This window comes from Larus michahellis, chromosome 26 (genome assembly GCF_964199755.1).
Source record: "Larus michahellis chromosome 26, bLarMic1.1, whole genome shotgun sequence".
In the NCBI taxonomy this organism is placed as follows: Eukaryota; Metazoa; Chordata; class Aves; order Charadriiformes; family Laridae; genus Larus; species Larus michahellis.
Genome location: NC_133921.1, coordinates 2,401,888 through 2,544,253, shown reverse-complemented (window position 1 = coordinate 2,544,253; position 142,366 = coordinate 2,401,888). Strand labels below are relative to the sequence as shown.

The 142,366-nt window shown below is 49.6% G+C and overlaps 1 protein-coding gene across 7 annotated transcripts; it reads left to right on the top strand.

Annotated features, from left to right (window-relative positions):
• The first annotated feature begins 59,683 nt into the window (after positions 1–59,683).
• On the top strand, positions 59,684–127,291 carry LOC141734947 (leucine-rich repeat and fibronectin type III domain-containing protein 1-like protein). Of its 7 annotated transcripts, none has more exons than XM_074567313.1 (5): positions 59,697–59,854; positions 96,369–96,488; positions 97,537–97,820; positions 111,439–112,833; positions 125,758–127,291. In XM_074567313.1, exons 4-5 carry the CDS (start codon positions 111,458–111,460, stop codon positions 126,266–126,268), a joined length of 1,887 nt encoding a protein of 628 aa, XP_074423414.1. In that variant the 5' UTR covers positions 59,697–59,854; positions 96,369–96,488; positions 97,537–97,820; positions 111,439–111,457; the 3' UTR covers positions 126,269–127,291. The 7 variants fall into 7 exon arrangements, with proteins under 7 accessions (XP_074423420.1, XP_074423417.1, XP_074423413.1 ...); XM_074567314.1 differs by having other exon boundaries at positions 59,704–59,854; positions 97,537–97,613; XM_074567312.1 differs by lacking the exons at positions 96,369–96,488; positions 97,537–97,820 and adding an exon at positions 60,352–60,424 and having other exon boundaries at positions 59,691–59,854.
• Positions 127,292–142,366: the final 15,075 nt, after the last annotated feature.

Here is a 142,366-nt window from a genome sequence, read left to right as displayed (position 1 = left end):
GTGAAGTAAAAGGAGAACCAACCTTCTGCTCTCCCGTCCCACTTTCACAGCTCCGTGTCCTTTATGCCCTTTTTTATTTTTTCCTTTTTTTTTTTTTTTTTTTGCCAGGTCCATAATGCTCCAAAACACTCCAAGGAACATTTACGACCTCTGCTGCCCTGCCTAATGCTAATTCCAGCCGACAGACATGCCTCTGCAGCTGCTGCGGCTCCGGGGAAGAGAATATATATCGAGATTTAGCTGAATATTTGCAGCCAGGGGCCAGAAATGGCAGAGAGATGGAGAGGGGGTGGAAGAGCCGTGGTCCTCCTCATCCCTGGAAAGCTGCCTTCCGACGTGCCATGGACGCCTTGCCTTGCCCTCTGATGCGGAATATCCATGTGGGAAGTGATATTCTCCTTGCAAAGCCATATCCTCCTTGCAAACCAATTCTCGGGGGTGTTATACATTAGGTATTTTGGCCAAAGAAGCTTTTCAGAAAAGACACGCTATTTTTTTTTTTTTTTTTCCTTTTTTTTTTTGGGTACTATTTAGTCAAGCGTAAGCCCGGGCAGAAGATACTACATCATTGGGGTGGATGAAGAAGGGACAACTTCTGCCTCACCTTCTACCTGCATTTTATGCTGAATTTACAATTCCGGCGCAGAGCAAGCTACAAAATGAGCCTAAAGCACAAGAAGCGGGGCTTAAGCTGAAAAAGCCCCTCTTTTCCCACCGCGAAGATAAACCAGGCCTGCACGAGCTCAAGCCCCCTTCGCCGCTTCTCCAGTTCGTTAAAGACTAATTTCTCAGCGATTTGAGAGCCTTCCGAGGCCAGCGCGGAAGCGGCACACCTGCGACCCTGCCTCCCAGAAGCCGGGCTCAGCCTTACCCAGCCACGAAAGGCACAAATCTGCTTTTAGAGAGGGGAAAACCGCGCAAGGAGCAGAGCAGCTCTTGCAAACAGCAGACCAGCAAGGGGAATTCCTGGGGGGGAAAAAAAAAAATAAAAATAAAATAAATACATGCGTATAGAAGACTGCGGGAGGTGAATTCCTGCTGGTATTGCAACTGAGGAAACAGGATACAGAGACGAGGGTCTCAAATGGGCAACGCCACAAGAAAAACCCCGCTACAGAAATATTAGAAATCCGAATTAGCCCGGATCTCTGATTTCATCAGCGGACGAAATTTATTATAGTTGGGGGCGCCAAAATCTGTAACAGAAGAGCGTGTCCACGGAGAGAGGAAGCGTGTGGCGAGTCAAAGGAAAGGAAAACCCCCCCCAAAAAAACCCAATGGTTCGTGGCGGTGGTTTGCCTGAAATAAGCCTGTTGAGTCGGGAAATTGTTTCACCTGGGCTTTTAAAACAGAAACTCGGAAGAGAAATTAAAGCAAATTCAGGATGCATAAGGCACATCATCTTGGATGGACGGGGGAATACGGATTTCAACTCCATACGGAATCAGCTGCTCCGTGGAAGCTCTGATTTTCCACTTTTAAACACTTACCTGGCTGTAATTCTTAACATTTTACTGGCAACACCCTCCAGACACTGGGGTTTTTTCTTTTTTTTTTTTCTTTTTTTCTCTCCCCCCTCCCCCCACTTTGTTTGGGGTCAGTGTTTTATAAACCGAACGACCCAGAAAACATAAGGCTTTCTGAAAACTTTGGCTGTAACGTTGAATGAAAATGGAAATTCCTGTGCACGGGGCGCACACGTAGCACCGGGTGAGGAGATTTTAAATGCAATTCCCGTCTTGCTGAATCCGCGACCCTCTAAAAAGAAGCAAGAAAACCAAAATACACAAACCAGAACCCAAAACGCACCGTGCTCTCGACTCTACCCGTACCCCCTTTCTCCCGTTTTTCTCCCCACGATGCATTTGTGATGCAGAATTTCGGAGTGTGCAGCAGATGCAATTAAATTAAAGCTACAGCAAGGGGAAGGGGAGTCGGAAATGAGATTACACAGACAGTTCTGTTAGAATTTCCCTTCTTATTTGGAGAGCGCTTGATGGACAGCTTGAAAAACGACTTAATTACAATTTTAAACCTGTGCAGAATCAGACGTTTGCTGTATTGCTCCAGTCATTAACTCTGATTTCACAGGAACATAAAGTAGAGGCTGCGGGTTTAGCAGCGCATTTCTCGACGCCAATTAGAAAGTAAAAAAGAGGATTTGAGGGATGTATGTGCACCCAAGGGAGAGCAGGGATCTCGTAGTTGAGTGGATGGAAGTGGAACAAGACCCAGGTATTGGAGGTGCAAACCACACGCGAGGCGACAAATCGACGAGCGCAGTAAAACCAGACTCTGAACCGGTGGAGACGAGAGAGAGCGCACCAAGGCGCGGAAGATGTCCTCTGATTTCCGAAGGAATTTCAGGAAAACAGTACGAGAATAAGTTTTAACACGACTTTTTCAAACCGACCCTACTTCCCAAGCCACTTCAGTCCTTTTAACAGCCCTTGCGCCATCCTGAGTCATCCCCATTCTTAACTAAATCCTTGAAAATCACTAAAGCGTGAAAAAAATGTAGCCTGCTAAAAATGACACGCTTCCCACTTAAAAAAATTATACTTATAATAAAATATTTAAATTAAAAACGGTGGGGGGCGGGGGGGGGGAAGCACCCCAAACCGTTCACACTATACTCCCAGCATGGAGAAGAGGGGGAAAGGGCCATTTTTTCCAGCTATTTGGCTTGGCTGGGCTGAAAACCTTCTTAAGCGTTTGCAGGAGCTCCTCCCGGGATGTCGCCTCAGTTGGAGGAGTAAAGATTGTGTGAATTGTGAAGGGTGTGCGCAAATTCAATCCTGTTTGACGGAATTAAGAATATAAATTGATTTCCCCCCCGCTCCCCCACTTTCCTTTGATCCAGAGCTCCTCCTAAATAAAGCAACACATTTAACGAACCAGGGTATGGTTCAAATCCCAGTTACCCCAGCGAAAACCAGACGTCGTGGTGGGCGGTGGAAGGGGGAGCGCAGCCCGCGGAGTGAGCGCCGTCGCTCGGAGAACAGGTTTGATCATGTCTTCTCAACATTTCAAATGTAATTTAGGGGATTTCAGGTCTTTCGTGCTCCGGCTTGGAGCACGGCGGCATGACGCAGCTCTCCAGCATCCTTCATGAAGGGTGAGCCTCCACCCTCTAGCACCAACTCAACCCAAGATTGAGCGTGGAGAGCACTGGGGGCTTTTTTTCTCCCTAAAATAGAAGGTCTGCTAATAAATCTACTGAGCTGAGAAACTCTGCTCTGTGTGACCCTTTCTGGGTCGGGGAAGACAGTATTGTCCGCAAGCTCGTCAGCTCTTAACGCACACGAGAAGGCTTCGTCTGTGCCTCCTGATCTACTGGTTTCCAGCCTGTTCGCGTCAGCGGTAAGTTCTCTGGGCAAGGATTTCTCTGAGGATGGGACCACGGGATCCCATCCCATTCCTCTGAGGATGGGATCGGGGATCTCTGAGGAGGATGAACAGGGCCGCTAGGGTTTGAAGTCCCACCGCAAGACAAGAAAAACTCCTCCTGAAGTTGCAACATCAACTGTCCTGAGCAGAAACCCGTAAAACTCTTCCTGAAAACCATTTGTGGCCCTTCCTTGCCTCATCTTCTTTTCCTACATGCGGTCCCGTAGCAAACCCTCCTCACCTAAACACAACGCTCGCCCTCAAACAGCAGATATCCTGTTGAGAAGTGATGTGTGGTTTGCACATCAGCCCTACAGCTGCTGAAGACGGGAAGGCCCACGGACACACAAAAGGGACCCAGAACAAAAAAGAACACACCAGCACTTCTTGAACTTGCCACCAGGACTTGGGCTGCACCCCAGCTAAAGGGGCAGCGGAGATGCACGTCACATTTTTCAGTTCCTGCCATCGCCCGTCAGTTACTACCCAACTCCAGCCCCAAGCGTTGAGGTTAACCACGGACACCATATTTCTGCTCCGTCTTGACATTTGCACGCACGACATTTCACCTGCCGTTTGTTTAGCAGATGGGGTTTTGTTTTTCTTTTTCCCTCCAACCCCTTGTTAACGTGTCATCGCAGGGTTCCCCGGAAGGTTGTGTTTATTAACATCTCCTCATCGATCTGCCCTAGAGAAGGTGCTGGCAAGGAGGGCAATCCCGTGATGTATCTGCCCACTTTAGCAGATCACTGCTGCCAGGGCCATTACCACGCTCTCCATCACTATTCTACAGCTTGAATGATTTCGACCAATTCATCTGCAGAAGGTAAATAAATAGCATGAGGCAAACATTTCTGTTTTGCCTCTGCTACGGCTGGGAATGACCAGCAAAATTCCAAGCAAGGGGGGCAGGGTGACGACGCGGTGATGCCTTCAAGGGAGAAGGTGGAGGAGATGAAGAGAGGACTAGAGCCGTTTTTGTACCAACCGGTGTGCAAAAAAGGAACTGTTGTCAATTAGTTTGGGGACTGACAGTTTCCACTTCTCATGTGGAGGTTATTGCAAATTAGAGCCACGTTCCCAGGAGAATTTTAAGGTTTGCAGCCCTACACCATGTCCTACCGCTGCTTTGCGTAATTTATATGCGCTTGAAGCAAGTTCGTGGGCTAACGCTATCTTTAGCAAACCCAGTTTTGCTCTTTAGTGGACAAATGCCCTCGCCTTTCATGACTTTTCTTGCATCACCCCTTTATTTGCCCTCTGGGAAGAGCATGAGTCACACGATTAATTCAGTCTTCCCTTCCAAAAAAAAAAAACCCAAACCAGAGCAGATTTATGGCTTGTTTTTGCAGGTTTTTTTGGAAGAGAAAAGTAAACAAGGCTGGGAAATTATGAACACGAGCCTACGACCAACTTGTCTGCAGCAGCTGCAATGCAGGCTCAGCAGCCCCCAGCATCCCGTATTGCGTACGAGCAGGGATAACGGCAATTTCCTTGAGGTGACCAAGAGGATCAGGTCCAAGAAGAAGACAGACCTCCCGACTTGGAATTGCACAGTAATCAGGTTTTTTTCCCCATGTTCAAGCTGCCGAGCCATGCGCACACGTGCAATCAATCCTTGGAAGATGACGGGTTGATTCCTCCATCCCACTGACCACGCAGCCGGCGCCACCGTGCCCATCAGCCATCCTCATTCCTACCAGGACATCCCATTCCCAAATACACGGACGCAACCCAGCATCCTCCCGTGCGACTGGGCATCTGTGGCTGATACCTGATGTCACAGAATCACAGAACGGTTAGAGTTGGAAGGGATCTTAAAGATCACCCAGTGCCACCCCCTGCCCTGGGCAGGGACACCTCCCACCAGCCCAGGTTGCTCCAAGCCCCCTCCAACCTGGCCTTGAACCCCTCCAGGGATGGGGCAGCCACAGTTTCTCTGGGCACCCTGGGCCAGGGGCTCACCCCCCTCACAGTGAAATATTTCTTCCTGACATCTCATCTAAATCTCCCCTTTTCCAGTTTGAAGCCATTATCCCTCATCCTATCACTTCATGCCCTTGTAAAAAGTCCCTCTCCAGCCTTCTTGCAGGCTGCCTTCAAATACTGAAGGGGCTCTAAGGTCTCGCCGGGGCCTTCTCCAGGCTGAACACCCCCAACTCTCTCAGCCTGTCCTCAGAGTAAGAGCATCCCAGTCTGCATCCCGCTATCTTTAGGATACAGCCAGAATTGTCTGACGCGGTTTCACAAACTGCAATTTAGCAGGGAGGAACACTCAGACAAGCAGTAGTTTATTATTGTTTGGATCATGGTGGCACTAGCGGTTTGCAGGTTAAAGAGGAGCCCCATTAAGACTAGACAGGACACAGATAGAGTCCTGTCTGCCAGAAACAGCTCTTGGCTCACTAAGGCAAGGAAAAGTAATTACCCCCTACAAAACGTCAGACTAGAGACGGCCTGAAGGGCTCACATGGAAATTCAGCACCAAACAACCAAGGTGACAAGACAAGGAGAGCTGAAGACTCGGTGCAAGACTGGGAGAGAAGGAGACCTCCTGAGATGAACTGGTGAGGCCCCACCTCGAGTACTGTGTCCATTTTTGGGCCCATCACCACAAAAAAAGACATGGAGGGGCTGGAGCGTGTCCAGAGAAGGGCAACGGAGCTGATGAGGGGTCTGGAGCATGAGTCTGGTGAGGAGCGGCTGAGGGGGCTGGAGGTGTTCAGCCTGGAGAAAACGAGGCCGAGGGGAGACCTTCTCGTTCTCCACAGCTCCCTGAAAGGAGGGGGTAGCCAGGGGGGGTCGGGCTCTTCTCCCAAGTGACAGGCAATGGGACAAGGGGAAACAGACTCACGTTGAGCCAGGGGAGGTTTAGGATGGATATTAGGAAAAATTTCTTCACCGACAGGGTTGTCAAGCATTGGAACAGGCTGCCCAGGGAAGTGGTGGAATTACCATCCCTGTAGGGATTTAAAAGCCGGGCAGACATGGCGCTGAGGGACGTGGGTTAGTGATGGTTTTGTCAGTGTTAGGTTGACGGTTGGACTCAATGATCTAAAAGGTCACTTCCAACCTAGACAATTCCATGATCCTATGACCACCTTCCCCACAGCTTGTCCAAGAGCCGTGAGCATTCAAGTCTTCTCATCTCAGGGATCCCACCTGCGTGATGCAAAACGTTGGTCCACCCCTTGCAGCAAGAGAAATATTTGTAACGTGTTTTCAGCATGGCTTGTTAAGGGAAAAACCGCCCACAGGCAATTACGGCCAACAGCGAAGCTCTGAAGTCAACTCAAGCTGTAGATTGCCTACAAGCAAAAGGTTCTCAAAGGATTTGTTCCTCCCCTCCTCTTCCCCAAGAACGCTGCGACAAGGGAAAATCCTATTTATATGTCGCTTCTCGGGGGGAGGATCAACAATAGCTGCCCAAGAAAACAGAAATATTGTTCTAGCCTGTTAAAACACCACAAGTAATTACTATCTCAGCAGGTGTGATTCTGTAGTAGGGCACATGCAAATCGAAAAACACAATATAATGTTCTCAGGTTTCACATCGAGGCTTTTTTTGCAGTTCGAGTCTCACGGAGGCACGAGCTACAACTTGAGCCAAGAGGGAAAGAAACAGTCAGTTGGAGAAAAACAAGGGAGTTTTGCAGAAGAGTGAGCAGGATCCAAACTGCAGAAGGCACGCGAGGTGGGTCAGATTCTTCTCAGAAACACGGAACTGTCCTTCGAGAGAAATATTCCAAACCCCGGGCGAAAAAAGTAACCAAAAAACATGAAAATCATGGGATCACTCAACAGGTTAGGCTGGAGGCGCCCAACTCCCCCTGCCACACAAAGCAGGCCCAGCTCCAAAGGTTGCTCCATGCCCTGTTGCGTAGGGCTCTACAACAAGGCCTTACAAACTTCTCCAGGACAGACTGCCTTGGATTGATGAAGCACACAGACTTGTCTTGGGGAAAAAACCCACCAGAAACGGGAACGTATCACAAAGACATTAATCCATTCCCTGCTCCTTCGCTTGACAGTTGCAAGTAGCCCTGGGCCTACACAGAGTAAATATGTCCTTTAATAAAAATCTATAAAGGAAGAAGCTTTGTCTGGATGTTGCCTGCAGTACTTGGATCTCGTTAGACATCATCCACGATCCAAAGCATCCAACTCATCCCCCTTAATTCCCGTATTTATAAGAGCCGCCTGCATCCAACGGATTATTTTTCATTATGCATCATTAGTTACGGTATTTACAGAAGAGCCAAAACGACAATGAAGATCATTGTTCAAAACACCCAAATCCTTCAGAGAGAGAGCGAGCATCTTTTGTTTGCTCCTGGGATCGCCGCAATAATTGAAACGCGAGCAGTCTGGGAACATAACGCCCTTGGAGAATGCAGCTTGCTGCCTATCCAAGAACATTCGCTGGGGTGATGCTGGAGCTGGAGATGGTAGAGACACCTTTCACCCCAGGTCCGTTGTCTAGACAGCGCTCTATGCAGGGCAAGCGCAACTGGAAGTCAGTTAGGATCAGGCATAAAGGGGTAAAAATTAATTCCCATCCACGCCGCTGGCCTCTAGACATGGGGGAGCAGAGCATGGCCATGGATCCCAGCTAAAAACATCTTGAGGGCATTAAGTCCTGGTTTAACTGGGAAGCACATCTATAGGGAGATAAGAGGGTGGTGAGCCCCTGGCCCAGGTTGCCCAGAGAAGCTGTGGCTGCCCCATCCCTGGAGGGGTTCAAGGGCAGGTTGGACGGGGCTTGGAGCAACCTGGGCTGGTGGGAGGTGTCCCTGCCCAGGGCAGGGGGTGGCACTGGATGGTCTTTAAGGTCCCTTCCAACCCAAACCCTTCTATGATTCCATGATAAGTGGCTGAATCTCTTCTCCACGCCTGGAAGAGCATGAGCATCCCCTGGAGAAGACAACCACTCCCTCTCCCCCTCTATTCCTGCTCACCCATCAGCTTGCCCAAGGCACCCAGGAGATTTGCCGAGCCGCAAAGAGCGAAGCAACTGCCAGAGCAGTTTTGATAGGGCAGGGAGGGGGTTGGCAAAAACCAGAAACAGGGTGGAACCTCCCATGCAAGCGCTCAGCATCCCCCTTTCCAGCTTTCTCCCCCCTCTCTCCCTCCCTGAAAGGAACTGCTTCCACATATGCTGCGGTCTGGCAGCCGCCCAACTGCACTCATTAAGCAAGAGCGACTGCTCCCATAAATCAAGGCGCTGGCAGCTTGTTTAAGGCAGGGAGCCGGGCTATGTTTAGCTGTCGAGCTCCCAGAAATAGCATCTGTTCCCAGGTAGAGTCCGCGGGTTCGGAGGCTGCCTCTCCGGGAGCTGCCCGCGGGACTGGCAGCATCCTTTCAGGTTGGATTCTCACCTCCCGCCATCCTCCAAATCATCTTTACTTCAGCCTCTGAAACGCTGCAAAACGTCGACGGGGCCACGGATGCGGCCGGCTGTGGCAAAAAGCTGCCCCCGTTAAAGCCGAATGGCCCCGGGGCTGGGTTTTCCAGCATCATCAAAACTCCCGCTTTTGGGCTGGGAATCTCAATGTTTCCTGCAGGAAAGAAATCATAATTAAAAGAAAAAAAAAAAACCAACAAGGGACATGTATTAAAATGGTAAAGGGAATAAATGCCCACCAAAACAAAACACCATCACACCTTGGGGGGGAACAAACATCCTGCAGCTGGTTTCTCGTTGCTAAGTCGTGGGAAGGGGCTCAGGCAGAGCTGAAAACCAAAAAGAAGCGGCGCTGAAAAGCCAGGAACGCCCTTTTTTTTTTTTTTTTTTAATTTTTAGCTGTTTTCCTGTCCCAATCCACGGACCTTTATAACAAAATGGTGACCCAGATTCCCAGCACGCCCGGGCGCTTCCCCTTGCAGGTAGGAAAGGAGAGAAACGGTGACACCTTACGGTACGGAAACCCGGGGATTCCCCCCGTTTCTCAGCAAAGCTTCAGAGAAGCAGCTGTTGCAGATCTGAACGCCGTATCAGCGCTCGCAATTATTGCTTTCTCTTTCCTGGGCTTATTACCCAACTCGAAACATTCAGAGCAGCATTCGCCTTTGTCGCGGAGAGATATTTCGCGCTCTACGCATAGAAATGAAAAAAAAAGGCCAGGTGATGCTTCCAGCCAAGCAGCTCAGCAGTTGCTCAGTACACCAGAAAGCTCCTTAAAATTGCTGAACTCTTTATTTCTGAGACATTGAGGGAGACAGAAGGTAAAAGCACCCGGGCTGTGGCCAACCCCGGGCAATTTCTGCTTGCTTAGCATTTCTTCTGTCCGTGCCATGCCCTCCAGGAGCTTCTGGTCTCAGCATCCATGTGTGGACTCCCTGCTTTTCTGGTAAGGAGGTGAAACATATGCAAGCAGCTAAATTTAGCAGCGCAGGTCAGCAGGACCCGCCTTCAATGCTTCTGATTTATAAATGCACTTCTGGCAAAGAGTAGCCTGCATTTAAAAGCACAATTCATCAGGGAGAAGGTGGCCAGAGGAAGGACCAAGCAGTGGGGAGAACATGTGCTGCCCTGCTCTTCTGTAGCTTGAAAGCGTAACCACAGTGTCGCTGGAAGCAATTTTTCCATAAACCGTAAATTTCAGTGCACGGAGAGCGTGATGCTAGATCTGAGGGCACAGACCTGTGGTAGCCCACGGCACTGGTGTCGCCTCCAAAATCCAGTTCTGGTGCAGAATTGCTACAGCAAATTTAAAGGACTTGGGCTCCTCTTCCACCAAGCCTGTCCAGGCTCACCACCCCTCAACAGGCAGGGATTGAGGGTGCAAGGATGGGCAACATCTCAAATGCAGACGTAGTGTCCACCCCTGAGGTCCATGCTGGGGTTTGCCCTTGGCCGCTCCTGGGGCAGACAAACTGGGGAGATGACAGGTCTTGCACCTCTCAGTCTGCCCCAGCACTGAACAAGAAACATCTCCGACCGCAGCAGGGAAGAGCAGGGAAGGGGATCTCCTCCAAAAAAACCCACCCTGGAGGTCCAACCAAGCTGCTCCATGCCACCAGCGGCCACACTTTGGGGAATGTTTTGATGCTTTTGGGGTATCCTACAAGTTCTGCAGAGGGGCTCCAGGATGCAACAGCTCCCGTGCTGCTGAAAACTCCTCGAGCCCCAGGGTGGTACAGGGTATGAAAGGTCAAGAGCAACACCTGCATTTTAATCTGAGACTTAAAACTCTTCAGACCAAAATTCCCGCATTTTCTTTTTCTCTTCAGTGAACAGTTAAGGGATGCTGCTGAACTAGCAAAGATTGTTGTTACCTCCACGGATTTGGATCTTCCGTACTCCTCACAGCTCCTGTCACCTCCTCCAGAGAGGACAAACCTGCGGAAGTACAAACCAGCGACAAGGATTAACTGTCAAGCAAAGAGAAAGGCTTCCAGCAAGGGGGAAGAGGGGAAATCTCGAACAAGATGCCAACTCCTCAGCACCAAAGCACCATCCAGCATCTTTCCCCTCCCTGCTGCCAGATGGTTTTTGGCCACGTTGGCTCCACGCCGCAGAAGCCTGTCAACTGCTGATTTGCATCGGCTGATCCACCTCCCCGCTTCCATCTGCCCAAAGCGCTGGGGACCGGACCGGGTTTGCTGCAGAGCACGTCCAGCACGGGCATGCTATCCCCCTCCTAGACCGGAGGGATGCTTGCCAACCAAAATACAACTTGTTTAAGCCAAATTACCTCGAAAACATACAATCCCCAAGCCCAGACAGAGCCGTGGGACCTTGAACCTGGCAGGTCCTTCTTCTCACCACTAGTAGAGGTCCTCCAGGCACTTCTCTTCCCTCTTTCAGAATCCACATGGTTTATTTCTTCGCGAGCATCAGCTGCTGGCAGCCAAGGCGTGAGCATGGGAATAGGAAAGAAAGATCAAACCATTTAAAAACCAAGGAGTAAACAAAATGTCAGGGCAGAAACATCAGTTGTGGTTTTCGCTACGCTTGCATCTCTCCCATCTTGAGCGTCCCGTTCTGCTTGGCCAGGTTGCCCCCGTTAGCAATATCCGCACCACCGGCACTAATTACTTACAGCTTCAAAACTGTAGACCCCAACAACTACGACCGGGGCTCGATAGTCACCTCTTCGCAGGGCTGTCACCGCTTAACACAGAGCAGGGCCGCATCGCTTCAAGATGTTAGATACTAGGAAGGAATTCTTGACTGTGAGGGCGATGAGCCCCTGGCCCAGGTTGCCCAGAGAAGCTGTGGCTGCCCCATCCCTGGAGGGGTTCAAGGCCAGGTTGGATGGGGCTTGGAGCAACCTGGGCTGGTGGGAGGTGTCCCACGAGACAGGGACTAGGTGTCCCAGGTAAGGGGGTTGGAATGAGATGATCTTCAAGGTTCCTTTCCAACCCAAACCATTCTATGATTCGATGTGGTTTACCATTAAGTATGTGAGGAAGCACAGAGCCGCCAAGCTCCCATGGGACCGTTTCCCACCCAGCCCAGCCAAATTAAGAGCATCTCCCAACTCCACACGAGCTGCATTTCTCGGCCTGCCAGAGAGCGCCCAACGAGGAGGGCAAGGGATCCAGGTTCAGCTAACAGAGAAGGATGAATTATTACTCGCATGCACCCTGATAAAAAGAACACAAATAGAGCAGAAATGAGCCGGCTCACTTAGGGAATGGAAAATTCACAGGGCAATGCTTCCATTTAAGTTTTCAATTTAGGATTTAATTTGCTCCTTATACGCGGGAGCGGCAAATTAGTTGCCGTGATGGAAAATTTGCTTATAGCAACAAACCGCTGTCTGGTTTTCCCCCTAAATATCTTGCCAAAAGGGATGATTGACTCGGATATTCCCGTGTCTGAAGTCTGCCTGCACCTGTGTCCCCTTCGCATATTTAGTGGGGGGGGATGAAATTTTAAGGTATCATTGCTCTGACAGGTATATCATACAACCCCACCCTACCAACACCACCATCCCAGCAAACAGTCTGAGACCTAAAAACTCCCTTAATTCAGGATTGCCGGGCAAACGTGGCAAGAAACGAGCTCCGCATGCTCGCCGAAAATTGGTATTCAGTTTACAAGTGGCTGCGCACTGACCGGCTTTATTAACATTTAATTATTGACTAGCCCACGTTGCCGTTGCCACTTGCTAGCTTGGGACTCTGCTCGGCCCAGCCAGGTTGGGTTTTAGTAGTGATGGAGACACGTGATGTCAACCTACAGCATGGAATTCCCTTTTTAAAACCATTTGCCTCCAAAAGGTACGGCGCAACCAAAACTATCTGTCTCACCCATAAGAGAGTCTTATTCAACCTATGAGGTCCATATAAGCAAGCCTAAAGATAAGATTCCGGTTCTCCTCGCCCCCAAACCCCTCTCTCACTGCGGAGGCAACTCCGTGTGGCCAACAAGTGAGTCCCAAAGCACCTACAAGAGGTCTCATTGCTCCAGATGGCTACCATAGCATGAGACAAGGATCTCTCCATCCTCACGTCTCTCCTCTTGGCTGAGCTGAAAGCCGGGCATGAGGTCTCCGGCTCCTCGCTGGACCCAGAGATGTCCCAGTATACAGAAGGGATGGCAGTAAGAAACGCCAACCAAAGTCTCTGCCCAGGACTCTGTCCCACCTCTTACCCCAAAAGAGGTGCCTCCTACAGCGCAGCAATTTTAAGGCAATAACAAAAGATCCATGAAAAAGTCCTTTCTCTCCTCCTTTTGTGCTGTGCCTGCAAGTGTCCAGTCCTTTCCGAAGCCGCCCTGAGGCACTAACGGCTCAAGGGAACCCAAAGTCCACAGTTTTTAAGCAAGAGACCTCCCCCTGAAGGTGCCCACAATATCTCCTAGGCCATCATCAGCCCTTAGCACACCTTTGAGCATCGACGGTCCCTTCCAGGCTACAGAAACAAGGAGGAGAGCACGGGAACCCTCGCACACTTGTGTGCGGCAGCTGTTAATTGCCCAGGTGCTCCGTTAAATGCAAGTGAAACAGCAATTACAGCTCCTGTTTCTCCTGCAAGGCCAGCCCTCGAATCCGTAATAACCTGTCAGCTTTCAGAACGAAATCCTGGAATTTTTTTTCCTCCGGTACAAAATAACATTTCATTATTTCACTAAAAGGGTTTTAATTTCTTACAATAATTGCTGCAGCAATCCAGCCAAGAATTTTTTCCCGTTTTCTGTAACCTGAGCTGATGGAAAATTGCTTTCATTTAATTTAATTACAGCTGTGGAATAATGCATTAAATGTGTGCTCCCTTTGTGTTTACTCTTATATTCAAGAGCTAGAATTAATTAGTCCTTAACTTTGAAAAATATCTGCAGCTAGCCACTATGTAAACAGCACAAACACTTCAGCGACTAAGTGTCGAGGGCTCAACACACACACACACACAATTTTTTCTCCCCCTGACTCCAAAGGAGAAAAAAATAATATTGTCAAAGTATTCTGCCTGAAAAGCAATCACATCAACGCCGGGCGACGCAATAGCACAGGCCCACGGACGCTCCCTCCAGCCCACTGCAAAACCGATTAAAAAAATAACAACAGTAAGAAAAAAAACCCACCAGCTGAATACAGAAAAGGGAGAATTTCTAGCTCTTCAAACAGGCGTTCACGGGCCCTTTGTTTATCAAGAGTTTCTACTTGCATTATGCTAGGACCCAAGTAAGAGGTAGGCATAGCACGAGACATCAAAAACCACCCCAAAACCAGCTGTGGAGCTCGGAGACAGCTTTTAATGGAGGCACCAACTCAACCCTACGCGCGCCGGCTGGCGCTGTGTCACTGTCCTATGCCAAGCGTCAGGTCGCAGAGGCTGCTGTGCTAAAAAAAGCCAATAAAATGTCCCCTCAGAGGCCAAACCATGACCTTTCGTGCTGGGAAACTGAGGTTTGGGAGGAAGGGGAGGTGACCAAGTGGCTCAGAGAGACTCAGTGCTTCAGCTCCCACCTCTGCAGTGATGGGGCATCGGGTCCAACGTTGGGGTTGGACACCTAACACTCACCAAACCGCATCTGGCACCAACCCAAGACCACATGAAAGACAACCTTATGTCCAAACTCTCATAGAGCTTTGACCACTGACAGCACTGCAGCTATTGGATTAATTAATCCAATGATTTTTTCATTTTCCCAGCACTGTGCCCAAAAGCACGCACTCGGATGTCTTCTAGAAGATGCTTTATTTGATCTCTCGAGCTCCTGAGCTTTTCAAACTGAGTTGGTTGTGCCTCTGGGCAGCCCCAGCTCCATTAAAAAACACCTTTTTTCCCCTTTCAAGTTTGTCTTGCTTTATCTTCCAAATTGTCAGATCCTGCTGTGTTTTCCTCCAGCGGGTCAGAGGGCTCTTTACACAATATTTTCCCCCTCAACTTCAAGCCATTCTGGTTTTTTTTCTTTTTTTTTTTTTTTGTTGTTGTTGGTTAAACAGATGGCGTTTTCGTCCATCTCTCCAGCCGTTTCTGTAAGCTGCCATGTCATGTTGGTGTTTCTTCCTTGCACCGCTTCCAATTTTTTCAGTATCCTTCTAAAAATGTCACTTATGTGCCAAGTGCAGCGTTCAGTGCTCAGGCGGTAAAACCACTTCCCTCTTCTCATCCGCTCCCGCCCATCACAGACAAGAGCTGTGCTTTTTATTCAGGTTTCTGAGATTTTTTTTAACTCATCCACTGCCCTTTCTCCGGGAAAAAGGAGAACGGAGAAAGCCAGTCCAGAAAAAGCGGCTTTCAGGCAAAATCAGCACTACTTCAAATACCATCTCTACCTTAGTGCACACCAGGAACAGGAAACACGGTCATACATTATTGCTTAATTACTTACAAATGTCTGTAGACACTTTCTATTAACTCACTGTGCAATTTAGCCAAAGGCAATAGGGTTTACAAGGAAGGCAAGATACTTACCTCTTCCAATTAAAATCATCCTTCAGCAAAGCCCAAAAAACTTTGTAATTTGGGTACTGCTCCACTATCACCAGATGCAACCTACAGGCCACTAAAAGAGGGCGAAAAAAAATGCTTTTTTCTATATTAACAGAGCCCACAGACCATTTTTTTCCCCTTCGCCAACAATTTGCAGATAAAACAGCAGCTAGCAGGGGGTTTATTGCACAAGAGCCGCATATGCGGCGTCTCATTAATCTAATCAAAAGAGGAAACAGCAAAATACCTGCTCGAATGCGTCTTGCAAACTAAAATAGTCCAACAAGACTAATGGCCCCAAAAGACCGAACACATCAAAATAATTCTATAATGCTCAAAGCCCCGTTGGGTTCACTGCTCTAAGTTACCGGGAGGCAACCTCTCCGCCCTTGTGGCAATGTGATATTTTTGTAAGTGCTTCTAATTGTGGCTGGGCGGAGGCTGCTAATTCAGTCGACTTCTCGGGCACTGTCAGCCGGACTCGATTTCAGAGTCAAACTAAGAAATGTCCCCTTCTGAGAACCACGTGATGATACGTCTCCACCGGCAAAGGATGCAAGTCAATAGGAGCCATTCTGTCGAGCCAGAAGTACCCGTCCTGCATGGTTTATTTCACACTACTCTGACCCCAGTTGGGTCCGTGAACTTGGTGTCCATCAGCACTGAGGAGCATGTCTTCTGGTGTAGTCTCATCTTGAAGGACCCTCTCTCCTGCACCAGGAAAGGACACAAACCCAAGACACCCCTGATTTCTCGGTCTCTCCCTATTCACTCTTAAAACAGGACCAGAAGGACCAGGCGATGGGTCTGTTGTTGTAGAAGGAGCTCTTGGCACGGCAAAGCATCGCTGCTACATCTATCAAACTCATGACCACAGCAACGTGGCTGCTGCTTGACATTTATGGCAGCAAGAAGTTTCCTGCCCGAAAACAATGGGTCCTTGCCCAAAGCCGGTGGGTCCTCACCCAAAAAACAGTGGGTCCTTGCCCAAAACCAGTGTGTCCTCGCCCAAAGACGGTGGGTCCTCGCCTTTGCCTACCTGTTGCCCCCTCCTTGAGGGGCACCTTGCAGGTCCTGTGGCTTTGTGACCTCCATCCTGAAGGCCTGAGATTAGGGCGGCATTAACGGCCACATCGTCACGACCCTCCTGGCTGGTGGGAACAGGGGGCAACAGGCGGGTGGCTTAAAACAGCTTAGTCGTGGGACATGGCAGCAATGGGGACAGAACTAATGCTCCCCAGGATGCCACCAGAACTGTAGCGAGAGGGCATATAATTAGCCCACTTGGAAGAAGTTCAGTTGGGAGGATGAGATGCTGAAGGACGAAATTAATTGCTTCGAGATCAAACAGAAAGGAGCCGGGATGGGAAGGCGTCGGGCGCATTTGAATGAGTTGGAGGTTAGCAGCGCGTACCCCCCGAGAGCACGAGAGCCGAGCGTTTGCCGAGAGAAGCTTGCGTGCCAAGAACAAACACGAAGCCAGCCTCCACCTCTCGCTCTCCTGGGGGAGAGGAGCCTCAGCGCTGCCTGCGATCTGGCAGAGGCAGCACTGCAGCGGGAAGGCGGAGAAAAAGCTCTGCGGTGGAGCTGGTAAACACCACCTCATGTCTCAAAGCATCCGAGTTCAAGGGGAGAACCGGCCACCAGGTCGCCCAGATGATGCTTCTGCACACGGCAGAGCTTCGCACCCCCAAAGAGCGTGGTTTTATTCTGCTTTCCAGAATATTTTATTCTGCTTGTCAGTTCGGAAGAAACTGTTTGACAAAGCCAAAAAAAATCAGTGAAAAAAATCAGTGCCCCATAGCACAGCTGCTCACAGATCTGAATCCAGGGAGCAGAACCCATCCCAAATCTATGTTGGAGCAGGGAATGGCTCTTGGCATCTTTTCTGAAGGCTGGTGGAGCCTCCTGACCTCGGCCAAACTCAGACGTGTCCATGGAGGATGGGAAAAAGAAACTCATCGAATCTGTATCTGCTTTTTTTTTTTGCTTTTCGGAGAGGCTTTTGTCTTGCATCCCAGAGGTGATCAACCGAGCACGAGATTTCTTTGTCTGCTCGCAGCACCCTGCCCAGCCTGGCATCGTTGGTGCCGTGGGCTTTCCAAAGATGAGTTTTACACCCAGAATTCAATTACAGCTCTACCTAAAACATGGAAAAAAGGCTTAAAACTCAAAGGTCTGTGCCTTCCTTGAAGGAAGAAGAGAAGCTACGTGTGCACATCCACTTCGGGGCATGCCACCCAAAACACAGCTTAGATCTCGGGCCAGCTAGAGCTCCTCAATGGCAGTTGAGAAGAAAATCTTCTGCACCTTCCTCGTGCTGTCGTGTCTGCGGGCAGCCAAGCCTGAAGCAGAGATAACGCTTGCGCTGGAGCAAGCCTCAAGCTACAGAGATCTACCAGCCATAAACGCTGGAGCTGCTGTAGAGGATAATATTGACTTGTATTAGGCAAGGGAGCTGCAAATACAGCCGACGTCTCGCAAACCTTTACAGCTCCTTCCTTGAGCACTGAAAAGTCCCTGGGTCTGGGCGACAAGGTCGGGGTCCAACAAGAAGCAGGTTATAAACAGGCAGCATTTGCAAGGCAGCCTGAAATACCGTCGCAATAAGCAGTCCATCTTCAAGGCGATTAAACATGAGCTGACGTTTGGGGTAATATCTGAGGCTTGATCAACGTGGAGCTGCACTGCAGAGTAATGCTGATTTTCTTTAAAGGGGTTACACTGAAAATCCTTGTTTTAACACGCGTCTTGCCTTTACATTAAAAATCAACAACAACAACAACAACAAAAAGCCTGCAGAGCAAGAGATACCCCAGCTACATGGTTTATTTCAGGCTACCCCGACCCCAGGTGGGTCCATCAACTTGATGTCCGTCAGCGCCGAGGATAACAGAATAAGATAAGAATAAGAGAATAAGATAAGAGAATAAGATAAGAATAACAAATAAGAGAAGGTACTTGCTAGAGACCCCAGCCCTTGTTAGTATGAATTCATCCAAGGTCCTCAAGCACCTTGAGGAATCATGGGACCAGACAACGAATGAGAAGGGGATTTTTTCTTTCCCCCCCTGCAGCTGCTTTCCCATCTGCCTTGAAATGCCCACAAAAACACGGACTGATTCCACTTCTAGCTGCAGCTTACCTATTCCTGGCTGATTTCAAGACGAGAGGTAACACTGCTGAGGGGAAAAACAAAAAAAAAAAAAAAAAAAAAAAAGAAGAAAAAATAAATCGATGAGGGCCAGTATGAGATGCTGCAGCAGGTCCAAGAGGCAGTCTTGCAGCTTCGAAGCAAATTAAGGGAGAATGGATCTTTTCATTACCTGATTGACACATACTTAGCGGTGCCATAGACCAGCACACTGATTTATTTTCAAGCGGCTGGAGCAGCAAGACAGCAAGAAATGGCTGCTCTTCCCACGGGAAAAATTAAGCGCTGCCCTCACCCCCTTCCCGTTGCCCCCGCCACCGCCACCAAAGACGCGCGAGATGAAATATCCTTGTGCCAATTGTTATGGTTTTGTATAACCCTGTTCAAACAAAATGCCTTTCTAAGCCCACTTTCTGCTCTGATCGGGAGTCTGCACCCGCAAGCTCGGCTGGGAGATGGCGTCACGCTTGCGTGGACCCCCTCTCCCGTACACAGCAGATGGGGACAACTGGGCGGTGGATATTGTCCTACGAACACCAGGCGAAGCACCCGCGTAAAGAAGCGGTTTGGAGGACGCACGACGCCGAGCTCTTATCTAGATGCTATTTCCTTTGATGATAACGGTTTTACTCTGTTGATATCACCTTGCACTGGCTCTCGGCAGAGTTTTGCTAAGCTCATCACAACGTTTCCTCAGGAGAAACGAAAGTGGCACAGTCCAACATTTAGAAAAAATGACTACCACCGGATTAGGTTATGCAAAACATACTGTTTGGACAAGAAAAACCCCATGAAATTACCCTGCGACGCTGACAGATGCATTGTTAACCTTATTTTACGGCTTGGGAGCAGGAGCAGAAGGCAAACCCTGGACTCCCGAATCCCCAGCGCGTTCAACAGCTTAGAGGAATTATTTTGGAGAGGCTGGGTCTTTGAACTGCCAACTGCGGCAGGCTGCCTGACATGCAGCATTGAAAACACCAAAAAGCCTCCTTCAAAACATCTGCGTGCTGTGGCAACCCCCCCAAAAAAAGCAACTTGCCCCCCTCGGAGCCCTCCTATATCTAAAGGAGGGCTGGGGAGGTGGATAGACCTTCAAGGAGACGTTCAAGGTGAGGTCTGCAAAGATTGTCACCCAGAACAGGCTGCCGACAGCTTCCGCACAACTGCTATTAATAAGTCTTGCATTTTATATGCTAGTTAAAATGCTAGCTTTATTTCTTTTTTTTTTTTTTTTTTAAACCTACACAGGAATATGGTGTGACAAACAGGCACTGAAGACCAGAAAATTATATCAGCATCTCTGCTGTGCCTTGTAAGGATGATTCCTTCTTTAAATGTGCTCCTGAGGACAATATTTATTTAGAATTAAAAGCCAGCAGTAGATATTTCTCAGGTCTTTTTTTGTGGTATTGATTAAAAGCCTGTGTTTAAGCTGAAATGGGACAGGTACTATTTTCCGAGACAAAAATGCCGAACTCCAGAAGTATCGGTAGAAACGAGGCAACGTTGGCACTCGAAGATGTGTCCCAGTACCTAACAACCGTGGCATTTCTCGTCCCAGCCTTTGAGTGGTTTCCAGGCGCTTGCCTCAAAGCTGGCACAGAACACACAAGGTTGGGTGGGACCTCTGGAGGTCACCTGGTCCAACCCCCCTTGCTCAAGTAGGGCCACCCAGAGCCAGTTGCCCGGGACACTTTTCAATGTCTCCAAGGATGGAGACTCCAGAACCTCAGCAGTGGCCTTACCAGTGTTGGGTCAAGAGGAAGGACCACCTCAACCCGTTGGCAACACTCAGGACACTGGTGGTCTTTGCCGCAAGTGCACATTGGTGACTCGTGGTCAACTTGGTGTCCACCAGGACCTTTCCTCCAAAGCTGCTTTCCAGCTGGTTGCCCCCAGCACGTCCTGGTGCGTGGGGCTGTTCCTCCCCAGGTGGAAGAGGAGGAACATCTTCAGAATATTTGACCCTAATTCCAAACTGAATTCGCCACAGCAGCTTTTCCACATGCCTGGCAGGTCTGGAGCGGATTCTGAGAAGCACAGAGAAGGTGATTTAATCCTTTTTTTTTTCCCCACCCTAACCCTGTGGGAGTTTATTATTATTTACAATAGATTCTCTACGTTAAAGATGATTTTAATCTGAATCTTAGAAAGAACAATAAAAAGGCTGTTAGAACTCTACCAGAAATTCAGAGTTGCATTTAATTAATTTGCTGGGAGTTAGTACTATAACCGTTTCAAGTGCGATCAGAGTTCTGCATAAATACGCACAGAACTTGCTGGAATTCTCCAGAGAAGATTTAAAACCAGATTTAAAACAAATACATTAGCACTAAAAGCAGAAGAAATTGTTCTAAGCGCAGCTTTCGCCTCCTGCAGCCAACTCCGTAAATCTCACGCAGTTTCGTTACCAATAGACAAAAACTCAGCCTGTGGAAGACACCCTCCCAGCTTTCTGGGAGGGAAATAAAGTCCACTTAAAGCCTTGCAGAAGTGGGATGGTCCCACCAGGAGGGCGAAACCGAGGTCTTTCAGCTTCCACTTGGTTCTTAACATTTCCCGCTGGAGACCAGAAGCATCGACTGGTTTACGACTCCTTGCCGCCGTCGCTGGCAGGCACGCTCAGTTATTTCATGTATTTGTTATTTGTCTTGATCTATTCCTCACCTCTGCTGAATAAACGCATTAGGAGCAGGGAAGGCAGCGTGTCAGGCAAGCCAACTAGCTACCAAAGGGCGGCAAGATCAGTTCGGGTTTAATTATTGTGTTTTCGCATGCAAATTCTGGGACGCTGCAGGCAGGTCTGCAGTTTTGAACAGCCCAGAGAGAAAAAGCGCTGAAGGGCAAGGATTTGAGCACCTGCTTTTAGAAGGAAGCCTCGCATACAAAAGGTGTGAGCGCTATTTGGCACAGATACCCAACAAGCACTCGGCAGAAAAAAACAGCCAGCCGCCCGGTCATGCTTTGATAATTCTCGCTCTCCTTTCTGCCGGTAGTCTGTTGCCTCCAGCCCTTGGCAATAAGCAAACACATAGAGTTGTTAACGGTGAAAAGCCCATTACCTGCTCCATCGGTAGCAGCTATAATAAGCAACTCCAGAGCCATGGCAACTGAATATCCAAAAAAACTCGGTGTCACGCACATAGGTGCTGTTATTACCAGACGGCACCCACAGCTGCGAACGAGCGGCGTGACTCACGTGCAAACCGACGCATTCGTCAAGGTTACCGCACACCGTTTTGAACAGTGACCTACATAACGCCCTAAAGTCGGGCAAAATCACCCTGTTCCCCAAGGGTTTTTGGAAAGCATGACATGCCATGCTGGTTTTGCGGTGGGGTGGGGTCTTCCCAGATATTCCAGTCCTGGCAGAGACACAACCCACCCGCGCATCCAACCCACCCTTCCAGCAGTCCTCCCCAAGCCCTGGTACTCCTCCAGTAGAATCAACCATTTAAAGGTTGGAAGAGACCTTTAAGATCATCGAGTCCAACCGTTAACCCCGCACTGCCGAGTTACCACTAAACCATGTCCCTCAGCACCACATCGACACGTCTTTTAAATCCCTCCAGGGATGGCGACTCAACCACTTCCCTGGGTCGTACCTGCCCAGCCATCCGTGCTCCGCCAATTTATTCTTACCTCAAACCCGTCTCACGGTTCATTTTGTCCCATCTGTGTTGCAGCAGGTTGGTGGCTCCACCTTTGCAAGAAGACCTCACATAGGCATCCAAAAACCCCCCAAAACCTCTTGAGGAAGTTCTTAATTTTTCTAAGTTCAAAAGTAAGTCAAGAAGGCACCAAGTGTCCTTCGCTAGAGGACCTGGTTCAACTGCAGCAGCTCTGAAGTCCAGCTGGCACAAGGCGCAACAGCAATCCTCACCCCGTAGCAAGAGATGAGTTTTGGGTACCTCCGGTTCTTGAAGTTTTTAAAGCCGTGACCACGCAAAGGCTTCTTCCCATTGGATCTCAGAGCGCAAAGGCTTGCACCACAGCTTCTTGGCCAATGCTCCCCCTTAAAGGGGAGGGCAGGCATTCATAAGGGTGATGTGATGTGCCACAAGTGCCAAGGCAACTCCCAGTCTCACTGGGAAGGGTGAGTGTCCTACAGCATCCAGACGACGACAGCCAGCTCCCACACCTAACGAAGATAAACGACAGTATTCATTTAAAGTGCACGAATGGGGCTGCATCTGCGGTTCAATTCAACTGAACAGGCCTCCTGTCGTCGTCGGTACAACGTCTTCCCTAAATGATTCTGTAGTTTCAAACCCAGAATGATTAATTTTAATTTATTATTATTATTATTACTATTGTTATTATTATTATTAAAAAACTCACCCAAGACTTGGAAATTAGCATTGTCTCCTTGTCTGGAATGAGGTTTTACTTGGCAGAGGATGCAAGCAGATCAGAAAAAACTCGGGAATGTCTTTAACCCAGGTGCTTTGGCGAAAGCAAGGGCCTTCCTAAAGAGGTGCAGCACTGGAGACACTCAATTAGTAGCACCAACCAGACCTCAAGGTCAGAAGCTGCGTCACCAAGAAAATTAAAATTCCAAGATAAGGCAAAGTAAAGACAGTTATTTACTCCCTCGATGCCAGAATTATTACAAGCAATACGGAAAAAACTGAAGAACGGTTAGACCTGACCACTGTCTACCATGCTGGATGCAAGAACAGCTAAAGCTACCCCAAATGCAGAACCTCATGTTTATCCTAGAAGAAAACTACCCAGACCAAGGCAGTTCCTCCTCCTGTCCAAGGAACAGCTCTGACACCTCCTGTATGATGCAGCCACACCACAGCAGGCATAAGGGTAAGCAGGTTTTTCCTGGAGAGGTGTGTACTAATGCCTAAAGGGCATGAACTGATGGAGAAGTTGCCGTCCAGAGGGACCTGGACAGGCTGGAGAGGTGGAGAAGTTCAACCAGGCCAAGTGCAGGGTCCTGCACCTGGGTCATGGCAACCCCAAGCACAAATCCAGGCTGGGAGGAGAACGGCTGGAGAGCAGCCCTGAGGAGAAGGACTTGGGGGTGTTGGTGGGTGAGAAGCTCCACACGAGCCGACGACGTGCGCTGGCAGCCCAGAAAGCCCCCCCCATCCCGGGCTGCATCTCCAGCAGCGTGGGCAGCAGGGCGAGGGGGGGGATTCCGCCCCTCTGCTCCACTCGGGGGAGATCCCAGCTGGAGTACTCCCTCCAGCTCTGGGGCCACCAACATCAGCAGGACATGGACCTGTTGGAGTGAGTCCAGAGGAGGCCCCGGAGACGATCAGGAGCCCCTCTGCTGTGAGGACAGGCTGAGAGAGCTGGGGGGGTTCAGCCTGGAGAAGAGAAGGCTCCGGGGAGACCTCGGAGCCCCTTCCAGTCCCTAAAGGGGCTCCAGGAGAGATGGGGAGGGACTCTGGAGCAGGGAGGGGAGCCATGGACGAGGGGGAATGGCTTCGAACTGATAGAGGGGAGATTTGGGCGAGAGATCAGGAGGAAATGCCTCCCTGTGAGGGGGGTGAGCCCCTGGCCCAGGTTGCCCAGAGAAGCTGTGGCTGCCCCATCCCTGGAGGGGTTCAAGGCCAGGTTGGACGGGGCTTGGAGCAACCTGGGCTGGCGGGAGGTGTCCCTGCCCAGGGCAGGGGGTGGCACTGGGTGATCTTTAAGGTCCCTTCCAACTCTAACCGTTCTATGCTTCTATAAGTTTTCCATCCATCAGCAGAAGACTCGTCACCAGCCAAATCCTGAAACGCATGTCACGCGAGGAGCAGGGGCCAGTGTTTGTCTTGGCCCCCATCAGGAAAAGAGAACCAGGAGAGCGTGTGGTCACCAAAAGGCACAATCAAAGAGACAAACCTCCACCTTCATTAGTATTCCAGGAGCATGCTTGCACTGTTTATACTAAACACTAATTATTTCATTTACTCAAGGATGACTGTGTAATTAATAGAGGAAGAATAGGCTTGAGAGGCAAGTAACAGGGAGAGCTGGCAAATAACAAGATGAAGAACAAGCAGGAGGTGCCGACCCCAACCTTTTCACCTCCCCACCCTGAAAGAGGGAACCCAGCGAGAAGAGCAGCGTATGAACACGTCACGCCAGCCGACGGGAACTGTCTGCCGGGTGGAGACACATCACACCTACAAGGAGGCAGAAAGGCAAAGGACAGCCGTCCTTTGCAGACCTCCCTAAAGACACATTTGACACCTCTTTTATGGTCAAAGGAACTTAACGGCAACCTCCAGGCAACATTCTCTCCTTCTGTGACCCTCAAGATCCCTGCCAAACCAGTAAGAAAGGTCTCCACCCATGTGCCAGCCATGCAACAACTCACCCTGAACTTCAGCAGCCCTCAGCATCCAACTTACCATTCCAGCCATCCTGGAAATCTGCGGACCGTACTCTTCCTAAACTGATGCAAAATCTGAACCTACTGCCCTTGCACCGCTGCTGCCACCCTCCTGTCCCCAGGACCAGTCGCAGGCACTGTGGAGGCTCATCTCACCCAAGGTCACTGGGCAAAGCCGTGGTAGGCTGGTACTACCTCCCTACAGCGTCTCGGTTTGGGCTTCTCGGTCTTGCACTGGGGCAACATGCTTCGCTTTTTGTGCATTTAACGGGGAGGGGAAGGCGCTGTGTGCCGCTTGCTGCTCCGCCTGCGTTTGCTCGTGTAACTAAAAATGGTTGGAAAAACGAGAGATTAAGAGAAAGTACCTTAAAGGTAGGCCTGGAGGGGAAAAAAACCCCAAGCCCACAGCCAGCATCAGGCAGCAAGAATACTGGTGGGATGACACAAGTCCCCTTGTTCCCAGCTCCTTTTTACATATCTAACACCAAATCAGGCACCTCACCCACGAGCGCTTCTGCTGCGGCAGATGTGGCTCCGTTTAAGATCTGCAAACGGAGGGGAAGAAAGTAGGTCAGCATTACTCGAAGCTCCGTCCCCAGCTGCATCGCTTGGGATGGCGGAGACGCGGGGGGTTGTTAGCATTCGTCTTTTACGCATTCGAAACGTTAAAGCCCGATGCTGCTCGTTAAGAGAGCGAGTCGGAGGCTGACGCTGCTCAGCGCAGCTCACGAGAAAGCCACGTTTCCTAGGGAGATAAACTGCAGTCTGGTGCCCCGAGCAATAGAAATAATGGGATAAAACGTCCAAGAACATCAGTGCGGGTGAACGCTGGCTTCCGTCTTTATGCTTCCCATTGGCCGTGACAAAGTCCTTGGCCCCCACAAGGCAACGAACAGGCCGATTTATTCCCACGGCCGACACCACCGCTAGCCACAGCACGAGTACGGGGTTTCAAGCCGGCAATAAACAGCCAAACAACACCCAGGAGCCCTGAATTTTACATTAGCTCCTTCCTCGTGTTTGAGGATGCACTGGGATCACTGGATGAGTAATCTTCCCTATATCCCTGCGTAGGGAAACTGCAGAGAGGGCACTCAACGCCGTTTATCGCGGCCCTTCCAGCAGCAATTCCAAACCCAGCTCAGACTCCGTCCAGGTCAAAGATGATCCTTTCCTGCAGATTTCCCTAATTCCCAGGGCGCTCGCAGCAAGCCGGCTGCTTTCTCCTACTTTCCCCCCATTTATACTCTATCCAAGTGCCTTTTCCCTTTCCTCTCTTTGTCCCTGCAAGATCCCCACACCTGCGGCAGAAAAAAAAAAGCATCCTCTGCACTTTCAGTCAGAAAAAGGTTAAAGAGCACCTGAAAACTACACACTCAAGAGATCTAATTTATAGCCGTGGTTATCAGACCGGAAGATGCAGCCAGCTGGAAAAAGGAAGAAAAAAAAGTAAAAACACTTGGCAAAGCAGGTTCAAAAAGTCTGAAAGTTGGCCTTAACTTCTTCTACCGCAAGGATAGGAGAGAAAAGGCTGATTTTGCAGAGCAAACAGAAGAAAGGTAGAGCGACTGCGGTCCCCGTAACACCGCCATAAGCATTTGGAAATCTCCAAGAAACCATCCCAGGTTTTGACTTGGTCTGCGGCGCAGAGCTTTGTAACAGAAGACAACCTCCAGGTAGCCTTGGGAATCAAAATGCAAGGAAAACAAGATGATCTAACTCAACTGTCCCCCCAAAAAAGTCTTTTTGAATGCCATAAACCCTCAGCAGGCAGTCGCCAGAAAAAAGCACATACTCAGCTCAGCCTGTGAAATAGAAAAGCGGCCCAGAATTGAAAACAAAAACAAAACCAAGCTGCCAGTGAACCACCAATCCAAGAGAAATATGACTCTCAAAATTTATTTGCGGCTGGCTGTTTGCCCAACAGCTTCTGGACAAGACAGGGTAAGAAACCTGAACAACACGGCTGTTTTATTCTCTAGGCTACGGCAGCCTGAAAACCTCAGCCTTCACTTTGGGAACGAGGAGATTGTCCGTGAAGAGGCTGGGGAACCGCCAACGGCACGCTCCTTAAATTAAAATATCACCAGCCAGCCCCAGGAGCGTGGCAGCACCCTTTCCATTAACTCCTTCCTCTTTTTTAAGTCTCTGAAGAGAAAAACGCTCCTGCCCTCAGCCAGACCACGCAAGGCAGAGTCTAGCCCCAAATTCTACGCCATCTCTTTGACTCCTATTTTTGTTTTTGCACTGAGCATAGAGAGAAAGAAGCGACAGCACTGCCACGTAAGAGCGCTGTCAGGCCCCTCTGTATCCTGCTGCCAGCTCAGCACATCAATTTTCCGTACGATTCGCAACCCAATCAGCTCCCCTGCGCCTTACGTAGGTCATCGGGAGTTGTCACACCTGGAGACGTGACACAGGCATAAGACGTACAGGTGTACGAGTACCACTACATACCACTCTGAGCCCAAATTAGAATCACAGGATGGTTAGAATTGGAAGGGACTTTGAATACCATCTAGTTCCAACCCCCCAACCTACCTTCCACTAGACAAGGTCGCTCAAAGCTCCATCCAACCTGGCCTTGAGCACCTCCAGAGATGGGGCATCCACAAATTGCGTGAACATAGAATCATAGAATGGTTTGGGTTGGAAGGGACCTTGAAGATCACCTAGTTCCAACCCCCCTGCCCTGGGCAGGGACACCTCCCACTAGACCAGGTCGCTCCAAGCCCCGTCCAACCTGGCCTTGAACACCTCCAGGGATGGGGCAGCCACAACTTTGAGGGATGGGGCAGCCGCAAATTTCATGGACAAGGCATAGCTGGAGTTGCAGATTTGCAACAAAATCTCATGAACTACAGACAGGGTGCAAGGAGGAGATCATGCTGGACGTACCAAGGAGGCGACCTGAGCTCCTTTGAAAGCACCAGAGTCCAAAAGCTTGACCTCATCAACAACGGATGCATAAGCAGAAAAACACCGAGAAAGCATCAGAATATAAATCAACAGAGGAGTCCTAAACGAGGCCAGCACAACACCTCTTCTAGCACGCAAAAGCAGAAGCTCAAAGCACCACAGGAGAGACTTTCCTCCATGATATTGGGAGAGCTGAGCTGCAAAAGCATCTCTGCAGCAGTGGACAACACTGAGCTGAAGTCCCAGTAAGTGCACAGGTATTTTAGGGACTAATCGAAGGGGTCGACTGGTCTGAAGACGGACAAAAAATATCAGAAACAACCAGAAGTGGGTGCAGGGAGTCAAAAAGTCTTGCGTGAAATGACTCATTGCTGCCTCCTCCCACTCTGGAGGGTCAAGGTAGGGTTTGGGATTGGGAATTCTTAGTTTGCCTCAATCTGTTTTGTGGCAGAGGGTCCCCGTCCATGGAAGACACCCCAAAAGAGCAAGAAAAAAGAAGGGGGGGGGGGGGTGGGAAAAGGAAAGGAAAAAAAAAAATGTCTTTCACTTGAAAACAGGACCTTTATAGGAAGAACAGAATCCAGTTTCAGGCCCACGTTCAATTCTTCCCCTCTCCTTTGAGTGCAATAGCCTGGGCTGGACCGAGCTCTCATTTCAAAGGTGTTACCAAAAGAGTAATGCCAATGCGGGTTGTGGTTAAGCCTCCCCATTCCTAGGCTGAATTAAGCCAACGTAACACGGAGAATTTGATTTGCCCTAACAGAGAGCCTAGACAGGAGCTTTATCTTATGCCGTGTGAAGGCGCTGCGTTAATTTTAGTGCAGGATCCAGCAAAAAAAAAAAAAAAAAAAAATTAAAAATAAAATGAACTTAAGCCAAGCTCGTACTTCTGGGCAAACTGCTCCACGTTGTGAAGTCACCGGCGAGTTGCAAATATCACTGCCTGGCATGGAGGCATCACCATCTGCCGCTTTGCTGAGGAGGACCCTTGACTGAATGAACAGAGAGAGGCACGGCAGGAATTTGCCTACTCACCCGTGAGCGCGAGGGCCGTGCCAGCGTGGCAGGAGGCACGGTCCCGACGGGCAGCCAGGTCCAAGAGGCATTTAATAGCCTGGCCGTGCTGGCTGGCGTGGGACGGGCTTGGCACGGGCTACTCTGCTCCGGCTGGAAGAAAAAGCGACCGCTTGGTCTCCGTGCATCGCCCAATTCACCCCAAGGTACTGCTTAAAGAACGAAAGGTCTGCAGATAAGCATCAAGGTCAAAAGTCAAGTTTAAATGCACGGATAAGGATGTTATCCTCAGGTCTTTTTAAGAGGCCAGTAATTAAGCAAAACTGCTATTTCTCACCATCACCAAGCACGCCTCACCGCAGTGAGAGCTTTGACAAACACCAACACACGTACGCAGGGAACAAACAGATGGCTGCATCCCAAGGAACAGCAGCCCAAGGTGAACACCAGAGCAGACCGGCGACGATGAGGATCATCACACGGGGGTTGGACAGAGGTTTTTCCACTTTGCTACAGCCCTGGGGCTCGCAAACCTCTGTTCTTCATCCTCCAGTGAAGCTCACAGCATTATAGACTGGTTGAGGTTGGAAGGGACCTCTGAAGGTCATCTGATCCAACCACCCTCTCAAGCAGGGCCACCCAGAGCGAGTTGCCCAGGACCATGTCCAGACAGCTTTGAATATCTCGAAGGATGGAGCCTCTCCAACCTCTTTGCAAGTGCAGATCAACAGGGCTGAGGTCAGGGTCTGCTGACGGGTCCTGTGCTAGAAGACAAGAGACAGGTTATATTAATTTTGGGTCTCTTCTACCAAGTAACAGGTGATAGGACAAGAGGAAATGGTCTCAAGTTATGCCAAGGGAGGTTTAGATTGGATATAAGGAAAAATTCCTTCTCTGAAAGGGTTACCAAGCATTGGAACAGGCTGCCCAGGGGAGTGGTGGAGTCACCCCTGCTGGAGGGCTTTAAAAGATGGGTGGATGTGGTTCTGATGGACACGGTTGAGTGGTAACTTGACAGCGCTAAGTTAACAGTTGGACTTGGTCTTGAAGTTATCTTCCAACCAAAACGATTCTACGATTCTATGATTCTAGTTTCATTCTCATCCGCTATCACTCATAAAAGACGCATCCTCAACACTTTGCACATCTTCTTGCTTTCCCAAAAGCCAAAAAAGTGTGCACTCACCACCCTTCCCAGTTGCTTCACGCGTTCAGTACAAGCCAGCCTTGCTAGATATGGCTCCACTGCTGTAGCCATGCCAATGTCACACCACCACCTTCACGCCACCAGTTCATCTTAGACCTCTCCTGCTCTGATGAGCATCTCCATCATGACACAACGTTCTCCCCAGCCCACCACCCAACGGGGGACGCTCCCTTTGCTTCCCCCTCTCTGATCAACCAAGCTTCTCGCTAAGATATGGGTCAGGTGGACTCAGGATTGGGACCCCTTTGAAGACTGTGGCTCGGGATAGATTTTGGGCGAGCTGCTGGATGAGTAAGATTCCCTGAAAAGCGAAAAGAAAGAAGCCTGGGTACCCCATTGATAAAATTTCTGTTGGTATGCTAAGAAATGGTGTTATCTGTGCGCGTACCCATGGGAAGATCATTTCAACCTCTCTTGAACTACTCGAGATTCACGCTAACTTGGTGTCCCCCCCATCCAATTTACGTCATGAGGAACCACACACCAGGACTCGATTTTCAGCACCTATTTAGGACCGATGTTGCAGAGGAAAATATCTACCTTTGGCAGCTGCCTTTTAAGCCTACACCCCGCGGGTGCAAACGGCAGAGGAGGGAAGGTGAAGCGTCGCGGCTATGTCCCATCAGCGGAGAGGCACCTGAAGCGCACGAAAATTTCCCAGGTACCCACGACGTGACCAACATTTTTTTTCAAGGATAATGCGATTTTTTTCTCGAAGCTTCGGATGCAGACTTTCCTTGCCTCGGGCAGAAGCCAGTCAGGTGGAAAGGGACAGAAGGAACAAACCAACGGAGCAGAACATGGCTTGGAGAGAAGTTCAGGGTTTGGTATAGAAAAGAAAAAAAATAGTTTCTTCTCACTGAAAGCAGACAGATGCAAGCTGTTAGGCTCGCTGTGCTAGCCCAGCCCTGCATAAACCACCACCCCCCGTCTGATCGTTTGGTCTCATGTTTATCAAAGATATCAACGGCTTTAAAAAGGCAGGGCCTGACAGCTTAGCTCTCCTCTTGCTCATCTAAGCCAAGCAGGCGATTCCTGCTTTGCACTAAAAATAACAAAACCCGAGTCCCACACGTTTAAACTTTCTGTCGCTCAGGTCACTTTTATGAGCTGAGGACCGCAAGGCAAACTAGCAGAAGCAATCTTTTTTTGTGAATCCCGCGTAAGGGTGACACCAGATGAACAGTTGTGTTTGCTGTGAGCACAGCCCTGGTCAAGCTGGTGGGAATCTCAGCTTCTAAAGCAGCTCCACAACGCAACAGGCGCCAAGCAGAGCCACAAGCTCTTTAGTGCCAGCTACACCCTCGCATCTACTGGCACCTCAACTGGTGACCCTCAAGGAGAAGAGATGGTGATCTACCTCCTTTCAGCTTTGTCTTCTTGGCTTTGGCCGAAACTGTTGAAGTAGGAAGACCAAAAACCCACCCCTGGAGACATCCAAGGTCGGGTTGGATGGGGCTCCGAGCAACTTCATCTTGTTGAAGATGTCCCTGCTCATGGCAGGGAAGGTTGGACCGGATGGCCTTTAAAGGTCCCTTCCACCCCAAATCCTTCCATGATTAGACATCATCTCCACTTCATACCTAAAATATTTTGCTTGGAACAACCAAAAGCTGCGAACCAGTAAATAAAATGAAGGACACAGGAGGGGGAAAAGGGAGCAAGACACACCAAGAGACACGAGCGAAAGACATATTGCCAGTTAGTAGGAGCAGCGGTAACAACTTGTCTGTGCCGTCACTCATGTTTCAGATTTCTAGCCTTCTCCTGATTTTTTTTTTAATTAAAAGTGTGACTAGTTCCCTAGCTGCTACCCAAAGAAATAAATAAAGCTGTTGCTGACAAATAGGCTACAGCAAGCAGAAGCTGCTGGCTCAATACAAAGCCCCTGAGTGAGGTCCTATGACCCCTAACAGGTCGATGTGGGGATCGTCACGCTGCTGCTGCCCTGAAATACATCTGCGGAGTTACGAACACTGCTCATTTTGTCTTTTTTTCATTTTTCTCCTGCCTTCTGGACACCTCATGCACATTTGTTGGGCAGCTGAGCCCAGCGCCCCGCAACAAATCACCCCAGGGCGTCTTTCCTCCCCGGCTCCTGCCTGTGAGTCCCTCCTCCGAGAAGAGGGAGAAATCCTTTCATCGCCAAGGAAAATTGTCCCCAAAGCTGGTTTCAGTCTGGCAGGGAGCAGATTAATCATGCGACGGGGCTCGGAGCAATGACAGCAGAAGCCAGCTAGTGTTTCGGAAGAGGTAGCTCCAGGGCCACGGCCTTCTCACGGAGAATGTGGGTCTAGTGCTAAGCCCTTCTATTTACAAAAAAAGGCCTTTTTTTTTTTTTTTTTTTTTTTTTTTTTTTTTTTTAGATAAAACAATTCCTCAAAACAAACAGCTCGTTACGGAAGGATGTGATGAGGGGCTGCCCAGAAAGCCTCTGCGTACCATAGGAATGTGTTAGTGAAAACCCTACAGCTCCATAAAAACGCTATGACATAAAAGTGCCATCTGTTTCTTTGCATTTGCCTTCCATCTGGGTATTTTATTGAGAGATTTTATAGCCTTTTGCACTTTTATAAATCTTTTTTTTTTTTTTTAAAAAAAAAAAAGCATAATAAAGGGGCAGGATAGCCATTCAGAGCTAAGGACAGGAAGGCGGGGAGCCTGGGAAGGGATGAAGAACTCGGAAGATATCCTTGAGACGTTTCAGTTATCAAAGACCGACACCCCAGCAGCGCTGGATTCCTTCCTTTTGCTGTTTTTTTTTCATTTTTTGCAAATGGCAGGTGACTTTACAATGAAATACAATTTGTTCCTCCTGTTTAATACACCCTCTCCCTCCAGCTGAGCGAAAGAAAGGATAAAAGAAGCAGCAGCTGTTTGGGATTTAAAGGAGCATTTGAAAACTTAAATCCTGCTGGAGAGGGCAGAGAGGGGGCTCTCATCTCACGGCACAGCGAGGGCGCCGCGACTATGACATTCTTCCCACCACCAGACGCAAAGATAAAATAATAAACAAGACAAAAGGACGGCAAGTCTCCTTTGTGCTGGCGTTGTGCTGTGCCAGCACATCTCCAGAAAAGCCTACAGGCTTGCGACGCCATTGTACTCACTTTTTTCCCCCTGTTTTTTTTTCCTCTTCCTGGAACTGCAAGAGAAAAAAAAAAAAATAATAAAAATAATGCTATTTGAATGCGGTTCACAACTGCCCCGGGGCAGGCACCGCAGTGTCACGACGAGACACAGAGGAAACCAACCCACTGCTCTCCCCCACGTGCAAAATCAAAACCCCACATCAATACTTAAAAGTTGTCCCCCCCCCACCCTCCAGCCAAGCTCATACAAGTATTTCCTTAAGAGAACTGGATCCTTCGGTGAGCTACAAACGCGGTATCAGTAAAAAAAATGATGCCGCAACAAACCCAAGGGGGATAAGCAGCCCGACACGCCGTCTTCTGACTCCTCTTACGTCCTCAAACAGTCATTGACGGACACACGCAGAGCCAGAAACCCTGAAATCTCTGTTCAAACGGTGCGGCCGCGACACGCTTCTCCGTGTCCACCCACAAATGGGCTCGAGCTCTCACGCCACCTCCGGGCTTGCTGCCCCCACAAAAGCAAACACACACACCCCCCCCGCCATCTTTCATTTTTTTTGCCTCCACGCTGGCATAGGGATCGATAATTCCAGACGCCGTGATCCTACTTCATGCCTAGTCATTTAAAATCCTTTATTCAGGGGCTTTTCTCCCATGTTTCTCCCAAGGAACTTATTACTATAGCCATAACTAGTTGAAAATAGTTGAAAATAAGGGGCAACAGCTGAAAATAGGGGACAACGGCTGAGACCAGGGGGCAATACTTGAAAACAGGGGGCAACAGCTGAAAATGGGGGGCAACAGCTGAAAATGGGGGGCAACAACTGCAAATGGGGGACAACGGCCAAAAGTGGGACAACGGCTGAAAATAGGGGGCAACGGCTGAAAACAGGGGGCAATAGTTGAAAACGGGGCAACGGCTGAAAACAGGGGGCAATGGCTGAAAATGGGGGACAACAGCTGAAAACAGGTGGTAATAGTTGAAAACAGAGGGCAACAGCTGAAAACGGGGGACAACGGCTGAAAACAGGGGGCAATGGCTGAAAACATGGGGCAATAGTTGAAAACAGGGGACAATGGCTGAAAACAGGGGGCAACGGCTGAAAACAGGGGGCAACGGCTGAAAACATGGGGCAATAGTTGAAAACAGGGGACAACGGCTGAAAATAGGTGGCAATAGTTGAAAACGGGGCAACAGCTGAAAACGCCGCAAGATATTACGCAAGGAAGAACTTGTATTAAAGCAACTTGGGGCTGGATCCAAAGAGACAGCAACGGTAGGCTCGGAGCTTGATGATTGACAGCTGTCACGACTATTTCCTCCAGGACAATCTGGCAAGTAATTAGAAGAAAAAAGACAGGCACTTCTTCAAAAGCGGAGTCCTGACTTCCCAGCGGGGTGCAGGGAGCTGGAAAAGTCACACTCCCCACTTTATAACCCAAGGTGACAAGTGAAGTTGCAGGAGGTGGCCAACGGGAGAGTTTCTCTTGCCCCGATGGGTCGCTCGGCCACTTGAAGAGCAGCTGCAGAGCCATCCTTGCCCTGCCACAGCAGATTAAGATAACTCTCCAAGCTCCTGGCGCGCCTAAAAGACGCTCTCAGTTATCCCACTTGCCCACACGTGTCAGCTGGTGAGGACCAAACGCTAAGGGAGATCAAGAAGTGATGTGGTCACCTGGCCCTGCAGGAATACGGAGGTCATCTGGCTTTGGCAGCGGACATCTGTGTTTGCTGCTCGGCAGAGGATGCTCCTGCAGCCGTGCTATAAGTCTTATAACACTTATAAATACTTCAAGAGGGAGTGTCAGGAGGATGGGGCCAGGCTCTTCTCAGTGATGCCCGGGGACAGGACAAGGGGTAAGGGGCACAAACTTGACCATGGGAAGCTCCACCTAAACATGAGGAGGAGCTTCTTGACTTTGAGGGTGGCAAAGCCCTGGCACAGGCTGCCCAGAGAGGTGGGGGAGTCTCCGTCTCCGGAGACATCCCAAACCCGCCTGGACGTGTTCCCGTGCCACCTGCTCTGGGTGACCCTGCTCTGGCAGGGGGTTGGACGGGATGATCTCCAGAGGTCCCTTCCAACCCTCTGATTCTGTGATTCTATGCCTGAAGTTAGACAAGAACGTGCCAGCTCCAGCGATGCTTCCTCTACTCCCCCGTAACATCTGTCCTGAGAAGATCAGCGCTTTTAAGGCTGAAACCGCACAGCTTGTAAAATGCATGGATCACCTCGTTTCTCTTGGGATAAGCCTGCCGACCCCTCTTTTAGGTAGTTTTAGCACTTTATTAGAGCTCTGGGATTATTTTTCTGTAGGTTCTCTTCTACAACGCACCTCTACGTGGGCAAAGCTGACATCAAAGTAGAGCCTCCTGCTTTTGGCACGTGGAGGAAGGAGAAAGGAGGCGGTTGAAGAGGCAGAACAAAGCCACGTCCAGGCACCAGGCTTACAAAAAAAGCCTTTTCTGCTCGGACGTGAAGAATGTCACCTGCACCATTTATCACACAGACAACCCAGAGATGACTTGATTACAGCACATAGTATCTTAAAGAGGAGAAAATACCGGGTATTAAAGGATCTTTAAAACCAGAGGAAGGAGCTGTGTTGCAAATCAATGGCTAGAAGCTGCGGTCGACGATTCAAATTAGTACCCGAGCTCACGCTCTTAACGATAAGCAGGACTGAGCTTTGCAGAAAACTACCGCGGGAGTTAAAGGATTTGCCGCTCGTGTCTCGATACCCAGATGAGGTGTTTCTGGAAGAGCTGTTGTGCTCCAATTTATTTTTTTTCAGAGACAGCTGGCTGTCATTTAACAATCAAAGGGACAAAAAGCATCACCTGGGAGCCCCCCTTTGTCATGCTGAAGGTCGGCGCTGGATCCAGTCAAAATTTAAGTGGGCTTAGACAAAAGGTAAACCCCCGCTTTGAAAGAGCGAGCACGCTATAAGGAGGCATTCAGTAAGAACACTCAGAGGAGATGCCATTCAAATGCAAAGAAATACCACGTGAAATGAAGCAAAGCCCTTACCCAGAAAGGTATTTCAGGTGGGAACTGACTCTTCGTGCAATACAAATGACGAACAGGTTTTTTTTTACCTTCAAAAAACGGGAGTTCCAACTGAAACGCCAGGCGGGTCAATCTGGAAGACTGGCCACAGGTAGTAACACGGTATTACCTACTTTTAGATCCCAAAGGAGAATCTTGCTCGTGAGGTTAGTGATAAGTAAGCTCGGAGGAAGAACCCCTGATTTTTGCAGTTGTTAATATGGCAGATAAATCAGTTGGTTTTAATTATCCTTGGGAAAAGCTAAATCAGCTTATAATAAGTGGGAGCATATGGTCTTTCCTTGTCCTGTAAGCACACTTAATTAAATTCCATTAAAGTTATCAACAAACAATCAGATTTTAACACAAAACTTGGAAACGGACATGAATTCCCATCCACTCTCCAATGCAAGACGCAGCAGCCAATTCCCATTTACACCCTGAATATTTTACAGACGCTTAAATACAGGGTAGCGTACCGGGGGAAAAGGCATGCAAACTCCTCCGGAACTAACGGTTCGGGTTTGAAGTATATCCTTAAAACACTTCTCTTTGTCATATCACGGTGCCTGTTGCCTTTAACAGTCTCTGTATTAAGCTATTTAAGCAATAAACCACCATAACCTTACACGGTAAGAGCTTTTGAGTAAGAAATAAACATCCATGTCCACGTTTTACCCCTGATTTGGAAATCCATTTCCTTTTAATACCATGACAATCAGAAAGCAATTGATTTAGGGGGATGAAGATATGGATTTTCAGCTCCGTATTTGCTGTTTGCAAATGTCCTGGACTTAATTCAGCCACGTGTGGACGTTCTTGCCGGGAATAAAACTGAAGCGAGACAGTTATTTAATACTGAACAGTCAGTAAAATTGCTGATTTCCCAGGTAGCAGATAGACCAAAGGCTTTTATGCCGTAAACAGGCTAAAATTGTTCAGGAATACATTTCTGGTCGTCATTTGCACAGGAATCCAAGCTCCATTACGATGCTACAATACCAAATATTAAACAGACAAAAGAGCAGAAGTCAAATATTTTGATGAAAACCAGCTAAGGGCAAAAAGACACCGGGATAATAACAGCCCAATGAGCTTTCATCCATCGTCCAAGCCATCACTTACTTGCGGAAAACCATTTTATAATAAGTCTGACCCTACAGGGCCGAAGCTCCCTTCAAAATTTCTCATTTTCATCAGGTTTGGGAACTTTTTTTCCATTCGAAAAATGTTACTTGCCACCCCCGACGCCACGTAGCTGCACCGCGGGCGGCTAACCTGCCGCATCCCCCATCATTTCCCAAAGTCAATGAAAATCGACGCCTGCTCCTAAATTCTTGCTCTTTCCACTCGGCTTGAATATTCATGGCACAGCTGATTTTTTGGCTCGTGGGGAATCTCAACCCTGGTAATTATGCCAGAGACTCTATACATGATGAAAAATTAATTAGGTTTTCTACTAGTTCATTTGATGTTTTTACTTTTAAAAAAAAAAAAAAAAAAAAGCGCTCTGATAAAAAACCATATTCGTTAAACTGTCGTCACGTGGGGAAAAGACATAATTACTCACAGCTACTGCGCACCGTTCAACACCAAAGCCTTTGCAAAGCCTTTAAAATAATTTGTAATGCACCGGAGCGTGGAAGAAGCTTGGGCTCCAGTATCCAAAGTTAAGATGAGTAATAATATAAAGAAAATACAGCGGAAGTAGGAACTAGTTTACCCAGTGAAAATGCCAGGAAAGGGGAAAACCTTCAGAAAAGTTCAATAGGTTCCCCTTGCAAAACAGCTCCTGCTGTGTGAGCAATGTAACCCTTTTGTTAGTGTTTTGGAAGAAAATCCAACCAAAAAAAAAAAAAAGTCAGTATCGCTGTTTAATGAGGAAGAGCCCTAAGCTTTTAAATATTGACGGTACAAGTTCAGAAATGAAATTAAAAATGTATTTTGCGGATGGCAGTAGAGGGAGGAAGGGGGGGAATGGACATAAATAGCTCAAAGTCCACTTGGAAATTCAGCAACAGCCCAAATCGCTTTAAGTAAAGAACATCACGTAAATTCCTCATCAGCTTGACTTAGACACCTCTCTTCTTTTTGGAGGACGAGGATGAAAGCAGAAGACCACCAGAAGGTCTTTCACTGTTGACCGCTATGAGAGACCGTCAACCCAACGTCTACAAAACACAGGACTTTAGGCCCCGTTATGAAATTTCAGCGAACGTGGTAAAAACTTGTAGCTGTCGAGAGAAGGACACGTCATCCCTCAAGTCTTGAAGCACCCGGGGTTGTCGGGTATTCATTTTGAAAAGCAAGTTTGGTCTTATACGCAGGACCTTGGCCAGACCTGGTGACCATTCCTGTCCTACCTGTCTCCCACAACGAGGTGTTTAATCCCTCTGTATGAAAAGCTAATTAAAATAATCCAGCTGGTTACATCCAGAAAGCGCAATATGGAAACCCTTGCGCTTTTAATCCTAGTTGTAAATCTAATTTTACTTAAACCCTGGGATGGGCACTCTGTCTCGCCACCGGAAATAAAGCAGGACGTCTACGTAAGTCGTGCTCGCTTGACGGAACTATCTAATTAACCTAAGCGATAAGCGGTTGCTGCGTTATTACTGTGAAGTTGCCTCTTTTAAATTAAGAAATAAGATATTAATTTTAATTTTTTTTTGTATTTTCCGTTCCTACTGAAACTAACTTGCTTTTAAGTTTATGTAACGCCAATAAAAGGGGCTTTGCCCTGCAGTGGTGTGCTGGGAGGATGTGCTGAGTGGGCTTTTTCTGGGCATGTGAGAAAGTGGATTAATTTACCAAAAAAACCCCCCCACTTTTCTCAGCTCCCTCCCTGCTGCAGTTCAGCTCAGGACAGGCCGTTTTCACAGACCATAGGATGCTTCTCTGTATCCAAGGGGCGCTCAGCAAAAAAAAAAAACAAACCCAACACCAAAACCCCGCGTTCTACCGAAATATAAAGATATTCTGTGAAAGTGGGCGGGGGTAGTGGGAATGAGGTTTGGGATGCTTAACGCTGCTATTACAGAAAGCCCAGTTTTTACAGAAACAGTACAAAAAAAAAAAAAAAGATTTTTCTGAATATTGGCAGGAGTTTTACATCGGTTTGGCCACTTCATTTCTTTGGGCTACACTGTCACGCGGGATTAAGATCCAGGCTGTCTCTTCCCTAAGTAGACAAGACCATCTAGTCTTTGTAAGGCACGGAGAAAAAAAATAACAGGCAAACAGAGCCCACACGCGCTCATGCCGGTGTCTCAAAGCCGCTCAGAAGCTCCAACGCCGCATTTTTTTGAGCATGCAACTCGCAGGAGACGGGATATGCACTCGCTATGCCTGCCCTAGTTTTCATTCCCTTTACGTTCCATGGCTGCGAACGACGTGAAAAGGGTTTGGTTGTTTTTTTTTTTTTGGCATGTCCGTGTTCTTCATCGACCATCCAGTAGACCCCCTTTACTCCATCCTCTCGAGGCCGAGCATCGCTCCCGCTTGGCGAGAGCAACATTAAAACTTCCACGGGCGGAGAAAAATAAACCCAAGAAGTTGTTGCCCGTGTTAATCCCAGCGAGAGCCACCTTCCTCCTCCTCGCTGTGCTTATCTTGGGTGAGTTATCAAGCAATAAGATGGAAACACTAAATAAAACCCTCGAGGAACGAGATGACAGGGTAAGTGTTCAGAAAAGAGCTGTAAATGCTGTCAAAATAATGTATGTCAAGAAATAGAGCCCGGTCTGGGGTATGTCTTGCTCCTGTCAGGTTGTGATTTTTCTTGGGTTTTTTTGTTTTGTTTTTTTTTAAAAGCCTTTCTTTTAATTGATATTTGGAAGGAAATATTTTGTAGTTTATAGAATTTACCTCTCCTCAGGAGAAAAAAAAAAATAAAAAAAAAATAGTGCAGCAGCAGGGTGTTAAAAATAGAGTAACCTTCAGCATCAGAGCGAACGCCTCCTGCATACAAATCGAGCCAGAAGAGGCAGATTAAGAAATGGTTTGTGTATACTTCGTTTATCAGGAATCTGTTCCTAAAGCTATGGCCTATGCGAGTGCCGTAAATTTCCTTCTAGACTCGTTTCCTTTGGAGGGAAACTTCATGTTTACCGTCTTAACAATGAAAAACAAACCTCACGCGCTACTCATTTTTTTCGACCATCCTGATTCTGTGCAGACCGTTATTAACTCTGGATAAAAAAAATGGCTCAGGGCTGTATCGCATCACCCAGCAAACCTGCTACGTCAGCAGAAGCATTTATTAATTCCCACGCAACGTGTAACGAACACGAAATCAGACCAGGGACGACTTCAGTGTTCTGGGTCACGTCATAGGCTCGTTGCACATTTTATTGTAAAATGAGATTTAGTTTAATCAATTTTTACTTTAAATAAGTCTTATTTTAAGCAAATCTTATTTAAAATAAAATTCGGATTTCATTAGGAGGCTAATTTGAGCTTTGTACGCGGATACACCCAAATCGAAGTTACCTGTAATTGAATTTCTCTCCTGCAATTGCGCAGGACACCAAGAGAATATATGCCGGCTTCCCCCAAAATGATGCAAAAATTAAAAGCTGGGAAAAGGGCGGTGGATAGATTTCTTCCCATCCTGACCTTCCTACTGGATTTTTTCCCCCCTCGTTCGATTGATGGCTTTTACGTACCATCTCCAGACTGCACACGTGCACGGCGCTCACAGACTTCAAATGAAGATCCCTGGCAAGGAATTAACGCAAACATCTGCGGCTCTGCGGGTTTTCATGGTCTAAATTTCAAGGACCAACATTATGAACACTGTTCTGGTTATGTGCGTTGTTTTTTTTTTTTATTAGTATTTTTTTTTCTTTATTTTTAAACTGCTTGAATAAAAGTACGTTTCTTCCACATTTTCAGGTTCAGAGTTTAACATCTGACACTGAGGCTGAAGCGTTCTCTCTTTTGTGTCCTTAGAGAAAGAAATATATTATTTTTCCATTGCTGCAGAAGGCACTCCCCACCCTCCTCAGGTTTTCTCCTTCATTAACATCAAAGAAAAGACCTCGTAGCCCGGACATAATCCAGCCGTAGGACTGACATACCAATGAGATGTTCTGGGGTCCAGGAAAAGTTACTGATGTTGCTCTCTAATTCAAGAAAAAGACCAAAAAAAAAAAAAGTGTGTGCGCGCGCGTGTGAATCGATATGCATATTCACCCCCCTGCTTTTGACAACTTCATGACGAGATAAGCTGGGGAAAGCCATCCTGAAGAACACGTTATCATCAAGCAAGCCTAAAATCCCTGGACTTCTCCATCCTCCTTTGATGCCTCCCCAGAGCCGGCCTACAACGTTTGATGCCAGGTGGACGCTTGAGAGCCAAATGCCTCATACAAACACCTCAGTCAAAGCAAGAAATCTGTGCTGGAGGCCAATGGCCAGCAGAACCTACTCTGTGATGCCGCGAAATGCCGAAGTTAAGACTCCATAGCCTCGGTGACTATTAAGCAGGCATTCTTTATTGCGGCGCCGGGCGCAGAAGGGATCGCTCCACCCAATGTGCGCGCCGACCGATTCAGACGTACAGTTTAAATACATACTCTGTGCGCGCATTCACTAGTTTTCCAAGAAATGACTACCTATTCGTTAACTCGTTATTACAGGTTGCTGCCCACTCCCGCATGCGCACTAGAGTCTCTCGGTGGTCTTCAGAGACATCCAGTGATCGTTTACGTCCTCCACTCCTCTTCATCGTTGTGACCTTCTGGGTGAACTGCAGGCCTCTATTTTTTATTCTTGCTGGCGCATCAGAAGTGTTAATTTTGACTAGTCTCCGCATCCCTCAGTAACCCTGGGCCCCTTGTTTTGAGAGATAAGCTTCTACTACAAGGTTGTATTGACCTAAAGCATTCTTTCCTAAAAAATAGAAGTTCTGACATTTAGTACTGCAACCGTTGCATCTGCTCTTTGCACAGCCTTAAGGCACCCAGTCTCCTAAATTAAGCTCCTACTCTAATTTACCGTTCCAATATATTAAGCACCTACTTCAATTAGTTTACAGCTTTAATATATTAAACCCTACTTGACCTGCAAGACATGGAGCACGTGCTGGTCACTCAAAGCCCAGGGTGTGCATGTCTCCACCAGGGTCTGAAAAAATTTGGAATCGTAGAATCATTTAGGTTGGAAAAGACCCTTAAGATGGAGTCCAACCATAAACTTGACACTGCCAGTTCCACCACTAAACCATGTCCCTAAGCACCACGTCTACATGTCTTTTCAGTGTTTCCAGGGATGGTGACTCCATCCCTTCCCTGGGCAGCCTGTTCCTATCAAACACTGTGACTATGTTTCGTGGACTTTTAACGTCTAAGCTGAACCTACTCCCTTCATCCTGTGGTAGCAGATGCCACTGTTGTCATAACTCAAGAGCTTCTTTGGGCACTAATGACAATTTTTGCACTAGGGGATTCAACTGCATCTTCACCATGAGTCATTCTCGCCACTGGGAGCATTCACCCTTGAAGACTTCAAAAGGAAGCCTCTTCCAGAACGTAGTTGTGGACCTCTTCCACCATGGAGCAAATCTTTCCCTTCTTCCCATACGTACAGGAATACTGTAGCTCTGTAGTCACTCCACAGACTGCCTAGATGTCTGGATTCGCTTCTCCTGCTTGGGTTATTTTGGAGACATTCATGTAATTTTGTCTTCACAAGGGCGGGCAGTACATTCTTCCTTCACAAGGTATACGCTCCCTGCTTTGCATAAGCTGCTATTACCAACTATTATACAAATTACTTAAGCTGCAGCTATTAGACTAAAAATACAAGATGATCCTAGCTATAATGATAAAAGAGCAAGGAAAATATCTCTAGGGCATCAGACAGTCGCATGAAAGGGAAGCTTTACAACTCTATTTTCCATTGCTCCTTCAACTAATGCTCATAATTAAGTAAAAAGGGGGAAAGTCTTTTTGCTCTGCGTTTCTCTTTCTCTCTCCCCCATTAAACTATTTCATTAATCAAGTTGCTTTCAAAGTCAAACTACAACAAACAGTCTCCTCTAGGAGACGCGTGACCCATTACTAGTCCTTACTTACGCACTAACCAACTGAAAAGCGGCGAACAAAGAATGCTGGAGGTCAAGTTGTACATACGTTTATGTAAGCCTGGTCCTCGTTCATTTAAGGACCCTGTTGATGAACACTGGGGAAGAGTGGAGCAACCCAAATCTAGATGCAAGAAGTCTAATTTAGGTTGGTTAGGGCCTTTTACATTATTCCGGCAGCATAAAAAGTAACTAAACCGTTGTGCGCTACTCATTTTAAAGGTGAGAGTGATATAACATTATCTTCACATCCAGAGAGCCGAGCAGCCCTACGCTCACCAGGAACTCAAGAAAAATGCACAGTTTCCTCCAGTAAACTCCTCTCTCTGTTTCTCAGGACTTCCCTCAGGCTTCACTTTTGCGGCTGATGTAACTACAACCAGCGCTTTATGTGCAAGTCGGGGTTCTGAAAAAATCTGCTGATTGAAAAATCTGCCACAAAGCTCTAATTTTACCAGGAACATGAAAAGGGTCTTCTCACTTCTGGACTGCAGGTGAGTGGCTAAATTGAACAGGAACCGAACAGTCAATATCTCTCTCTCCAGTGAAGGAAAAAAAAGAGCACTTTCAGTTCACTTTCAAAGGTCTTACACCGTGTTAACGTGAATATTCCATGAATGCACAGAAGTCACGTCGCTGCTGCAGCCAAGTGAGGTGTAACCATCACCCTGACTCTGACTGTCCCCAGGTGGTCCTGAGGGACTTGAGTACTGGTGTCTCTGCCCATCCCCACCCCATTTCGACCTGAACCAGACAAGCGTTGGTGTTATTGAGCACAAGTGGAAGGGAAAGGGCGGAGGTGGCTTTTCTCCGTTTGCTCTTGCTTGAACTCACAAGACTTTAGCAAGAATGTGTTGCCTGCTGGATGGTATCCTATCCCACCCCGGCAGCAAGCTCTCACTCCCACTAGGTATTTTTATTGAGGGAAGTCGTGGCTAATGCTATTATGCCCATTTCTAAGCAGATGAATAACAAGATCATCAACAGGGAAAAGATTTCCACAAAGCACCATTGGCACCGCTGCCTTTTCTCCTTATCATCAGTTGCACAGGTTTTTCTTCATTTTCTACTGATCATTACAGTTTCTTCTCAACTGCTGCCCCAGGAAAGCCATTTTCCAGAACCTCCCCTAGACCAGTCACTGCATGGCTTTGGGACCTGCATAATATGAAAATGGTTTTCTTTGTCCCCAGCTGCTGGTTTTCTTTGGTTCTTTGGATGAGAGTGAAGAGCAATAAGTGAGACATAAGGCAACATAAGAAGGACAACAGCAGAACAACATGGACCTGTTGGAGCAGGTCCAGAGGAGGCCACGGAGATGATCCGAGGGCTGGAGCCCATCTGCTGTGAGGACAGGCTGAGAGAGCTGGGGGGGTTCAGCCTGGAGAAGAGAAGGCTCCGGGGAGACCTTCCAGCCCCTTCCAGTCCCTAAAGGGGCTCCAGGAGAGATGGGGAGGGACTCTGGAGCAGGGAGGGGAGCCATGGACGAGGGGGAATGGCTTCGAACTGATAGAGGGGAGATTTGGGCGAGAGATCAGGAGGAAATGCCTCCCTGTGAGGGGGGTGAGCCCCTGACCCAGGTTGCCCAGAGAAGCTGTGGCTGCCCCGTCCCTGGAGGGGTTCAAGGCCAGGTTGGAGGGGGCTTGGAGCAACCTGGGCTGGTGGGAGGTGTCCCTGCCCAGGGCAGGGGGGGGCACTGGGTGATCTTTAAGGTCCCTTCCCACCCAACCCATTCTATGAGTCTACCACAAGAGGCAGGGATGCACAGCGCACATTCATGGCAAACCCTAAAGCCTTAAACCTCACTCTTCAACAGCAGAACCACCATCTCCCATTTTCAAAGGAGTTCAAAAGTTTGCTCCTAAATTCTCTGGGTTTTGGGGTTAAGCTCATGTTGGAAAAAACCAAAACCAAACACCTCCAAAGCAAGCAGTTTTGTATTTCATGGAAGGAAATTATGGGGGTTTTTTTGGCCTCTGTTACAGCAAACTGACAGACCGTAATATTAAATGATATTGTGTTACACAATCCCGAAACTGAGCTTGTTGAACATTATTTCAACTCCTCCTAAGTCCCCACCAGCCTGTCATTTCCATTTGTGGCAAGTTTTTGAGCTGTTTTAATAATTAAAGGCATTCTTTCAACACTTTGTTAGAATGTGATATTCAAAGGTGATGATTGAGGCAGCACAAAAAGCGGGCAAGGGACAACATACAACCAAGTGACAAAAAATAAAATAAAATAAAATAAAAGGGAAGCCTCCAGGAAAGGAAATTAGTGCAACTACGGATTTAGCAGAAAAGGAAAAGCAAAATAAGCTTAACAAATGGCCCTGCAATTTCACTTGGTATAACTTGCCAGGAAGGAAAATAATCTGATCTTTAAAATATTAATACAAAAAAAAAAATCCGAACCCCTGGAACTGTAGTCCAGCGCCTTTTCTGAGCACCAGTCAGTTAGTAATCTTTGGGTCCACGTTCTCTTCTAGCCCCAATCATTGATAAGACAAAAATCGCAAGCCTACCTCTCCAGAGCTTTTCAATACCACGCAGAATTTTTCCACGTCATGATTTTCTTTCTTTTCTCCAGGAACGGTCCCCATCTCCTGACCGCGGGAGGTTACATCCCGGAATATTCCACTGCTGGCTAGAGTACCTCCATCCACTCCACAGCAACCCGTTCCTAAAGCGACTTCTGCCCTGTTCAGAAAGAATAACCAGGACTGAATCAACAGTTTCTCCAATTATTCTGGCATATTACTGTAAAGAATGTGAACAGTAGCACAATGCATGCGGCAGTTAATACCTTAAACGCTTACTTGATTGGAATCGCTGGCACAAGCCGTGTTTGCAATTACTTTCCCTAAGTGTTACTTAAATACCGAAGCCACAATATGCCACCACGAGGCCCCCAACCTTGCCTTCTGAAAGAAAAATTAAAACAGCTTCCACTGAGAGGGAAGATTATCACTTCAAAATCCCATTTAAAGACAATTCCACCTGCTCTAGGGTTGATGCATGAGCCTGTAAATCCTTCCTGACCGCTTCAGGGCAGCATTAGAGAAAAATTCCAATGCACAACGGAATTTATTTTGGGCAGCACATCTGATAATCAAGACAAACTCCGTGATATGGCAAATAAAACCCATGAGAGTCAGTAAAAACGGCGCTGCCTGTGAAGGAGCCCATGCTATTTCCTCCACCAGCTTTAAAGGGGTGACTCGGATCAGAAGGGGAATAAGGTGCTTCTGTGTTGACCGATGCTGTTTGCGGCAGGACACCCTGCAGAGGTGACAGAGGCAAGTAACCCCGGCGTATTACTAAAATCCCGGGGGTTTTGTACACATACAGCAGAGCCTGATGCTTGAAGACTTGGCCTTAACCACCTGCATTGCACCCTCCGGGGAGACGCGTTAGATGAGTTTCCACTTCTCGGATATTTCACTGCAGCAGAACGGAACTCCCAAACATCATGTTTGCTGCTTCCCCTGCTCCCTTTGAAATAAAAATCTTGCTGCCAGCCACGATGCGCTAACTTTTACCGCGTCCTCCGAGGCTGCCCCAGCATGAAGACGTGTCAGGCGCTTTCATGGCTTACCATCTTGAACACCTGTCCAAAGTCACCTCCAATACATGTTTGGGTTTGGAGAGGAACTTAATGGGGGTAGAAAATTTAAATATGAATGTTAGGGGCACAAACGCTGCGAGTAAACATACTCCTGCCTCTCTTTTTTTACAGCCTGGGGAAAATAAACACGTTAATAGTGGTATAGCTCAGGTACTTCGGGGTGTACTCATAGCCAACAACAGCCTGAATGAACATTAAGCAACAGCTGTTAGCAAAGAACCACGAACAGCACAATCCTGTACTGATGCAGTTTTTATTAAAGAGAATCTGAAGTCACCAGGTGTGATTTTATTATGAAGGACACGTCTTACAAAAGTCAGGCGAGTAGTTCGTCAAGTCAACCGGAGCGGGCAGCGTGTAGCAGCACAAGCAGCAAATAGCCCAGCTGGCTTTCAAGGGAATTAAAAACTCAACTTGATGGAAAAAGCGCCAAAAGCCATAGCTGTTGGCCAGGGTCAACCCACAACTTGTTATTGCCTTTCAATAACAAAAGGTCAGAGAACTTAGTCCCATTGCATGCAGAAGTGTTATTCATCACGTACGGACTTCACTGCTGTGCGCCGGGCTACAAGCAATAATAGAAGATTAATCCTGATGCCACCCATGCAGGTGGAAGTGGCTGGGTTGGGCACTTTTTGGAATTTAATAGGAAAAAGTTCAGTCAACTCTGCTATTGAATTATTTCCTGACTTTAGAAGAGAGTTAACTAGCAAAGTTCCAGCTGTGAAACGAGAAATCCCTGCCAGCATGATTGCAGATGTTTGCTTTGTTACCTACAAACTACACAGGCGTCGCTACACGAGCACAAAGACGCAACGTATCACGTCTGAGCAAATGCGAAAGGAAAACGAACTCAATTTTTGAATAGCAGGCAAAATTTAAAAAATAGTTTAAGCTGAGGGGGGGTCTTTTATCTCCGCTTTCTGGATTTCAAGTGTTTGGAATAGGCTAGACTGGACAAGCCTTTAAGTGTCACTTATTATTTCAGCAATCCCACCGAAACCAAGGACCACAGCAAGACGGAGTGTGCAGAAAGACAGAGCTCCCATGAACACTGTCTCCTTGGGTGGAGATACATCTTCTCGTGGGTAGCCAGAACAAGGCCAGAACACAAGTGAAGAAGAGTATTTCATTAGCAGAATTACCCGGGTCTTCTCCACCTCCAATCTCTGCATTCCTTCTTCGGTTTGTTTTGCTTCTGCGATATTAAACATGTTGGGTCGCACGGTCATGATCAAAAGCCAAACGCGGTTGTGCTTGCACATACTGCTGGGCAAATTAAACAGGGGGAGATGACTAATTCAATTGAATTTAATAGCACTAACAAAGGAAGTCAGGCACTTCCCGCTGCTCCCGTCTTCTTGGCATCTTGGCCATTATCTTGGGGCTGGTTACGTGGCAAAAGCCTTTGTAATGAAGCGACAGGGGCAAACGAACCAGACCCCACAGATGAGCTTTGATACAAGAGACGCCGCAGACTGAATGCTCAGCGCGTTGCTGCTAAGTGGTGCTCACCTGCCTCAGATATCACTCAGATGACCCTGAGAGACCTAATTTGATTTCTAGAACAAAACCAAAGCCTAATCTTTCCCCCAGCAGGTCTTTCCCCCCCATCCCAGCAATACGCAAAGAGCCAAAATGAAGAGGGAACACCCAAGACCTAGCCAAAATAAAAATGTGCAGCACCTCAATGAGACAACTTGAGGGTGCAAGCGGTGGGTCTTCTCAGGAGACCCCACTGTCACTAACAGCTCTACATAAATCCCTGGCAAACCAACGCAAGTGTCATCTAACCCACGTTAGAGTGTTTTCAAAGCCTTGGGTCCATGTTTACCTACATCGCTACCTGCAACAGCTTCTCCAAAGAGGCACGGACAAAGAGGATCACACGTGCATGCAGAGATTTTGCCAATTCGGTCTTCATATGGCATTGCTTCCCCTTCTGGCAAATACTGCAGTTCCCTACGAAGGAACACAGCAGAGAAGAAATAAAACTCAAAGGCTGGATATAGAAGCAACCCTCCACCAACATCTGAGCATCCCCAGGAAGAAGCAGGCTCAGTGCAATGAAAGAGCGGTGGCAAGCGAGATCAATGGACTTCATGTACCTACCTTCTCTCCTTTCAATAGGGAAAAAAAAAAAAAAAAAAAGAAGAAAAAAAAGGATCATTCGGAGGTTGACATGGTAACCAACTGCAATGTGGTATGCGTGTGGCACTTCACAAAGGGACAGCCCCTATTGAGGCAAATATACGCTGGAGTCCGCAATGCAGCCCCCACGTGCGTACAGCAGGACGGCATTAACTTGTAAGGTCTTGAAAGTTGAATTTATTTAAGTCCAAGATGAATTTTGTTGTTTGTTTGGTTGGTTTTTTTGCAATAACTTTAAACTGCAAAATATCAAAAAAGGCAATAGAAAAATACCGAGTTCAAACCAAAAGAATGGAAAGTACGTAACAAATCTCAACATGAGAGAAACCGAGGAGAAAAATAAAGACAAAGAAAAATTAAAAAAAAAAAAAAGAGCATCCTAATAGCGTGAAACAGGTTGGAGAGGGTGCCAGCGCCACAGCAAGGACTATGGGGAAGGCTAGAAGAGCATGAACGTTTTTCGGGGGATCTAAAGCAGTCGGACGTAACGGCTTTGCAGCATCACTGTCACACCCTCCCACGTACCAGAGCAGGGGCCAGTTCTCAGAGGCAAGAGCTGCCTCCCAAGAGGTGTTTGTGTCTACTGAGCCACATTCCTACCCTGGACCAAACACCTCTACTCTCGTTAGCAATTATTTCATTCGGTGAGGAGGCCTCTGACGGTAGAGGAGTCTTTTGGAAGAAAACACCCCCGTGCAACCTGAGGAGCTAGCACCATTTCAGGGTGGTGTTGCTTCCGCAGCTCTTTGGGACTCTCAGAGTTGCCTGGAGACTCAAAGCAGCCATTGGGTTGGGTCAGGAGGCCAGTCCACATCCAAAGTCGGTTCCAACAGGAATCAGTCCTTGGAGAGGAAAAGAACAGGCTCAAGAGATGGTGAACGAGGGAAGATGTTCTCAGCTAAACATATGCCCTTGTGGCCAAGGCGGCCAGTGGTATCCTGGCGTACATTGAAAAGAGCGTGGCCAGCAGGTTGAGGGAGGTCATCCTCCCTCTCTGCTCTGCTCTGGTAAGGCCACAGCTGCAGTACTGTGTCCAGTTCTGGGCTCCCCAGTTCAAGAAGGACAGGGGACTACTGGAGAGAGTCCAGCAGAGGCAACAAAGATGATCAAGGGACTGGAGCATCTCTCTGATGAGCAAAGGCTGAGCAATCTGGGGCTGTTCAGCCTGGAGAAGAGCAGACTGAGAGGGGATCTCATCAATGCTGATCAATATCTAACAGGCGGGTGGCAAGAGGATGGGGCCAGATTCTTCTCAGTGGTGCCCAGTGACAGGACAAGGGGCAACAGGCACAAGCCAGAACACAGGAAATTCTGTCTCAACATGAGGAAAAAACTTCTTTCCTTCGAGGGTGCCAGAGCCCTGGCACAGGCCGCCCAGAGAGGTGGTGGAGTCTGCTCCGACCTGCTCCAGGTGCACCTGCTCTGGCAGGGGGGTTGGACTAGATGATCTCCAGAGGTCCCTTCCAACCCTGACCGTTCTGTGATTTACTTCTCAACGTGGATAACACCGACCTCAGCAAGGCTTCATTAGCTCATTGCAAAATAACCCAAGATCCTCCAGAGAAGGTACAATGTCATCTTTTATGATTGTTTCAATGGTCACCTGGTTATTTCTTCCAACATAGGAAGAATCTTTTCTAAGGTCTTCTTGGAAAACAGCAACAAAGAAAAATCACTAGCTACAGAGAGACACCTCTAGACCTACAGAGCAATCGAATTATTGGACTGAACTGAAAACAGCATTTCTAAAAGTAAAGACATGCCCTCACTTAAAAGAAAAGCTTCGCAAGGAAGTGACATCTTGAACCAGCCCCACACCAACCCCTGCCTCCTCCTAGGAGGAAATAAAACACCAGGTCAGCAGAGAAGTCCTCTCATCTGAAAGCAGAGAGGCTCTGCTGGGGCCAGGAGACGTGGATGTGGTCAAAAAGGAGACACTTGAGGACCAAAAGGTACATCTTGACCTCCTTATGTTCATAAAGAGCCACCAGAGGAAGAGGAGGAGTAGGGAATGTTGGCAATCGACTCGCCCAATATCATTCTGTCTTGGTAATATAGAATAAAGACCCCAGGACTCGAGGTAAGAAAGGATTAACCAGAAATAAAGGGAACTAAGGGGCAGATGACAAGATTAGGATGTGGGCAGGCGCTTTAGAAAAACCCTCAGACTCTTGCTCTGGCATGCGAGCCTCTAACGTTTAAAGGCTGCCGGAGCCTTAGCAGAGAAGGGTGCTCTGATCTGCGATGATTCATAGCGTGCGGGAACACAGATATGATATCCAGCCATCTCTAGAAGGAGGTGTCACAATGCATTTCCAAAAAGCCGCTCTCAGTCTGTTATTAGCTCAAGGAGACAGCCCTGAAGGCATGGCAACAAGTGTTGAAATACATTATTTCACTGAAAAGACTCGCCAACTCTTCTTTCCTGAGCTTCAGAGAGTTACCAGACAATTGGTTATCGCAGTGACAATTCCGGCTTGACGGAGAGTGGGCGCCGAGGGGATGAGTTAAACCTGTTATTCAACCTGGCTGTTCGGTCTAGACGGGCACCAGAAGAAGCGACGAGATGCCAATGGTCCTTTGTCAACCTGTCTGGGGAAGCACACATCCCCTTACGCAGCAGGGAAAGGTGTATTGCCCCTGGGATTTAGATGGGATATCGGGAAGAAATTCTTTGCTGTGAGGGGGGTGAGCCCCTGGCCCAGGTTGCCCAGAGAAGCTGTGGCTGCCCCATCCCTGGAGGGGTTCAAGGCCAGGTTGGACGGGGCTTGGGGCAACCTGGGCTGGTGGGAGGTGTCCCTGCCCAGGGCAGGGGGGCTGGAACTGGATGGTCTTTTAAGGTCTCTTCCAACCTAAACCATTCTGTGATTCTATAAAACCGGCCACAGAAGTCCCTCTTGCTTTATTTTACAGGTGCAGAAGGGAGTTTAAACCAGCTCGTGTTCAGCCTCGAAGACTAAAGGCACAAAGGTCCTTCCACTGTGTGTTTCAGAGCTGTGCCTCTGAGGGTCAGATGCAACCAGGTATTGAAATGAGACATCTGAAAAATGGAAGCCACTTAACACCCACTCAAAAGCCTTGAAAAGGAAAAAAAGAAGCAAAACTCAAGAAAAAAACCCCAAACTCCGTTGTTTTTATTGCAGGTATTCTGGACTGCAGAAATTTCCCTTTCGTAGCGGGAACGCTGATGTGCTTTTACCTCCCCAGGTCTCTACAGCAGGGCACCTATTTTGTTTCGAGTGTTACAGCAAGAATACCTTGCTTACTTGTTCCTCCATCAAAGGATTGTTTATTAAACCAAAGGGCCTAATTTGCAGTTTTCCACAGGCAAGAACCAAGCTGACAGGTATTTAAGGTTTATATTGGATACCTGATGCCAATGGAATATTTTGGGCTGAACAAGGCATTTGAAAATCCTGCGCCGCCTTCCTCCCGTGCAGCAAAAACCCCCCACCTTTCCTCCAGACGACGAGCTCCAAATCCATTATACGGGAGCCGCAATTGCGATTCTGCAGTGTCTGCTCTCCTCCACAAAGCCAATAACCGCTTCTAATTTTGAAGTCATCAGTGATGCAAATAAATTCAGATTGCAGCTCTGAGAAATACGGTTCTTCCCAACTTCAAATGCCTCCAGCCTACAGACATTAACAAATACGTATTTTCTTGAACTTATTCTAGGACAACACACAACCGGAGAGGGGAAAGAGCTGGCGGCGCTCCCATCAGACAGCATCCGTAAAGCCGAATCCCGACCTCACCGGTTCCAAAACAGGTCAGCTGGGCTGCGGTAACCAGGGATAAGCGATGTAGGGGGCAAAGCCTGACTCCGAAAGCAACCTGAGCGCCTCAAAGCTACTGTTTAACTTTGCTACCTTCACCCTCAAAGTCAATCGGCCACCATGACGTACCTTAGAAATTGGAATTTTTCACTGAGTGAGAACAAAGAGCTATAAAAAGGGTTAAAAAGGTCTTGTGGAGTTGCTAACGAATATACCCTTGAAGAGGAACAGAAGGCTGATAACAAGGGAACATCCCTCCGAAGGATGGGTTTCGGCCAAAACTGGCCGAAAACCGCTGGACTGCTAAAAGAAGCATAAAGTCAACAAAGATCTGCGGTAACTGGAGGAAAGGTAAAGGCGGCAGTGGGAGATCTCGACCACCAACTCAGTTAAAGACTGAACAGACCTTTATCCCCCCCCACACCCCAACACTGTACTGGAGCACGCACACACCAATCAGAGGACACTACGTGAAAGCTAAAGACTGTACTAACCAACGGAAATGGTTAAGAGACGGCACTAACCAATAATTGCAAATAAGGGCGCGCATTTCTGTGTTTGGAACCGTATAAATATCCCGAGGAGGTTGTAGGCCGCTGCGCCAGCTTCGTGGGTTACCACCTAGCACCCACCTCTGCAGAAACGACTTCAACAGGTACCTCTGCTCTGCGCGTACACTGGCGTCTTGCACGCCGGGTAAACGACGTCCCGCTTTGGGACAACATCCACAAAAAGCTGGTTCAGGTTCAACAGGGAGGCTGGCTGTACATTTTACAAAAAAAGATCACCAGCGTCAGTTGGAAAGGATTGCTCCTCAGCCTGTAGTAATCAAAGATTTCTAAAAATAGAATTTAAAAAAAAAAAATAAATATAACCGTGAGCTGTAAACCATACTTGGATGGCAATTTGTCTCTGCAATTCATAAGTTGTATTTTTACATCCCATTGTGTCTAGGAGTCCCTTCTGTTTTCTTCCCTTGGCATTTTTCCTACCTGGATGCTTATCACACAGATGTTTGTGGTGCTCGCTGCCAAGGCCCTGGATTTGACACGTGCTCGCTTTCATCGCCGAATTCATGCGGTTATGCCGTGGCCAAACAGCAATCCCCGCTGAAGTTCCTAGCGAGTTTTTTGGCAGGCTGGTAAAGGCGGTCGCAAGCGCCTCATAGCATCGGTAACAGCGTGACACCTTCCCGTATTATTCCAGGAAGCAGAGTAGTGGATGCCCTTTCTCGTCGCGCGATTCCATATGCATCCAAATACCCTCATTTGGAGATTAGCTCTTTGAAATCAAGAGGGCCTGAGACCCCGGACTGGACAGAAACTTGCTGCACACACTAAAGAAGCCAAAAACCAAATTGCTCTGATAAATCACGTTCTCCAAGGCATTCATAAATACGTAGAGGTGGGCAGTTATGTTGTTTATCTACACAATTGCATTATAGACGGTTAATTATTTATACTCCAGCTTTCTTCTAGAAGATTCCTGATGGATAGAAACCACTTGTCATAGCGTCAGCCTAGAGCTGCATCTGAAGATACATCAGGATCGTGCACCCCAGTTTTGGAGATGAGCTTGACACCAGGACCTCACCAAAGTCTTGGTTCCTCCTGGAACCGCATGCACCAGGCTCATATTGACCTTAGTCAGCTGGCCCAGGTTGCCCAGAGAAGCTGTGGCTGCCCCATCCCTGGAGGGGTTCAAGGCCAGGTTGGAGGGGGCTTGGAGCAACCTGGGCTGGTGGGAGGTGTCCCTGCCCAGGGCAGGGGAGTGGAACGAGATGATCTTTAAGGCCCCTCCCAAAGTAAACCATTCTATGATTCTGCGATGGCGATCCCATACTCCATGGGACCAACACAGCTTGGTCCTAGGGCGATTCAGCAACACGTCTTAGCTGCTTTCTGGTCCAGGTTTCTGCCACAGTGTGGGTCCACCATCACCCAGTACCTCCGATTCAAGCCCGGCCCCACGCAGGATGAGCTAAACACAGCCATGAGCTGCCCCAGGAGAGAGACCAGACACCACCAGCTCAGGTAGCCCGTGGAAGAAAAAACCAGTTGAGGCTTCCATTTCTGCAGCCACCACACACACAGATTTTCCAGGGGCCCTTTCAGATCCGCCCCAAGAAGTGATTGTGCGCTCTCCACATCGCAGCGTGGGATTACACCCTTAGTTTTCAGAGACTTCACGGCCCACAACAATAACACAGGCCTTTCACCGAGCTTTAGCACCTGGAAGCAACATCCGATATGAGCACAGACCTCCTGGGATTTGCTTGGCAGGAGCAGGGAAGGAGTCAAGAACGCAGAGCTGGTACCCACAGCATCAGGCGTCCCGCGATCTTAAAGACCAGGAAGAGAGAGAGAAATGGTGATGTAGGAAGGCCTCAACATCCTTTTGTTATTTTGGGGGTGGAAAATACAATTTCCCTCTCTCACCCCCTTGTCAGCTTTGGTATCAGTGTAAAAAGAAGACTCTGCTGGTGCATGCCCCCTTCAAAGAGCAGTGTAGGATCCCACCAGCTCACGTTGCGCACGTGGAACGTTACGTACTGTGGAATTCTTGATTTTTTTCCGTGAAAGTAACGGTTCTTCAGCAGCGTTTTGTCTCCATGCATGATTTAACGACGATCCCCTGCACAGTCAGGTCAGAAACACACAGATGTGCATAGACACATCTACCAGTCAGAAAAATCCCTTTTTCCAACAAAAACAGGGCTCAATTTCTCTTCAAAATACTATTTCAGTATAAGAACTATGAGAATTAGGAGCTGCAGGAGCTCTGCAGGGCAGAGAACAGAACCAGAGCTGATCATGGGTATTATAGTGCTGGAAAGCTCAAAACACCTCCCAGGGATCTCCTCCAGGAATCACAGAGCAGTTAGCTGGAAGGAACCTTGAAGATCACCCAGTTCCAACCCCCTGCCCTGGGCAGGGACACCTCCCACCAGCCCAGGTTGCTCCAAGCCCCCTCCAACCTGGCCTTGAACCCCTCCAGGGATGAGGCAGCCACAGCTTCTCTGGGCAGCCTGGGCCAGGGGCTCACCGCCCTCACAGGGAGGAATTTCCTCCTAATATCTCATCTCAATCTCCGCTCTTTCAGTTCAAAGCCATTCCCCCTCGTCCCATGGCTCCCCTCCCTGCTCCAGAGTCCCTCCCCATCTCTCCTGGAGCCCCTTTAGGGACTGGAAGGGGCTCCGAGGTCTCCCCGGAGCCTTCTCTTCTCCAGGCTGAACCCCCCCAGCTCTCTCAGCCTGTCGTCACAGCAGAGGGCCTCCAGCCCTCAGAGCACCTCCGTGGCCCTTAAGCCATGAAGATGACAACTTGGGCTGTCACCACCTCATGCTGCTCCTCACCCAACAAAGCACAGAGCACATGGGCAAGGACCATCACAGGTCAGCCCCGAGCACGCCGGAGACCTTCAGCTTCCAGAAGAGGTCAGGAAGAAGAGTCACGGGGTCCAACTAATTTTTGAACGCCCAACCCCAGCCCTCCCAGATAACGCCTTACGTCTTCTCTTCCACACTTGCCAGCGTAACCTGAATTTCCATCTGAGAAACCGGCTGCTTCATCGAGACAAAAATACCTGGAGGTACTGCCCCGGAGAGGTGGGTCACCAAACTCTACCTGCCTCGTCCCTTCTTTCCTTTCTGCTGCACTTATCACAGACCCAAAGGGTCGAGACTGGAAAACAGTCCCACCCCCATCTTATCAACTTCTCTTCCCCACCTTCCAGAGAGATGAATTATTTTTGCTGCTCCTCAACAGGTAGCCCATTCATTTCCTCTGGCATTTGTATTTGTTATCCCAGGTAACATCGTTTACTTTGTCAAGGTCCTGCGGAGAGCGATCGAGCCAGCGGAAATTGCTCTGGCGTTAATTACACCCGGGGTCCTCCGTGGCAGTCACTCCTAATGAGACAGCCCCACACGGCAGATACGCCACTGATTTAGTGAAACTTTCAAAAACTCGAGCAAAGTGCTTAAAAAGGAAGGGCAACCAAGAGCCTGGTCACAGTCAAGCTGTTGTTGCTCCATACCTGCATTTAAAGCTCTATATTAACAGCAAAAAAAAAAAAAAAAAAGGAATTATAGTCCCAGGTTTGCTGTATTATCATGTATTATCTCTCCCTTGAGAAAAATCTGAGGAGAAATTGCCTCACCCCTGACGCTTGTACGCAATTTAAACGAAGACTGAGCATCCTTGGCCAGAAGCCCCATGGGATGATCATCACGGGATGACCATGAAAGGCACCTCAGTCCTGGGAGCACACGATCCCTCCCGTAAAATTCCCATCCTGGGAACAAGCAGACGCAGAGAGAAGTGGCTGAGGAGCATCTTTAAAGGACACCCAGTAAGTTCACGCCTCTATCGTTGATCCTGGCCCACGGAGGCAGAAATACTCATACCCAGGTGGACTAAAAAAATTCCCTGGAGATGAAGCAGGGAAAGGCCTTTGAGTTTCAGAGGGAGGTAGAGGAAAAGAGAAAGAGAAGACTCCTTACCACTCATTAATACAGAAATAATGCTGCAGAGCAGTGGGCTATTCCCAGAGAAGACAGAATACAGTCCTAAGGCCGTAGCTGTTAAAAAAAATTATTTTTTTTATATACATATATGTATATATTGAGAGGCTGCAAAAGTCTACTAACCCAGAGGTCTCTTACTGGATGGAAAATTAAGCACAAGAGGGGAAACGAAACCCAACAGCTTCAACTTCTTGACCCACCTGCTGTATCCTCACCTCCCCTCTGGCAAATTCCTTCCTAAAAACTTCGGGAGTTATTAAAGAATTGCCACCAGAACCCACAAAGTGGCTTAAAACCTGCTGTAAGACACTGGTTGGATAGAGATGATCAGTGGAAGGTCCCCGCAGGAAGGAGGAGGTGGAGGCACGAGCCCCTTCACGCTCTACCTCCTGGAATATTCAATACGGAAACTAGAAAATGACTCGCAGCCACAATTTAATCAGATGCAATAAGTATTTTCCAAAGAGAAGAAGCCTCAGACCCAGTTTTCTTCCACACATACCTACCTGGGGACTTCTCATCTCAGCCCGAAGCTGCGCTCCCCATGCAGTTATTAACATCAGGCATACACAGATTAGAGTCATTAGCATCTCTACGTGGAAAACGTTGACGTGCAAGCGCACGGCTACCTCTCATCACGCAGGGGAAGATGCTACTTGCCGTAAATATTATAGTCTGCCCTATTCTGGCCTCCTCAGGAGCATGAATCACGCCTCCAGATATTTTTTGTACTTGGTATTATCGAGGCATGAGTCACAGGAGAGTAGCGATACCGCAACAATTCTCATTCCCCAAACCTTCCACGGGGCAGGCTGAAATCCGTTTGGATTCCTGTGATGAAGTTATTTAGTAGCCCAGTCCGCTTTGTGGAAAGCCATTATCCATGTCAACAGAGAAGGTATTGTCTTAAAACAAAGAACCCCCCCCAAAACACAGTCTTTACACCCACTATGCTTAAAAATCCCATGGGACGAAGTAAGGAAGGGGAGAGTTTGCCGTTGCTTTGACTGAAGATTCCTCCAGCACAGCGAGGGGAGGATTTCACAGGGTTTTTTTTCCCCTTGCTTCCATGGATTTCACCACCTGCTCCTACATTTTACACCCGTGAGAGCGGGAGGCAGTTTCTCGCTACGAGAAGCCACTTCTGCAGCTTGAGGAAAAAAAGCGCGGCGAGACCCTGCGTACCGGGAGGGGGGAATCCGCTCAGCATCCCACCCCACGGATGGGCCCGCAACGGCCCCGCACCACACTCGTGCTCCTCAGGGCAAATAAAATACAAACCAAACCAAAATAATCCACCGAACCCAACGTGACCCGATACACGGGGTGGTCCAAGACCCACCAGCCTGGCCCTTCGAAGCCCCTGAGATGCTCTGCATCAGAGTAGGATCATAGAATCATTATTCAGCCTGGAGAAAAGAAGGCTCCGGGGAGAACTTAGAGGCCCTTCCAGTACCTAAAGGGGCTCCGGGAAAGACGGGGACAAACTTTTAAGCAGGACCTGTTGTGAGAGGACGAGGGGTAATGGCTTTAAACCAAAAGAGGGAAGATTTAGACTTAGCTACAAGGAAGAAATTTTTTATGATGAGAGTGGTGAGCCCCTGGCCCAGGTTGCCCGGAGAGGTGGGAGACACCCCATCCCTGGAAACATTCCAGGTCTGATTAGACAAGGCTCTCGGCAACCTGGTCTGGTTGAAGATGTCCCTGCCCGTGGCAGGGGGCTTGGACTAGGTGACCTTTAATGGTCTCTTTCAACCCAAACTCTTCTACGATTCTAATCATTTTGGTTGGAAAAGACCCTTAAGATCATGAAGCCCAACCATAAACCTGACGCTGCCAAGCCCACCACTAAGCCACGTCCCTCCGCGCCACATCTCCATATCTTCTAAATCCTTCCAGGGACGGTGGCTCCACCACTGCCCCGAGCCGCCTGTTCCAAGGCTTGACAACCCTTTGGGTGAAGAAAAACTTCCTAATATCCAATTCAAACCTCCCCCGGCGCGACTTGAGGCCGCTCCCTCTCATTCTATTACTTGGGAACAGAGACTGACTCCCACTCACCGAGGCATCCCCAGTACCTAAGGAAGGCATTTAACCCCCCTTTTACCTTTTATTTCCTTTTTTTTTTTTTTTTTTTAAATATCTGCACCTGCCAGTGCTTTATAATTAACAACCAATTAACAGATACCCCTAATTCCTCACCTGGCACTGGCTGCCCATCACCGAGGTGGGGGTGGGGGGGGGGATGCTGGTGCTCTCCAGCCCACGGGGAACGGGATGCTCTGGGGGTACCCACCATGGCGGGGGGGGGGGGGGGGGGGGGGGACACACACACGACACCGCGTCGACCCCTCCCGTCACCGCACCGGGGCTGCGACGGCAGGGCGGGGCGGGGGGGTGCCGCCTCCTCCTCCTCCTCCTCTTCCTCTTCCTCCTTCTCCTCTTCCTCCGCCGCCGCTGGGCGGAGCCGGGGCGGGGCGGCCCCTGCGGCAGCGGCTCTGCCCGGCTCCGCCGGCGCGGGATGTTCCGCCGCTGCGGGATGTTCCGCCGTTCTCCCGCAGCTCAACCGGCCATGGAGGGCGGGGGAACGGCCGGAGCGATGCCCCTTTAGGCTCGCCGTGGGAGAGGTGAGCGCTGGGGATGGGGGGGTTTCACGGAGGGGGGGGGGGTTTGGCGGCTGCGTCGCGGGGGGAAGGAGCCGGTGGGGTGCGGGATGCGCCGATCCGCCCCCCCCCCGGCATCCTCCTTCCATCCATCACCGGCGGGCTCCCACCTCACCCCCCCCCCCCGTTTGCCCTCCGGACTTTTTGGCTTTTAACCCTCTCAGCACCGTGTAGGGTAAGAACAACGCGCGGAGGGACAAGCTCAGGGCGACGGTTTGGTGATTTATTATTATTTTTTTCATCATCCCCCCCCCACCACCCCCCCCCACCCCGGAATAATTCTTGATAAATTGAAAAATTCCAGGCCAGGTTGGTTGGATGGGGGCTTGGAGCAACCTGGTCTAGTGGGAGGTGTCCCAGCCTATGGCGGGGGAGGGCGGGGGGGGGGTGTTGGAATGAAATGATCTTTAAGGTCCTTTCCAACCCCAGCCCTTCTAGGATTGTATTCTCTGAAATTGCAGTGTCATTGTCAGATGTGCCTCCCGCCGCCGCCGCCACCGGGCTGGCTTTTAAGGCTTCGCCCCGAAGAGAGAGGTAGGATCCACCCTTCCCGCCGCAGGCACGCGTGGATCCCGCAGGATGCCGCTCCAGCCACCGCATTTGAAGCGCGAGGTGGCTGGAGCGGATTTTTGCGGGGCAGAGAGGTTCCCAGTGGGCAGTTCGGAGTCATCGGAATGATGGTTATTAATGCTTTCATCTGGCTTTTTTGCAATTTTTTTTTTATTTTTATTTTTTTTTTTTCCCCCCCCTTCGCTTCTGGACGGCGCCGTACGCCTGCTGGGGTTCACAATCCCATTTATTTTTTTTTTTAATTTTTTTTTTTTTTTTTGGCGGGGTTGTGTTTCCTTTACACGGTGCCACAGCCCGAGGACGGGCGTGTTGCGGCCGGGCGCGAAAGGCCACGGTGAGCTGGCCATCGCAAACCGGTGTTTTAACGTCGGGAGCGAAACAACCCTTTTAGGCTGGTTCGGTCCCCGGCGTGGAGCGCCGGGCGCTGCGGTTCCAGGGGAGCGGAACCTGTCGCGGTCGGTCGTGGCGGGGTGACAGCGTTGTCATTGAGACCGGTTAAGGTGATTCTCCGCAAGCCAAATAGCGAAAAGACTGCATGGACCGTGGAGCCGGACTGAGTTTGCTCAAGCAGGAGGAAACCTCCTCTGAGAGCAGTAGAGGAATTGGGGGAATCAGTTGGAAAATGGGGTTGTGTTTCAGCAAAGGAAGATTTGGTTCTAATAGAGCCCTAAAATCTCCTCTCGTACCTGAATTTTTTTTTTTTTTTTTTTTTTTTCCTTGCGTTCTGCAGCTGGAGGTATGCGAGTGAAAACTCTCGCTCTGAAGCGTGTTGGGTATTTAATCTATTTTTAAACCTTAAAAATACCTTCTATAGTCTTAAATAAAAAAAGCAGTAGTGGAGAGTGGTTGCACTTAATGCTCAATTTTTTAATGTGCCTGGATGATCATAATTCACAGGCAAGTGGCCATTATTTCCCCCTCCCATCTTTTAATGATTTAGGAAGAAATTATATGTTTTTAATCTTCTGTGTGATTTTCCAGGTTGGTAACCCGGGCGATTCGGAGATTGCCAGCCTCGCCGCAGGCAGTGCAGCATTTTTTTTTTTAATTTTTTTTTTTTTTTTTTCCCCTTCTGATGCCGTGGCTGGAGGATGTTTCTCCAGCACACCGCTTGCTTGCCGCGCTTGCCGCGAGAGGGCCCATTCCACGCCTGGTTTTGGGGACGTGCACGTGGGGACGGAGCGGGACGCTGGACCCACGCTTTCCCGGGGGGGGAAAGGGTGTGTGGCATCTTATCCCCAAACCTGGCGTTCACGCTGCCGCTCCTAGGGCTGGTGGATCCGTGCTGGTTTCGGAGCTGTCAGGATGTTTTTAGAAGTGGATTGTGCTGTGGGAGGTGTGAGGAGGACATGGACCTGTTGGAGCGGGGCCAGAGGAGGCCCCGGAGATACTGGGAGGGCTGGAGCCCCTCTGCTGTGGGGACAGGCTGAGAGAGCTGGGGGGGTTCAGCCTGGAGAAGAGAAGGCTCCGGGGAGACCTCGGAGCCCCTTCCAGTCCCTAAAGGGGCTCCAGGAGAGATGGGGAGGGACTCTGGAGCAGGGAGGGGAGCCATGGACGAGGGGGAATGGCTTCGAACTGATAGAGGGGAGATTTGGGCGAGAGATCAGGAGGAAATGCCTCCCTGTGAGGGGGGTGAGCCCCTGGCCCAGGTTGCCCAGAGAAGCTGTGGCTGCCCCATCCCTGGAGGGGTTCAAGGCCAGGTTGGAGGGGGCTTGGGGCAACCTGGTCTGGTGGGAGGTGTCCCTGCCCAGGGCAGGGGGTGGCACTGGGTGGTCTTCAAGGTTCCTTTCCAACCCAAACCGTTCTGTGATTGTAATAACCCTAATGCTTGTGGCGGAGCAACGAATTGCTGGAAAAAGTCCCACGCTCCTGTAGCTGGGGTTGCCAATGCTTTTGTTCAACACCTTCTATCGGAAACGAGCGGCGTGTTTAGGATGCACGTTGTTGCCATGGTAGGTCGTGTCCTATTTGGAGCTGGCAGGTGTGAGCTTAACAGTGAGTTATGGGCATCATTAAGAAGGCATTCCTGCCGGCGGGTTGGCGTGCGATGTTTGCGCTTCCAGTTTGCCGGTCGCGGCTGTGCGCCGTGGAGTTTTTGTTCTTGCTCCAAATGAGGCGTTCAACATGGGGTCATCAGGGCCGGGGGAGGCGGAGGAGGAACTGTTAGATTAGAAAAAGGACTGTTACGATCATCTCGTCTCTCCTGCTGCCAGAAAACTCCACCAAACAGTTTCTCCATCAAGCTCATTGATGCTGACGAGGGTGGAGGACTGCTCTTCAGAAAGAGATCCATGATCCTGGTCTGCAGAGCAAGGGAGAGGTTCCAGCGTGTCCTGTGGTGCCAGATACTCCTGTCGACCTGACAAAGGGCCTGGATGGCTGCAAGACAAAGGTCTCCAGGGGTGCTGGGCTGTGGATGCCAGGAACTTCGCATGGCAGCTGGTTTGAAGGCTAAATTAGTGACTTTACAGCCTGAGGCATAGCTGGTGTTGGCTCCTGGCAGAAGCAGCACATTCAACTCTCTTGTTGGCCTCAAGAGCAGAACTTTCTGCTTGGGTAGAGCAAGTTCTGCCGTTCCTGGTAGCGACACGAATAGGCCGGGTTGCTTCTTGGAAACGTGCTCCCAAACAAGCACGGACCATTCTCACGTCGTGTTGTCTCATTGTGTCTTGGCCTTTTTGGTGATGGAAGGTTTTGGGTTCTCTCCCAAGCAGATGGTTTGGTGTGAGTTTTGTTTTGTTTTGGTTTTGTTTTTTTTTTTTGGATGTCTGAAATTCAACCACAAAGGAAGCGGTTGTACCCACCAGCGTCCCCCACCTTTGGACAGGAAAGTTTGTTCCAGAGGGTGGTTTGTTCCGAATCAGCCCTTTTCCACCACTCCGAGGAAAAGGACCCCCATAGCTGAAGCTCCTGGTATGGCTGAAGGGAAGAAATTGCAGACTTCTGTTACTTCTTTTTTCCCCAAAATGGAATTTACTGAAAATTACCCTGTCCTAACTCCTGGGTTTTTGTTTTTATTTTTTGCGTCTTTCTTGCGAAAGCTTCTTTTTCGTTAGAACATCCAAAAAAATCAGGCAGGGGATTTCAAGCTTTTCCCATCTCTTTTCAACCAGCTCTACTCCCCAGTTCTGGCGGTGGGCGTTTGGAGTGGGTTTTCCTACAGGCTGTCAATGAAATGCCGTGGTGACAGCTTCTTGGCCCATCAGGCTGATCAGGTTACTCCTTCCTTGATTAAAAAGCCATACAATTTGCTCGAATTAATTGGGTATTAAATGATTTTTTTTAATAGCTATATTATTTCCTCCTCCCCCCCCAATATTTTCTGTGCGCACCAGCTTGGGAGGCTGCGAGGAGACACTGAACAATCAGATGATGCAGGTGGCTTTCCAGGTGGGCTCCTTGTTTGGTCTTTGGATGACGTAGGAGGCGGATGGACAAAAGCGAAGTGCTTCCTCTTGCATCTGCGGATACAAGACCAAGACCATCAGCCTCAGCTGATCCTTGCTCCCCATCACAGGAGAGTTTTAGGGAACGATGGTCGTGGTTGAAACGAAGGTGAACTTCACAGCGCGGGCCAAGTAGTTATTTTATTTGCTGCTTGAGCTCCACTCGGCTGCAATGGGACTCCTACTTGTTGCTCCTGCTTTTGCCGTTGACTGGGAAGGGTTCGCGTGTTGGTTGTCCCTTAGAAGGGATAAAAATCAGGCTTCTGTCAGAACACGGCAAGACGAACCCCTCTCCTTGGGGTTCACAGACAGGCCACGCAGCGATCCAAAATTGTGATTTCTGTTGATAATTTTTTTCCCCCCTTCCAAGTGCTGGTTGCCAGCCTGCTCCTAAGTTGCCTAGGGCAGAGAGCATGAATTCACAGCAGATGTCTCTCATTTCATTTATTTTAGAAGCTGGGGGGGGGCGGGGGGGGGATGGAGGAGTGGGAAATCATTCTCATCTGCATGAGACATTTCTCATTCACGTAACAGGGGAAACGTTCCCGTGGATTGAATAAAGGGAGTTTTGTTGCAGTGGGAAGTACTGGACAAAGGAAAAGGCTCTGTAATCTCAAAAGAGAAGAAAGCCTTGCTGATTTTCTTAGAGTTTTTTTTAAATTTTTTTGTAAGAAAGAGAATCTCTGCTTCTCTGATCCAATGCTAAGCTCCGTGTCCTTTTCTAGAAGAGCAATTAGTCTGGGAAAAGTGGCGACACTTGGCCCCAGAGTGACAGGAGTTCACCGTGAAGCAGACTGCCTTTGAAATACGTGCGTATTCTTTTTCTAATGAGTAACAATCACACTTCCAGACAAATTTCAGGGATCACTGAACCTCTGCTGAGCCCCACCGTGTGCACTGAGCACAACCCTGCAAAGACCTAATCTCTCCTCCGTTCGCTGGCGTTTCTGCTTTCGCTTTTCTTATTCAAAGCTCCACTGTTAATATTCTTATGGATGCTCCGCGACACCCAGCTGGTTTCCACCAAGCTTTGTGGTATAAAAGTGGGAAGTTTTTGTTAAACTTCAGCCTCACCCAATCTTAGCAGGTTGTTATTGTCTAAGGTGCTTGCATACCCTTTACAGGGTATCTAAAGGAAGGGTTTTGTGGTACCTTTGTGTGATTCACATCTTTAAGTTTATCGAAGCGATTGTGCTTGACTTGGTGACTCTCCTTAGCGTTCCGAAAAATCTCAGCAATATCGGAGCAGGTTGTGGTACTTGGGCACATCAGAAGTTGGATGTTTCCTGCTAGGCTGGTCTTTCAAGAGTGCAGGTGAGGTTGACCTCCACTTGCCTTTGAACTTCACGAGTTGGGAAGTTCTGGAGTTGCGGGAAGGAGTGGGAGTGATGGGAGGTGGGAGGGAGACAGACAGGCAGCTTATTAAAAAAAAAAAAAAGAAGATTATTAAATTGCTATACTAAAAGAGTTAATAGCTTGTGCCCCACATCGCTGACGGGTTGTTGGTGGTTTTTTTTGGTGTGTAACGTGAGGTGGAATCAACTCTTAGACACGTATGCTCTGGACTTTGGAGGTGTATTTGCCCGTCTGTTTTCTGGGATGAATGCTGGGAGCCCTGGCGGTGACGAAAATAACGTGTATTGATTGGAAAATATCTTCTGGGGTCCAATTTAGCAAAGTCGGCAACTTGATTTCAAGCACAAGTGAAATCCGCTTACCACGGTGGACAAAGAGTAAATGAAATATGTGTTGGTGCAGAGACACGTGTTCTCAAAATGCACCGAGCGGGAATGTTTCTGTGGGAATCGGTGTCTTTCTATTCATAGTGCCTGGAAAACACCTTCTGTCTATCCCAGTAAAATGGTGATGCAGCTTCTGCTTTGACTCTATATCTGCAAGATAGAGATGGAAGGTGAAGCCTGACTTTTGTATTGGAGGACGACCTTCCATGTTTGTGCTGAAGTCTCTCTCTCTGTGTTGCTGGCTTACTTAGATTATTTTGCCAGATGACCTTTATGCTCAGAAAGAGCTTCTTTCTCCTTTTTTCCCCCTCTTTGAAAGTGGTTCAGCTTTAGCCTATCACTTTAGGTCATGCCTGAAGCCAGAGAGAAGCACGATTTGGGGGTTGGACTTCGATGTCTCTTGGAGGTCCCATTCCACCCTAAGTCACTCTGTGGATTCGTGGTGTGTAACAGCCATTAAAACTTCAAAGCCGTTAAAAAACCCGTTTTCTTGGCGCGTGCTGTGCTAGGCTTTTATAATAACGATGGGAAACATTGCTTTTTGCGATGCGTTTGCCTGTCCGTGCTGGTTGCAAGCCAAGTCTGGGCAGGAGGTCGTGTAACGACATGATCCGAAACTCAACCTGGTGTGACAAAGAGTGTCCCCGAGCATGGTGCTGGCAGGGGCTAGGACTGCCCCAACCCCGGCTGGTGGGTCCTGCTGGGAAGCTGCTTCGCGTCCTTCCGCTGTGTAACAGGGGGAGTCCTTGAAACTGGACTTTGTGAGCGTAAGCCCTGCCCCGTATATTGGTTAAACCTGGAAAAAGGGCTGAGAAAATGGCACTTGGCACCAGCTGATAACCTCCTGCAAGCCTTGGAACTGCTGCCCTGTTGTGCCTGGAAGTAACGAAGGTTGTTCTCCAGGAGAAAACCCCGCAAATAAAGGCCGGGGCCACTTGGCAGGAGGTCTGAGGTGGTTGCAAAGCAGCTGAGCATCCTTGGGGAGCTGCGAAGTTCAGCAGCAAAAGGGCAGCAGGTTCCCCCCGTTGGGGCCTCGCAGGCATTTCTTTGCTGTGGAAAAAAACCAACAGGGTCAAACAACCACATATTTCCTTTTCTTTGTGGTTTTAAAACACTCATCTATTTCGACTCGTTGCGAGAATCGAACCTGTTTCTTTCTACTCCCTCCGCCACCACAAGAGACGTGAGGTGTGGAATCGCTCTTCATTTCCAGCTGGAACGAAGCACGGTTCCTGGCACGGGTTCCCCGGGTGACGTTCTCACGGATTCGGAAATAGCCCCGCTTGGAGCCGCCGCCGAGGCTAAAATACGCGCAAACCCTCGTCTTTTCAGTGCGAAGAGAGCATGGGTTCCGTCCTGCTGAACATGCTTGAAACAGCGAGGCTGCTTTGAGTGGTTCTTGTTCCCCTGACGGCATGTCAGGAACACTATTTTCTTATTGGACAGGGGTCCTTGGAGCAATGCGATTTCCATTTTTTTTTTTTTTTTTTCCTTTTTTTTTAGGCTGAAAAATGAGGCGGGTAGGATGAACTCCTGTATGTAGAGCTCCACGCTACCCATCAAAGGCATCGGGGGTAATGCTGTCTTGGAGAAGGCTGTTCCATCTACCAGAGGCTGATTATTTTCGTCGCTTCTAATGATTCATTAAACCAGAGCTGGAATTTAAGAGGAAGTTGTTTGGGAGTTGGTTTTTTTTTTTTTTTTTTGGTGGGTGTATTTTTTTTTTTTTTTCCAGTGCTAATGGGAACTTGCTCGAGGGTTGATGTCTGCGTGAAACGCAGCTTCACGCTTTCTTCAGGCAAAGTGGGTTACAAATGCTTTCGGTCTTCAATATCGGGTGTATAAAATCACTGAGCAACACAGAAGAGCGTGGCTCGCTCCTTCTTTCCTGTGAAATACGTTCTAAGCGTATGGAGAAGGTGGATGCATTTTTGGGCTTGTCCTTTCAAACTGACCAGGCGCGTGGCAGCCTTCGGATGCGAATGGAGCCTCTTAGCACCTGCAAAAGAAGACAGATTATTTAGTTGGGTTTTTTTGGTTCCCCCCCCCCCCCCCAGCTCTTCCTTCTCTGGCTGTAATTAGAAGCCATCTCTGCGTCTGAAATTACAGACTCTTCAATTCACAGGAGAGCAGATCCCTTTCGCTGAATTCCCCAGGATTATTTATTGCCGTCGGCGATGGAGAGAAATCCTAGAATAGTGTTATTGCCTGGCACTCTGAGATTATTACAGAGCTACGGAGTTTGCTGTGATGGCACATTTTTCTTCTTATTTTTCGGTCGTGAAATGCAATCTCCATAAGCGATGCTAAGCCAGGTCAGGAGCATTGAGTTGTCTGTGTCTGTGCCTGCTTAGAGCTGCTTTTCTTTGTTATTTTAAGCCCAAAGTGTGTGTTCTTAGTTTCATATGATTTGTTTTGGGGTTTTGGTGGGTTTTTTGGTGGTGTGTTGGGGTTTTTTTTTTTGGTTTTTTTTTTTGTTTTTTTTGGCATCAAAGGTGTGGTCTAGGGTGGCTAGATTATCCTTATTGAAGAGGAATTTCAGGTAGATGGATATAGAGGTTGAATTTGTGGGTATTTTCTTAATAGGCTGAGCACCAATGAGCAAATAAACATTAGAATTTCTTATTTATTTATTTATTAGGCCCAGTGCTTCCTTCTAAAACACAGCCCCGTAATCCTTTGAATTCCCTCGAATAGCAGGATGCCCCAGGGCTGGATGTGTACGTACATGGCTTCCCCCTGGTTTTGTATTTCCCAGGGATATTATTTGCATGAGAAGGAGTTAACAGCCCAGCATTTTTGTGCCGGGATTCCTGTGCCAGAATGAATTGGCCTTTATTCAGTGGAGGAATGCGAAGAAAAAGGAGAGCCGTGGCTGCTTTCGCCTGGCGTTGAAAAAGCCAAGGCCGTTTGACCGTGGTCTTGACCCGTTGTTGGCTGGGATGTGTAGGAGAAGGACCTTTGGCTGTGCCTGCCCTGCTACGCTGAGAAAGCCGTTGCCTTTTCTTGCAGCTTCTTTACCTTTCGGCTTCTACTTGCTTCACCTTTTTGACCAAAACCTCCCAAAACTTCTTGCTTACGGATGGCCGCAAGCCAAGCGTGGCACAGCAGCGCTGCCCGACCGCGCGTAAATGTTTGGCGCCCGTTCCGAAATACTTGGAGCCGTTTCGTTTTTGCCTTAATGCCTCACCAAACGCTCAGGTTACCGCATCGCAGGTCTGAGCGTCCGTCTTTTAGATCAGGTTTTACCCCTGAAATATTTTTCTGGAGTTGCATTTTAGGATGGCTGATGTCAGCAGCAAGTGATTTGTTGAATTTTGCCTTTTTTTTTAACGTGGAGCGCCATCTAGATCAGAGGGTTGCTAAGCTGGATGTTTTGCCCAGAAATTACTTGTATTAAGGAAAAAAACCCCACACTTGTAATAACGAAGAAAAAAAAAATAAATAAAAAGCTTGGTAAGGCTTTGGTTCTTCATGCCACCACTCCTATTCCAAGGTACCTTCAAGGGTCTCCTCAACCTGCAGCTTGAGGCCCTTGTGGAGGTTTAATTCATTCTCATTTTGAAGACTTAAATTTGTTCCTTTCCTCCAATTCTTCTCTTTTATTTTTTATTTTTTCATTTTTTAATGAAAGCGTTCTTCCCTGAGTCACCGTAACTAAGATCTGAATTGCAAATTATGTTCCATCAGAGAAAAAGAGGGGGTTCCCCAACCCCCCTGACTAATCATACCCAAGCAGAGGAAATCAGTAGTGCTATTAAAGGAGCCAGAATGGGAAAAACAAATGAGACTGGGTGCTTTTCCCGCATTAATGTAACTGAAAAGCAGGGCTTAGCTCGCTCACTCGCTTTTCTCTGAAATAAAATGCCTCTTCTAGGAATATTTTTATAATAGCGCTGGGCTGCATGCAGTTTCTGAACTCATTCCTGTTGGCTAATTTCATAATTTCTTCCCCTGAACTTCCAATTTAGCACCCACACCTTACTAATTAGCAGCACTGTGAGCGCTGACGGGGAGCTCTTTGGCAAACTTGGAGATTTCAGACAAGTGTTTGGCTGAAAGGGGCGGAAAAGTGGAGGATGCAGAAAACGGAGGTACCGTGAATTGTTCAAATGGCATTTAGGGGTCCTATTCCTCCTCCTGCGCTTAATTAGAAATGAAATCTGCTTTTATACCACGTATGTTATGTATGTTACTTATATATGCACCACTTAAGTGGTACCTTTCTCTGCCAGAAGGTTACATGTCGCTTAGCAAGCCACCTTGGTTATTATTTTGCAGCAAGGTAAAAATCCCCCAAAACGAGCTAGGGACGATGACGAGCGGCCCCCAGGTTGGAGAGAAGAATTCAAAATCTGAGTTTTATTTGGGGGAGGATGGGCACAGCGAGAGCTGGATGCAGGCGGTGGAGGGAAAGAGCCTGTGGGGTGTATCCGCAAGAATCGGCGGTTTGATCTGTTTGACCTTGTGGCTTTAAAAACGTAGATTGGCCCCGAAGAGTGAAAGCTTCCGTCCTTGTCCTGCTGGGTTTGGGGGAAGGGCTGGGGGGGTTTTGTGGGTTTTGGGGTTTTTTTTTTTGGGGGGGGGGGGAGGTGTCCCTTTTTTTTTTTTTTTTTCTTTCCTTAATTTACTTCTCTTCCTTTGTGAGGATGTGGTTGGGTGTGCGGTGGATTTTGGGGTTGAGTTTTGGGGTCGTTTTTTTTCCTATTTGTTTGTGGGGTGGTTTTTTTTGGTTGGGTTTGGTGGGGCTTTTTTTTTTTTTTGGTGGTATGGGTGTTTTTTCATGTTTGGTTTTTTTTTTTTTTTAATTATTTTTTTTATTATCTATATCTGCAGCTGCCCTACATAAGCTGCTTAACTTTGCAACCAGAGGGTAGGCTGCATCTTTCCCCGGCAGGGCCTGGAAGCTGCCTATGTCCGGCCACGTATTTGTTTCTTGAAGGAGGAATGAGCTAAGTTTGGCTTTACCACTTCACGTGCTCCCCAAAACGAGTAAAGCTACTCCAGGTCTGGTTCCGCTGTGCAACGCGGCGCGCTGCAGAAACCTCAAAATTATTTCTGAAGCCAAGTTCAGCTGTGTCAGCGTGCCGCTGGAGGTGAATCAGCCCTGACGGAGCCAGAAATAATTAACCTCGGGTGCAGAGCTGTGCTAACGCAGCTGCACCTCAGTGAATTTACGGCGTGAGCAGCTCTGTGCCTGAAGAAGATATTTTCTAGCCCGTTTGGACTTCGCGAATCCTGTGCTCCGGGGCTGCTGGAGACGTGCTGGTGAAGGAGGTGAGGTCTCGCAGGAGATGCTGTTCCCGCTCAGACCTCCCCACCCCAATTTGAAAGGAGGTAATGCTGCTCGGATGGCCTTGTGTTCTTTGGAAAAGTCTTTCTGCACCAGCAAGCGTTGGCCAAATGGGAATTATTTGGCCCGTTGTTTCCGAGTTTGGTGGTAGGAGGAGAGGGAAGATGTTGAAGTCATTGGCGTGATGGTCTTTGAGCAGTGACTATGCGAGACTGCTGCAAGTGGAGATATATAATATATATATACAAAATCTTGCAAACTTGTTTGGGACCTGGGTGGCTTCTACACTTGCCATGGTGCTAGAAAAACATAATGTCACCTACAGAGTGTCAAAGTGGACCTTCAAAGCTTTGTTCATGTATCTGGAGACCTTGGAGCACCCTTGCTTTGCTGCTTGGCATAGTTCATGGATGTACCAGGGCAAACTGAATGTGCCAAACCAGGGGTGATGCGAGACTGGGAGTGCGTGAAGGCATATTGGTGGATCCTTAGCCACCTTATCAGTGGATAAGGAACTGGCTGGATGGCCGCGCTGAAAAGTTGTAGTCAGCAGCTTGATGTCCAAGTGGTGACCAGTGATGAGTGGCGTTCCTCTGGGGTTCCTCAGTGGGATCAAGGGCACCCTCAGTGAGTTTGCCGATGACACCAAGCTGTGTGGTGCGGTCAACCTGCTGGAGGGGAGGGATGCCATCCAGTGGGACCTGGACCAGAGGAACCTGGACAGGTGGACCTTGAGAGGTGGGCCAGTGCAAACCTCGTGAAGTTCAACAAGTTGTCGCTGCCCCATCCCTGGAGGGGTTCAAGGCAGGTTGGATGGGGCTTGGAGCAACGTGGTCTGGTGGGAGGTGTCCCTGCCCAGGGCAGGCGGGTTGGAACTAGATGATCTTTAAGGTCCCTTTCAACACAAACCATTCTATGACATGGGAATGACCTCAGTTGCCACTGCAAGGTTAAATGAAGGGGATGACGCTAAATTTCCAGAGAAGGCTCTTGTGGCCGCCTTCATACCGTTCAATGGAAGCAGAGTGCGGTCTTTAAATGATTTTGCCCACTTTTTCTGCTGCCTGCGAAAAATGTTATAGCAAATAAAACATCCGAACGTTTTGTTTTCTCAGCAAAATTAGGTATTGAAAGGTAAGCGGCTCTTGGGCCAGGCAGTCAGAGACCCAATTAAATATACGGCTAACAGATTGTATGGCCTGATAGCACACCATGGGAGGAAATAATGGGCATCAGCAGATGTGGTCAGCTTACAGCTAGACACGCTAAAGATTTTGCCCTCTGGGAGGAAGTCGGGTAATATTTCTTCTGCGGTGTCTTTGTTGTGGCTTTTCTTTTTTGGGGGGGTGGTGGTGGTTTGTAGGTGGGTCTGGGGTTGCACACAAGGGATGTGCAGGCTTGGAGACCAAAAGGACGCGCGTGTCGGTGGCACCTGGAGCATCCCACTGAGGTGCACTGTATAAATATGCAAATAGCTCGCGTGGGTGCCGTGGAGAAGGGCAGGTGGAGACGGGCATAGGTAAAGCGGCTCTTCCTGTAGGTATGCCGTAGGTAGCTGGGAAAAGAGTTTATTTTATGTGGATATGTGTCTTTCTGGTGGGTGCTGTGGGTCTTGTCGCTGCTTTGTGCTTACTGGATGGACACTTTCCCTGCACGTTTAGCAGGAAATTTCCTCTGTCATAGAATCATAGAATTGCTGAGGTTGGAAGGGACCTTTAAGATCATTGAGTCCAACCTTTAACCTACCCTGACAAAAGCCACTTCTAAACCATGTCCCTCGGTGCCCCATCTACCCTTTTTTTAAACACCTCCAGGGATGGTGAATCCACCACCTCCCTGGGCAGCCTATTCCAATGTTTAATAACCCTTTCAGTGAAAAAATGTTTCCTAATATCCAATCTAAACCTCCCCTGACGTAACTTGAACCCGTTCCCTCTCGTCCTATCACTTGTCACCAGGGGAAGAGGTCAGCCCCCATCTCCCTACAACCTCCTCTCAGGTAGTTGTAGAGGGTGATAAGGTCTCCCCTCAGCCTCCTCTTCTCCAGGCTAAACAAGCCCAGCTCCCTCAGTCGTTCTTCATAAGGTTTGTCCTCCAGACCCCTCACCAGCTTTGTAGCCCTTCTCTGGACACGCTCCAACACCTCAATGTCCCTCTTGTAGCGAGGGGCCCAAAACTGAAGGCAGTACTCGAGGTGGGGCCTCACCAGTGCCGAGTACAGGGGGATGATTACTTCCCTAGTCCGGCTCACCACACTATTCCTGATACAGGCCAGGATGCTGTTGGCCTTCTTGGCCACCTGGGCACACTGCTGGCTCATATTCAGCCGGCTGTCAACCAACACCCCCAGGTCCTTTTCTGTCGGGCTGCTTTCCAGCCACTCTGCCCCAATCCTGTAGCGCTGCATGGGGTTGTTGTGACCCAAGTGCAGGACCCTCCGGAGTCTGCAAGGACATCTCCGGAGGGAGTGCATTTGACAGGGTAGTCGTTTTCCGAAGGGATGTACCCCTCTCCTGGAAGGCGCTTGGCGTCAATCCGCCACGGCAGACCTAAGGATTGCAGGGCTTTCTGGTGTTTTGCCGGGAATGCTTTGAAAAATAGCCGCGTTTGGTAGCGGAGGCAGGGAGAAGGGCCGGGAGAGGCTTATCTGGACTGGCAGGTTGCGAGCTGCTGATGTACCTTTCTCCCTCATCTTCTGACGGGGTGAGAAATAAGTCCTATTAAGGTGATAACGCTACTAAACCCAGACATGTCAGCACCTGGGGAGGAGGCCGGAGTGTTTATCAAAATGCGCTTAAATGTTGTCAGCCTCCGCACCACGGTATTGGAGAGATGCCTGCCGGTAATTCCGTATCTACAGGATTTGGACAGCCCATAGGCGCCGTGAGTGACGGCTTACGGAGCCTATTAATTACGCGGAAACCAGATTTGCCCTCTGGGGTTGATTTGTCTTTGGGCAAAGCTCGTGTAGGAGGAATTCATTCCTTCAGAGCTTTTTGGAGCCAACCAGCCAGCCGTGAGCGCTGGCGGTAGAGGTGTGGGCATGGAGGTGGCGTCTCTTCACCTGGTCTGGTGGGGTCAAGGCGTAGGGAAGCCCTTGCACGGTTCATTGCTTCCTTGGGTTTCCAGCAGCCGTGGGAAAACCGCTTCAGCCCTTTGGGTTTGCCAATAAGATCTCCTGAAAGGGGGAAAAGGGGAAGGTGCCGCGTCGCTTGGCAAAGGCAGCGACTGGGATCCAGTAAGGGCTACGGACACTCAGCAGAAAATCAATTGTACAAGGAGCATACGGGAAAGACGGAAGCAACGAGGCAATAGCAGGACCAAAAAAATTCAAGGGGGGCCGTGCTGCGTCGTTGTGCAGCCCCACAAATGCTGCAGAGGAAGCTTTCCGCGCGTAAGTCTTAACCTGCTGGAAAAGTGGCACAATTTTTCTTCTGCTTTAGCATTTTTTTTTTTTGTGGGGTTGGTTTTTGGTGGTTTTTTTTTTTTTTTTTTTTTTTTTTTTTGGCTCGGCACAAGGCTTACCAGCTACAGTCTTGGGGAAGATTGTCGCTTTGAGAATAAGGTCAGTTCAAGAGGATTCTGGCTGTTGAAATGCAGCTAATTCAGTCAGACGCGGCCACCCTGGGGTATCAAGAAGCTTCTGCTCTTGTATGGTAAATCTCAGTGTCAGAGTCTTCATTACTTTTTACTCACTGGAATATAATCCTCCCCTAAAATGCTCTGAGAGATAAGATCGTGCCCAGACTTTCAGGTCTGCTTTTACATTCGCATTTTCTCTGTGGCATATGCTCTATCAGGAGCTATTTGCCTTTGTCTGGGCGCTTTTGGGGGGGGGGGGGGGAAGACTTTTCTGCATCTCAAAGCATATTTGACTTTAACAAGAGGATGGTAATGCCTTTCCTGATGGATGCTGCATCTTTTAAAGTTGCTTTCTTGCGTGTATAATAGTCATTATTTCTCTATCTCATTTTCTTTCTTTTCAGCTGTTTGCAAGGGTTTTTACAAAAGCTGATTCACCAGCGACTGCCATGTAATACAATAGTTGCTGCCTTTTAGATGGTGTTAAAATGAACCTTTAAAATTGTGCCTATAAAACACCAATTTATCAAATCCTCCTGAAAAAGAGACTGTCAAAGCAGGGGTTTTTTTTAACATGTTTATTGTATTATTATTAAAAGCTTGCAGAATATATGTTTATACTGGGTGCTTCTAGCTTGCATCCGCATCCCTCAGTAAAACGTCTGAGGGAATTTCAGGGATTTTAAATTTTTTTTTTTTTTTCCTATTTTTTCCCTTTTAGATTCCCTCCCTTTTTTTTTTTCTTTTTTTTTCCCTCCTCCTTTCCAATACGTTTTCTAGTGGCGTTCGTGCGGCTTTTGCTGCAAAAATTCAGCACTAGGAGTATTCTGTCAAGGTGCTCGTTAACCTTTGAAGCAGGATGAATTCTAAGGGGAGGCGGGGAGTAAGTCACGAGCTGGGACCCGGAGGTTGTCGCCAGCTGCAGAGGCTAACCAGGCTTGGCGCAAGCGGGATTTTGTTTGCAAGCGCGTTGCTTTCCCTTCCTAGGAGGGGAGAGAACAAAACGCGACGGCGTTCAGCAACGCGTGCTTCCTGCGAGCGTTCGAGCTATTAACTGTGGTAAGCGTGGAGTGAAAAGCGTGTCTTAGACTCCCTGGAAAAGCAAAAGGAAATAGTAGAAGTGGTTTAATGGTAACGGCACAGTTGCCGGAGACCCGTCGGCTCATCCAGCTAGCGAGGGTGCAAGACTTGTCAGCTCCCCGAAGAGGACGACTCGCATCCTGATGGTGCAAAACCTTGCCTGGGGAGAGGTCTTCAGAGAATGGTTTGGGTTGGAAGGGACCTTTTGAAGGTCATCTAGTGGAACCTCCCTGCCCCAGGGACCTTCAACTAGATCAGGTTGCTCAGAGCCCTGTCCAACCTGGTCTGGAATGTTTCCAGGGATCTACAACCTCCCTGGGCAATCCGTGCCGGTGTCTCACCACCCTCAGCATAAAACACTTCTTCCTTAGATCTAATCTAAATCTTCCCTCTTTTATTTTAAAACCGTTACCCCCCGTCTTATTGTAACAGGCCCCGCTAAAACGTCTGTCCCCATCTTTCCCATAGGCCCCCTTTAGGCACTGGAAGGGGCTCTGAGGTTTCCCTGGAGCCTTTCTCTTCTCCAGGCTGAAAAACTCCAACTCTCTGAGCCTGTCCTCACAGCAGAGGTTTTAAAATAAAGAAGCATAAGGACTGCCACGAGTTTCCAAAACGCTGGGGGGAAGATGGAGCTGGAACTTGGGCTACGAGCGCATCCTACGGCTGGTAGGGGACTTAGGGGCCTGTCGGTTTTTACGTGAACCCGATCAAGAACTTGGGACATCATCCCCTTTGTGGTCTTCTGAGATGCGCAGAGCAAGAGGGCGGCTTTTGCGGCCGTAAATGTCTGAGCCAGCTTTCCTGGTTGCTCTCCGGCCGGCGCCATGGCTCGGTGCCGCGCGTAGCTTTGGCAGCAGAGCCGTCCGACAGCAGGATGCTCTGATGGCCAAGTTGGGGGGTGCACGGTCTCCTCGCCACGCGCGCGTCATCTCTCCTGGCCTTTCTCGCTTCCTGGCTCAAGGACGATGTTAGCGAGCATCCTTTCCTTAGACATGCCCTTTCTTACCGTTTACGGGACGTCTCTCGGTGCGCGCGGTTGCGTATCAAAACGCAATAGAGAGTTCTCCAGTGGTTTGGGAATGACTGAATTGAGTCAATCTGCACGCAGGGGGAGGAGAATGGAAAAGTTTGGTATTTTAATAAGGTAGATGGGAATAACGGTCTCAACTGGGTTAATGCACCAGGAATTTGGGTTATATTGGTAGCTTTGACACGAAACGGTGGATGTAAAGCAGAGGTGGAATGGCAGGGCTGCTTCTCTCGATGCGAACTTATCTTGCTTTGCAACGTCAGCTTTCACAGCTCGGCAAATCACAGTGATTCCCATAGAAGTTAGCTGTTTTCTTTGGTCACGTATATTTTTTTTTTTTTTCTTCTTAAGCCAACAGCTTTGTGGCATTACCTAATTGGCTTTAACTTTGAGGGAGTTAAAGCAAAATAAATCCCCAAATGGATGACTTTGTTCAGAATGAAAATGTGTTCAGTCATTGTAGATGAGCGGAGTTGGCTAATCCTGATTTGCAGCCCCTTAAATTGGGATTAAAAGTGGTCACACGAGGATTAAGTGCAGTTTAAATAATCTACTAGGAATGTAATTCAGATTAAAAAGCTTGTGTTGTAAAGGCAGTGCGTTTTGGGTTATGGCACCCCTGCGTGGCATGCCCTTCCCTTTGCTTTTCAGAATGAAAAGTAAAACATTGCTGTAAGTCACAAACTGAGTAGTCATTCCCTGGCAGCTTTTTGTCTTTTGTATTTTTTTATTTATTTATTTTTTTCTTTCCTTTTGGATTGCGCTTTGTGATGTGTGTTTAAGGCATTCCACGTTTCTCTACATTGTAAAAAGATGAAATCTGTAAAGAAAACGTTCAACCTATTAGATAATCTGAAATCCAGCCTTGGTTGGGATGGAGAAAAGTAAATGAACTAGGAAAAAATTATTTATTTGTTCTGCATGCTAGAAACTGTGTTATTATTCAATAATGGGACATTACTCATCCACACAGATGGTGAAGTAAGATGAGAATAGCAAGTGTTTTGGTACTGAATGGGGATAGAATTGCTGAAGATGCCTTCTAGTGGGTTTGCTGGGAATTCAGACTGAGAAGACCTTCCACATTGTCATTCCAGCTGGAAAAATATCTCCTCGCAGGCTCCGGAATGGATGTCATGTGGAAGTATTCAATTCCATAGGCATATTTTTTTCACTTTCCTCCAGTGCAGCGACTTTTCGTGTGCCTCAGAACTTCTCTCCTGTATTTCGTGCGGAGGGATGCTGTGATTGCTGATGCTGACACATACGCCGAGAGCCTAAACTTGCCTTGGTGCCCATCTAGTACACTTGGCAGCCTCCTGAATTGTCTTCTGATTCATTTTCGTGCTTAGGATGTGCTGGTTCTAAACCAGCTTCAGAGATTTGGGGGTCTGGGCAACAAGGATAAATCGTGATGCCCTACAGTGATGTGTTGAGAGACGGCCAGATGATGCACCAGTTTGTCATCGTGTTTTTTCAGAGGAAGCTTGCTAGCTTGCCAGATTTATGATGTGTGTCAAAACTGTGCAGTCTCTCCATTTTTGAGGCAGCCCCTTTCAACCCCAGCGGGTCGCGCTTGTCACACGGACGTGGGCTTGGAAGAGACCTTGGTTTTACCTTGCCACCTCAGTGTAGGCTTCAGCTGGTACCACGGGGGAGAGTGTGATGGTCAAGAACTTAGATGGCTCTCATTCGTCACTGTCGTGGGTTGTTGGGTGAACTGACATGTCCTTCGATGATAAAGAGAAAGGATTTAGCTTTACCTGATGCACTGTTTTCTCTGCCTGGGAGAACAGAGGAATTTTGCTTCAAGGGTTTCATTAACACTTCTCGAGGTGATATAATCATTTGTGTGAGAGCAGGAGAACTTGCTAAAGGGCTTTTAATGAGCCCTCTCTCCTGTAATTTCAGACTGCAGCCTGGATAGTGCTTTCCACGTGCTAAAGCAGCGCTCTCGATCCCAAATTAGCACCTGGCTGTGAGCTGAGGGGTCATTTTGCACCACAGCGAAATAGCAGAGGAGCCCCCAGAGCTTTCCGGCAGGTGACATAGGTGTTACCTGTGGTGTGGACTCCCCTGCTGAGCGTGGGCAGTCGGGTGTGGGTCTGTCACACTTGTCACATACTACCCTACAGCGTCATGCCCTTCTCTTCCCATTTATTGAGCCTCCTTCAGCTGTAGCACCCTCCATGCACTCCAGGACTGTTGCTTTGCCCTCTTCATGTGCTCGTAGCCTTGCCCTCTTCAGCTGCCGTAATTATACACCACAAATTGCAAATTGGGACCTCTCCGCTGTAGTGCATGTATTCTTTGCCTCGGTCGAAGATGTGACTTGGATGCTTCTCTCAACAGAATGATGAGAGAGCGTCTATGTGTCCTGCTTCGGCCTTTGAACTACCCTCTGCTTCCCGGATCATTAATCCATTATAGTATTTAGATAATTCATCTTGCCCTTGGCAGTATGATATTAAATATTTGACGCTCTCAGAACTGAGGACACGTAAGCATCGCTCAACAGAGGGACGATTTCTTTGTCAATGCAAGAAAAAATGTGCCTTGCGTGACATTCTGCAGCGGGCTTGAGATCCAGCATTGGTGGCACGCTCCGAGTGAAGCCCTACCCAAGAGCAGCAAAGCTGCACTGGTATCTCTGGTATCTCTTTCCCAGTCAACGTCTGGCTTTTGCCTTTTGGAAGCTTGATAGCAACCTGCGTTGCACGTGTAGCAGGCGCTCTGCTTCCCAGCAAACCAGCTGAGCTTACGGTAGCCCAGGAGCAGGAGAAGAGTCTTGTGCCAGTTGTGTCCTGAATGACTTGACGTTGGAGATTTTAGCTAGGTCAGCCTCAAACTAGGGTCCACCAGGCATCTCACAGAGTCACAGAATGGCAGGGGTCGGAAGGGACCTTTGGAGATCATCCAGTCCAACCCCCCCTGCCAGAGCAGGGTCACCCAGAGCACGTTTCACAGGAACGTGTCCGGGTTGGTTTGAGTATCTCCAGAGCAGGAGACTCCACCACCTCTCTGGGCAGCCAGTGCCAGGGCTCTGGCACCCTCAAAGGAAAGAAGTTTTTTCCTCATGTTGAGATGGAATTTCCCGTGTTCCGGCTTGTGCCCGTTGCCCCTTGTTCTGTCCCTGGGCACCACTGAGAAGAATCTGGCCCCATCCTCTTGCCATCTGCCTGTTAGATATTGATCAGCATTGATGGGATCCCCTCTCAGTCTTCTCCAGGCTGAACAGCCCCAGGTGTCTCAGCCTTTCCTCGTCAGAGAGGTGCTCCATTCCCTTGATCATTTTTGTAGCCCTCTGCTGGACTCTCTCCAGCAGTTCCCTGACTTTCTTGAACGGGGGGGGGGGGGGGGGGGATGCACAACTGGACGCAGTACAGCAGCTGTGGCCTCACTAGGGCAGAGCAGAGGGGGAGGATGACCTCCCTTGACCTGCTGGCCATGCTCTTTTCAATGCACCCCAGGAGACCACTGGCTTTCTTGGCCACAAGGGCACACTGCTGCCTCGTGGTCAACTTGGTGTCCACCAGAACTCCCAGGTCTTTCTCTACAGAGCTGCTCTCCAGCAGGTCAGCCCCTAACCTGAACCAGTGTATGGGGTTATTCCTCCCCAGGTGCAGGACCCTGCACTTGCCCTTGTTGAATTTCATTAGGTTCCTAACCTCGAGAGTGGACAACTTGTTGTCCTCTTTCTGCTGAGCCCACAGTCAACTGGATGGCGGTCGCAGTTGGATTTGTGTTTTGGATGAATGCTCCCCGCCCGCCCCAGCTTTTTCAACACCCGTATCTTGTGGAGTTGAGCTTAGTTAGCCCTGAGCTGTCATCTCCTCTGACTCTTAACCACAGGGAGATGTTCGTAGTATTATTGTGCCAAGTGCTTTTCTGTTTTGGTTTGGTTTGTTTTTTTTTTTTTTTTGCAAAGGATACTGTTAGAAGATAAATGTTGTTTAGGAGATATTCACTGCAATTAGAACTACAACAATAACCTAGATTTACTGGAGCGGTGCAGCCATTTATTAAGCCTAAGTGTGCAGGTCCTTAATTTCCTGTTGGGGTTTTGTTTGTCTATCGTTCTGTTTGTGCTCGGTGTAATACCAGGAATGGGTTCTCTGCCAGAAACGATTCAGAAGATATAGTGTTCCATCCATGAAAACTTCAAAGAAAGGGTGTTGTTTTTTTTTCACCTTAAGACAGAGTACTTGGTGAAATAGCCCCTGGTTTTCCGAGAGACGCATTTGAGTGTCTAAAGATGTGATGAAAAATGTCTGATGTTGCTTGATCTTCAAATTGCAGTAACTTCATTTTTCCTCATTGAGACACGAGCCTTCAGACTAATTTAGTACATCTCGCTCCCTTAACAAGCTACGCTATTATTACTTATTTTGATAGCGCCGTGGGGTTCTGCTTGCCTATGCACGAAAGAGACGGGCCTTGAAGGTAAAACAAGGTTATTGCAATGCAGAAGATTAACCCAAGCGTTTTTCCATCTGAGCAAGGAAGGGGGATAAATACCTGTGCCATGCGCAGGACTCAAGCACCTGAGTGGTCCTCCAGTCTGAGATCTCTAAATCATCTCAGTGCAAATTTTTACAGGTCACATCCAGCAAATATTATCTCGAGATCCTCAGGAAACCTGCTAGCCGTGAAAGACTTGGGTTCCTAATATTAAAAGTTTGGATTCTTATTTCTCTGTCCGTCCCCTAGTTTTATCCTTGCTCCTCGGGATCATCTAGTTTGACAGGTAGATATTTTCCTCTACATTTTAAAACTTGGGGGGATTATTGCTTACCAAAGTAGAAGACCGCCAAGAACATGAAATCAGTTGGCTTTGAGAAGTGTTTTAGTAGCACTTCGACGCATAAAGGGCTGTAGGTCTGAAGATCGTGTGCCGAAGGAGCACGAAGTCTTGAGCGTGTGCGACGTTTAGGGGAGGCTTTGTTGGGTGCTGACCGTTAGTGGAATTTCAGACTTTCTCCACAATTTCTGCCTTCTCTTTGTGTGCCTGGGTTGCTGTGTCTCCCATAGAAGAGTTTTGGATGGAAATCGTTATTTTGGATAATTCTATTGGTTTACTTTGACCGTCTTAAATCTTTGTGGTGCTCACAAAGGATGACGCGTTAGTGCAAAGTATTTCTGGACTTGAGTATGACTTTCGGGAAGGAAATCACCTTCAGTGCTACTTAATTCCTCTGTAATCTCATCTCGCTGTGGACCTCAAACTCAGTATATTTTTCTCAAGCTCTTACGACCTCTTCATCTGAAACATTTCATTTTTCTTGCTGGCAGTCAAACGATTTGTTTTGTGTGAGTCTTCTTGCTTCGTTTTAATCCTTTTAATAGAATTAGAGTCCGGGTTCTTCAGATCTACAGAGCTGTTACAAGCCCTTGTAACCTTGCGAGTCCCACCTAAACAGTTACGAGTAGTGGACAGCAGAGACCAAATGTTAACGGCAGACATAAAAATGAAATATAACTTTTGGGAATTAGCACAGAGGATGTGCAGACGATTTGCCTGTGGTCTTGGGGGATAAACTAAGGATAACTCTTTCCTCCTGGATGTGATCTTAGAGATAACTGTCATTTTCTAGAAGGTGACTTGCGTTTTTTGTGTTTGCTTAGCTTGTTCACAAGCAGGTTGGGAAATGCTGCACGCCGCGCGTTTCCTGCCGACTTAATGAGCTGCGTCGTTCAAACGGTGATTTATTACAGGCTCTGTAGGTTTGAAAACGACGAACAAATATAATTTTTTGAACCACTGCTGGTAGTAAGGTGAGGTTTCGGTGGGGTGTAATGCACTCCCCTCTCCACGAGCTGTAGCGATGCCACGGTACAGTTGTCCTCCGGCACCTTGCTATTATCAAAATTCACATTAGTGTCATTGCCAAGCACAGACGTGGAGGAGTTGGTGTGCTTGAGGCATCCTGGCTCTGCTTTCTCCACTATTTCATCCCCTTTATTGATAACGGTCAAACCAAGCAATAAGGGGATGCCGTAGATAGGCGTATTTTTGATTATTTTTTTTTTGGAGGCTGCCTTCCTCTTCCTGATTGTCCCGGTCTTGTTCGTTCTTCTGAATCTTGGACTTTAAATTCTGCTGCTGCTCGGTTGTTCCCAGCTCAGGCCACCCACTGCAGTTCATTGGCTTCCTTGGCAAGGCAATTAAACGGTCTGTCAGCCTTCGAAAAGGCCGCCGCTAAAATTTCACCCTGTTCAGATATGTCAGGAGTTTTGAGACCGGCAGATTATTGTTTTGTTTTGTTTTGTTTTTTTTTTAAGACATTTCAAAATTCTTCCGCATTTCTTGCCTTCCCCGTGGCTGTGGTTTATGTTGCCATCTAGCTGTTGACTCGTGATAACCCTTTCTGCGTCTGCTAAATGGTGAAACGTCGAAGTTACATTGCAATTAAAAAATACGCAGCAGCCGCTCAGTGTCGGGGGGCGGCAATAGGGCTGAAAGTAAGTTCAAAATTGTGACACTTAATGCATCTGTGGTAATGATCCCCTGCAGTGGTATCTTGACGCTAATTAACCTTGCATTGAACTCACATTACTGGTAAAACTCTAAACCAAACCAAGAGATGAAGGGCGCAAAATCCGCGATGCGGCAGGAGGCTGTTGGCAGTTTTTTAGGATGGAAGTTTCCTTTTTTATTATTATTTTTTTTTTTTTTTTTATTTCTTGGGGCTGTTTTGGTTGTCTGGGCACCTCCTTCCCAAGAGAATGGATGCCCCATCCCTGGAGGTGTTCAGGGCCAGGTTGGACGGAGCAACCTCTTCTAGTGGGAGTTGTTCCTGCTCAGGGCGGGGGGATTGGAACGAGATGATCTTTAAGGTGCCTTCTAACCCCAACCGTTCTGTGATTCTATGATAGTAGGAAGAAATTCCTTTGCTGTGAGGGTGGTGAGCCCCTGGCCCAGGCTGCCCAGAGAAGCTGTGGCTGCCCCATCCCTGGAGGGGTTCAAGGCCAGGTTGGACGGGGCTTGGGGCAACCTGGTCTGGTGGGAGGTGTCCCTGCCCAGGGCAGGGGGTGGGAACTGGACGATCTTTAAGGTCCCTTCTAACTCTAACCATTCTATGAAAACAGACAGGATCAATGCCGTTGTGTGCTTTGCTGAACCCTGAAAGACCTGTAGGACCTGCCTTTGCAGCCCTTTGGGGTTAGGATGATATTTGGCAATTGACTTCTACTTTTGGGCAGTTTTTGGTTTATTAACAGATTGTAGATGTTCAGAACCATGATTTCTACCACCCCTGTCCCATAACGATGAAGCACTGGAGTTTTTCTTCAAGTTTCTGGCCTGTGTATGTTCTCCTGGAGAACTCTTCATTTCTGTAGTAGCATAAAACTAACAGAATCACTGACTAAATTCCCAGAGTTATACGCACAACAAGATGAGAAGGAAAACGGCTTCCAGGGTCCATAAATAAAAGTGAATCTCTCTTGCTGCGCTGTAAGATGGTGAATGGCTCTGTCTGCTGGTGGCAAGGTGAAGATTTTTGTTGCCTGCAACAAGTGCTAAAATCTCGTTGCTTGGCATCTCCCTTAGTACTGATTCTAAAAGCAGCCCTCGCCAAGCATCAGATCATTAATTCAGCTAGTAACTTCCCACTTTATAACCCTTAGGACATTTTTTTTTTTTTATGTCGCCCTACCAAGACACATGATGCGAAGATAAATAAAGCAGAGGGATGAGCACTGGTTTTTTTTAAATAACTTCAAGGGAAGCAGGAAGGAAGAAGAACCGGAAAAGTGGGAAAGAAATAGGGAAACTGTTACGTGCTGTGAGTACTCCCCAAAACCCAAGTCACCATTCACACCATCAGGTCCAGGTGTGACTACAGCCGCCCATCCACACCGACCACTTGTCCCTCAACGGGAAGGAGAAGGGACAGATTCTTTTGCACGGAATTGCAGCTAAACGAGGAAATTCCCACCTCGAGGGCCGCTGCTTCGTTAGAAACCAGCTCCGCAGAAGTCTCGAGCATGATTTAATTTCTGTTAAGTAGGTACAGCGCTTTAACTAGGCCAGTACTTCTGGATTTTGGGGAACGTTGGTCCAGGTTTGCTGTCGAACAGAACGTACTACTTCCGCGTGATACCTGGCGGGATGCTGAATTTTGGACCAGAGAGACTCCAGCACTTCTCAGGTGTTAAATTGGACGGATTCTCGAGGGAAATGCCCAGGTACTGGTTAGTTTGAAATATAGTCAATGAATGGGGTTTTGTACGGGCAGAATAAACAATATAATTCCTGCTAATGGGAATGGGACCTATTAATAGCCTGGCATTCGGAGCTGGTTTATGAGTGCTGGTGTGCATGGTGTGGTAGATCTATATTCATTTTATCTCCTTAGCTTTCTCCTTGGGCACTTGGGGTACGTAAACTTGTTTTATGTAGGGCTGGAGGGGACCTTTGAAGAGCAACTAGTCCAACCCCCCTGCCATGAGCAGGAGACATCTTCAACTAGATCAGGGTCGCTCAGAGCCCCGTCCAACCTGACCTGGAATGTTTCCAGGGACGGGGCATCCACCACCTCTCTGGGCAACTTGGGCCAGGGTCTCACCACCCTCAGCGTAAAATATTTCTTCCTTATATCTAGGCTAGGTGTTCGAGCCTGTATTGCTCTATCCGCAACTCTTAATTTCTGGAGAAAAACAGTCAACAATTTTTGGCTGGTTTAGAAGAGGAGCTTCTATGAAGATTACGCTGAGATTGGGTACCCTTTCTAATTTGCTGAACCATTCGGTGTTCAGTCCTTGCAGCTGCTGCCTCCGCTGCAATCTCGACACTCCTAGTGCTTCTGACAAAGTGCAATTCTGGAAGAGAACACAACCTCTTAATTTCAGGATGGATGGCCTCTTCGGTATGTCCATGGCACTGCGTTGTGAATCTGAATGGATTCTCCATCACCTTGAGGACTCTGTATTGAAGTGAACCACTAATCAGCCTCTCCCTTATGAGGGAAGGCTGAGAGAGCTGGGACTCTTTAGCCTGGAGAAGAGAAGGCTGAGGGGAGACCTTATTAATGTTGACAAGTATCTAAAGGGTGGGTTTAAGGAAGATGGAGCCAGACTCTTTTTGGTGGTTCCCAGGGACAGGGCGAGGGGTAACGGGCACAAGCTGGAACATAGGAAGGTCCGATCAAATGTGAGAAGAAACTTCTTTATGGTGAGGGTGACGGAGCACTGGAACAGCCTGCCCAGGGAGGTGGTTGAGTCCCCGTCCCTAGAGGTATTTAAGAAACGTCTAGATTTGGCACTTCAGGGCATGCTCTAGTGGCAGAGATAGTAGATTGGTGGGTTTTTTTGTGTGTGTATGGTTGGACTCAAAGGTCCTTTCCAACCATGAAGATTCTATGATTCTGTGTGCTCTGGGCAATCCTGCTTTAGCAGGGGAGTGGGACTAGATGATCTCTAGAAGTCCCTTCCAACTCTGAAAATTCTGCGATTCTGTAATGAAAGTGCAGGAGACTCCCAAAAAGCAGCACAGAGTGGTACAGGTTCGACACTCAACTTGAAGGTCACTTTGAAGGAAGAAAAGCTTAAGCCTCCCCCCTTTCCATTACGATAGGGGCCCTTTTATATTTAATTTAGGCGTTAGAGCTGTGTTCTCCTATTTGGTCATCCACACAAATTAAAATAACAGTAAAATCCCCCTTAAAAAAAAAAAAAGTTTCCACTGTTCCGAAACTACTGTCTCTTCAGTTTCCAGGGATGGGCGTTCCACAGTTAAGTTCATATGAAAGAAAACAATCTCCCTTTAGAGCAAGAAGGCAATTTTTGGAGAACCGGGATGTTGACCTAAATAGCAACTGGAACACACAAAGTGCTTCAATTAGAAAAGGCAATAGCCACCACAGCCAGGATGAATAGTCCCCTAGACTAATACTGTGTTAAGGTCATCTACACCTATTTTGTTGCCATCAGGTAATGAGATTTGGCATTTTGTGTTTTAATATTTGCTTTCTGTGCTCACAGCGTTGCTTCGTTTGGCAGCGTGGGTTTTTGGGAAGTTGTCAGTAGGTTTCGTGGTGCAGAAAATGGCTTTTAAAAAAAACCCTCCTGTGTTCTCCGCCGGGTACGTTGGGCAAACCTTGCCCCGGCGTATGCAGGTCTCCAAGGGGAACGCCGCTTCGTGGCGAGCAAACGGGCACGGTTGCAAGGGCGCTTTGTCAGCGGTGACACGAAACTGTGTTATGTACAGTCCTACCTGCCTCATCTTGGGTGCGGATATTGTAATTCTTTGGGAAAGATGCTCCAGATGTGGATAGAAGGCGGCTGAGGTCAATTAGAGCAACCTGCAGCGGAAATTCCAGGAAAAGTTCATGCGTCCAGTGACCGAAATGGGTTGATGTTTGGACTCTTTCCCACCTTCTATTTTTACTTGCGTTTCTGGGGGCTTTGCGTGCAAAGGATTTACACGCTTCTCTGGCACGCTCGCCAAAACCTGGGAGGGTGTACGTGTTAGGTACCGCAAAGGAATTGAACCATGAATAATTCAGTTTGTTTTTCATCCCTTACTCCAGTTTGGGGTAATCAATTCACCAGAATGGACTTCATTTTACAAAATCGTCTCAATAAACCACCAGAAAAATTACTACCCTGGTACTGTCTGTTAAAAATCTGCGATCCTGCTAAAAATCTGCAATCCTACAAGGTTTGGAACACCCCTACAGAGCGTTAATGAAAGAGGAAAAGTTTATGCGTTCTTAGAGGCTCTGGTCAGACGTGGTACCTGCAGGTCACATATTCCATCCGTGAATAAAATATACCTACAAGTTTCGCGCTGGCAGTTGTTGCAGAAGTACTGTGTCGTTCTTTGGATTTTCATTTCAAAGCAAGATGGATCAAGGACAAACGAATTAAGTGAGAGAAAAAGACAGCAAAGGATTCCTTAAGCTTATTCCCAAAGGAGCGCCCCGCACTTCACTGCGTTTGGCTTTTTTAAGTTGCTGCCGCTGCTACTTTTCTGACCCTGGGGAGCGCGTGTTGCTTCAGTTCCTGGTTCTTCCTCCAGTTAAATCTCAGCAATTATGCATTTGTTCACCGCTTCTAATGCACTCCGTATTTCTGCTCTGCAGAGAGGGTTAGGAGTGGTTTTTTAGAGCCTCCAAGACCACAGAGCGTTAAAGATTAATTCATGATCTGGATGAAGGGATCGAATGCACCCTCAGTAAGTTCGCAGATGACACTAAACTGGGAGGGTGTGTTGATCTGCTTGAGGGTAGGTTGGCTCTGCAGAGGGATCTGGACAGGCTGGACCGATGGGCTGAGACCAATGGTATGAGATTCAACAAGGCCAAATGCCGGGTCCTGCACTTGGGTCACAACAACCCCATGCAGCGCTACAGGACTGGGGCAGAGTGGCTGGAAAGCAGCCCGACAGAAAAGGACCTGGGGGTGTTGGTTGACAGCCGGCTGAATATGAGCCAGCAGTGTGCCCAGGTGGCCAAGAAGGCCAACAGCATCCTAGCCTGTATCAGGAATAGCGTGGTGAGCCGGACTAGGGAAGTGATCATCCCCCTGTACTCGGCACTGGTGAGGCCCCACCTCGAGTACTGCGTTCAGTTTTGGGCCCCTCGCTACAAGAGGGACATTGAGGCGTTGGAGCGTGTCCAGAGAAGGGCTACAAAGCTGGTGAGGGGTCTGGAGGACAAACCTCATGAGGAACGACTGAGGGAGCTGGGCTTGTTTAGCCTGGAGAAGAGGAGGCTGAGGGGAGACCTCATCACCCTCTACAACTACCTGAGAGGAGGTTGTAGGGAGATGGGGGCTGACCTCTTCTCCCTGGTGACAAGTGATAGGACGAGGGGAAACGGGTTCAAGTTATGTCAGGGGAGGTTTAGATTGGATATTAGGAAACATTTTTTCACTGAAAGGGTTATTAAACATTGGAATAGGCTGCCCAGGGAGGTGGTGGATTCACCATCCCTGGAGGTGTTTAAAAAAAGGGTAGATGGGGCACCGAGGGACATGGTTTAGAAGTGGCTTTTGTCAGGGTAGGTTAAAGGTTGGACTCAATGATCTTAAAGGTCCCTTCCAACCTCAGCAATTCTATGATTCTGTGATCAGCTGGTTTGGGTGTTTTGTTGTTAGCCAAAACTCTTGAGAATGTTTAGGAAACTTAGTTAGAAACCTGTGATAGTTGGAAACCTGCATAAAAGCTTAATTTCCTAATGTCTGCTAAACTAAGAGTTATCTGGACTAGCACAACAGAATTGTACGTGAATAGAGCAAAAAGGGGCTGGAGCTTTCTGATTGTTATCTCGCAGCAGTGAGCAGCTCGGATTTCCATAACGCTTTTCACAAAGTGGAACATCTTGTAGTGCTTTGCAAAGCGTTTAATTACCGGCGATGCTGACGCTTCACTTCTCTGGCCCGGCGTTTAAAGGTGGTATCAGAAAAAAAACAACACTATTCTTTATGTTTTCAGTAGTAATGCTTGGAAAACTTTGCACTTCCAAGAGCCAAGCCTAAGCTTCTGCAAGGTCAAAAAATCCCAGAGGCATTTGCGGTTGAGTTCAACCATACCCTTGTATTCCTCTAGCACTATTTTAATTAGGGGAGGAAGGTTATGATGAAGTATGCTTTTAACGGCCAGTCTCTGAAGTGCTAAAACACTTCTGAGGGAAAGGGGGTTGTGTTGTCTGCGCTTTTCCCTTTTCTGCTTTCCAGCGTGAGGATTAAGAAAGCGGTGGCGTAAATACAGCAGGCAGTTTGTGCTCAAAAAAAAACCCCCAACACCACCTGTACAAAGTGTTGCGCTGTAAAGCCATGGAAAGGAGAAACCTTAATTCGGCATTGGGATCAAAGAATCACAGAATGGTTTGGGTTGGAGGGGGACCTTTGAAGACCATCTTGTCCAAGCCCCTTGCCATGGGCAGGGACATCTTCAACTAGACCAGGTTGCTCCGAGCCCCGTCCAACCAGACCTGGAATGTCTCCAAGGATGGGGCATCTCCCACCTCTCTGGGCAACCTGGGCCAGGGGCTCACCACCGTCAGAGTACGGAATTTCTTCCTAATATCTCATCTCAATCTCCCCTCTTTCAGTGTAAAACCGTTCCCCCTCATCCTATGGCTCCCCTCCCTGCTCCAGAGTCCCTCCCCATCTCTCCTGGAGCCCCTTTAGGGACTGGAAGGGGCTCTGAGGTCTCCCCGGAGCCTTCTCTTCTTCAGGCTGAACCCCCCCAGCTCTCTCAGCCTGTCCTCACAGCAGAGGGGCTCCAGCCCTCTGATCATCTCCGTGGCCTCCTCTGGACCTGCTCCAACAGGCCAATGTCCTCCTTATGTTGGGGGCCTTCTATTTCGACCCACTCCAACAGGACCATGTGTTTTCTGTGCTGAGATCCTGCTCATCTCCATGTGGAATATAGCCAGGAGAGGTTGAACGTCTCCTTGGAGGAGGCAGAGGGTCCTGCTGGTCTCTACCACCCCGCTGGTAAGATCTGGTGTGCTGCCGTTGGCTACGCGATGGCGTCAAGAGCGGTGCAGAGAGGTTTCCTCTGATACATGAGGTTTTGAAGGTAAAAACCAACACCTGTCAGGAATGGTTCAGGCGTAGTTGATCTTCCCCATGCATAAAACCAGACCTTGTCAGCGAAATAAAACATTTATGGGGAAAGGGAGAGAATTTACAAATACCATGAGAGCCATACAGCAGCGTACTTAATGGCCGAGAGGTGGGACAGACCTGCTGTGCGTTATATGGCGGGCAAAAGAGTGTTTCCCAACGAATGCCAGTTCCCTGTGGGTGGGAAATCTGCTAAATAATGATGCCTGCGGAGCCGGACTCGCTTTTGCCTGCCAGATGCTGGAGAGAAAATAGAGCTTCCTGGTGCTTATGTGGTCTTTGTGTGCTGGACAATTCCAGATCGTCTTCTGTTTTCCATGTCAATCCACGTACCGTAGAGTCTTTTGGGAGAATGAGAGTGTTGAGACCCTCATTCAATATTTATAGCGCTGCTTGCTCTTGCCCTGAGACAGCAGCTCATTTTCCCCTTGGATTAGGTAAGTTCTTGACATTGGAAATCATTGTGTATTATTGGTTTTTTTTAATGTTGTGGATTATTTTTTTTATTTTTCTTTTTGGTGGTGTTGACTACCTCTTCCGATTTAACTGGAATAAGGTGTTTAACGGAGATGACTTAGATGTACTTATTTACGCACAACATAAACAGCTTTAAGGTGTACCTACAGCTAATTTCTAGAAGAACCAGGTGGGGCATGATGTAACCGGGGGATGTTAAGTGAGAGGCCCTCTCCATCTCTTTTCTGAGGCGCTGGCTTGACCTCAAATAAAGAGAAGAACTATGTCGCGTTTAAAAAAAAAAAAAATAAGTGAAAGAATAAGCCTGTATTTGGATACAAACACTTGTAAACCACGTTCAGACAGGCTCACTGAGCACTGATTAAACATTCACTGCCGACGTTCAGCAGCGCGCTTCTCATTTCTATAAATACTTTGTCTCCAAGCGCTCTCATTTAAGGAATTTCTCTGGTGGTGGTGGGGAAATAATAAAATAAATCCCTTTTAGCTACACCAGAGCTCTGCAGAAACAGCTACTGTAGATGGCGGGCGATTAATTAACCGCTTGAATCCATCCCGTGCTCCTGCGAAGGGTGGCGATCAAGCGGGTTTCAGTCGGTGTTTCTTAGCCCTGTTCTGAGATGGAAGCTTTTTTATTTGTTTATTACCGCTCGGGTCGTAAAGACAAACTACCTCATCGCGGAGAGGCTGCCGTCCTCTGCTGCAGAAATCAAGATAAGCCACAAACCCAGAGTTAATTGGCCCTCGTAAATAGTCTTCCTTCCCTGGCGGCTCCTGTGGTGCGTATTGTGCACACCAGCAGCAAGAAGACATTATGGAATTTTATAATCCAATTTGAAATAGTTTAAAAAAACACCCAAACAAACAAAACAAAACAAAAAACCACAACAAAGCCCCCAACAAAACCTAAACCGCAGGTTTTGTTTTGCCTTTCTTTCTTTTTCAAATCCTCTTCCCGCTCCTCTCGTCGTTTTTAATTCTGGTAGTAAGCAAAGCTCTGGCAGACTAGAGACAACACGTATCTCCTGCGTGATAAAGTCGGATTTGAGACCGGTCTTTTTTTGGCTGCTCTGGAGTAAATTTTGCATTTCAGTAATTTATTTTATTTTAATTTTTTCCTCCCTCCAGTTTTTGACGTTGTTGGTAGGACCCCGTTGCCATCTTGTCACATTGGCAGGACGCAAACGGACTTATCATCTGGCAATCTCGACTTTTACCGACGTCTCTCTCCACTTCAGTCCTTTTTGGAGGAGCAGGAGCATTTCGCACACGAGGGGCTCTCTAGGGGCCAAGAGTGAGTTGCTTTTCTAGCCAGCGTTGGGTTTTGTCTCCTCTAGAGCAGATGCTCGTGTGATTAGAGAGGCTCGTTCCCTTTCTGTGGAAGGCAGCAGATCTTGCCAAATGTCTGTCCATCTGTCTTGTCAGAGCACTCGAGTCTTCTTGTGTAGGAAGAAAGAAAAAAAATAAAAAAATAAAAAAACCCACAGAAAAACCCCTCTTAAATCTGCTCTTCAGCTGCAAAGCCGAAAAATCAGCATTGTATCTGAGGGATGCTTAGTGGTCAGGAATTAACTGTGATACAGACCTGTCGCCTCTTCTGTGGTAGGGGGGTCATTTGCATGGGATTCGTATTTCAAAAAGGAAAAGAATAGCCTTTTAAGCAGATTATCGTCTAATTAAATATTTAACATTTATTTCTGAAGGGAGCGGTGGTAACTTCTGACGCTCAGTTTGTCACAGCCTTTGAGGAGCTTGATTTTTTTTTTTTTTTCCCCTCCCCCAAATGCTTCTGAATCCTTTATCTACAAAGGTCAAAGTGACACTTCACATGCTAGTTTCTTTTATTTCCCCACTCTGCTGTGTCTTTCGTGTTTCGAACAAAAATGTCAGTCTAGATTAACTTTTGGCATCCTCTTTGTCCTTCAAAGGAGGCGTCTTAGCGTTTCAACATGCTTTGGCCAGTGACAAATGCAGTGTAAGCTGGGACGAAATTCACGCACGCCACCCGTGGGGGAACATTAACTACCTTCTTGAAGGTTTTTAGTTTGTATGGATGTCTGAAGTGTGTGTTAATTGCCTTCATAAATTTTTCAAACTAATATATCATAGAAGGGTTAGAGTTAGGAGGGACCTTAAAGATCACCCAGTGCCACCCCCTGCCCTGGGCAGGGACACCTCCCACCAGCCCAGGTTGCCCCAAGCCCCCTCCAACCTGGCCTTGAACCCCTCCAGGGATGGGGCAGCCACAGCTTCTCTGGGCAACCTGGGCCAGGGGCTCACCCCCCTCACAGGGAGGAATTTCCTCCTAATATCTCGCCTAAATCTTTCAGTGTAAAACCCTTCCCCCTCGTCCATGGCTCCCCTCCCTGATCCAGAGTCCCTCCCCATCTCTCCTGGAGCCCCTTTAGGGACTGGAAGGGGCTCCAAGGTCTCCCCGGAGCCTTCTCCAGGCTGAACCCCCCAGCTCTCTCAGCCTGTCCTCCCAGCAGAGGGGCTCCAGCCCTCCCAGCATCTCCGGGGCCTCCTCCGGCCCCGCTCCCACAGCTCCGTGTCCTTCTGCTGTTGGTGCCCCAGCGCTGGAGGCAGCACTGCGGGGGCGTCTCCCCCGAGCGGAGCAGAGGGGTGGAATCCCCCCCCTCGCCCTGCTGCCCACGCTGCTGGGGATGCAGCCCGGGATGGGGGGGGCTTTCTGGGCTGCCAGCGCACGTTGTCGGCTCGTGTGGAGCTTCTCACCCACCAACACCCCCAAGTCCTTCTCCTCAGGGCTGCTCTCCAGCCGTTCTCCTCCCAGCCTGGATTTGTGCTTGGGGTTGCCATGACCCAGGTGCAGGACCCTGCACTTGGCCTGGTTGAACTTCTCCACCTCTCCAGCCTGTCCAGGCCCCTCTGGATGGCATCCCCTCCCTCCAGCACGTCGACCATGACACACAGCTTGGTGTCATCAGCAAACTCACTGAGGCTGCTCTTGATCCCACTGTCCATGTCACCGACAAAGGCGTTGAACAGTGCCGGTGTGCGTGTTCGTGGGTGTATATATGTCTCCAGCAAGCTCCATTTGGATCAAATTGCTTCCATGCACATCTTTGCCTCCTGCAGCAGCCTTGCTGCAAGGATTTTGTATCTGCGGCACCAATATTCTTCTTGAGCACCATCTCAGTTATTAGGGCAAATTAAGAATGCTGATAAAGGCCATGCAATACGTTCCACTTGTAGCATGGGCCGATTAACAAGCAGCACACTGGATCATGAAACGGTCTCTATAGCCTTACGTTAATCAAGGGAAATACTCCGTCGCTTCATGGTACGGTGCAGTTAGGTGGTGAGATGCACTTAAACGCAACAATTTTAAAGGACTTTTTGATGTCGGGCTGGTCTGAGGCAAACGGCAAAGTGCCGCGTGTAGGAGAACCGAAGAGGTTTTCATTCCGGCCATCCCGGGACAATTGCTAGAAGGTATTCGCCAACCCTCTGCGGTTTTGGGCTAAAGCATTTGGCAGTCGAGGAGAAAATAAGATGAGTGCGCAATTATCACAAAGGCTCCCCTTGCACTTTTATAAGTCTAATTTTAGACTTCTGGGTAGGGGACAGTGTGGTGCCGGTATTCGTATCTGCCCTATGTCCATGTTTACAAGGAGCTTGTTTCTTACTGCTGTGCTGGTTGAGCTGGCATCCCCTGACACGTGTGCTCAGCCAGGAGTTTTTCCTACAGATTTCAGCTTTTTGCGGCACCTGCAGCTTTCTGATTTGCTGCATTAACCAGGGAAGGTGGTGTGAGAGAGAGAGAGAGATCCTGCTTCAAGCTCATAGAAGAAATCGTGAGCCAGGAGGAACGGAACACACCGTAAGCATTGCACGATTGTTCTCAACAATTGCAATTTAAAAAAAAAAAAAAAAAAGAAAAAAGGCGTTAATCTTGACGCAGAGGGGTTTATAAGTCTCTTTGGAAACTGCTGCGTGCTGGGCAAGAATGCTTGGCTTTGTGATAGCGTTTCATTACTTTGTGCCGCACAGGACCAAGACGGGCTTTTTGTTTTCTTCTCCCAGCTCTCCTGCCGATTTCAGCCCCAACAGAGGGTAGAGGTGATGGGGAACCGCCGAATAAAGCCCGAATGTTGCGCTTGCGTTGGAAAAGCGGAGTCCTAATAACATGTTGCGTGCGTTTTGCCGGTTGTCCTCCGCCCTGCCTTGCCTGCCGCGCTCTCTGCGGGCGGTGGATTCTCTCTTCATGGCGGCAGTAGAGCGTTGTGGGGCAAAGCGAGTAGGAATTTGGGGTGCTGCTTTGATAAAGACGTTATTACGTGGTTTTCCTTAAGCAGAAAAGGAAGACGTGGAGTGGTACAAACTAAGCAGTCATCTGGCTTATAGTCAAAATCTTTGCTTGTCTCTGGGCTGGTCGTGCCTGGGCCGGGTCCCAAAGCGAGGTGTGCACCTGACGTTCAGAGGAAGGTGCTTCGCTTCTACCTCATACCCTTTCCAGCCCCAACAGTGGTTCTCTCTAGATACTGCCTCCTCAGAAATGCTCAGAGATAAAGGCGGGGGTGCGTGCTCTGGAGGGATGCAACAGCAATTGAGAGGGAGAGCAGGAACGTAGTGCTGCCGGTGTTCAGCAGGAGAGACTTCCCGGTGGCTAACGAAATGGCTCTCAGCGATGCGTCGCAGGGATCCGCTGATAAAGCGCGCTTCATTGGATCGCAGGAGAGCCTTTCCATCCCCCTGGACTGATTTTTTTTTTTTTTTTTCTCAAATATACCCCTGTCAGTGCCAGCAACAAGTGAGTTGTTCAAATGCATCAATACTAAACGAATCGGAACGTTCCCATAAATTCCTCAAATGCAAATGCGCAGGACCGCAGTGTAAGCGTAGGAAATTTTCTTCCCTTTTAGGCAAAGACATTTATTTAAAGCCTTGCTAAAACGGTTTAAAGCAGCCTCCTTGTTCTTAAGGACTAAATTTTGGCCACCCACACAGGGGTAACTTGATTTATTTTGCAGTGTGTAAAGATGAAAGGAATTGCATAAAAAAAACCCAAACCAAACCAAAAAAAACCCCCAAAACTTGATGTTATGTTGATGTCAGCTCCCAAGTCGGAGTTGGGACGGAGGAGAGTTATTAGCTTTACAACCATTGCACTGAGATCCATTGCTCAGTGACTAAGCTTCCATCAGCTACTGGGAAGAAGGGAAGTTTGGGAAGAACGGAATATTTCTGTGGAAAAAGAGACATCTTTTTCTATGCAGCCCGCTTTCTTCACGTTGAACCAAAAGGTGATTTTCATCTGAATATTATTCTTTTGTTAATGCACTGTCTACAAATACTATCATCTCTTTGTCAGAGTAATGACATACCTGCCTGCGTACGTACCGAGCGTGCAATTTTATGCTTGTTAGACTTTGAATGGTGGGAACGGTGGTGGCATGGGATTTGTAATGAAATTATTGTCTGCCAGCCTTGTTATAAGTGTCATTAGCTGTCATCAATTGTAAAACATTTTGGGCTGGTTAAAGAGTCGAAACAGTGGAGTTGGTAACACTTCGTGTGGAACATCTTCCCGTAGCAAATGCCTATTAGTAGTAGGTGGACACTTCATTACTTGGTGTTTCGCTTCATAAAAATCCCACTTTTCCCTCTTTCAGTAATGCGAGAGAGAAGGGCTGATGCGTAATGGTTTCTTGTTGAGCAGGCAGCACCGTGACACCTACTATCACAATCCGACGTTGATTCAACAGTGACTCAAAGCGAAGAGCGCTCCAACCTGAGTCATCCGCAGCATCTCCTACAGCCGATCCTTATGTTCATCTCGGTGGGTTCCCATGCGCGCTTGGCCGCCGGACAGGGCTGTTTGGTTTGAGGTTGTAACTCACGTGGCACGGACGCCGTGCTGACGCTTTAAGGGGACGCTGGGAATTGCTGAGAAATGCTTTCTAAGTAGAGGCAGCGGATGGCACTGGGAGAATTATAGAATCGGAGGGTTGGAAGGGCCCTCTGGAGATCTTCTAGTCCATCCCCCCGGCCAGAGCAGGGTCACCCAGAGCAGGTGGCACAGGAACGCATCCAGGCGGGTTCGGGATGTCTCCGGAGACGGAGACTCCCCCACCTCTCTGGGCAGCCTGTGCCAGGGCTCTGCCACCCTCAGGGTAAAGAAGTTCCTCCTCATGTTGAGGTGGAGCTTCCCGTGGTCAAGTTTGTGCCCGTTACCTCTTGTCCTGTCGCTGGGCACCACTGAAAAGATCCTGGCCCCATCCTCCTGACACCGCCCCTTTCAGTATTTATAAGCGTCGATAAGGTCCCCCCTCAGCCATCTTTTTTCCAGCCTGAAGACACCCAAATCCCTCGGCCTTTCTCCATCAGGGAGGTGTTGCAGTCCCCTCAGCATCTTGGTAGCCCTTTGCTGTCCCCTCTCCAGCCGTTCCCCGTCCCTCTTGACCCGGGGAGCCCAGAACTGGACCCAGTGCTCCAGGTGCGGCCTCCCCAGGGCAGAGCAGAGGGGGAGGATGACCTCCCTCCACCTGCTGGCCACGCTCTTCTTGATGCCCCCCAGGATGCCATTGGCATTCTTGGCCACGAGGGCACATTGCTGGCTCATGGTCATCCCGTTGTCCACCAGGACTCTCAGGTCTCTTCCCACTGAGCTGCTCTCCAGCAGGTCACCCCCAACCTGTCCTGGTGCGGGGGGTTATTCGTCCCAGGTGCAGCACCCTGCACTTGCCCTTGTTGAATATCGTAAGGTTCCTCTTTGCCCAAATCTCCAGCCTGTCCGGGTCTCTCCGTATGGCGGCACGGACTTCCGGTGTGTCAGCTTTGTGTCATCGGAGAACTTGCTGAGGGTGCGCTCTTGTCCCTTCATCCAGGTCATCGATGAATCTATGGAAGAGGACTGGACCCAGTACTGACCCCTGGGGAACACCGCTCGTCGCTGACCTCCAAAGTAGATGTTCTTCTCTTCCCAGCAGCAATTGCAGTTTATAGTATCTGTGATGCAAAAAGTGGCTGGGACATGGTTTAGTGGTGGACTTGGCAGTGTTAGCTTTACAGCTGGACTCAGCGATCTTAAAGGTCTTTTCCAACCTGAACGATTCCATGACTCTGTGATGCTCCAGGATTTTTAATGCCGCTGAAGGGGCCCGCAAGTAAGGTCGGCGTTTTAAGTATTCCATTCTCAGTCCGTCGTAGTATCATTTAGGGTGTCAATCTTCTCCAGATCGTTTGCTTAACGTCGCAGCTGAATATATTTTCAGATAATAGCAAGTCACACGATGGCCGTGCTCTGGTTAGCGCGAATTAATGGCCCGTAATGATGACAAGAATGGGAAAACCTGCAGAAGCGGTTTCAGAAAGTCGCATTATGTGGGTGGTTTTGGTGGTTTTTGTTTAGTTTGCATTTCAACGTTGCGGTATTATCTGCAATATGAATGTTTATATGAGTAGTAAGCAAGTAAAGCCAAACTCCTGGTATTTCTTCTGCTTTATCCTGGAGCAGTGTCCTACTGGGGACCACATGCGTGTTGTTGCACAACTGTAGCTGCACACCTGAGGTTTCATCTTAGGGTCGTGTAACACAGCCCCAGAGCACAGGCCCAGCGCAGCCACTCCCAATCGCGATGCTAAAGCTCTTTCCTGTGCAGGAGGTTTTATTAATTCAGAATCGTAGAATTGCCCAGGTTGGAAGGGACTTTTCAGATCATAGAGTCCAACCATCAACCCAACACTGCCCAAACCGCCGCTACCCCACGTCCCTCAGCGCCGCCTCTGCCCGGCTTTTCAGTCCCTCCAGGGATGATGGCGACTCCACCACTGCCCTGGGCAGCCTCTTCCAATGCATGACAACCCTTTTGGTGAAGAAATTTCTCCTAATACCCCATCCAAAATCACGAATTATCACTGGAAGGGAATTATAATTGATAGAGGACTTAGTGTGATGAAATTGGTCCTTTAGAATAGCTCACAGAAGGCCTAAGTGCTATCAAAATCCCACAATTAATAAGTCAGTCCTTTGAGCGTGGTTCGGTGAACAGTAAACGCATTTTTCCATTTGTTTTGCAGAGAAAATGGGTAAGTTCTTGCGATTTGAAGAATTGTCTCATATTCAAAGACTGAGTATTACATTTCTAATAGCTTTTTTTTTTCCCCCCTTCCTCACGTCTGACATTCTCTTGACCTCCTGCCACTGCTTGTTTCCACTCTTTCATTAAGACTGCTTTAAGGGAATCTGTGAGTCCCTCTAACAGCGTAATAGAGCTGTCTCAACGTATTTCCTCCTACAGAATATTTTAGAAGAGTGCGTAGCTTTTCAGTGGCAATACTGTAATTATGAGTGTGTAGCAACCCCAAAGGAAAATGCTGCTCCAGCAGTCTTGACCGACAAGGCGAGATGACCCAAGAGGTGCCGGGAAACTTAAGTGCTGGGGCAACTTCTTCTTGCAACCAAGACTGGAGTCACATAAGCTTTTGCAGTGAGCTGTTAGAGTATTTGGTTTTGAATCTTTGTCTGAAGTTCTCCCTGGGTTTGTTTGACACGGAGCGGCGCAGGGGGTTGTTCCTCCCCGGGTGCAGGACTTTGCGATTCTTCCCCTTGATGAACTCCATGAGAACTGTCACCCTATTTCTGCAGCCTGTCAAGACAAACAGCCAGTTGCGCTGAATTAATCGACACAAATGTCAGAATTTGCTTTTGTTCTGTAATCGTCTTTTGGACTAGAGCAGATAATCTCATAAAGGGGAAAAAAAAACCCCATAAATAAGTTTCTTAATTATTTTTTGAAGGACTACAATAGTCTTATAGTCTAATATAGTAAGCGCCCAGTGAGTTGTCCTTGCTGATAATTTTGTGGGCGCTTTCACTGATAAACGCACTAATATCAGACTTTGGAGGTCTGTGGAAGGAAGCCGTCCCTCTGCGTCAGATCACAGAGCACGGCACGATGGGCACTGTGTGTGTGGTTTGTGGAAGGTAACAGAAGCGATCTTGGGGGCATTTCATGCAGGTTTGGCTGAAACGGTCACGAGGCAGTTATAATCCCTCGCAACGGTTGCACGCCCCTCTTTGTGGTGTTGACATGGAAGAAGGCGGCTATCCATTATGGTTTGAGGACCCCACAACAATTTATCACCCTTTAGACAATTCTTCTATCACCGGATGACCCCTCCCCGCCCGGGAAGGGCAATCACAGAAAAACCAAGGAAACCCGAGGGTTGAAATATAAACAGATTTAATGGAATAAGACTAGGTAATTAACATTATCAATACTAAGGAATCAGTATTGATCCCGATACCAATAGAAAATGCACAAGGACTGTTCCCAGCCCGTTCCATCAGCAGAAGCCGTGCACTCCCCGCAGGGACAGCCAACGTGGGACCCTGCGAGCGCTGCGGCTTCGGGAGGAAGGGAAGGGCTCAGGGCTCCGGCACCGGGGCGAGGAGTTCTCAGGATGGCAGCCATCAAGGGAGAGAGAGAGAGAACTCCTCAGCAAACTTCCTAATTTCTACTGAATGTGCCATTCCTGGTACGAAACAGTCTTGTTGGCAGCTTGGGTCAAGTGCCTGGGTCTCGCTCCTCCTCATCCTCGCACCCCGTGAGCTCGAAAACATTGAGACCTTGAAAGACGCATGCTCTAACTGGCAAGAAAGTAAATTTTTTCACAAATTCAGGCTCTAGAGCCTTCTAGAAGTGCAGTTTTCCCAGGTGTTAGAAGAGAAATTAGCCCTGTATTGCTAAAACCAGGACACTCTCACCTTCTCGTTATACCGGCGTAAGTAGGAAATGCGAATGCAATGCGAAGAGTTTTGTCGCACAGTTCTTTGTCTAAGGGCTGCCACAAAGTCCAGTTGGCAGTATTTCATCCAGCTGCTGTGTGGGGATTGCTTCAGTGGAAGTCAGAAAACCTCGTCTTTTTGTGCAAAGCCGCGGTATCTGGCTTTGAAGCCCGCGGGGAGACGCGCCGTCTCTTGCAGGTACGCTTATCGGGATGCCGCAGCTCCCGGCACTGCGGCACTTCGGCAGCGTGCCATTCATAATTGGCCCCTTTTTGCTATTTTTAGCACCGGCGCCTTTAGATCGCTGGCTTCTATGCAGAGACTCATGGAGCTTTGGGCAGTCCCTTCTCCCTCTGTGCGAAGAGCAAGTGCATTAACAAAGCTTCATGCCAGGGGTTTTACATACACATGCAACTCTGCGTACCTTTTTTTTTTTTCCTTTCTTCTCTCTTTTTTTTTTTTTTTCCCCCTTCTCTTTTTGTGATGCGATACCTGCTTTGGTTTAATTTTATTCTATCTAGCGCACATCTCTCCGTATCCATATTGCAAAGCCTTTATGAAACCTGCAGGTTTAGGTAGCCCAGCTGAAGCCAGGGCATCCCGTTCACAGACGTCCGCCGCTGGGGATTTAAATCATTGCAGACCTGAGGGCAGGCCGAAAGTGATTCTCTTTCCTAATCTTTGTGATCCCGGAAGCTTACTCTTGGAATGCGCAACCCTAAGGATGATATTTATTTGCCTGGGCTTTTTTCCCCGCAGAGAAGGACCTGGGAGTCCTGGTGCACAACAAGTTGCCCACGAGCCAGCAACGTGCCCTTGTGGCCAAGAAGGCCGATGGTCTCCTGGGGTGGCCAGCAGGTCGAGGGAGGTCTCTGCTCTGCCCTGCTGAGGCTACAGCTGCAGTACCGTGTCCAGTTCTGGACTCCCCCAGTTCAAGAAAGACAAGGAACTGCTGGAGCGAGTCGAGCGGAAGCAGCGAAGATGATCAAGGGACTGGAACATCTCTCTGATGAGCAAAGGCTGAGAGACCTGGGGCTGTTCAGCCTGGAGAAGAGCAGACTGAGAGGGGGTCTCATCAATGCTGATCAATATCTAACAGGCAGATGGCAAGAGGATGGGGCCAGATTCTTCTCAGTGGTGCCCAGTGACAGGACAAGGGGCAACGGGCACAAGCCGGAACACGGGAAATTCCATCTCAACATGAGGAAAAAACTTCTTTCCTTTGAGGGTGCCAGAGCCCTGGCACTGGCTGCCCAGAGAGGTGGTGGAGTCTCCTGCTCTGGAGATACTCAAACCAACCCGGACACGTTCCTGTGAAACGTGCTCTGGGTGACCCTGCTCTGGCAGGGGTTTGGACTAGATGCTCCCTTCCAACCCTGACCATTCTGTGTTTCTGTGATCTGGAGGCTGGGATGCAGTGAGACATGAAATCCGTGGAACTGAAGGGCTGACAGCAGGCTACAGGGTGGTAAGGAGCTGGCAGGGGTGGGTCAGCTCAACAGCTGGACGCGAGTGGTGGGACAGCACGGGCTGTGACAGCATCTGCCGAGCGTGGTCCGCAGGGAGGAATCCGGAATTCTGTTAACAACACTACCCGCCATCTCCCAGAGCATCTTCTGTGGTTAAATACCTCTCCAATCAATTTGTCATTTTCCACATATGGTAGGATGCTGGAATTGGGTTTAGATGGAGGAAAGGTCATAATTGGACCTCTTTTATATTTTGTACCGGGTGCTGTTTAACACCTTTGTCAGTGACATGGACAGTCGGATTTAGGGACAGTGAGTTTGCTGATGACACCAAGCTGTGTGTCATGGTCGACGTGCTGGAGGGAGGGGATGCCATCCAGAGGGGCCTGGACAGGCTGGAGAGGTGGGTCTGTGCGAACCTCGTGAAGTTCAACCAGGCCAAGTGCAGGGTCCTGCACCTGGGTCATGGCAACCCCAAGCACAAATCCAGGCTGGGAGGAGAACGGCTGGAGAGCAGCCCTGAGGAGAAGGACTTGGGGGTGTTGGTGGGTGAGAAGCTCCACACGAGCCGACGACGTGTGCTGGCAGCCCAGAAAGCCCCCCCCATCCCGGGCTGCATCCCCAGCAGCGTGGGCAGCAGGGCGAGGGGGGGGATTCCGCCCCTCTGCTCCGCTCGGGGAAGACCCCCCCGCAGTGCTGCCTCCAGTGCTGGGGCACCAACAGCAGAAGGACACGGAGCTGTGGGAGCGGGGCCGGAGGAGGCCCCGGAGATGCTGGGAGGGCTGGAGCCCCTCTGCTGTGAGGACAGGCTGAGAGAGCTGGGGGGGTTCAGCCTGGAGAAGAGAAGGCTCCGGGGAGACCTCGGAGCCCCTTCCAGTCCCTAAAGGGGCTCCAGGAGAGATGGGGAGGGACTCTGGAGCAGGGAGGGGAGCCATGGACGAGGGGGAATGGCTTCGAACTGATAGAGGGGAGATTTGGGCGAGAGATCAGGAGGAAATGCCTTCCTGTGAGGGTGGTGAGCCCCTGGCCCAGGTTGCCCAGAGAAGCTGTGGCTGCCCCATCCCTGGAGGGGTTCAAGGCCAGGTTGGAGGGGGCTTGGGGCAACCTGGTCTGGTGGGAGGTGTCCCTGCCCAGGGCAGGGGGTGGCACTGGGTGGGCTTTGAGGTCCTTCCAACCCAAACCATTCTTGTGATTCCATGATACCGGGCAAGGCATGAATTGGCAGACTACAGTTGCCAGCTTGTTTGGAAAACTGTTTCAAAGTTTGTTGTGATGATAGGAAACTAAATTAACTTTAGAAATTAGGATTATGCTCAAGTCACCAGGTTAGGCAAGAGTGCTGATCACACAGGGATGGTTTTTGGTGCCTCAGAATACTTGATGTTGAACAGCTGAGCGGCAGTTGACCATAATGCAAATATTAACTGTCCGTATCAGAATGAAGTCATATGGAATGGCGAATTAAGGCCCTTGGCTCATCTTCCCTTTCTCTTTACCCCGAGAAGGATATTTTATGGCATTTTATGTTACTGAGGTTAAAGTATGTTTAGAAGCTGTCCACAAAAGATCTACCCAGGCCCTTCTTACGAGATGACTCGTTTCAACAGCAAAGTTCCCCTTTTCAGGGTCATAAAGAGCCATTTGTGTTTTTATAGTCTTGTAAAATATGTTGCCAAATTGCTTCAAGACTGTGCTAAAATAAAAACTCCAACAATCTCTTTGAGGAGTTGAGAGAGTCTTAAAGCTGGAGCTGCAGTTTTCTGCGGTGGTTGGCGCATGGTGTTTGACAGAGAGTCTTCTGCTTCGACCATGCCTCTTTTCCCGAATTTCCAGACACTTAAAGGGCACTATTTTTGCTTTGATAAAAGCCCTCAACTTTTCCGTCTCCTGGTGGGAAGTTCTGACCAGGAGCTGTTTTCTAATACAAAGCTACAAACTTCTGAGGATTTTGCTGATATTAATCCACCGATGGGGCCAAGGACTTGTTCCATCAGGGATCTAATTTGCCTTTCCGGAGTAAGAAGGTGTGACCTAAACTATATTTTCTGCTGTGATCAATGAATCTTTCCCTCAAAGGAACGTTTTTTAATAGCGCTGTCCTGGTCTTAATTGTGCTTGTCTGTTTATCGTGAGAAATCAAAGAATCAATGTCCAAAAAACCCGCGTGTTCATCTTAAATTCACTGCCCCGTGGGAACGATGGCGTTCATGTATTTTCAAGAGTTTTGTTGTCAAGCAGGGGATGTCAAAAGTCAGATAATCTCAACCAGTCCTTGCGCAAGTGGGAATTATAGGAAGATTCTCTGCGATTCTCACAGATTTTCAGAGGTGCCCGGGGGGGCTCCGCTCCTCCCCACAGAGCGTCACCTCCAACGCGAGGTTCAGATCGGCCGAAGGCTGGGGCTGTTTGGGCACCAAATTCCCCAGTACGAGCAGCGGGCGGTGAAGGCAGCGAGGTAAAACCCGCTCGATTTTATGCGTTAACGAACACTTCGCTGGGTACGATGTGCTAGGACTTGGTGGCGGGACGCGTTTCAATTCATAATAGGTCTTCCAATAAAGAATGAATGCTTCTAATTGCTAGTATTGGCTGGGTCCGAGTGTAGCCACTGTGAAAGATATACAGCACGGCTAAGAATAGCTCGTTTATCAGCGTGGTAACTCTGAAGTAGCATTACCTCCGGGCTCCCCACACCAGAAGCTTTTCTGTCCTTAAATAAAACATCAATACATAATTCACCCTCTGCTTTTCATCAAGTACATCTTCAGGAGACCTTGGACCATTCATCAAAACCCGCGGGAGCTATTTCTGTTTCCTAATTTACATCGCCGCCCCGGCCACCTCAACCGTAGATTAAATGGCTCCAGTTCAGGCTTTTCAGTGGGGAAAAAGAGCTCGTCGTGAGCTCTTTGGCCCTTAGAGACAGGAGAGAGATAGAGGGAGGGAGTGCAGATATTCACACAATAAACCTGTAAAGCATTTAACCTTTTGGTGCTAATTCCTTCCACACCTTCTTCAGAATAAGGTATGCACTAAAGTTTAGAAAATGGGACAAAATCCGTGTGTATATATATTTTTTTGGGGGGTAGGGGACATACAAAACCAACAACAGCCAGAAAACCCCAACAACAACAACAAAAAAAAAACTCGATAAACAAACAAAAAATATTTTGAGGCCTGCTAACGCACTCGCCGGGGGACTTGGTTTAGGAGAGGCAAAAATGAACGTGGAGGTGAAAGTCAGCGCGGTGCTTTTGCCTCTGGTTTTCTTATTCTGCACCTCTACGGCGCAAGTGGGAAAGGTGATTTTTCCGTGTTATAACCACGCTTCCCCGGTGTCCGTCCGCTTGAGGAGTGGCAGGCAATAACCGCGCACAGGTGGGTATTATCTGTGCCACTGTCAGATGACAAAGAAAAAGGCAAATGAGTTCACTTGCATAGTTGACCTGTCTGAGGAATAATGCCAGGAAAAAGAATCAATATTCTGTATTTTGTCATTTTTAATATCAAACGGTTTGGTTTTCCTATTATGCTGTGAACTAGATTACTAAAAAAAAAAAAATAATACCAAAAAATCCTAGTATCAATATCAATTATGGGGATTTGGGTTCGGAGAAATGCTGGCTACCAGATTTGCAGCTAAGCCGCTCTGTGCCCGAGTGTATCTAGAGACGTACCCCCACTGGTCTTGGAAAAGAAAAAAAAAAAAAGAAGGAAAATGAGCAAGATACTCTTTAAACACGTATCGGTAGCGTTTCTTGCTTATTTACAGGAGAGGCAAGCGACACTAAATTAAGCACGTCATTTATTCTTGGTAAATTAGTTTTTTTCCAATGGGGCAGCTAATTCTGGATCAGAAAAGGGTAATAATAAAGCCTCCCTCCAGAAAAAGCTTTTTTTAATTTTTTTATTTTTTTTTCTTCCACGGGCGCAGATGGCGAGCACCTGTCTCGTGCGGTGAGCAGGTTGTGGCGGCAGTACGGACCATCAAAAAAAGCTGCGTTTGGAATACGCAGGAGCACAGTCCGTTCCTCTCGGCCGGACGCCGCAGCGGATAGCTTGGGAAAGCTTGCATACCACGTTATTTAATTTTTCTTTTTTGCTTGAAAAGCAGTGCTTGGGTGGATGAAATATCTCGGGTTGCGTTTCTCTTTGGTGAGGGTGCAGGAAATAAGGTACGAAATAGCTGTTTCTGATACCTATATCTATTTGCCACCCTCTGTACATCAATATTTCTGTGCCGTAGGGAGCCAAGGTCTCTTTCAGAGAGACCTGGGGACGATCAGGACCCAATTCAGCGGAGAACGAACCCAAAAAACGGAGGCAGCCACATCCCTTAAGCACCACCGAACGACGGGGGTGAACACCGAATAGGTGCAGCGTATACAAGTATAGGCTGGAAACCATGCGCTTGGATATATTTTGCTAATAATTCCAGGAAAATGAATAGCAAGAGGGGGAAAGAGGTGACGTTGAAATAAATGCATGTTGTACTGGAGAAATGTGCCGTTCCCTCGCAAAGGCGCTTGGCAAAGGACCATTTGCTGGAGGACGGAATTCCTTCCTTAAAGCTGGTAAAATAGTATCTTTACGCATCATTATTCACACGGAAGTGCGCGCGTGTCTTGCAGAGTGCTTCGCAAGAAATCTCGAAACCAGAGCATCAATTTAGAGCTGTTGAAAATCTGTTTTATTTACAGCAAAGGCAGCCTGAACTCTTCCCAACAGAACAAAGCTAAGAGGCCAACAGCTGTGACTTGTTGGAATTAAATAGCCCTTCCTTTAAATATCCTTTTGACTACAAATGATCGGGAAACGAGTAATGCTTTGCGGTAGCAAGACACCAAAAACCCCCGGTCTCTCTGCATGTAGCTTGAACGTGACCCCCCCGTTGTGGGTCCCTCCCAACTGGAGCTATTCTGTTCTATAAGTCTTTATTACTTTGGAATTAAATTACTACCTCAACCATTTTTTTTTTTTATTTTTATTTTGGCGTGAGCTTTAAGCTGCAACCACGCAGACGGTAAATGGGGAAGTAAGTCAATAAGCGACGGTTCAGAGAAGTTTTTTCCCCGTGTTCCTAGTCTTATAAGCACAAAATTTACTTCTTTCACTGCCTTCTGTCGAGGTGGTGTGGATTAAAGTGCTTTCAAAAATACTACTGTGTTATCGTGCAGTCAGGTATGTTCCTGATGCAGTTTTTAGGTGATAGTGCTAAACCTAGCAAGCTATGCGGGGGGACCGTGGTAATTCCCTTTTCTTTACGAGTCACAATTTCCTTGCGACTGCTCCATAGTTTGCAAGAGTAATTGCGCTGTGTTCATTGTTGGCTCTAAAATCATTAATTTTAGTGCCGTGGTTTCACATTGGTAACATTTAATTATTTTTTAACAGAAAAAGGGTTTAAGTGAGGTGGTTTTGTACTGGTTTCTTACAGCACAGATGGCTGTTAATCCATTAAAATTGCATTAATATTTGCTAATGACGAAACAAGGGAATTACAATATTGCACAGCGGCCCGTTTTTGGATAATTGCGCATCCGTTAATCACTTGTACCTAGCAGGAGTAGAAAGATGGAGCCATTAGAGGCAAGAAGGGTTCAGAGTGCAGGATGGAGCGACAGGAGAAATGGGTTTCTTTAAAAAGGAAATATTTGAAAGATGAAGCTTGTAGTGCACTATATTAAATATCATGGAATCACAGAATGGTTAGAGTTGGAAGGGACCTTGAAGACCATCCAGTGCTACCCCCTGCCCTGGGCAGGGACACCTCCCACCAGCCCAGGTTGCCCCAAGCCCCCTCCAACCTGGCCTTGAACCCCTCCAGGGATGGGGCAGCCACAGCTTCTCTGGGCAACCTGGGCCAGGGGCTCACCACCCTCGTAGTAAGGAATTTCTTCCTGATCTCTCGGACAAATCTCCCCTCTTTCAGTTTGAAGCCATTCCCCCTCGTCCCATGGCTCCCCTCCCTGCTCCAGAGTCCCTCCCCATCTCTCCTGGAACCCCTTTAGGGACTGGAAGGGGCTCCGAGGTCTCCCGGGAGCCTTCTCTTCTCCAGGCTGAACCCCCCCAGCTCTCTCAGCCTGTCCTCACAGCAGATGGGCTCCAGCCCTTGGATCATCTTCGTGGCCTCCTCTGGACCTGCTGCATCTGCTCCACGTCCTTCTCATGTTGGTGCCCCAGAGCTGGAGGCAGTACTCCAAATATCCTAAAAGCTGTTGAGGAAAAATGATCAGGAGGCAAGACATTACTAAGATGATGCTTATTAGAAAACATTGGAAACATCGTAAATATAAAGCGAACTAGCTTTGTGCAAACTCTACTGCAGGAGTTGATTTTCCTAACATAGTTGTTCTTAACAGCAAATTTATTGTGTTCTACGTAGAACTGACACTCTCAAATAGAAAAAGTGATGTTCAGAATTGGAATTTGAAACCGGCACTAAAAATCAGACAGTAGAGGCTACGGTTTGTGGAGCTACAGCTGAAGTGAGAAAAATGTGGAGGTACTCACAGTTATTAGGTCATAGAATGACACAGATGGGAAGAAGCCTCAGAGGGTCTGTAGAATCGTAGAATCATCTAGGTTGGAAAGGACCTTTCAGATCATCAAGTCCAACTATTAACCGAACACTGCCAAAACCGCCACTAAACCACGTCCCTAAGCTCCATGTCTACTCATCTTTTAAATACCTTCAGGGATGGCGATTCCGCCACTTCCCTGGGCAGCCTGTTCCAATGTTTGATAACCCTTTCGTTGAAGAAATTTTTCCTAATATCCATCCCAAACCTCCCCTGGTGTAACTTGAGTCCATTTCCTTTCCCCTTCCAAAAGCAGGGTCCGCTCTGGGCTCAGGGCTGTGTCCCGTCACCTCCACCCAGAGCAGAGATCCCACAACCTTTCTGAACAACCTGCTTCACGGTCCTTGCCATGGAAAGGGTTTTTCCTTGTATCCGGCTTGAACCTTGATTTTATTTATTTCTGCCCTTTGTCTTTTCATCTCCCATCACGAATCACAGTGAGAAGCCCAGCTCCACCTCCCTGATAAAATCCTTGAAGGCATAAGAAGGTTCCTCCTGTGGGGTCCACCAAAGCCTTCTCTTCCCCAGGCTGGGGATTCAACCCTGTCCTCTCAGCCTCTCCTACTGTCTGTGCTCTAACTATTCAGAGGTTTTGGAGAGCGTTTGGTTGATTGGTTTGTCTCTTTCAGTTGTTTTTTTGCAAAATACTTTGCAGGGACTTGTTCAGAATTGTACACAACTGAAGATTACCCTCTAATAAGTGAATGCGTAGCATTGGTTAAAAGGTTTAGAGTGAGTTTCATGCTCTCCAAATTGAACTAATACTAATACGTAAGTGATGGGTTGGGTTTTTCTGTGGAGCTTTAAATTTGAACTAACCAAACTAATTTCCAGACTCTGCAAATGTCGTGCTGTGAATCTGTATCTTAAAGATCTGTTGCCCTGTAAATCATAGAATCGTAGAATCGCCGAGGTTGAAAGGAACCTTTAAGATCATCGAGTCCAACCATCAGCCTAACTCTGACAAAAGCCATCACTAAACCATGTCTCTAGGCACAATGTCTACCCGTCTTTTAAATGCCTCCAGGGATGGTGACCCAACAGCTTCCCTGGGCAGCCTCTTCCAATGCTTAGTAACCCTTTCGGTGTAGAAAGTTTTCCTAATATCCATCCTAAACCTCCCCTGGCACAACTTGAGGCTGTTTCCTCTTGTCCTATTGCCTCTTCCCTGGGAGAAGAGACCGACCCCCCCTGGCTACCCCCTCCTTTCAGGGAGCTGTGGAGAGCGAGAAGGTCTCCCCTCGGCCTCCTCTTCTCCAGGCTGAACACCCCCAGCCCCCTCAGCTGCTCCTCACCAGACTCGTGCTCCAGACCCCTCACCAGCTCCGTTGCCCTTCTCTGGACTCGCTCCAGCCCCTCCATGTCTTTTTTGTGGTGAGGGGCCCAGGACTGGACACAGCCCTCGAGGTGGGGCCTCACCGGTGCTGAGTGGAGGGGGAAAGCAGTAAAGGAGCTCTAGCTCAGGGAAACCACAAAAGTAAAACAAAACAAACCAAAAAAAAAACAACCCCAAAACGAAGCAAAACAAAAAACCACAAACAAACATACCGTAAGAATATGTTGACTTCTGGCAAATTGTGCCCTTTTAATCAAAGGTTTTGGCAGTCTCTTTTAGAGATAGCTGGCTCAGCAGATTATGCTGTTGTCCCCAACTTTGTGCTAAACCGAGGACCACATCTTACCTGGCACTTCTTGTTCTCAAAGGCAGTAGTTGGTTATTTTTACACTGCTTTTACGCACTAGGTGAAGGAATTGTCACGTGAAACGAAAAAAGCTGTGATCTCTAGCTTATAGGTGAAGTAAAACTACATGCGCTCCTTTGCAGAAAGATCACCACCCTTCTTGTGGAGTAGGATTTGCCAGCTGGAATTTGGAATTGGGTTGTACCAGGACGCTCGCCCGAAACGTGTGGTTTGAGTCCTTTACGTGGCAGATTGGGAGTTTCGGTCTTTGTGGTTGCTTGAGTCACCACGCTTCATGCTTAGCAATTTTCCAACCAGCTGGAGGTGAAGTAGAAATGAAAGTCTACCTTTGGTATAGCAGGCAAGCACTTCGGATACAATGGGAAATAACCTGGCATCCACAAGATTTCACAGAGATAATTTCATTGGCCAAACCCATGTGCAATTATGAAATTTATTTTTCTAAAGCTGCTACCTGTGCTGCACAGAAAAAAAATATGTACCTGCTTCTCTGACTGAACATAGCCTTGCTTTTCAGAAATGCCTTTGAAGGTGTCTCTCCTTCTTATTTGCTGTAGAAGTTTTAGACCCCTGCCACCTCCTGGTAAAAAAACCAAAAACAACCCACCTTGACCTTAAAACATGCGTTTCTGCAAAAAGCTCGCTGCTTGGTATAGGTGAGGCTGAGGAGGGGCACAGACGAGCTTGAGGGGTAAGCTAAAATCATCTAGAACAGCAAAAAAGTGAGGGGAACATAATCACAAAGTAATGAAGTGAGGTTGAAATGAGGTTCTAGCCCAAGCAAGCCATCGGATCTGCATAGAGTTCTGTAGATGGCACTTTTGACCTAAAAAAAATCTCGTATTTGCTTTTTCCCCTCACGTTCCTCTCACCAAGTATCGGCTTCGCGTCTGACTTTGTCCCACCTATGAAAGTACAACTGTCAACACTGTCGGTTGTGAAGAGCTGCTAGTAGGGAGATAAACCTGTCAGCGCATCCCGGAGCAGCAGTTGTGATGGACTGTTGCCTCACAGTCAATCTAACACGTTGCCGTCAGGAGGAGAGTGGAGCCAAAGTAGCACAGAACTAGAAACTCTTAGCTCTAAAAACACCCAAGTTAATATTAGCAGATAACTCCCCTATTGTCTCGGAAGTTGTTTCCAGTTTGCACAGGTGGCCTTACGATGAAAACGTCAATGTAAATCTATTTCTAATGCCCGATTAAAATATATTTACATGGATTTCTTCTTTTTTCCCCCTCTTTAGGTCTGTTATTTTTCTTACGATGGAAAGGCTGGTTGTCTATCTACTGGTTATTAGCACAGCTGTGAAGGCCATGATGTGTCCCAAAAGATGCATGTGTCAAAACCTGTCTCCATCCTTCACGATTCTCTGCACGAAGACGGGGCTTCTCTTTGTGCCCCCCAGTATTGACAGGAGAACAGCAGAACTAAGGTTAATGGATAACTTTATCACTACACTTAGGAGAAAAGATTTTGCAAACATGACTAATCTAATTCATTTGACACTATCGAGGAATACAATAAGTCAAATCATGCCTTATGCATTTTTTGATCTTAAAGGCCTTCACGCCTTACACTTGGATAGTAATAGACTGACTTACATCAACGAAGATCATTTCAAAGGTTTAATTAATCTTCGGCATTTAATACTTAGTAACAATCAATTAAACTATATCTCTCCGGGGTCATTGGATGACTTTATAGAAACAATTGAAGACCTGGATCTGTCCTACAACAACCTCGTTAACGTTCCTTGGGAAACAATTGCCAAACTTTCTAATGTCAATACGGTCAGTTTGGATCATAATCTCATTGAGTTTGTGCCAGAGGGAATCTTCTCCAACCTTCACAAACTTGCCCGCCTAGACATGACCTCCAACAAGTTGAAAAAGATCCCCCCTGATCCTTTGTTTTCCAGAATACCCGTGTACGCCAAGTCTAAAGGATCTCCACTGTCGTCCCTGGTGCTTAGCTTCGGCGGGAATCCTTTGCACTGCAACTGCGAACTCGTGTGGCTGAGACGTCTTACCAGAGAAGACGATCTAGAAACCTGCGCCTCTCCACCAGAACTGATGGGCAAATACTTTTGGTCTATTAAAGAGGAGGAATTTGTCTGTGAACCTCCGATGATAACACACCGAACCCCAAAACTAACAGTGACAGAAGGCCAAAGCGTCTCTTTGAAGTGCAAAGCTGTTGGCGATCCAGATCCCTATGTTCGCTGGATCTCGCCCGATGGGAAGCTGGTCTCTAACACTTCTAGGACAATTTCTTATGAGAATGGTACTCTGGATATTTTGGTTACGTCTTTGACTGACAAGGGCACGTTTACCTGCATAGCATCAAATGCTGCGGGAGAGTCGACGGCACCAGTCGAACTCCTCGTTACCCCCTACCCTAACCTGGCTAACAGCACCAACTGCGACAAAGACGCGGAGCCTGGCCCCTCGGATATTCTCATATCTGCCAAGTCAAGCTTTCCGAACGAAACGAAGGCTCAGCAGGAGAAGGCGGTCGTGGTTGCTGAGCTGACATCGTCCTCTGCTCTTATCCAGTGGCCTTCTCAGCACCACCTCCCTGGGATTCGAATGTACCAGATTCAGTACAACAGTTCTGCCGACGACATACTAGTGTACAGGTAACGCCGCTCCCATACCCATGCTCATCCCTCCGTGAAGTAGGTAGTGGAAGTCAGGAAAAAGGATAGCACAGTTTGATGCGTTCTGTGCAACGAGAGCTATCTGGCAAGCAGTAACTATCAATGAGGGGACGAGGAGTCAATGGCTGCCTTAGACTTTGCTCGTTAAACTCCCATTGTTGAGGAGTTACGCTATTAAAACTAATAATACATCTGCTTCTGTGCCGCCTCTTGAGGATCTCTAAACTCTTTACGGACATAATTAAGTTTCATAGTCCAGTTTAATGGAGCAAGCGAAGCTGATGAGCGGTCTCTTAGTTGTTAACATTTAAGGAAATTGAGATGGAGATTTTAGTTACATTTTATGCTGATTAAGTGTAACTATTTTACTTAAAAATTTACTTAAAAATTACTAAATTACTTAAAAAAAAAGAGAGAGAAAAAACCAAGATACCCAAAGCTGTGAGACGCCCAAAGCAACATTCTGCCTGTGTGGGTACGGCCTTACCGTGTTATGGCAAACCTTCAGCCCGTGTTAGTAGCTGCTTTCTGCCTTTTCTCCACTTTTGTGGTGTCACGGGGACAAAACTCACTGGCGTGAATTGGAGACGGCACAAAAAGTTCCAGGTTTCTGTATTTTGTATGGATTTCGTGTTTGTCCGCTGGAGTTTATTTGGTAAAATTTACTTGGGAATAACTACTTGATATTAAGTCTCAGTGGACGACATGGAGATTAAGCTTAGAGCTGCTCTCCTGTGCAGGGGTGGTGGAGTTTCTGATTATCTGCCTTTCTTTTATAGGCTTTTGTTTGTGATTAACTGGGGGTGGAAGGGATATGGAGGGGCAGAATTACTTTAACGTGGGAGCTAGCATTTGATTCAGATTTAATATTTCATAGTTGTGCACTTCGTAAGGATGGTAACTTCTCTAAACTGAGCCGATAATGTTTTTTCTAATGTAATTCCACTGGTTGCAGTAAAGTTTGGAGTGGAGTAAGCGAAAGGAGAAAGACATATAATAGCTTCAGAAATATCCCCTAAAGTTTGGGGTTAGCAGTCCCCTCAGGAAAGGAATGCAGGATAGTTCTTCTGCTGGGATTCCTATTTCAAAGTCTTGTAAAAAAAGGCAACTTAGTATGAAAAGTGTGTGAGGATTTTCCAGTCACTTGGGATTTTCAGAAGTCTCACATTAAAATGCCCATCCCCAGAGTCCCTTCGAGGAAGGATCATAGAATCGTAGAACAGTTTGGGTTGGAGGGGACCTTAAAGACCACCCAGTTCCAACCCCCTGCCCTGGGCAGGGACACCTCCCACCAGACCACGTTGCTCCAAGCCCCGTCCAACCTGGCCTTGAACCCCTCCAGGGATGGGGCAGCCACAGCTTCTCTGGGCAACCTGGGCCAGGGGCTCACCACCCTCACAGGAAGGCATTTCCTCCTGATCTCTCATCTCAATCTCCGCTCTTTCAGTGTAAAACCCTTCCCCCTCGTCCATGGCTCCCCTCCCTGCTCCAGAGTCCCTCCCCATCTCTCCTGGAGCCCCTTTAGGGACTGGAAGGGGCTCCGAGGTCTCCCCGGAGCCTTCTCTTCTCCAGGCTGAACCCCCCAGCTCTCTCAGCCTGTCCCCACAGCAGAGGGGCTCCAGCCCTCCCAGCATCTCCGGGGCCTCCTCCGGCCCCGCTCCCACAGCTCCGTGTCCTTCTGCTGTTGGTGCCCCAGCGCTGGAGGCAGCACTGCGGGGGGGTCTCCCCCGAGCGGAGCAGAGGGGCGGAATCCCCCCCCTCGCCCTGCTGCCCACGCTGCTGGGGATGCAGCCCGGGATGGGGGGGGCTTTCTGGGCTGCCAGCGCACGTTGTCGGCTCGTGTGGAGGTTCTCACCCACCAACACCGCCAAGTCCTTCTCCTCAGGGCTGCTCTCCAGCCGTTCTCCTCCCAGCCTGGATTTGTGCTTGGGATTGCCGCCCATCCTCCCGTTGTCATGGCTACGAGCTAGAAAGGAAGCAGGAGGACTCAGTGAGGGTAAGCAAGGGTCTCTGAAGAGGGGGTGGGAGGATGCCTTGTTGGTATCTGTCAAGGGATGGTGAGGAGCTGGCAGGAAGATGAAGCCTCATTTAATTGTCAGCTGTGAGAACATTTGTGACATTGCTGTTTGAAAGAACTGCAAAGTAGCAAAAGAAAGGGAAATGTGAAGCAGAGATGCCTCGGTAGCTGTGACTGGGGTTTCTAAGGGGATTTTCTTCAATTCTCCCACTAGAAAGTAAAGTGAAGCGAGCAAAGTGAAAAGCAGGTAGAGCCAGTGGGTGCATCGCAGGCACAGCCGGTGGTACAGGAGAGTTCTTTAACGGGAATTTTCATCCTTGGCCACGACGGCTGTCAGCTGAGCTGGCAGCCTTCTTACAATTGCAGCAATTCATTCCCAATGAGTTTTAAACTTTCCAAAGTCTTTAGAAATGAGTGACTGGCGCGGTAGCTCGTTAATAAATCTGTAGGGCTGAATTCCGCCTTGTTCCTAAAGAAGAAATGGGGAAGAAAACTGTGTTTCCGTGCCCCTTTCTCAGCCCACGTTCCTGTTATCTGAGAGGCTCAGGTTAGTTACGAAACGGTGAAATTCTCGGTGCTTCAAATCACAGAGCAGCGATTTCAAATACTGCAATGTAATAGACCGTAGTATAATGGGCCTCTCAAAGATGAAAATTCGTACGTTCTCGTTCAGTTCCCACAGAGAGTAATCGTCAAATATAGATCCTTAAAGGAAGTTTTGTGCTAAGTGAGAGGAATGGTAATGGGGCAGCCGTTTGGCATTTGCGGTTATCTGAACAACTGGTACTTCAGGTTACGCTATAAATGCTGGAGTGCTTTAAGTTGACCACATTAACGTGCGCTGGAGAAACAGGAGTCCCCGTATTCGTTTGCTGACCCTTTGCGTGGTTAGGACCCCTCTCAGACTCCGTGTTTCTGGTAAGGTACATAAACATCCGTTTCGCGGAGCCGGTCTGTTGTCACATGAAGATGTAAATCGGGGTGTAGCAGCGTGCCCAGCAGCGGCAGTGCTTCAGCCCTGCCAAAGGAGTTTTACAGAAGGTGAAAATCTCCCTTCCGCCTAGAGCACGCCGCGTAATTTATTTCTGGCAGGCGATAAACTCGTTGCCTGGAAAAAAAGTATGAAGGATGCATCAGAAACCTGCCGCTTCCATCAAGTGGAGCGGTACCGCGGGAAGAGCGGTTGCTATGGCAACGTTGCGTTATCTTGAGAATTTAACTTGCTCCCTTGACTCCTTTATTTCTCCTCACCTTTCCATTTTCTTCTCCCCCTGGGTAGGTATTTGTCGATAAGTGCGCGTTCATCAGTGTCTGTGCTAGGAGCCTGTGGAAGTAAAGCGAGGGAGATGATATTCTTCCTAATTTTCCCTTTGGACTGCAATCAAATTATCCGTTCGCGTATGTGAGAATAACGTACGTGCCCTGCACGTGGTTACTCCGCCTGCGTACGCTTGCACCTAAGGGCACCAAAATTGCTCCTTGTCGTTCCCAGTTTGGGAGATTGACAACACGTAGCCACGCAGCGGTTTTCTCAGTGGCGAACAGGGAAAGGAAAATAGGAGTGGTGCTTCTGGCGCCGCTGGTTACTGTGTTGTCCCGGGTGAGTCGCTTAAATCCTCTCCTTCATTCAATAGAAACTGTCCTACTGGTCTGTCTCCTGGCGCAGGGGTGAAGAACGGTGAGCAAAACCGAAGGCAGGCGTTGGTTATGGAGAAAGCGAATTGCATCAGAGCGAAGCATCTGGCAAGACGAGTAGCAACAATCCAGAATCAGTAAATTAAGGTGCAGGCAGCAACCTGGGGAAGGCATCAATATTGAAAGTAAGAGCCTCGTTTGTTTTCAGAAGAAAGGTCGGGAACCGTTGCTCTACAGCCACGTATAGAGGGAATCAAGAATCGTAACAGCCACTTTGTGCAGCTTTTCCTTCTCTGAGATAGAAATGGAGCTGTATTCTTTAAACAACTTGCAGTCTTGATGCTGATTACGGTTCCTGTGCAATTCGGACTTCACAAGGCTATAATTTTAGTTTAACTGTTGTTGCTCAGGTGTCCTGCCCAGGTTTCTAGTACTAGTCTTGGGCAAGAGACAGCAGCAGAACTGACCTTTGGATACTAAAATAGTAGCGACGAGTATTACACAAGCTTTAGAAAGCAATAATTAATCTGGGAGAGAAGCCACGCTATTTTATTGGTGCTTCCTCATGGTGCGCACGCATGTTCGTGTGTACTTATAGAAGAAAACGCACCTCTTCTGTATGCTGATATCGTTCATGTGCCTCTTGATGAAAACGACTGCTTGTGTTAATTATTATTTATTGTTAAAAGGCTCATCTCCACCGGACCCTGGGCCACTTTTCTCTTGTAGCCTCCCTTGGTGTGCAAGAGAGAAGCGGGGCAGGAACTGATGCTCAAAATGCCCTGAAGGGAACTGCGGGTGCTCCTGGTTTTGTCTGCCGGCGCTTCCTCAAACAGCCAACAAATTAAAAGAAAGAACAAAAGAAAGAAGAAAGTGATTCTGTATTTCCGAACTAGGCTGGGTAAACTTCAATTTGTACTGCAGTTGACAGAAGCAGCAGCAGATTACTAATGCTTCATAACAATCTGACTGATGTCCTCGTCAATTAGAAGCTGGATCTCGTAACATCAAAGGCAATAGTCTCCTAAGCATTGAATTCAATCTTTCATAGCTAGCGATAGCTAACTTTAATTAGCTGCAACTACATGCTATAAATTGGAAGATGAGTATTTAATAGTGATGCTTCTCTATAGATAATTGAGAGACTATACATTGCATAAAACTGCTGATAATAACGTCCTTGTTTCCTCTGTTGAGAGAAAAACTTAGAAATTGAGAGGCAGACTGCTTTTAATACGGAGTACAAAGTACCGTTGTTTAAAGGGCAGAGCTGTCACTCTTGGGGAAAAGGTGATATATTGCCAGATCAATATAGCAATGATTACATCTGTTGCGTGAAAGGCAGTTGGAATCAGCCACGCTACGTCTGCTCAAAAATTCTTAAATTAGTCCAGCGCAGCGCAATGGAAAGCCTCAGGACCACGCTAGATTTCGAACGGTGAGGTTTGAGAGAGGTTTTTGTAGCTCGTTATCGATCAGGCACGTGCCGTAAGACTTTGTGTTTCCTTTCTGGGCGCCCTCGACACACCGGACCCTGTTCGTGCGCTGTATGGATGGACTCGGGTTGGCAGGTGGGACGACGTGCATCTCAACCGGTGGAGTTGCCGCGTGGGTGTGCAGTGACTGTCGTGATTTTGGAGTGTGTCGGGATTGCCGTGGCTGTCCAGCAAGTCTGCAGAGGAACGGTGGCTGTTTGTCAGGAGGAAATCTTGGACAAATGGTCACGTTTGCGTTTCTTCACCTAGCCAGCAGTCATTCCTCAAAAAGGAGGACATACCAATGGAAGTCCAGAAATAAGGGAGCCATCTGACATCTGTAAATACAGGGGATTGCATGACTTATCACTCTTTGGCTTTAATTTTGGTAGCTTTTTTCCTTACCTTGCAGTGCAGCAGTTGTGACGGCAGTTTCCAAGCTTCTTCAGGAAGTTTCTCCTTGGAAACCTCTTCTTCAGGTTTCCCTTTATGGGGAGAAGCCCTCCATTCTCATAGCTGACTTTATGCTGAGTTAATCGGGATTGCCCTTACAAAGCTGGATTCCTCAGACCTCAGAGGTCACTTCTCCATTGTCATTCCCCTCCTTCCCACGCCCCCGTGATCTTTGTTAAAGAGGTTGCCCAGTGTAACCTCTTACTTGCACACCGATTGTGGCTGGAGCATGGTTTGGAAAAAATAATACCTTGCAAATGCAAATGATGGGTGGTAGTTGTTGCACGGTGCATTTTGTTGCATTTGTTTCCCAAATATTTAAGACACTGTGCTCATGTTGGAGGAAGAAAACATAGAATCATTTAATGGTTTAGCTTGGAAGGGACCTTAAAGACCATCCAGTTCCAACCCCCTGCCCTGGGCAGGGACACCTCCCACCAGACCAGGTTGCCCCAAGCCCCCTCCAACCTGGCCTTGAACCCCTCCAGGGATGGGGCAGCCACAGCTTCTCTGGGCAACCTGGGCCAGGGGCTCACCACCCTCACAGGGAGGCATTTCCTCCTGATCTCTCGCCCAAATCTCCCCTCTATCAGTTCGAAGCCATTCCCCCTCGTCCATGGCTCCCCTCCCTGCTCCAGAGTCCCTCCCCATCTCTCCTGGAGCCCCTTTAGGGACTGGAAGGGGCTCCGAGGTCTCCCCGGAGCCTTCTCTTCTCCAGGCTGAACCCCGCCAGCTCTCTCAGCCTGTCCTCACAGCAGAGGGGCTCCAGCCCTCCCAGCATCTCCGGGGCCTCCTCCGGCCCCGCTCCCACAGCTCCGTGTCCTTCTGCTGTTGGTGCCCCAGCGCTGGAGGCAGCACTGCGGGGGGGTCTTCCCCGAGCGGAGCAGAGGGGTGGAATACCCCCCCTTGCCCTGCTGCCCACGCTGCTGGGGATGCAGCCCGGGATGGGGGGGGCTTTCTGGGCTGCCAGCGCACGTTGGCTCGTGTGGAGCTTCTCATCCACCGACATTCCTGTTTCTTTTTGTAGTGTTGATACAGATGTATGGGGGTTTTTTTTAAAATACTATTGTGAAATGTGCTTAACTGATTCGTGTCAGCGTGGAACAGTGTTAGGGCCACAGGGTGAAGTGTGACCTTTGATTGTTTTGTCTGTATGGCCGCAGACGAGACGGTGTGTCTGTCGTGTCTGTGTTTTGCAGGAGCCACCTGGCGAACATTCTAGAATACCAACTTAAACCGGTCCTGTTGTTATCTGCATAGTGACCTGTGAGAGGGGGATACACCCATTTTTGGCAATGGCCAACCATTTTAGAGGCAGTTATGAATATGTATTAGTATAGGAGATATAAACCAAAAATGGGGTCTGTAAGGTGTGTGTCTTGGTTGGGCAGAGACTGCCGGCACACCCAGCGCTGTTTGCTTGCCTTTATTCCTTTAATAAATTCTAAATTCTAATTGGAATCCTGTTTGCGATTAAATCATTTATCACACTATGAATAAGAATCAATTGCTGTCGTTGCCTCTATCGAAAATTTTGGCTTGATTTGCGTGAAAGCTCTATAAATAAGAAACTCGCCATCAATGCTTCATAACTGTCCGTATCTTTGGGCGCGTGGTCATTTCATTTCCAGACTGTTGCATCAACTATGTGAGAATAATTATTTGGAAAAATGCAGCCAGTAGCCTGGGTTCAGTAACGGTCTGGATTTTGTGCCGTCTTAGAATGGTCTTTGTTGTTGTTGTTTTTCCCTCCACAGATGTCATAGATTGTATTTGAGTATCGTTGAGTGTTTCTGTGAAAAAACCCCGACTCTATACCAATTGCTTTTTGATCCCTTTCATCAGCTGAGTAGTCTGGGTGCTCAGGAGTTTGTTGACAGAATCGGTTCAAAAAGACCTCCTGTCGCTGGGGTCCCTCCAAAACCACAAACTTCCCATCCCTTCCTTTACCTTCCCCCCTCCCCTCCCAACCGAACAACAGAAAAGAAGTTCTGCTTATCGAACCTTTGAAATGGTGGCATTGGACTGGGGGCAGAGGGGTCGGCCAGAGGAAAAGTGATTAATTTGAGGCAGTCTGGCCACAGTACGACATTTTCTGACGGGCAGCATCGTTACCAATTAGACCCCAAACAAAAGACTCCAGCTCCGGTTCGGGCTGCTCAGTTTATTTTGTTGTTGACGACGTTGCTAGGAAATACTTCCAGTCTCAAGAAGATGATGTTTTGTCAGAAGTTTCGTGAGCGGATTTCACAGTTGAGCTTTCACCAAAGGGCTTTACTTGTTACTGGCTGACTGCAGACGGCAGGGGAAACGCTGGCACGGATTAGGGTTTACAGATGTTCGCGCTCCTAAACCAGTTATGTTAACTCATTTAAATCCTTCAAAGATACCGTTCTGCTGCTGATCCCTTTGAAAGATGGTGCTTGTGGGCCAGCACCAAGCGTACGCAGACCCTGTAATGTTAGAGAGGTAAGAGAAAAGGTAGCAGAATTTCAGCTACAAAAAGTGATTTGCCAGAATTGTGTCTAAAACCCACAGTTTCAGCAGCTTTTGTAGGTAATAGGAAGCTAGTCCTGATGAAACTCTGGTGTAAATGAAGGGGGTTTTGAGAAAAGACCGATGAGTCGTTATTGTGAAATAAAATTATAACTTTTCTTGACGAATTAAAAAAAAGACCCAAACCCTCCAAAAGAATAGCCAAGTAAAAGGTTTTTGCATCCCCGGAGATCTGAGAGTCTCCTGGCAGACATCGTTTTTTGGTTTCTGTGTCGCTATTGTGAAATGTCTTTCATGCAAACTAATTATTTAAGTAAATGGCTTTGATTGCTGCACAAGCTCTGACTTTGAGGTGGAATAATTCCACGCGGAGGTTGATAAGCTTTACCCCACTTAGGATCACGGTGCCCCTAAATCCCAGTTGCTGGGGTTGTCAAGGATCATGCGGCATCCTGAATACGTTCCGTAACAAACCTGCAATCTCGTCAGTGGTGCTTAAACTGCTATGAGGTCAAACTAAGTGCTAATGGAGATGTTTCTTCTGAAGACGCCATGCTCTAAACCGTAGTCTGTGGGTTCTGGTAGAACGACGAATGACCGCTATTTGTTCATTTATAGCATTACGGAAATAAAGTAAATAGGGTACAGGGAAGACTGTATTTTACGGCAGAAGGAAATGTTCTGCAGCCATAACCGAGGTAACACGCAGAGGTTAACTACATGGCTGTAGGCAGATTGCCTGCTCGGTTGTGAGCTGTCCTTACTCATTTGTCGAGGTTTCCTTGAAACTTCCTAAATGTGCCAAAATAGCTACCTTTCCCGGGAGACGTGTCTGTGAATAACTGCTTAGCCAGTGTGAAGAAACCTGCTCTTTTACCTTGTCAAGACTATACGCTTCTCCTTATTCACGGCGCGGAAAACAGCCTTGTGTTACCAGAAAAGCTGGTGGAAGTCCAATAGATGTTTGGTCTTCTTGAACATCGGTACAGATGATTTGCACAGGAGATCAGAAAGGCCTTCATTTGGAACCTCCTCTTTTTGATGACAGTAACTATAAGAGTATTTCAGCAATAGCTGGGTGCGCTGTACTGCAGCGCACGCTCTACACAGCTTTCCACGGTAATTAGTCAAATTTCAATACCGAACTCTCCATTGAATAATCCCGACAGTGATGCAATGCAGAAAGTCGCAAGAAGGAAAATGAGCCTCAAAGGCTGCTGAAGAAGGCAAATAATACGGACTTTAAGCTAGAAAACAGTACTTTGCATAATTTTTGCAATTACACCTCCCTCTCACAGATGGGCGGACTAGAAAGATGCTTTCTGTATGGTTTTTCCTTTCTCCTTCTGTTGCTTAGCTGGTCTTCTGAACAGTGCCACCTTCTGCAGAGCTTATCCATGGCACCCCTTAATTTTTTGCAACCCCGGGGTTCGGTGACAGTTTTGTTGATGTCAAGCAATTTTGGGCTCTGTGCCATGGTTAGATGTGGTCGCCAGCAGTATTTTTCTGGGAGGCATGACTGATTTCAGAGCCTTTTAGTGTTGAAGGAAGGCAAATAAATTCTCCCACCTTCTCAGTCGCGTCCCTTTGTATCACAAGCAAGAATCATCCGCTTAGTTTCGGCGTAACTCGGTGTTTGGACTGAGGGAGGAATGCAGTCCAGCCCGAGCCACAGGGTTCTCTTGTCCTGTTTGGTCGCTGTGACTGAAAAATTAGGTATCTGTCTGATAATTGATAATGGCATATGATTTGGGAAGGTGAATGTCAAGCTGAGCAGTGCTCTGTGAAGCACCAGCCGCATCTGCCAGATGAGCATTGAGGGCCGCCTTCCCTCGGGGAGTGTGGGACAATCACTGGCTGCACACTACCAAAAATTGCACCTGAAAAAGCAAAGGATGGATGAACTGCTTTATGGAGGCCTGGTCCAATGAGACAACACAGCCTTGGTGTTTGCTTTGACGTGGCGTAATGTTACATCACGACATCACTGAGATAAATTTGTTGAAGAAAGGAATAAGCAAGGAGCACGACGTATTTAGAGGATTCGGTGGTCAGCCGGAATAGGAGATGTATAACTGTAAAGCAACAGTCACGACAAAATGCTTGTTCCATAAAGGAATGCTTCCAGAATGGGATGAGTCTGTTGTTAATGCTTGCAGCTGGGAGACCTCATTCTGCATTGCCTGCCCTCTGAAGGAGTGACGGTGGCCATGAGCAATTTCAAGGATTTGTTCTGCTGGTCTGAAGAAGTTGCTAGCTTTCCGCGTTTCCTCCTACATAGATGTTAGATTAAATTTCTCACTACGTACACGCTAGGGGTTGTTTGGGTGTTTCAATGCGACAAAGGAATTTCTGTGTAGATTCTTGTGGTAGTTCTCGTGGTAGTAGTGGTATGGTCGGCACGCTGGAGGGAGGGGATGCCATCCAGAGGGGCCTGGACAGGCTGGAGAGATGGGTCTGTGCGAACCTCGTGAAGTTCAACCAGGCCAAGTGCAGGGTCCTGCACCTGGGTCATGGCAACCCCAAGCACAAATCCAGGCTGGGAGGAGAACGGCTGGAGAGCAGCCCTGAGGAGAAGGACTTGGGGGTGTTGGTGGGTGAGAAGCTCCACACGAGCCGACAACGTGCGCTGGCAGCCCAGAAAGCCCCCCCCATCCCGGGCTACATCCCCAGCAGCGTGGGCAGCAGGGCGAGGGGGGGGATTCCGCCCCTTTGCTCCGCTCGGGGGAGATCCCCCCGCAGTGCTGCCTCCAGCGCTGGGGCACCAACAGCAGAAGGACACGGAGCTGTGGGAGCGGGGCCGGAGGAGGCCCCGGAGATGCTGGGAGGGCTGGAGCCCCTCTGCTGTGGGGACAGGCTGGGAGAGCTGGGGGGGTTCAGCCTGGAGAAGAGAAGGCTCTGGGGAGACCTCGGAGCCCCTTCCAGTCCCTAAAGGGGCTCCAGGAGAGATGGGGAGGGACTCTGGAGCAGGGAGGGGAGCCATGGACAAGGGAGAATGGCTTCGAACTGAAAGAGGGGAGATTTGGGCGAGGTATTAGGAGGAAATGCCTCCCTGTGAGGGTGGTGAGCCCCTGGCCCAGGTTGCCCAGAGAAGCTGTGGCTGCCCCATCCCTGGAGGGGTTCAAGGCGAGGTTGGAGGGGGCTTGGGGCAACCTGGGCTGGTGGGAGGTGTCCCTGCCCAGGGCAGGGGGTTGGAACTGGATGGTCTTTAAGGTCCCTTCCAACTCAAACCATTCTATGATTCCCCTCAAACCCTGTTTTTCCTGCAGTAAAGATCTCATTAGCTTAGAACCCAGCAGCATTCTGTGGAGGTCGTGAAGCTGCTGTTATAAACTAAACCTGGGGCAATGGTTATCAGCGGTTTGGTGAATTCGAATTGGACATTAGGGGAAAAATAACTACTAGGAGGGTAGTTTAGTGCTGGAATCGTGCCTGGAGAGCTCATGGAAGGTTGTCAGGTGTTGGCTAGGCAGAAGTGTGGTTGACCTCATCTGTTTGTGATAGTCCTGCTCTGTGTGGGAAGCCGGGCTAGAGATCTCTGGAGGGTCTCTTCCTTTAGTGTTTCTGTGACTCTGTGATGGTGCAGGTACATCGACAAGGGAGTGTTTATTTTTTCATAGTCACAGAAATTCAGTTGTTATAAATGAAGTGGTAGCAGCCACGCGTTCAGAGAATGTTCTTTTGAAGGTGTGGCTCTTCCTTCTTTCCCCTCTAAGCGTTGTGTGGTCCCTAGTCCCGTGGATGACTGCTCGGAAGAGACTGTATGACAAGTGGTTAGTCTTCTCCACTGGTTAGTCTTCTCCACCGCCACCTTTGTGGCCAGGAGAACGCCACATTCCCACCCACTATAAATGGATGTCATTTCACCGAGTCCTCTGCAGCAGTGCTCCTTTATTCCAGTGAGGAATCCGAGCCAAGCGTAAGGAGAGCTGGTCTCCAATGAGATACTGTGATTCCTACGGTCATGACTGGGGTCTGAGGGAACTTGTAACAGCGCATATAGCTCTTCTTTTGGGATCCTTCTCATCCGTTGGTTTAGTACAAATGCTGCTTTGTGGTAAAGGAATATTTGGAATTGACGTTGAACAATCTCAGTGTCAGGGTTGCATCAAGGCAAGGAAGTCAAACGATCTCAATATTGGGGTTGCATCAAGGTAAGGAAGTCCGCACGTGCTGTTCTTGGGCTACAAAAGACACCACGTAGTTGCAGGTGCATATACTTTGCTCTGATTGCTCCTACTGGTCACCTGCTTACAAGACACTGAGCATCACTGAGCTGTTAGAAGATGGAAATAAGGTTAATCTGTGAACCAAAGGTTTGAATTCGCCCTTTTCCCTTGATCTTCGAAATGTGCTTCCTGTGGGTGTAGAATTACCAAAATACATTTTTAAGTGTTGAATTTCATCCTTTTCTGCCACCTAAGTCCTTAAGTACGTTGCTTCAGTTCCTTTATGTTTTTTTTGAAAGGCTGACTGTATTCCATTCTGCTCAGGGCTTGTTATGCCCTTTTCTGCGGAAACTGTGGAAATTTAAGATAATGCAGATCAAAACAATAGCTCAACGATAGTGACTTCTCCGCTGGCCATTGGTAAGCGTGTGCATTCTAGACCGTGTCTGTTTGAAACGGTAAAGGTATTGTCATTGCTAAAATCTGTATCATCCATCCCTACTGAGTAACCTAGGGAATGCCAGCTTTCTGCTGCTTGCTCCAGTTGCCATCTTCATCTTCTGCTCTGTTAGTTTCCTTACGGTGGCATCGATAGTCAAAAGATCTCTCCTTAGGCTCGATCAACGTGGACGTTTACTGTACTTATTTTCTCTTCCAGGATGATTCCAGCTGCTAGTAAATCCTTCTTCTTGACTGATCTGGTTGCAGGACGTGAGTACGACCTCTGTGTTCTTGCTGTTTATGATGATGGATTGACATCTTTGACCGCAACCAGAGTGATCGGATGTGTGCAGTTCACGACCCAGGAAGAATACAAACAGTGCCGATCCCTTCATGCGCAGTTTCTTGGAGGAACCATGATCATCATTATCGGGGGTATCATTGTGGCTTCGGTTCTTGTTTTCATCTTCATCCTCCTCATGAAATATAAAGTCTACAACAACCACCACAAAAATAAAACTACTAAAGTTAATAACGTCTGCTCTCAAACCAATGGAAGCCAAAGTGGTTCGATGGCTCGATCCACTTCTAAACTTTCAGAGAGGCGGGAAAGTGTGCACCAGGAATGCTCGGGCTCTTCCATCAAAGGGAAAACTGTTGTAGATTTGGATTGTGAAAAAGTGACTCCAACCAACACAACCTTTTTAACGACTGACGCATTATCTTAATGGCCGTTTGATGGAACAGGACACACCAAGGTGGTATCGCTTGAAACATTTTAATGCGAGTGGTTGTATTTTAAGCTTCACTACTATTGTCTATTTTTAAGATCAGATGGTTTAAAAAATATTTTTTTAATCTGTATACAGTTCTTGCATTCTTAACTATTTTGTTTCAATATATTAAATATAAGTGTGTGATTTACAAGATTTTTTTACTGGTTCTTTTATAGCATACACCTCTGGTATCAAGGCAGCAGCATAGCTAAATTCTACTAGGTTTGTCTTTGGTGAAATGCACTATTTTTTCATTCGGTTACCAACCAGCAGCAAAATTGTACTCTCAGGATCCTCGGACTTCCTTTCTCACAGCAGAGTCACTTCGCAGCTTAAACCACTCAGCTTTTCGAGGAATGATTTGTTATAAAAAATTACTAGCTTCTCAGTACTGGGTTATTTTGTTTGCTGTAGGTGTGTTGTATACATGCTGCTCACAAAAGAAGTTGAATCAGTAGAGGTTCCCCACTAAAAAAAAAAATTTAAATTAAAAAAAAAAAAAGATAATGGAAAGTCCTTTAGCATATTCTCCTAATTATTCAGTGGCACAGAAAAATGAACTTGTATTGTTTGCTTTGTAACAGTGGTTATCTGTCGAGACTGTGCCTTTGAGAAACCTCCTCTTGTTCTCGGTAGTCAGATTCACCTTTGTTGGGACAGGAGGAAGACCTGGGTTTGTTCTTTCTAAATTGTAAAACTTCACAAACCGGTTGAAATTAGATGTGTTTCGCTGTGCACGTTTTTGCTATGCTGGAAACCATGCCATAGCCTCCCCCTCTGAAAGCGTACTGCTGAAGGTTTGTTGTTTTTTTTTCCTTTTTTATTGATAAATTGGTTGATTGAAGACCCACAGATCAAAGCTTCCATGTCCTGAGGCACGTTGCACTCTCTCACTGTGACACTGCATCTTCAGATGGCTTTTATATCAGTCTCTTATTCCTGTAATACTGCATGAAGTGTAATGTAAGTGGCTGATAGACGAATTATGTGAATGTGTCTGGTCATTTTAACACATCATATCGAATAGTGAAATGTTCCTTTTGTTTCAAGGGATACTGTCGGACCAAGACGGGCCCAAAGTTTAGGTTTTGAAACAACTTCTACAAGGCCTGCGGGGAGCTGGTGACCTCAACGAAACAGTGTCCCCTCGGCCATCCTCATCGGTTGCTGATTTTGGGTGGTGTTTCGATACCTTTTACCAAACCTCAAAAAACGGAATGCGAAAGCAATCGACAGGAGAGGCTTGCAAGCCGCGTGGCTGGCTTGTGTCTTCCAAGGCGATTGTGTCACATCTTTGCAATGAACAGGAGGGGAAAAAAAAAAAGAAAAAAAGTATTTTTCCTAAGGTTGTCCCTTTAACAGACTCAAAATACTTCTCCTGTTTGGATATGACAGAATAGACGATGGAAAGTTACCTGGCAGATGGCCAAAAGCTGTTTAACTACACAGCAATTAAGTACTATATTTTAATATAGTTAGTCTTACTAACTGCCAAAGTACGAGGCATTTTTTTTGATGTTTTTGTGATGCACAGATTTGCTGAGGCCTCTGTTCTGTTTTGATTCTCAAGCATAAGTGGCGGAAAAAGGAATTTGAGGGATTATTTGTACCAGTGAGGCAAGACTATGCAGCTACACTCATGTTAGTTTTCTTCTAAAAAAAAAAAAAACAAACCCAGAAAAACAAAAACCCAACAAAAAACTGTATGTGCAGCTGTGCAAATGGGTGGTTCTTGTGAGGTAGATGATGGTGTTTGTGCTTTCCAGGATTTTCCTCTGGCTTCTGTCTGCCTTCCAGGGACGGAGGCTCATCGCTCGCCCTCCTAAGGCACAACCACCTGAACCCGCCTACGGTCACTGATTTGAAATGCCCTCGCAATCCCCACCTCTCGCAGAGAGCAAATTCATTCATCTTTGGCCAGACACAAAATTCAGCGCTGGAAATTGAACACGGTTTTCTTAATTACTGCGGCCTGATTGCTATGAGTATCATGAATGGCTCAACCCACCTGTACATTAAATCTGTTTAATGGTAATATCCTGCCACTTTCTGCCAGTAGCCATTTCTGTCATGCCCTTTTATTTGGTTCCTACGTATGAAAATGACGTATTTTGACACTTCGTAGGACCTAACATGGGTAGCACAGCAGCCTAGCCTGCTGCTTTTGTTGGCCTGCGGACCACGGGCAGACACGGCGTGTTAGTCCATTCTATAACTGCTCTTCTGTCGGGTTCTCAGGTTGTCCATCCTACCGTCAGGGGAAAAGTGTCAAACTAGTAGCAGCTGGGCCAGCATCATCCTTCCCGGCAGGCAGCTTACTGGATTTAAGTATTTCTCCCTTGGAAAGGGAATTGGGGTTTGGTGCGTTTCTCCAGGTTGTTGGAATGGGTGCAGAGGAGGCCCCGGAGATGCTGGGAGGGCTGGAGCCCCTCTGCCATGAGGACAGGCTGAGAGAGCTGGGGGGGTTCAGCCTGGAGAAGAGAAGGCTGTGGGGAGACTTCGGAGCCTCTTCCAGTCCCTAAAGGGGCTCCAGGAGAGATGGGGAGGGACTTTTTACAAGGGCATGTAGTGATAGGACAAGGGGTGATGGCTTCACACTGGAAGAGGGGAGATTTAGGTTAGATATTAGGAGGAAATGCCTTCCTGTGAGGGCGGTGAGCCCCTGGCCCAGGTTGCCCAGAGAAGCTGTGGCTGCCCCATCCCTGGAGGGGTTCAAGGCCAGGTTGGAGGGGGCTTGGGGCAACCTGGGCTGGTGGGAGGTGTCCCTGCCCAGGGCAGGGGGTGGCACTGGGTGATCTTTAAGGTCCCTCCCAACTCTAACCGTTCTATGATTCTATGAGGACGGGGCTCTCCACCTCAGCCCCACGAGGCGTGCAGGGTCCAGCCGCTGCAGGTGGGGGAGTGAGGGGCCCTGTCGGTGTGGGCAGGGCTGGGGCCAGCGAGTGCACCCTGCTCGACACCAGCATCACGTTTTCCCGGCACGGCACGCCGGCAGCAGGGCTCCCATGGGGGGTGGGCATGAAGCTGCCCGAAGGCCGGGGCTGCTCAGGGCTGGGAGCTGGCCCCAGCACAGCCTCCCCAAGGAGGGAGAGAGCAGAGGGGACGCAGCTCCTACGCCGCAGCACAGACAGCAAGGGACAGCTGGGGGGGCAGGAGGGTGGATGTCAGGAGGATGGGGCCAGGCTCTTCTCAGTGGTGCCCAGCGACAGCACAAGAGGTAATGGGCACAAACTCGAGCATGGGAAGTTCCACCTCAACATGAGGAGGAACTTCTTTACCCTGAGGGTGGCAGAGCCCAGGCCCAGGTTGCTCAGAGAGGTGGTGGAGTCTCCGCCTCCGGAGACATCCCAAACCCGCCTGGGCGCGTTCCCGTGCCACCTGCTCTGGGTGACCCTGCTCTGGCAGGGGGTTGGACTGGATCATCTCCAGAGGGCCCTTCCAACCCTCTGATTCTGTGATTCTATGGGATCCAGCTGCACTCAGACTCCTCTCTGAGAAGGAGTTTAGAAAGAAAGGGGGCCCTTTCGGAACCTCTCAGGGTCTCCCTGACAGCTCTGTCTGACCCTGTCCTCTGTGCAGTAAATAACCAAGGGTGCCTTGCCATCCAATCTTGTTAAAACACTTGTTGCACTGACTGTCAGACTTTGTGAAATCCCTCTTTAATATCAGTCCATGTGTCAGTGCTGCTCTCTCCGAGTGAAGCGCGTCACCTGCGGCACTTTCCCACCCTCATCCCTTTGTCCCCTTCCTGTGGGCCCGGGCACATCCAGTGCCGCGGGCTGCTCTGCACGCAGCAGATTCTCTGCCCTTGGGTCTCTCCAGGGCACCGCGGGGCAGCGCAGGAGTCCTCCCTTGGCTCTGGGAGTTCAGATCCGTCTCCCGGGGGTGAGAGGGACAGCAGGAGCCAATGGCACAACTCTTTGTCTTCCTTGCAGATCCCCAAAGCCATAGACAGCATGCTGGAGACGTCGGTGCTCAGCTGTCCTGCCTCCAGATTGAGCAAGGTGCTGCAGAATATCTTGCAGGTGTGGCACGTGCCAAGAGTGGGCTTCAGAGGGGCTGTTCCTCACCCTGGGGGGAAGGGGGGACAGTCCCCACCCCAGTGCCCCGCAGAGCCAGCACACCGCAGGGAGGGTGCCCACCTGCCTTGGGTAACCAGGGGCTGCCCCCCAGGCTCTTCCAGAGCACAGTGGCCGCAGAGGGTGGCATCTGCCTTCCTGCCGGGCCACAAGGAGGGCTCTGCAGAGGCATCTGCACAGGCTGGATCGATGGGCCAATGGTGTGAGGTTCAACAAGGCCAAGCGCTGGGGTCACAACAGCGCCATGAACGCGACAGGCTGGGGGGGAAGAGTGGCTGGAGAGCTGCCTGGTGAAAAAGCTGCTGAATATGAGCCAGCAGTGTGCCCATGTGGCCAAAAAGGCGAATAGCGTCCTGGCCTGTGTCAGCAATGGTGTGGCCAGCGGGACTGGGGCAGTGATGGTGACCTGTACTGGGCAGCGGTGAGGCCCCACCTCGCGGGCTGTGTCCAGTTCTGGGCCCCTCACCACAAAAAAGACATGGAGGGGCTGGAGCGAGTCCAGAGAAGGGCAACGGAGCTGGTGAGGGGTCTGGAGCACGAGTCCGGTGAGGAGCGGCTGAGGGGGCTGGGGGTGTTCGGGCTTTGCTTGAGATCAGAGGAAGCCTTAATGGCCTGGAAAAGGCTGAGCTCCAGGTGAAAGAAGACGAGGCCGTGTTGAAGGCCGTTCTGCAGTGGATTGCTCCTGACGGTGCCCAGCAGCACCTTCTCTGGGCTGGTGCCGGGCCTTGTTCCTCCCCAGGGGCAGGACTTGGCCCTTGCTGACCTTCAGGAGGTTCCTGCTGGCCCCTGTCTCCAGCCCACCCAGCTCCCCAGGCCCCAGCACACCCACTGGGGTACAACCCACCCCCACCCCCCACTTTGGTGGGTGCCAGCGCGCCCCACTGGGTCGGGCGCTGAGGGGGTCGCTGCCCCAGCTGCAGGGTGGGAGGATGAACCGCAGCACCAGGGGTAGAGAAAAACGTTTATTTCTGCCACATTTCAGACGGGGGGAAGCCCGGGGCGGGTGCCGGCCCCACGCCCTCCGGGGAACGCTTTCTCTTCTGGGCCCAGCGCTGCCACCGCTTGCAGGCCTGGCTGAAGCAGGGGAGCCGGCAGCAGCGCTTCCACCAGCCCTTCAGGCAGCCCCACAGCCGGGCACAGCCCCGCTGCAGGCACCGTCCTGCCGGGCACAGCCCCGGGGACGCCTGCCCGCGCTCCCTCTCCGTGCCTTTGGAGCGCCAGAATGTTTTTTTCTTCCAGGCCTTGAAAGTCTGCCTGTCTGGGAGGCTGCTGGGAGGCAGCTGCATGTCTCGGGGCTGCTCTTCCTCGTCCCTCCCGTGCACTGGGACCCACTCTTCCTCGGTCCCTGCCAGCAGCTCCTCTGGGGTGCCCTGGGGGCCAGGCAGCGTCCGTGGGTACAGGGATCCATCACTTCCCACACTATAGAGGGTGTGGAGAGAGGGAATGGAGCCCCGCGGGAGCATACGTTTGCTCTTTGTCATCTCTGGCGTCACCCTGCAGAGGAGGAGAGAAGGGGACCCGCGGGCTGCACCCCCTCCTGGGCCAGCAGGCAGGGCTGCCCAGCGCAGGCAGGGCACGGGGTGAGGGTGTGGGGCAGGATCTGGGGGTCTTGCCCACACTCACCGCTCCTCCAGTGTCAGCCTGGGCTCTGCCCCATCATCTGCTGGCGGAGAGTCTGTGGAGGGAGGAGAGGGAGTGAGCGGCCGGCAGTCCCCGGCACAGCCCCGGCTCAGGGCTGCCGTGGGGTGTCGGCTGTTTGCCGGGTGCTTGGTGCTGGGGCCACTCACCTCTCCGCTCCTCCAGCCGGGCTCTCTCCGCACTTGTCTCAAGCTCCGACTCCTTGCAGCAGCTCTGCAAGTACCCACAGGAGCGGTGTGAGACGGCAGCAGCTCCCTGCCCCACACCGCAGCCCCCCATGTGCCGCAGCCGGCAGCAGCCCTGCCGCAGGCACCGTCCCGCCCTGCACGGCCCCGAGGTTGCCCGGCCACATGCGGGCTCTGGGCTCTGCCAGGGAGCTCCTGCCCATGGCAGCAGGAATCATGGAATCATAGAATCTTCAGGGTTGGAAAGGACCTTTGAGATCATCGAGTCCAACCAGACATAATCCCCAATGCTCCCGTCTGGCCCCGTTTCCGAGTCCTTGGCCTTGCCCCCACCCACAGCCTTCTCCATGGTGGGGCTTGGACCAGACGACCTTTCAAGGTCCCTTCTCAAGCCCACACATTCCATGTTTCTGTGATTCCATGTGTCCCCCCGGCAACTCTGCTGCAAGGCGCTGGGGCCACCCTCGCATCCCAGCGACCCCGGCTGCTCCTGCTTCTCCATGCTGGCAGGGAGTGGGAGGGGTCCCGGTGAAGGTCCCACCACAGGCCCCCAACACCTCCCGCTGCCCCCCACCGCTGGGCCCGGACGGCCGCCACATCCGGCAGCGCTGCTCCGTCTTTACCTGGGTGTCCTGGTCGGAGCAGGCAGGGTCCTCCTGGAAGCGCACCCTCTTGTCCGTGGCCATGGGTGGTGCATCACGGGGGGGCGGGTGCACATCCACGCGGACCTGCACTCGGTTGGGCCGCGCCGGCAGCTCTGGTGACTGGTCCTGGCTGAGGGCCGGCCCTTTCTCCTCCACCTTGTTGCCCTGGTTGGTGGAGGGGGTCCCGGGGCCATGGGTGGCCGGCAGAGGCATGGGGTGCAGCAGCCCATCTTTGCCTCTGTAGTAAATTGTTGGCTGCGAGGGCAGTGGAATCCGCGGCAACAGGCGCTTGCCCTGTGACGCCTCCGTATTCGCCCTGCAGAGGAGGAGAGAGAAGAGACCCCGCTGCACCCCGGCCCCTCCGGCAGCACCCGCGGGCAGCACCCCCTCCTGGGCCGGCGGGCAGGGCTGCCCAGCGCAGGCAGGGCACGGGGTGAGGGTGTGGGGCAGGATCTGGGGGTCTCCCCCACACTCACCTCTTCTTCTGTGTCCGCCTGGGCTGCTTTGCTCCTCGGTCTGCTGGCTGAGAAACTGCGGAGGGAGGAGACGGAGTGAGCGGCCGGCAGCCCCCGGCACAGCCCCGGCTCAGGGCTGCTGTGGGGTGTTGGCCGTTGGCTGGGTGCTCCATGCCGGGGCCACTCACCTCTCTGCGCCTTCAGCCGGCCACTCGACGCCTTCTTCCGTGTCATAGTCTTCTTCCACCACCTCTGCAGGACCCAAAGCAGCTTGGTGAGACCGGAGCAGCTCCAGCCCCACACCGCAGCCCCCAAGGCCATCCCACGCCACCACGCGCCGCAGGGCAGTGCGGTGCGGTGCGGTGCAGCAGTCACCTACCCGTAGACGCTTGGTCTGCAGCAGACCACAGAACACGCTCAGCACCATCACAAGAAGCAGCAGTGGGGCCAGCTGAGCCACATGGGAGCCACTGGAGCGACCCATGGCACCGGCTCCGGTGTGACCGCCCGCGCTGCTCTGAGTCACCAGCACAGATCCCCAGGGTCCTCCTGGGTACCCAGTGATGGGAACGCCAAGACGGCTGGGGTGGCAGTGGCCGAGGCTGCAGTCTGCCCACACGATGCCAGACTGCAGTGCCCAGTGCCTGCTGCCTGCTCCTGCGGTGCCCGCACCCCCTTTTATAGGAGGGCAGGGAGCCACGCCCCGCTTTGTGACATCACAGGGCAGGGTAACCTGATGGGCTGGGGCAACAGGCGCTGGGCTGGGACAACTGATGCCGGGCTGGGGTCTTTTTCTCCCTCCTGGGATCCTGCCGGTGGAGACAAGGCCCCTTCTTTTGAGTTTGTGGGAAAGTAACGGCAGATCGGCGAGGAGGAGTGTAAATACGCTCCAGTGACTTGCAGCTGGGGTGCTGGAAAACGCACAGAGCACACCGATTGTTGCTCAGTCTTGTGTGCTTGCAAGTAGGACGTCCGCACTTGGATAACGTAAGTCTGCGGTGCACTCAGGGACACCTTAGCCAGCCGCTTGAGAATCCTGCCCTGTTGTTGAAGAAGAGGCAAGCGCAGGGGGGAAACTAGGCCTGCTGGAACCCTTCAACTACCGGCAAGAACAGGGAGTCCGGGCGCTCTCGCTCTCTCGCTCACAAGGACTTTCTCGCTCATAAGGACTCTCTGGCTCCGCGGTACCTGCGGCCCCTGCTTGCGTGCCTCTGCGCGGGGGCTGCTTTGGAGATTCCCGGACCCTCGAGGCGTCAAGATTAAATTTCTTCTTTGCCTTTCTTCCGTGGTTTTGTGGTCGGTCCTGCCTGCATCGGCTCACACATTTGGCGTAGTCGGCTGTCCTGGTTCCGGCGGGGATAGGGTTAATTCTCCCTGGTATTCCATGCCAGGGGAGCCATGCCCACCCTGAGCTGCCGGGGGTGGGGGCAGGGAGTCGCCGCGTAGAATCACAGAATCATAGAATCTTCATGGTTGGGAAGGACCTTTGAGATCATCGAGTCCAACCACGCACACGCCAAAGGATAACCCGCAAGCCTGTAGCGTTGCTTGGGGTCGTTGTGACCGAAATGCAGGACCCGGCCCTTGGCCTTATTAAACCTCATACAGTTGGCCTTGGCCCGTCGATCCAGCCTGTCCAGGTCCCTCTGCAGAGCCTTCCTACCCTCAAGCAGATCAACACTCCCACCGAGCTTGGTGTCGTCTGCAAACTTACTGAGGGTGCACTCAATCCCCTCATCCACACCATTGATAAAGATACTAAACAAAACTGGCCCCAAAACTGAGCCCTGAGGGGCACCACTGGTGACGGGCCGCCAAGAGGATTTCACCCCATTAATCCCAACTCTCTGGGCACGGCCATCCAGCCAGTTTTTAACCCAGCGAAGAGTACACTTGTCTATGCCAGGATTCGCCAGCTTCTCCAGGAGAATGCTGTGGGGGACGGTGTCAAAGGCCTTACCAAAGTCCAGACAGACGACGTCCACAGCCTTCCCGCGTCCAGAAGGCGGGTGACGTGGTCATAGAAAGAGATCAGGTTGGTTAAGCAGGACCTCCCTTTGCTAAACCCCTGCTGGCTGGCCCCGGTCCCTTGGCTGCCCGGCGCTTGCCGTGAGAGCTCACTCAAGATGATCCTCTCCATGATCTTTCCTGGTACCGAGGTCAGGCTGACAGGCCTGTACTTTCCCGGATCCTCCTTCCCACCCTTCTTGTAGATGGGCGTCACATTAGCCACCCTCCAGTCATCTGCTGCCTCCCCTCTTGACCGAGACTGTTGATAACTGATGGAGAGAGGCTTGGTGAGCTCTCCCGCCAGTGGTCTATAGCACACTCCCGGCACAAGATCTCCCTTATTCGCCTTCCCCTTCGTCCTTAACCATAAACACTCGACTTTATCATCACTGCAATCTAGCTCTATACCATCAAAACATTCCCTGGTGTACAGAGCCACACCCCCGCCTCTCCTTCCTTGCCTGTCCCTTCTGAGGAGCTTAAGGCCATTCATGGCGCCTTTCCAGTCGTGACAGTCATCCCACCAGGTCTCCCTGATGGCCACTACCTCATAGCTGTCGTGCTGCACAATGGCTTCCAGCTCATCCCGTCGGTTGCCCATGCTCCGTGCGTTCGTGTAGACGCGCTTGAGCTGAGCTACCCCCATCCTTGGCCCTTTAGCCCTAGGCTCGTTACTAGTGGGCCCGGTTTTATCCCCTTCCCCCTTCCATTCGAGTTTAAAGCCCTGTCCATGAGCCTTGCTAACTCTTGGCCTAGTCCCCTTTTCCCCTTTCGGGATCGGCTTTTCCCATTCTTAGCGAGCAGGCCCGGCGTCCTGCAGATCAAACTACGATCACAGAACCCAAAGCCCTGCTCGTAGCACCAGTTCTGGAGCCGGGTGTTGATCTGTCCGATTTTCTTGTTTACCCATTTGCCAGTCCCCACAACTGGAAGGGCAGAGGAGAACACAGTTTGTGCTCCCGAAGCCTTGACAAGCCGCCCCAAGGCCCTGAAATCTTTCTCCATTGCCCTCAGACTTCTGCTCTCCAGCTCCTCACTGTCTGCCTGGAAGATCAAAAGAGGGTAATAATCGGAGGGCCGTATCAGGCCAGGAAGCTTCCTGGCTATATCCTTAAGACGGGCCCCAGGGAGGCAGCAGACCTCCCTGTGGGAAGGGTCCGGCCTGCATACGGGACCCTCCGTTCCCCTCAGAGGAGCGGGGCCAGAGGAGGCCCCGGAGATGCTGGGAGGGCTGGAGCCCCTCTGCTGTGAGGACAGGCTGAGAGAGCTGGGGGGGTTCAGCCTGGAGAAGAGAAGGCTCCGGGGAGACCTCGGAGCCCCTTCCAGTCCCTAAAGGGGCTCCAGGAGAGATGGGGAGGGACTCTGGAGCAGGGAGGGGAGCCATGGACGAGGGGGAATGGCTTCGAACTGATAGAGGGGAGATTTGGGCGAGAGACCAGGAGGAAATGCCTCCCTGTGAGGGGGGTGAGCCCCTGGCCCAGGTTGCCCAGAGAAGCTGTGGCTGCCCCATCCCTGGAGGGGTTCAAGGCCAGGTTGGAGGGGGCTTGGGGCAACCTGGGCTGGTGGGAGGTGTCCCTGCCCAGGGCAGGGGGTGGCACTGGGTGATCTTTAAGGTCCCTCCCAACTCTAACCGTTCTATGATTCTATGAGGACGGGGCTCTCCACCTCAGCCCCACGAGGCGTGCAGGGTCCAGCCGCTGCAGGTGGGGGAGTGAGGGGCCCTGTCGGTGTGGGCAGGGCTGGGGCCAGCGAGCGCACCCTGCTCGACGCCAGCATCACGTTTTCCCGGCACGGCACGCCGGCAGCAGGGCTCCCATGGGGGGTGGGCATGAAGCTGCCCGAAGGCCGGGGCTGCTCAGGGCTGGGAGCTGGCCCCAGCACAGCCTCCCCAAGGAGGGAGAGAGCAGAGGGGACGCAGCTCCTACGCCGCAGCACAGACAGCAAGGGACAGCTGGGGGGGCAGGAGGGTGGATGTCAGGAGGATGGGGCCAGGCTCTTCTCAGTGGTGCCCAGCGACAGCACAAGAGGTAATGGGCACAAACTCGAGCATGGGAAGTTCCACCTCAACATGAGGAGGAACTTCTTTACCCTGAGGGTGGCAGAGCCCTGGCCCAGGTTGCCCAGAGAGGTGGTGGAGTCTCCGCCTCCGGAGACATCCCAAACCCGCCTGGGCGCGTTCCCGTGCCACCTGCTCTGGGTGACCCTGCTCTGGCAGGGGGTTGGACTGGATCATCTCCAGAGGGCCCTTCCAACCCTCTGATTCTGTGATTCTATGGGATCCAGCTGCACTCAGACTCCTCTCTGAGAAGGAGTTTAGAAAGAAAGGGGGCCCTTTCGGAACCTCTCAGGGTCTCCCTGACAGCTCTGTCTGACCCTGTCCTCTGTGCAGTAAATAACCAAGGGTGCCTTGCCATCCAATCTTGTTAAAACACTTGTTGCACTGACTGTCAGACTTTGTGAAATCCCTCTTTAATATCAGTCCATGTGTCAGTGCTGCTCTCTCCGAGTGAAGCGCGTCACCTGCGGCACTTTCCCACCCTCATCCCTTTGTCCCCTTCCTGTGGGCCCGGGCACATCCAGTGCCGCGGGCTGCTCTGCACGCAGCAGATTCTCTGCCCTTGGGTCTCTCCAGGGCACCGCGGGGCAGCGCAGGAGTCCTCCCTTGGCTCTGGGAGTTCAGATCCGTCTCCCGGGGGTGAGAGGGACAGCAGGAGCCAATGGCACAACTCTTTGTCTTCCTTGCAGATCCCCAAAGCCATAGACAGCACGCTGGAGACGTCGGTGCTCAGCTGTCCTGCCTCCAGATTGAGCAAGGTGCTGCAGAATATCTTGCAGGTGTGGCACGTGCCAAGAGTGGGCTTCAGAGGGGCTGTTCCTCACCCTGGGGGGAAGGGGGGACAGTCCCCACCCCAGTGCCCCGCAGAGCCAGCACACCGCAGGGAGGGTGCCCACCTGCCTTGGGTAACCAGGGGCTGCCCCCCAGGCTCTTCCAGAGCACAGTGGCCGCAGAGGGTGGCATCTGCCTTCCTGCCGGGCCACAAGGAGGGCTCTGCAGAGGCATCTGCACAGGCTGGATCGATGGGCCAATGGTGTGAGGTTCAACAAGGCCAAGCGCTGGGGTCACAACAGCGCCATGAACGCGACAGGCTGGGGGGGAAGAGTGGCTGGAGAGCTGCCTGGTGAAAAAGCTGCTGAATATGAGCCAGCAGTGTGCCCATGTGGCCAAAAAGGCGAATAGCGTCCTGGCCTGTATCAGCAATGGTGTGGCCAGCGGGACTGGGGCAGTGATGGTGACCTGTACTGGGCAGCGGTGAGGCCCCACCTCGCGGGCTGTGTCCAGTTCTGGGCCCCTCACCACAAAAAAGACATGGAGGGGCTGGAGCGAGTCCAGAGAAGGGCAACGGAGCTGGTGAGGGGTCTGGAGCACGAGTCCGGTGAGGAGCGGCTGAGGGGGCTGGGGGTGTTCAGGCTTTGCTTGAGATCAGAGGAAGCCTTAATGGCCTGGAAAAGGCTGAGCTCCACGTGAAAGAAGACGAGGCCGTGTTGAAGGCCGTTCTGCAGTGGATTGCTCCTGACGGTGCCCAGCAGCACCTTCTCTGGGCTGGTGCCGGGCCTTGTTCCTCCCCAGGGGCAGGACTTGGCCCTTGCTGACCTTCAGGAGGTTCCTGCTGGCCCCTGTCTCCAGCCCACCCAGCTCCCCAGGCCCCAGCACACCCACTGGGGTACAACCCACCCCCACCCCCCACTTTGGTGGGTGCCAGCGCGCCCCACTGGGTCGGGCGCTGAGGGGGTCGCTGCCCCAGCTGCAGGGTGGGAGGATGAACCACAGCACCAGGGGTAGAGAAAAACGTTTATTTCTGCCACATTTCAGATGGGGGGAAGGCCGGGGCGGGTGCCGGCCCCACGCCCTCCGGGGAACGCTTTCTCTTCTGGGCCCAGCGCTGCCACCGCTTGCAGGCCTGGCTGAAGCAGGGGAGCCGGCAGCAGCGCTTCCACCAGCCCTTCAGGCAGCCCCACAGCCGGGCACAGCCCCGCTGCAGGCACCGTCCTGCCGGGCACAGCCCCGGGGACGCCTGCCCGCGCTCCCTCTCCGTGCCTTTGGAGCGCTGGACTGGTTTTTCTTCCAGGCCTTGAAAGTCTGCCTGTCTGGGAGGCTGCTGGGAGGCAGCTGCATGTCTCGGGGCTGCTCTTCCTCGTCCCTCCCGCGCACTGGGACCCACTCTTCCTCGGTCCCGGCCAGCAGCTCCTCTGGGGTGCCCTGGGGGCCAGGCAGCGTCCGTGGGTACAGGGATCCATCACTTCCCACACTATAGAGGGTGTGGAGAGAGGGAATGGAGCCCCGCGGGAGCATACGTTTGCTGTTTGTCGTCTCTGGCGTCACCCTGCAGAGGAGGAGAGAAGGGGACCCGCGGGCTGCACCCCCTCCTGGGCCGGCAGGCAGGGCTGCCCAGCGCAGGCAGGGCACGGGGTGAGGGTGTGGGGCAGGATCTGGGGGTCTTGCCCACACTCACCGCTCCTCCAGTGTCAGCCTGGGCTCTGCCCCATCATCTGCTGGCGGAGAGTCTGTGGAGGGAGGAGAGGGAGTGAGCGGCCGGCAGCCCCCGGCACAGCCCCGGCTCAGGGCTGCCGTGGGGTGTCGGCCGTTTGCCGGGTGCTTGGTGCTGGGGCCACTCACCTCTCCGCTCCTCCAGCCGGGCTCTTTCCGCACTTGTCTCAAGCTCCGACTCCTTGCAGCAGCTCTGCAAGTACCCACAGGAGCGGTGTGAGACGGCAGCAGCTCCCTGCCCCACACCGCAGCCCCCCATGTGCCGCAGCCGGCAGCAGCCCTGCCGCAGGCACCGTCCCGCCCTGCACGGCCCCGAGGTTGCCCGGCCACATGCGGGCTCTGGGCTCTGCCAGGGAGCTCCTGCCCGTGGCAGCAGGAATCATGGAATCATAGAATCTTCAGGGTTGGAAAGGACCTTTGAGATCATCGAGTCCAACCAGACATAATCCCCAATGCTCCCGTCTGGCCCCGTTTCCGAGTCCTTGGCCTTGCCCCCACCCACAGCCTTCTCCATGGTGGGCCTCGGACCAGACGACCTTTCAAGGTCCCTTCTCAAGCCCACACATTCCATGTTTCTGTGATTCCATGTGTCCCCCCGGCAACTCTGCTGCAAGGCGCTGGGACCACCCTCGCATCCCAGCGGCCCCGGCTGCTCCTGCTTCTCCATGCTGGCAGGGGGTGGGAGGGGTCCCGGTGAAGGTCCCACCACAGGCCCCCAACACCTCCCGCTGCCCCCCACCGCTGGGCCCGGACGGCCGCCACATCCGGCAGCGCTGCTCCGTCTTTACCTGGGTGTCCTGGTCGGAGCAGGCAGGGTCCTCCTGGAAGCGCACCCTCTTGTCCGTGGCCATGGGTGGTGCATCACGGGGGGGCGGGTGCACATCCACGCGGACCTGCACTCGGTTGGGCCGCGCCGGCAGCTCTGGTGACTGGTCCTGGCTGAGGGCCGGCCCTTTCTCCTCCACCTTGTTGCCCTGGTTGGTGGAGGGGGTCCCGGGGCCATGGGTGGCCGGTAGAGGCATGGGGTGCAGCAGCCCATCTTTGCCTCTGTAGTAAATTGTTGGCTGCGAGGGCAGTGGAATCCGCGGCAACGGGCGCTTGCCCTGTGACGCCTCCGTATTCGCCCTGCAGAGGAGGAGAGAGAAGAGACCCCGCTGCACCCCGGCCCCTCCGGCGGCACCCGCGGGCAGCACCCCCTCCTGGGCCGGCGGGCAGGGCTGCCCAGCGCAGGCAGGGCACGGGGTGAGGGTGTGGGGCAGGATCTGGGGGTCTCCCCCACACTCACCGCTCCTCCAGTGTCAGCCTGGGCTCTGCTCCATCATCTGCTGGCTGAGAAACTGCGGAGGGAGGAGACGGAGTGAGCGGCCGGCAGCCCCCGGCACAGCCCTGGCTCAAGGCTGCCGTGGGGCGTCGGGTGTTTGCCGGGCGCTCAGTGCCGGGGCCACTCACCTCTCCGCTCCTCCAGCCGGCCACTCGACGCCTTCTTCCCTCTCGTAGTCTTCTTCCACCACCTCTGCAGGACCCAAAGCAGCTTGGTGAGACCGGAGCAGCTCCAGCCCCACACCGCATCCCCCAAGGCCATCCCACGCCACCACGCGCCGCAGGGCAGTGCGGTGCGGTGCGATTCAGCAGTCACCTACCCGTTGCACCGGGTGCTGCTTTGGAGATTCTGACACCCACGAGGCGTCAAGATTAAATTTCTTCTTTGCCTTTCACCTGTGGTTTTGTGGTCAGTCCTGCCTGCATCGACTCACACATTTGGCGTGGTCAGCAGTGCCAGGAACACCCGTGCCATGGCTGATAAAAAGTTGGCAACTAGGGAGGCCACTATGCTGCCTCCCCCTATTTTGAGGTGGCCCAGTCCTGAGCGCTGGAGCCCCGGTGGCCACTTTCCTGGCTAAACTGGCTCTGCCAGAGGCTTGGCCCGAAATAAATGATGGGGCGGTGATTACCCCCCAGGCAATTGAAATGGCCATGCGTGGGTTGCCATGGAAAGCGGCATGGCATAATTCTGGCCAATTAGTGGGGAGATTGGGATGGCTCTTAGCTACCGGACTCAGAGCTCTTGACCATGAAGTTGTTGCGTTACGTAGTGAGGTGAGGGAACTGGAAAGCAGGAGTTTACAAGATGCAAAGGTGATTGTGCGAGAAGTAATTAGCGTTCAAGCAGAGCGGTGCCGTGAGCTGCAAGATCACGTAGAGCGGTTGGTGGCACGCGTTGTTAATTGTCCTGAGCGCCCGGCCCTGCCTGGACCACCGTAACAGGCAGCGCACCCTGCGCTCCCTGGCCAAGCTGGAGAACAGGACCACCCTGTCAGGGAGCGGCTCCTCTTCCCGGGGCTCCCGCTCCTCCTTCCCAGAGCCCTGGTCCAGCGTGGCATGCGGCACTCGCCTGCTCGGGACTAATCCATGGTGCCAAGGGGGGCCGGTGCGGCAGCGGGGGCCGGACCTCGGCCTGGACACCCCAGGGGAGCTGCCTCCAGAGATGGAGGA

Bases quoted from the DNA above. Each gene is read 5' to 3' on its own strand.
- LOC141734947 (XM_074567316.1), top strand. From the start codon at position 111,458: ATGGAAAGGCTGGTTGTCTATCTACTGGTTATTAGCACAGCTGTGAAG. The intron at 112,834-125,757 runs GTAACGCCGCTC...TTTCTCTTCCAG, and splicing joins GACGACATACTAGTGTACAG to GATGATTCCAGCTGCTAGTA.